This window comes from Gopherus flavomarginatus, chromosome 13 (assembly GCF_025201925.1).
Source record: "Gopherus flavomarginatus isolate rGopFla2 chromosome 13, rGopFla2.mat.asm, whole genome shotgun sequence".
Lineage (NCBI taxonomy): Eukaryota > Metazoa > Chordata > Testudines > Testudinidae > Gopherus > Gopherus flavomarginatus.
Genome location: NC_066629.1, coordinates 28,548,493 through 28,652,190, shown reverse-complemented (window position 1 = coordinate 28,652,190; position 103,698 = coordinate 28,548,493). Strand labels below are relative to the sequence as shown.

The window sequence follows — 103,698 nt, the reverse complement described above, 5'->3', positions numbered from 1 at the left end:
AAGACCAGGTTTGAAAAAACAGGAATGTTCAATATCTCTGGTTACAACATGCATTTAATCAGTCAGTATTTGCTTTACATAAATATCTAATAATAGTCTAAATCTCTCCAGCCACATATACTTAATAAGCTACCACTAACAGGCAGAGCTCTGTAACTGTATGTACTTCAGCAATTAAACACATACACAGTTTTACAATGATCTTTAACATAAAATTAGGAGAGGAAGTTATGAGACACAAAATTTTAATACAAGTGCGGGAAAGAAATTATCTGTGCTATTCAGCTCAGGCATGACTATGGCAGTAATAGAAAGCCACTCCTCCCAACACACGTATCTAGTGCAATTTCAAAACAAGTCAGCCATTAGTGAACCTTTAAAGCTCTGATGTTTGCCTCATAGAAGATTATGATCCATTTATAATTACAGCAACACTACCAGTGCCACTACAATTACTGTTCAGATCTGACTTTCATTTTAAACTCCTTTTCCGGGGATCTGTACCTGTTTTAACTTGCATCAAGCTGAAACTAAGTATAGTTTTAACAAACATAAAGCTTCAATTAAACACTATTAGCTGGCCGACATTTAACTCTGATAAAGAGCAGTTGTACATAAGCACTTTTCCTGGTTTGTACTACACAAAAATTCCATATTATAGTCTAGAGAGTAAGTAAACAAATGCTATCCAAAATCCTCCTGATTATTAAACTCAGGGTAATGGTTCCACTCAGATCAAGTAAAAAGGATTTGATGTGAACAAGACTTTCTCAATCTGTTTTGGTTCTACTATGTGAAAACCCCCCATCTATTGCTAAGTCAAAGCCTAACATTTTAGTATTTCATTCTCAAGATAAAAAAAACATAACGTAGCTCAGTGAAAGAAACTGAACTGTACTAGAAGCAAAGGATTCGCACAAAATCAATATTGGCTGGGGATTGGAGGAGATCCATTGGCCTTCCTCACCCCTTAAATTATTAATGAGTAACAAAGAAAATTAAAACTAAGTTAATAATGTTAAAATTTCACTGAATGGACAGAAACAAGAAGTCATATCTGAAGGAGCTGCTCTGTTTTTCTTTGACTCTTGTGCCCAGGATTTGCAACACATGCAGTATAACAAGTAAGATTGACTATGTTCTGGACCATGGCACAATGAGGTGAGTGAAAGTTTGAGTGCAACACTTAACTCTGAGTTTTTCTGATTTTGTTGCATTAAATTAGATTCAATGTTAATATCACATTTTTGATAGTTGCATAAAAGAGACCAGCCCAGAGTAAAAGCTGATTAAAAAATAGTACCAACCATTACACAATAATACAACAATTTCTTACATGCTATTTTGATCTCCAAGGATTCCTGGACATTATATTTAGCTCAATTTCGACTTACAAAATATTACATAATCACTAAGATTTCAACTCAGGATGAGTCACTTTAGAGCAGGTAAGCAGGAGGTTTTGATCAGCTTAGTTCAGGAAAAATCCTTGACTTCATGGAAATCACGAACAATGTAGATGTTATACAACTGTTCACAAGACACTACTTAAGTACAATGAGTCCCAGGTAAAAGGAGACTGGATTCTTGGAGGTAAGGATGATGATAAAGCTCTGCCCCCAAATTCCTGTCACAATCAGGGGCCAGAACCCTACTGGCCAGATAGTAAACCTAATGCTACTCCATCTCATTCAACAGGGAACAGAGTCAAACTTTTGAGCTGGATTTTGAATAATATGCAGCATTACTTCAGATTAGTGTAATCTTTATTATGAACATGCTCCCAGTCTTCTGAGCTCCATATTCAGAGATCATCTATTAAAATAACCAAGTCCCTGAAAAGCAACAGACTAACAGCTAGTCTGATCTTAAGGAAACACTACCTACTGAAAACACAGGAGGGAGCAATGTGTTTCTACCAGTTATGAGAAAAAATACTGAATCTATTAAAGTTGTCTGGCACTTTTAGTGTGTATGGGTATTTGTCTTGCTACTGTGGAGTCTCAGAATACCATTCACAATGTAATTTTAAAAAAATGTGAAAAGGAGCTCCGGTATTATTCCATACTGGTCTCTGATGTCATTTGAAATTCAACTAATGCTTCCTCACAGGCTACAACCAATAAGCGGTCAGGGAAACTTCATTTTTCCCCCATTCCATAACACTAGAAGACATGAGTTTTTCAGCAGCTTAATAAAAATTAAAAGGTCATTTGTCATAGCCCAATAGATAAACCACTCTTACCAGCAAACAAAGCTCTCTCATACAGAGTCGTAATTAGAGGTTGTTAATTACCATAAAATACGGCTCTTCTGCTTATCTTAAAAAAGAATTTGCTAGTTGAACATTTAGTAAATGCATTTACTTCTAAGACAAGAAACATTTTCTTCATTAAAAGTAAAGGACAAGCTGGTCCTCTTTGCTTTCTTCATATGATGTCCTTAGATTCAAACGCACAAATATTTTTAATACGTATTAGAATTGTGTCTCAATTCCAAAATACATATGGGGATGAAAGGACAAAAAGCCACTGCCATATATAAAGCCCCTTTTCTTTATAACCCCTGCCTCCTATGCCTCAAAATAATAATTCTATGATCAGTAGGTTAACTGTTCAGCTTTCATTTTTTGCCAGTCAACTCATATTTATAAGATACTAACTTCCTTCACGTTGATACAGCAACTTAAATTTAACCTAATCTTGTAATCATTACATCCAGCCAAAGGGAGTTTGTGCTATTGAGTAAAGGGATGTTTTCCCCTGCGCAATTCGAGTGGCTTAAAACAAATATTTATTTTTTGTTAAAATTTTCAGGTAACATTAAAAGAAATGTTTTCATGAAATTGTTATAATAGTTTGTAATTAAATATCCCCTTGCAATGCATGAAATTCATATACTGTAGAATTGTGCCAGCAGCTAGCATACTGCCCCAGAAAGTGAAAATTACTCTGAACAACATTTGAAACTGACCAGCCTGGTTTGATGAGTACAATACAAAAAGTACACAGAAAAAATTGTGAGAAGTAATTAGCTTTCTATAATTCTTTCATTTTTAATAACTTTGGATATTATTAAGATAAGAAAACAATCCTGTTGGTTTTTAAGAGTGTGATTTTGAAAATTTTCCTTTGAATCAAGATATGGAATTGGCCCTTCAAAAGTAAGTATGTCCCTGGTATGTTGCCGGAAAAAATTCCATCTTTGGAAGGCTGTGATCGTAGTAATTCAAAAAGGCGAGAAACAAGAAAAGGGGATGCTGCAGCTAGTAGTAAGTAACACGCCCCCATCATGTCTTCCCAGCACTGTCAAAAGGCGGGTTGTTGTCAGACTCCTGATCTGGCTGCCTTAGAAACGCTTTGAAAAAAATTAAGGCAGGAAGATGAACTCCTCTACAAAAATGCCAACCCCTTTTTGCAATTACGGTGCTTTCTCCCCCATCTTGTCTGCCCCTGGGGTCTCCCTCCAAGTCCAGGTGCAGCTGAGGGTGGTTAAAGGGAGAAGGGTTGAACAGGATTTGTGTGCACGCGCTTGTGGCACCAACAGCAGGGCACACAGGAGGCGGCTGGTTGTTGACATCTTTCCCTTTCTGTTTCAGTCAAGCGCATTTCAGAGCATCCCTCCCCTCCCCCTCCTCAGCCCCCAGCAGCTGTTGTTCATGCTCCCCAATCCTACCTATTTAAATCCCTTTACCCATTCAATCCTATGGAAACAGATGTAGAAACTCTAATATCTGGACATATCAGAAAAGACATTTAGCTGAATAACTCCCCTTTTAGAAGGAAAGGAATAAAGATCCAACGCCAGACGTGGACCCCCATCACCTCCTGCTTATAAAAGGGGACAGAACAAGTTCCTTTTACCCAGCATCTCCTGATCAAGAGAAGGGAAGGAGCAAATGTGCTTTACCCACTGTCACTTGCTCACAACAGAGGGAAGAGTAAATATCATTTATCAGCCCTACCTGCTGATGATGGGGGGAAGCTTTTTACCTACATCCTTCTGCAGCTACTGATGGTGGGGAGCACATGCTCTTCACTCACCCTAACCCCTCCTTCCTAGCCTTCCTCCCATGAGAGGCAGTTGCTAGGGCGCCTTCCTCCTAGAGAAGGATGATGGAGAAAGAACTGAGGAAGAGGATCAATAACAAAATGTCCGAGTTGGGGGGGAAGCAGTCTCTCTGAGGGGGAGGCAGGCTGCTCTTCGCCCCTGAGTAGGGCCGGTGGGGAGTGTCTGCTCAGTCTGGGATGGGATGGGAGAATCTCCTTCTCTACAAAACGCTGCTACGGCTGCTGCCACATCCACCTCCGGGGAGCAGGGCCTCTGCCCCCGCACCCCGCTCGGGGATGGGCAGGTGCCAGGCTGGGGAAGCTGGCGGAGGAAGCTCACCTGCGCCGGGCAGCACGCGCGGGAGGAGGCTGGCCGGCTCCCCAGGCAGGCGGAGGGGGTGTGCCCGCCGGCACGGGGCAGTGGCGGGGAGCAGCAGCCGGACCCCCGGGCGCGGCGCGGCGCTCCCCGCGGGCCGGGGCCGCTCCCCCGCTGGGTGTGCGCACGGAAGGGGTGTGCCCTCCGGCCCCAGGGCGGAGCGGGAGATGCTCTCCGGGGCAGGCAGCCCCTGGCTCAGCCTCCCGCGCGGGGCTCCCAGGGCGTCCCCTCCGCCGGCCCGTCCTTACCTCTCCGCTGCCCGCCTCGGACCCGCAGGCCGCCCGGAACCGCCGCAGGTTGATGCCGATGGCGGCCGAGACCTGCAGCGCCGCATCGAAGCCGGGTCCTACCCCGGCCGCGGGGCCCCCGGAGCCCGGCGCTGCCCCGCCTCCCCCGCTTCCCGCCGCCCCGCTGGAGCCCGGGCCCCCCAGCTCCCCATCGCCCGCCCCGGCCTGAGGCGGCGGCTCCGGGGCCCGTAGGTTCCGCACGGCCGGGACCCGGAGGCGGGACCCTCCCAGCCCCCGGCGGCCCCAGCCGCCGCTGCCGGGCCGGGCAGGGAAGCGCCACCGACCGCTGTGCGCCATCTTTACTGTGAGGCGACGAGCCAGAGAGCGGGGCCGGGCCGAGCCCCGGGGCCTGGATACACCTCGCGCGCCGATAGGGGCGCTGCATAGCAGCCGCGGCAATACAGAGTGCGGGGCTCCGCCATGGGCTGGCCCTGGCAGCTGGATAAGTCATACGTCACCCATAGACACCCAGCATAATGCGGGCCGGTATCCAGGGCACCGGCGAAGCCCCATCGCGGCTCCGGGACCTGGATGCGGCGTAACTCGGCCATAGCGGCCCTGTATAACTCCGAGCCCCGTGCCAGGCGCGGGGCCCCGGCGGCGCGGTACCCGGGCCCTGCCTGCGGCATAACCCCCCGGCGGGGTGTGCATAACGCCGAGCGTTATACAGGGTCGGGGCCGAAGGGCAGGGCGGCCCGGGCACGCGCTGCGGCACAGCCCGCGCACGAGCACGCTGCCTGCCTCGGGCGGCGCGGGGCCCCGGGCCCTGGATAGTCCATGCGGGCGCGGGGCGGGCGCTGCAGAACCCGCCCCCCAGACAGGCTGCGGGGCCCCACCGTAGGCCCGCTGCGGACCCGAGCGCACGGGCTGGAGCCTCTAGCTGCCCCTGGGCCTCATGGAGCGCTGCTCGCGCCTCCTCCCTGCGAGAGGAGACCCCCCGCTCCGGTCTGCCAGCTCCCCGGCCAGCGCCCCCCTCCGCTGCCAGGACACCCCCCCGTCCTGCCACCCAGAGCCCCCCTGCTGTGCCAGCCTGCCCCCCCCCGGCCAGCCCCCCGCTACACAGCCAGGACACCCCCCCCGTCCTGCCACCCAGAGCCCCCCCCCGGCCAGAGCCCCCCTGCTGTGCCAGCCTGTCCCCCCCCCCCGGGCCAGCTCCCCAGCCAGCCCCCCACTACACAGCCAGGACACCCCCCCCGTTCTGCCACCCAGAGCCCCCCTGCTGTACCAGCCTGCCCCCCACCCCGGCCAGCTCCCCAGCCAGCCCCCCACTACACAGCCAGGACACCCCCCCCGGCCAGAGCCCCCCTGCTGTACCAGCCTGCCCCCCACCCGGGCCAGCTCCCCAGCCAGCCCCCCAATACACAGCCAGGACACCCCCCCCGTTCTGCCACCCAGAGCCCCCCCCGGCCAGAGCCCCCCTGCTGTACCAGCCTGCCCCCCACCCGGGCCAGCTCCCCAGCCAGCCCCCCACTACACAGCCAGGACACCCCCCCGTTCTGCCACCCAGAGCCCCCCCCGGCCAGAGCCCCCCTGCTGTACCAGCCTGCCCCCCACCCGGGCCAGCTCCCCAGCCAGCGCCCCAATACACAGCCAGGACACCCCCCCCGTCCTGCCACCCAGAGCCCCCCCCCGGCCAGAGGCTCCCTGCTGTGCCAGCCTGCCCCCCCACCCGGGCCAGCTCCTCGGCCAGCCCCCCAATACACAGCGAGGACACCCCCCCGTCCTGCCTCCCAGAGCCCCCCCGGCCAGAACGCCCCTGCTGTGCCAGCCTGCCCCCCACCCGGGCCAGCTCCCCAGCCAGCCCCCCAATACACAGCCAGGACACCCCACCCTGTCCTGCCACCCAGAGCCCCCCCCGGCCAGAGCCCCCCTGCTGTGCCAGCCTGCCCCCCCACCCGGGCCAGCTCCCCAGCCAGCCCCCCAATACACAGCCAGGACACCCCACCCTGTCCTGCCACCCAGAGCCCCCCCGCTGTGCCAGCCTGCCCCCCACCCGGGCCAGCTCCCCAGCCAGCCCCCCAATACACAGTCAGGACACCCCACCCTGTCCTGCCACCCAGAGCCCCCCTGCTGTGCCAGCCTGCCACCCACCCAGGCCAGCTCCTCGGCCAGCCCCCCAATACACAGCGAGGACACCCCACCCTGTCCTGTCACCCAGAGCCCCCCTGCTCTGCCAGCCTGCCCCCCACCCAGGCCAGCTCCCCTGCCAGACTGGAACCCCCCCCCATACACAGCCAGGACACCCCACCTCACCCTGTCCTGCCACCCAGAGCGCCCCTCTCCTACTAGCGCACCTGTACACAGCTAGGACACCCCACCCCACCCCCTGCCTGTCCTGCCACCCAGAGCCCCCAGACAGAACGCCCCTGCTCTGCCAGCCTGCCCCCCCCCACCCTTGCCAGCTCCCCGGCCAGCAGCTCCCCCAAACTCTCCCTCCTCTGCCAGGCTGGAGCCCCCACTACTGCTAGCCCCCGTGTCCACAGCCAGGACACCCAGAGCCTGGCCCACATGCCCAGCTCCCCCAGCCAGAACCCGCCTGCTCTGCCAGCCTGCCCCCTCAACCTGGCCAGCTCCCTCAGAGAGAGTCTTCCCCCCTGCCAAGCTTGACCACCACTCTAGTGCCAGCCTCCCAGGCAGAGCCCCCCACCCCTCAAAAAAGCCCAGCTCCCCCTCAGCCAGAGCCCTCCCTGCCCTGCCAGCCCCGATGCCCCTGTACTGACAGCCCCCACAGCCAGCCCCCTCCCCCTATACAGGCATGCCCCCCAGCCAAGACCCCCACACACTGCCAGCTCTGCCAGTTAGGACCCCACATACACTGACAGCTCCTCCAGATGAACCCCCACTTCACTGTCAGCGCCCCCAATACATTGACTACCCACCCTTCAGTGACAGTCCCCCCTCCTCCTACATAGGCCCCTCAATACACTGGCAGTTCCCCCCATAAAAGGACAACTCCCCAATACTGTCAGCTCCTACATAGTCAGGAACCCCCCATACACTGCCAGATCCTCCTCAGCCAAGACACACAGACAGACACAGACACCTCTAACCATAGCTGGAGCACATATCCCATACACAGTCAGCACTTCTCTGACCCATCCCTGCCAGGCACAGGCAGGTCCCCACCCCAAGCCCTGTAACTGGAAGGGCCTCCCACTCTCCCCTCCCTGCCTGCTCTATTTGGCCTAGGGAGCAACTGCCTGGTGACAGCCACAATTCCATTCCCTTCTACACAAAGAGAAAGAGAAAGTTCACTCAGTACAATTCTTTGAATGCATCCACTTAATCCAGAGAAAACGAATACAGGCATCCTACTGATGAGATCCCAGGCAGCAAAGGCTTCCCCGAGGGACAGAGAGAGAGAGAGACACACAACCTTACAGGAATAGAGCTCACAAGATTGATCATCTTGAGAGACTTCAAGGTCCACAACTCTGATCCAACAATCCCAAACCTCCTTACCCAGCCCTTTTCCCTTCAGGTTCTCACAGGGAATCTCTCAAGATCAACCCACATAGTCAGCCATGCCCTGGATTGGAGCCTCCAGATGGCTGTCAGTATCAGACTCATTCTGGGCAGAACTTCCCTCCTACAGGTGGCTTCCCTCCTATTGGAAGCCAAAAAGAAACCATCACTATGGAGCAAGCCTGAAAACTTGCAGCAACTGACGAATTCCAAAACCTACTTACAGAAAATTCTACCCAACCAAACTGCACAAGAATTAGTGAGGCACCACAACCCTGCCCTGACTACTGCATGTGGCTGTCTTCCACACAGATCACCAAACTTCCATAGGAGCTGGACCCAGACCATGGAACTCAATCCCCCACAAACCCACATGGGTCTCACCATGTCCAGAGCTAAATGCAGAATGAACACACACACACTTTTTTGTTTGTTTTTTTTATGAAAATTGAGGTTCTGGAGCATGTCAACTTCCAAAACATGTACTGATGAACCACTGTGACACTTAGATCCCTCCCCTATTCTTCACCAGCTGAAACCTATTTCTCTCTCATACTTCTCAAATGCCCCTTATTTTAGAGGACATAACTAATTTTAGTCCCCAAGTTGCCTGTACTTCACATACATTTAGCATCCCCTTCACTTTCCTTGTTGAGAATTATTTGCATCAGAAATAAAGAATCCTGAAACTGAAGCTATAGAAAATGTCACACTAAAGGAAGGCATCTTGCAGTATTTTCTATTTCATGAATTAACAATCTCTCTCTCTCTCTCTCATTTTGAGCTTTTGTCATGCACTGCATTCCGCAGATGGACATCAGCAGGTGGGAAAGTAACAACCTTTTCTGTGCCCTCCACAGCTGCTTATGTCTGTGCTGCTTCTATTCCAATAGCTGATCTTTCAACAGTGGCCAGTGCCAGATGCTTCAGGGGGAATGAACAGAACAGGGCAATTATTGAGTGATCCATCACCTGTCATCCTGCCCAGCTTCTGGCAGTCAGAGGCTAGGGACACCCAGAGCATGGGGTTGCATCCCTGACCATCCTGAAACTGATGGGAAGCTTCCCATCAAATCTATCTTTGCCCCCATTCACAGCATTCACTCCAAGAGTTCCTTTTCCACCCAGTAACACCCCATCTGTTTTGCTCTACCTGTGCCCCCTCCATTCTGATTTACCCCCTGGAAATCCCTAAGTCAGATTTGTAACCTCCTGTCCCCAACATGGACCCCTGGCCTGTTCAGCTCGCTGGTGCCTACCAATCCATTTCCCCCAGTCTGTTTTGTCCCCTTATGCTTCCATGGTATATTCTAATGCCCCTCGCCCCTTCCAGTCCTCTTCTCTCCAACTTCAGGTGCCGCAGCAGCTGCCCTCCTCTTAGCTCAGGCTCAACTGCCAGCAGAGTCCATTGTCTTCACTCCCTCCACTCTGCCTCAGTGAGCTGTCTGAGGCCAAGCCAAGCTCATGTCCCAGTATACCTCCTCTTGCTGAAATCCCAGCAAACAGAGCGAAGGGAAGCAGGGCAAGGATAGTTACAAAAACTGAACTGCTCCAGTCTTTACTAACACAATATGGCCATCAAGGGAACATTCCCAATCTTCAGAGGGAAGATCCCTGAGCAGGCTACAAGACAGTTGTGATGCTACTTGGAATCCACCCTGTCTCTTCGAGCGAGAGGAGCCAGGCCTGCCAGGGCAGCCAGGTCTTTGGAGAGCAGCAAGTGATGACTGCTTCCCAAGCTGCGCTGTGCCACTCGCCGCCGATCTGCTGCTGCACATGCACCTGCTTTTCCTCCTGGTGCATTTTCCTTTCTCTTCCAAACCCTCCCAGCGCCGAGGTCCCAGAACCCCACCTCCCAAGCCCTCAATGGATGCTGCATTTTCAGCTCAAAGGGAGAACAGCAATAAGGACCATGCCTGACATTGCTGCTGGCCCCCAGAGCTGGGCAGAGAGAAGAAGGGTGTGCCTGAGGGTCAGCTCTGGCTCCCAGGGTAGGGGAGTTCAGCCATAATATTTATTACCAACATGGGGCTTTCACTCAGGACAGGCTTGCAGTTGAAACAGAAATCAATTGCCCATGTCTCCTGCTCCTTACCATGTGGCTGCAGAGAGGAAGTATGATCTGGTGGCTAAGGCACTAGAATGGGACTTAGGACAGCGGGGTGGGATGGGGGTGGTTCAATTCCAAGGTCTGCCACTGACTCCCTGGATGACCTTGGGCAAATCCATTAATCTGTGTCTGTTCCCCATCTGTAAAATAAAGATAATTACAACGAACACCTTCATTAAAACGTTGAGGATGCAAAGTCAAGCTGGTGATCTAAAGGTCCAAACTCTGTTGATGACTCAAATTGTGGGTCAATATTGTTCCACATGACAGAATTTATGATTTTTCTGTTTGTTTTTTTAAATTGGCAAGTTACATCCAAAACTCCAAGTTAAAAGAATGCTAAGGTTGTAAATTCAAGCACTTAAATCCTGGCTTTTCCTAACTTCTAAGGTTGCCTGTACAACCTTAAGTCAGCTGCTTTATGCGTATGCCTCATGACACAGTCTTAACCATGAGACCATCCTATCTCTTGTTGCAATCCCCTGCTTCATTCACTACATACCTTCCAACTTCTGCAACACACAAGGTAGCAGTCCTACAGACAATAGTCTCCTTCACTACATAACCCTGATTCATCCTCCAGAGCAGAACCAACCTGTGCATTGAACGAGGCAGGAGTCCTGTGGAAAAATATGTGATCATGTAATTAAAGACTTAAGAAATTCTATCAAGTGGAACTATATTGACCCCCCAACTCTGGTGATCAGTGGGGTTCACATCTTTATATCCACAGCACAGACCTCCACCACGTTAGCCAATGCAGTAAGGATAGCATGTGTATAGTTATCCATGTGGGTGATGAGACACACGTTGCCAGTACATTTCATAGCTATCTGCTAACAGCAAATAAAAGTAGGGATTCAAGGTGCCTGACTTCAATTCCCAGTTTTGGAGGGAGAGTTCTCTGTTGGATATAAATCCTTCTGACACTCTGTACCCATTAACTAAACTATCTAATTCACTTGGCATCAATTGTGCTGTTTGTTTACTTTTTATACTTAATTCACCTTGCACAATGAAAATAGCCTAGACTCTGATCCCTTTCTCTTTCTGTTCTCTTGCACTAGCACAGAACTCTGGTTGCAAATTCTGCAGAGAAAGTCAGGCTAAAATAGCAAGAACTTGATTCTTGGAATAAAAATAATTAACAAAAAATAGTAAGTATCCAATCAAAAGCACTTGGACCTGACTGAAGAACAGTCATTCTAAGATTTCACTCCCTAAATCACAGTCCACCTGCTGCCAACTCCCAATTTATCAGTCATGGAAGAATCGGCTTGACATCCAATTCAGATGTCCTATCAGGACTTGTTCCCTCAAAAATACAGTACAAGACCTGATGTAACATATTGTCAGTAACAAGCTCCCTCTCTAAGCTTTGGCTTATGATCTGAGAAGCACACCTTGTTTTAGGAATGCTGCAGGAGACAGTTAAATCCCAACAAATTGCTGTTTTCATTAATTAAAAACCATTAGAAATACCATTAATATTAATTTTAAAAATAAAACCTACATTTTGAACATAATGTACTGGGTTTCCCTAAGGCATCATTGTCAAATCAAGGAGAAGGGGGATGAGAAGGGAGAAAAGTCATTAAACAAACACTAATATCTGCAGCAGTAGCAAAGAGTATACAGCATAACTGGCCCAGCCCATTTTGAGTTTGTAGGTAAGTCATCTGTTCATTTCACACTTGTCATGCAGAAGAAGTCCTGCTTTGGGAGCATTATTAGGGTGTTTTTTCACTAAAATTTTTATAATTTTTTTTTTTTTGGTTTAAAGTCCATTACAATAGGTTGCACCCTGAATGGAGTGGAATGCTGCCAGGTCCTCTCTGCCACTGCACTAGTCAAGTCTAATCTCCTGTCCAAAAATGAAGTGAGTTTGGCAGCCTTTGCAATATGTCATTTATGTGCCATCTGTATCACAAATCTTTCTTGTATCAAACTTGTTTGAACCAGAGTAACGTCTCATCCACGGACACAGCAGTAAATGTAGGTGGGGATTAGCAGCATAGAGAGGTCAGTTTCAGTGGAAGCCTGAGTTAATTATAACAAGAGCTTTGGTGTCTTACCTTCAGGAAGTAGCTCTTTTGCCCCAGGGCTAGTGCACTTGTTTTGGAAGTCAAGATCACAATTGTACCCCAAACAGAACTTTTTTCTGTAATTAATTAGTGATGCTGCAGCCCATCATTAAGGAGTCTGAAACTTCCCTTCACAGCTAGGTACTGTGTGACAAGTTACAAATGTGGGAGATGCATAATTGCTAGAGATATCTTCCTGTTCCAGGGCACCTTCACTGCCACTTAAAGGAGAAAGAAGGTCAATTCTCTCCCACAATATAATAGTATCATACATTAGTCAAGCACCTTTCATACCAAGTACCCTCAAAGCACTTTTCAAACTCATTCTACACAACTGTATACAGGATTCATCTGGTTCTCAAGTGACATATAGTCTTACCTGGTAGGATGTTTAACAGCACATGGCAATGCTACAGAACAGCGTAGGATAAGAAGCAAAATAAATAATAAAAAATCCTTGTATCCACATGAAGTTGCACGTTTCCCCATCAGGTTTGAATTCAGTAGGACAAATTTTCCAACCCTCATTCTTGGATTACCTGGAGAGATTAGAATAGAATGGGAGGACCTGCAGCCACATGCTTGGATGCTGACTCATCCCATTAACAGAAGTTAGACTGCTGAGTAAAGCTGGTGGCAAAGCATGGTTAACTCTATTAGGTCACTGGCAACGCAGGTGCGGACCTCTGGTCAGATAGAACTGGAGCAAAGACAAGACCACCCTGCAGGAAAGCCCATAAACAGCCAAGCTTGGGGTGAGATTTGAATTCTGTTGCTGTTGAACCAATGAAGCCAAACCCCAGGAACTTACACTTGACCCTATGCAGCCTGCACAGGCTTTATTGAGGAGAGCGAAGAAGAGTACTTACTGAGATCTCCGCTCAACAAAGCATCATACTTCAGTGCTGTCTCAAATTAGATGACTCCCTTTGTGAAAAGGGCCATCTCCTCAGCAGGTAGAGGGAAAAACAGAACAGGCACTTACCAGCAGGGAAGAGGGAGGTGTAGTTAGCAACTGCCAGCTATAAAAATGGTTACTTTGGGCAACACCTGCTTGGCATTGCCAGACTTAAAGGGCCAACTCCGAGCCAGACATGCTGGGAGAAAAGTTCCTAGAAAAGGGCGTGCGTGTGCGTGTGCAAGAGAGTTAGTAGAGCTGAGGTTGCCTCTAAAGAAGGTACTGCATGTGCAGGTCACAGCTATATTATGGACTTCTGAAGAAAGTTTGGAGCCCAGTACATGCACAGCCTCTCATTCATAATGAGGTTAATCTCTCTGCGTTTTCCTGTGGAGTAACTGGAAACGGAATGGCGGAACAGGTACCGATTGCTTGCTAAACTCAGAGCAGAGGATATTGAGGGCTAGTATTAGGTTAGATGCAAATGTTTGGCTTTAAAAACACACTAACTTTAATGTTTCTCATAAAAGACTAGGGGTGGGCCCTGACTTCTATTCCTGCTTGTCACAAACTTGGGAAAGTAATTCACTCTCTCTTTGCCTCTGTTTCCCCAGCTCAAAAATGGAGGTGATTGACCCACCTTGCAAGGGGGTCGGGAGGCTCAATTACTTGGTATTCATGAAGGGCAGAGAGTACTCAGCTGGATTTCTATGACTAGCTGTGTTCGGGGGTGTCAGTTGCCAGAGGGGGAGTTTGCCTAGAAAATGCTAGACATTGACACTTGTGATGACCCTTCTCTCCCTTTGCTTATGCCAGTCTGCATTTGATGCTTGTGCGCTGGCTCTACTGCTCATCTTGTGCAGAGAATTTATTTTAAAAAAGGCCTAATTAGTTTCAAACAACATCCAGGTTGAAAGCGATTGAGAAGAGTGCATCTTTCTTTGTGTGAGTTGGACTAGTCACCTTTTATGTTCTTATGGAGGCAAATCTAACTGCCTTGCCTTTTGCAAGGGTCCTATTTATTAGGGAAAAGAGAGGCACATCTTGACCTACTAAAAGCTGACAAAACAGTAAGTGTTCTAAGCGGATCTTCCCCAAGAGATGAACACAGCAGGGCTGCAAGGGGCAGGTGGGAAGTATGCCCTCTAGTAGTAACTCTCAGCTTCCTGCTTGTACAATTGAATTAATTTTATGAAGGAAACACAGACAAGGACCAAATATTCTCTTTTATGTATATTTCAATTGCCCAGGCAGTTTGGCCAACAAGATTTTCCTTTTCAACAGCTGCATCTCCAAGGGCCTCAATAAAGGTCTGTGTTTCATATATAAACATCTGGGGATTTATTGTGTAGAAAATGCTTCACCATTGAGTTGTATCAAATACAAACTGAAATAGGAAGCCAACTGACCATGGCATAGTGCATGGGGTGATGATCCCTCTAAAGCCCTTGAACAGAACCAGTGAGGAAAAGGCTGGGAGGGCCCCTCTTAAAGGAAGGATGAATAGCAGCATCCTGCATATAGAAAAAGACATTAGCAGAGGTATTCAACTAGGAAGCTCTAGAAAAAAATATAGCATTAATAATAGAGACATTTCCCATAGTACCCTCACACTGAGGGCATGTTGCAAACGTAAGCTACAACCAGAGACCATTTCCTCCCACCACTGAAATGCAACCACCTCTGGGGTGGAATTCACCAGCTGCTTAGCAATGCCCAACAACTCTACACACAAGTTTTAGTGTAAGCAGTACAGTCTCGTATTCACTTAAACTTGGAGGAAAGCAGTGTGTAATTCTAGGAGATAGAACTTAGCCAGCATAACAACCCTCTACTTACAAAAGCTATACTGGGATCTTTAATAACCACAAACTGCCAAGATCTCGGCTTAATAGCTCATCTGCACGACAGCTCTTCCAGCAGCACAGAATGCCAACACCAAACTCAAGCAAAAACTTCAACATTGTCGAGAGCGCCCCCTTCTGAGCCACTTACCCCACTTCTCACAGCGCAGCTTGTACATGTCCCACCCAAATAAAGATGGAGCTTAATGCTTCTTGTGTTGTGCCCTGTCACATTTCACAAACTGGTACAGGCATGCTGTGCAAGAAAAGATGAATGCCTTCCTCTTTCCATATTAAATGCCTCATAGTTGAAATTAGAGAGACAAGGTGGGTGAGGTAATCTCTTTTATTGGACCAACTTCTGTTGGTGAAAGAGGCAAGCTTTCTAGCCACACACAGCTCTTCTTTAAGTCTAATGTCTCTGCTAACTACTGTCAGTGTGCACTTAACACTGGTTTCAGGTGCAGCTCTCATGCTGACTCAATGCCCTCTTTCTGTCCCTGATTCTGTTAAACACGCTGCATGACGGACTTTCCCCTAAAATGTGGGCAGGCATTTGTACTTCACTCCCCATTTAAAGTAATTTCAGACAGGGGAATAGCTATAAATCTCTGCTGCCATGGGCACTGCTGAGCTAGGGCTGGTGTTTCCCTGTAGGAGGCAGGGAAGGGGATGACATCAGGCAGCAGCAGAAATGCAGGGTCTGTTGGGAAAAGAGTACGGATTTTAATATGCAAGGAACAGTTAAAAGCTGTGCTAAAGTGTTTGAATTAACCCTGAATTCTACAGCAGAGGAGGCAGTAGAAGCCAGCAGCATCTCATTCATCAGTTGTTCGGTTAAAAATCAGAAGCTAACATTTCTCATGAAGATCCATCTAAGGTAACCTAGGAAAAATCTGTGCAGAAAATGGTGCGACACTTCAGTAACTACAGCTTCTCATCTGCTTTCTGCAGGCTCCAGCCATCCAGCAGAGACCCTGCCCTCTAGCCCAAGGTTATATGGCAACAAACTTCTCCACTCCTAGAAGCAGGGACTAGGATACCAGAGGCAGCTCAAGATTTTCCATCCATGCTTAGCCTGTCTCCCATTATGCAGATGCTGCACAGCAGTCTCCTTGCTTGCTGGGAGGGTGGGTTACTTGCTCTTATCAGCCACTTATGAAAGCCACTGAGTCAGCTACTGAGAGATGTTGCAGGTGACGTAATTCCACAATACTGTCATTCTCCAGGCAGCTGGGAACTGAGTCCCTAAGCCTCTCTGCAGCCCAAGCTCCACCCATAGGAGTCTTGCAATCACTGGCCCCAGCTGTGAACGATTGGTTCAGCAGCTTTTGGGGTGTCTTACAGATCCTGCCTAGCCTTTGAGAGAGGAGAAATGCTCCTGGGTCCTAGTGCAGGTGGAGTTCTCTACTGCCACTACTTGTCTTTTCCCTCCAGTGCAACCATACAGAAGGCTATTACCATGCAGAGATTATTTGAATGGTGACAGCACATAGGGCCCCCCCCAGTGTGAGGAGCTGTACATATACAACAAGAAAGGTCCCTGTTCTGAGGAGCAGTCACACAAAGTCCAAACCAAACAGCAATGGAAGCATTGCCACGTTTTTTTTTTTAAATCCACTGGGAAGTCCCCCCCACTTCCACATCACAAGTCTCCCCTGCAGCATTTGAAACCCAGATGTTGCAGTCACCAAGATCCAGCTACCTTGGTATACACAGCACCATCCAGCAGTTTGGGCCAGGAAGCAAAAAGTTACTTCAAACAAGGAAAAGTAAGCAGAAGAGCCAGATTATATGCTGCAGCCTTCAGGAGGCACAAACCAGGAGATGGGGGCAAAGGCGACTAAGTCACCTTTATGCCACCCATAATCTGATCTTGAGAGGCCAACTTGTTCCCCAGTGTAATTTAGAGTATCTTACCCCAATTGCCAGCTGCTCTGAGGCACTGAAAAGATGAATGGTCAAGCACTCCAGCCACATAGCAGGAATGACATAAAATCACATGCAGCAACTTTTCTCTGTTTCTAGAGCAGCATGAAGGGCACTTAATTGGGACCGATTTTCAGCAGCATCCTGCGTTAAAAAAAAACAAGCATGACAAGGAGCACATCTTTTTATTGTGTAATGCCTAGCAGAGAAGCCCAATCTCTATTTGGGCCTCTAGTTGCTACAGCAGTACTATTAATACATTTTTTAATGGCCACAGCTAATCAGGGCCATAGTTGCATCTGCCATCTGACAGTTGGCAGCAGACTATGCTTGTGCCCCAATTCAGTTATCCATCCGAAGGAAGAGTACCACCAGGATGCAGCTAAAGTTAGTTCTTCAAAGATGACTCCAAGACTGCCCAAGGAAGCGATGACAAAAGTACTCCATTGTTTTACCTACTCTTGTTTTAAAGCAGTGCCCAAAGTCAGCCAGACACCAGTGAAGATTCATTACCTGTTGCTTATGAGCAAGACATTTTTGCTCCATAAAAGAAAAAGTCAGCATCTCTCCTGCTTAGTACTTCGTAGAGTTGCCTGTTCCATCATCAGAGCTGTATATGGTGAGCCTGCTATTTGTGTTACGCTTCCAAAGTGTGAAAGGCACACTTCTGCAGTGCTGGCATAGGATGAATAAAGCTTTAAGTGGCTCATGTTACAGAGCAGAATAGATTGCTCTCTCTTACTGGTGGTCTCAGCTTATTCCATCAAGCCTGAGCTCCACCAGACGGTGAGGTATCTGGCTCAGGAATTCTTCATATTAATATGAATGCATTTGATAGGAGGCTTACTCAGTAGTACAGACAGAAAGGTGCCTGGGCCCCATGCTCTCATCTCTAGATAACAGGAGCAGAAATAGTATAAAAGCAGGGTTGGTAAGGAGCCTGGTATTGCTATCATCTCTGAAGCAAGTTAGTTACTGGAAATGCAAAATATCAAATCAAAAGTGGAATGTGTGGTGGGTAAGTACTGGCTACTACACCTTTGTGAAGGGGATCTGCTGAGGTGGTCATTCACTGACTGGCAAATGTTAGACAACCTATTAGATACAAACTGGTTACTAGTGCAAGAATATCAGGGGGTAGCCATATTAGTTTGTATCCACAAAAAACAACGAGTCTGATGTCACCTTAAAGACTAACAGATTCTGAAGAAGTGAGGTTTTTACTCATGAAAACTTATGCCCAAATAAATCTGTTAGTCTTTAAGATGCCAACAGACTCATTGTTTTAGCAAAATACTCTGCAGTATTATACTATCAGTTCAGTGGTGTCAGTCTCCATCCTCCTCCGCTTTCACTAGTGAACTAATGGCAAAAAAGTTGCTTCCTAGAACTGACAAGACCCAAACAACTTCTGGTCATTTAAGATACCAAGGGACTTAAGACTAGGCTTGTTACCAGTGGTATCCTGGCCTAATTCCAACACTTCCTGTTTCAAATGGACGTTCTCCCTTCTATCCAAAATGTCAATGCAATAGAACAGCAGTAACTACAGCTCCTAACTGGCCATAGTTCAGGGGCAGGTGAAGTTAGGTATTTATTCAGAAAGCATAGTGGGGATGTTACATGATAAAATGATAAATGCAAGACTTCCTACTGAAAAAACGTATTTTGACAAAGGCCTATGCTATTGCTGCAGAGACTAGAGTAGAGTAATCTATATACTATTAGCCTAGTATTCCAAGAGATTTCTAATGTCACAAAGGGCAACCGAGCCCAGAGCACTGGAGACTCACCAAGGAGCTGAAAGCAAGACTCAGAAGATCACAGGGCAAGCCAAGAGAGGATTGTAGCAGATTGTAATTCCCTATCAAAATAGCCAGCATAGATGTTTGACTCCAACTCGCTAGCTATGAAACTGCTAGTTTCCAATACATGTAATACCCAGTTTCACAGCAAGCTTAGCGTTGTTGGACACAGAAAAAAGAGCCCCTACTTTTTTTTTTTTTTAAAGTGATGAAGTAGTGGAGCTTACATTCCCACTTCAGCAGAAGTTTGTTGGAAATTTAGTACTTGTTCCCTCTGTCCTTGCTAATGAACTTGTGCTCATGGAGTTATTAGCAGTGTAAGCCAATATCTTCTATTTATGCACAGGTCAGGTGCTAAGCTGTAGAGCCAGCAAACGTTAAGATGAATCATGTTTTTCTATCAATGCTGTAACTTTACAGCCTAGAGATCCTGCTAAAGGAACAGAAGCTATGCTTTGTTCTATGTCTTTACTTTGGAGGAGACTAGATTTTGTCTAGTGAAGCCATGTATTAAGTTATGTAGAGCAGTGGTCTCCAACCTTTTTTGTCTGGCGGGCGCCAGACGACGAGCCATGGAGGACCATGGTGGCGGACGAGCATCCGCTGAAATGTCAACAAGCAGCATGATCCAGAGGAGTCGCCGAAATTCAGCGGCATTTCGGCGGATGCTCGTCCACTGGCCAGTACGCAGGCGCACTTAGATGCACCGGTGGGTGCCATGGCACCCGTGGACACTGCATTGGGGACCCCTGATGTAGAGAAACACTTGTCACCTATCTGACTAGCAGTCATGCCTGGTTGCAGAAGGTTTAATGGGTGATTTTAAGTTGGGCCACTACTAGTCTTGCTAAAAGTAAGATGGAAAAGCAGGTGATTTGTTTTAATAGAAACGATTTTCTATGGCAATATAATTAGTGAAGAATAAATCCCATTAAACAGATAGCGCCATTTCTGCTTAAAGTTATCAAGCATTCTGCCTGATTAAAACTGTTCCTTCTCCCTACATTTTTTTTTTTTATAAAGTTAACCAAATGAGTTAAGATCACACAGGGAGGAAGTTTTGTATTTGTATCTCAGAAAGCCTCTCAGATGAACACAGCAAGACTATCGATTATTGGAGGATTTACACCTACCGGGTTGTGAGGTAAGATTTTAGATTATCATCAAAATAGGCCTCTTTCTTCCAGCTCTTTACATATACCTGACACATTTTAACTCAGCCTGGTAGAATTAAAGAGAATGCTTTATACCATTTGATAAATCTGGGATGCCAAGTTGCAGTCTCATGATTTAAAGCACTGGCTTCTACTGGTTTCCATAACAGCTGCTGCTAAAACCGTCAGAATCAAAGTCAAAAATCCCACTTGCGTGATGCAGATCTGAGGTTCACAATCCCCAGCTATAAAGACTTTAGCAGACCAAACAAAAAGGTTTCATAGCCAGTAGATATTCCCAAGCACTAGTCCTAAATGACCAGAAAAAAAGTTTCAATCCAAGTTAACCTGCTCTGGTAAAAGATTCACATTTTCAAGTGTTATAAGGAAATAGTTATATCCCATTTCCACGTGTGGTAATGCTTGAAGAGGGATGGCCTCCAGGCAGCTAGATACTAACTGATGCTTTCTTCACAGCTGGCAAAGCTAACAGGATGGGGAAAAGCTCACACTGTAAACACCACTAACACAGACCACCACAATTCCACATCATTTCCTGGTTTTATTTTGTCAAATACTGTTACAGACTTAGGGGACAAAGAAGTGAAACATAAGACTACTAAAGATTATTCTTCAAACATTGTATCCAATCAGGCTGCCTCTGCCTATGATCTCACCGATGTAAAACCACATCAGCACCTCTGTGGCCACCAAACCGTTCCTCAGAGCTTCCTGAAAGAAAGAAAGCCACAATTTAGAATGTTTGCTATTGCAGTAACATCTCCCTTTGTTTTGTTAACCATACACAAAGTTTGGTTGTGATGACAAGAAAGCCACCCAAGTTAATGAGATAGCATCTTCAGCTAAAGCTAAGAATGCTATTAACGATTTACTGCCCACCCAAGCAATCATGGTACATACTAATGTGCACTCAAGTCTTAAGTACAGCTTAGCTTTCAGCACCCTTCGAAGAGAAGGTTTTAAAGCAGAAATACTGAAAAGACCATCCAAGTTTTAATGCCAAGCAATATACTAGACCTATGAAATAGCTGTTCAGTACTGGTGGGCAGATCTGGTACCTATTGACTTTTGAATCACGTGAATGGATGTTGAAGAAAAGCCTGCTGCCAAAAGCACATCTATACTCTACAAGAAGTGGTAGGATTAACAAATGAAAAGCTGGTACATTAAAAATGCTATTTAACTCTTAACCTGTAAGTTCTCCAAGTGTTTCACTCCTTAATGACAACAGCTCTATTAGTTTTCATGGCACAAGTCAAAGCTTTTTAAGCTAGGATGCCAGTGGTTCAGCAAGTTCTTGGAAAATATTACCCTGTACTCAAAATACCTGCAGCTCTTAAACTGCATCTGCTAGACTCTAGAGAAACATGCAGAAGTGCGATGCTTCAGGATCATAAGATCAGACCTCTACTTTTTAGCTAATTCTGAAGCAAAGACGACCCATTTTTATTTTAAAAAGTTATTTTGAAGACTGACACCATATAAATGAACAAGGTTTTCAAAATGCTAAGGAATCTTCAGGAAGAGAGATTTAAATGTGAAGAGTTAAAGGGGCATCCATCAGAAGACCCGGACTAATCAATTAAAGAACCAGATCTGCAGCTAATACTTTCAGAGAACTGTTCTTCATTTTGCAGTCCCATTCCCAAGGGAAAGAAGTCTGTTACTGAATTACTCTTCAAAGATCAGGAAAGGGGTATGCTAGTTGGGAAGAGGGCCTAGACATTGCTGGTTGGTTGGACCTTGCTTTATTATTTATATTGCAGAAGTGCCTGGAGGCTAACTCCATCATGCAATACAAGAACAAGGGGACATTCAATGAAACTGAAAAGCAGCAAGTTCAAAACTGATTGAGACAGAACTATTTACATCGATGACATGAATATTCAAATATATAACAGATATTTGCAAGAGTTGGGAAGGGAATAAGGCAATCTTTAAAAATTAAGAGTTAGAAGGAAACTTTCCTTGGGACATAGCTACCCAAGTAGTTTTTTGCACCTTCCTTTTAAGTATCTAGCACTGGTCACCATCAGTGACAGGATACTGGACTAGAAGAACTACTGATCTGATCCAGCCTGTCAATGCCCACATTCCTATTAAGGATAGACTATTTGAGGGGAAAAATGAAGCTATGAGCCTAAGCCAAAAGAGAGTTACAGCCCCTTAGCACAGTGGTTCTCCAACTGGGGTTCGGGACCTCCCAGGGGGTCATGAGGTTTTTACACAGGGAGTTGTGAGCTGTCAGCCTCCACCTCAAACCCTGCTTTGCTGCCAGCCTTCATAGTGTTTTTAATTTATAAGGGATGTCACACTCAGAGGGTTGCTGTGTGAAAGGTGTCACCAGTACAATAGTTGGGGAACCACTGTCTTAGCAGGAACAGAATACAGCCCCACCCCTCCTCACTGCACTGTAGAAGGTAGCAGTGTTCTAAAACTAGCCTTAAACTTTTGGTTGTTATTGCAAAGGTCAAACAGCAATTCCAAACTAGTCAATTATCCAATATCCCTTCATACCACACTACACACTGTGCTGACTATGCTGATATTTTTATCAGAAGGGTGACAGTGCATCCAGAAGTCCCTTTGACAGTAAGGCAGCTGCAGACACTAAGTGGAAAGATCAACATCTGGCCATACTAAAGTGTATATAAAAGCTCACTAGGGAAAAAGCCACCATACGGCAGAAGTAATATCTGTCCAGGCAAACTTTTTTTGTCACAGAATAAGCTCACTGAGAGTGCAAGTTCAGCCTGGCTTTATCAACAATTTGTCTACCAAATTAACTGTTCTGTCCAAATAGCAAGCACAAGTCACTTTCTGGGCTGCTTTTTATGCTGCTAGATATAGCCCAGCTAAAATGTGTTAGCCAGCATGGCTGGAGAAACCCCAAGGGAAACACGCTTCTATTATTCACATCCGTTCTTATTTAGCCTGCAGTTACCTTGACTGTGAGCTGTGCGAGGTGACCAGACTGAAAGCTTTTGACCATAGCTTTCATGCTGTCAATGGCCTTGGGGATCTCAGCAGGGGTTGGAGGAACCAGCTCAACCTTGGCATAGTGCCAAAATGTGGCCAAACGAGGCCTGGAGTAAGTCACAGCAGCTGGAAGAGAAAAATACCAGGATGAATCTACTGGAGGCTAAAAGAAACACACGTGTGGGCTGGACACATATTTATTCATGCATCACATTCATTTACCGCTTTCAGACTGGGTGCATGTTTGGTGAAGAGTCAGAGCTGCTCCTTGGTAATAAGAAGATATTTATTTAATTTTTAAAAATACAGCTCTAAGCAACCATCCCAGTGCTTTGGCTGCCTATTCCATAAATTAAAAACCAAAAGTCAATCACAACATGAACATGAAGGACTGACTATATATATATATATATATGCGCACAGGCGGAGTCAATGCGGGAGCAGCAGCAGTTGATCTAAGTACATCGAATTAAGCTACGTTATTGACGAAGCTGAAGTTGCGTAACTTAGACCAATCCCCACTGTCCCCTCAGCGTAGACCAGTCCTTAGAAAGGGGAAATAAGAATTTAGCTGCATGCTCAGAAAGTTAACAGATCTGGATTCTGGCAGACCAGGTGTGGGATGGTGATTTCAAATATCAAAGACCCCTCACAGAATACCCTGCCGGCAGCTCCCTCATTTATGTTGAGGAAGCTCCAGCTCAAGCACCTCTTCTGATCTCAACTGTGGCAGCACCTCATAAGGAGAGAGGCAGTCTCACAAGTAACAAGGTCCCAAACCTTTTAAGGGTTTTTCGGTGAAAACAAACACCTGGCATTCCACTCCAAAGCTTACCAAAGCCAGGGGAGATTACCGGTCTAATGTGCTCCCAACATCCAACTCCACTTAATCAGGCTGTACACAACATTAAAGCTACAGAACACGTGTATCACAAGGAACTCAGCCATTCAGGAAGCCTGTATGAAAAAATTTAAAATGTGATGACACTAGGTCAGTATCTAGTTCTACCAGCTGGTTATGAATTGTCAATCAATTAGCTACAAATTTAAGTTGCCAGAAAATGATTAGACTAGAAGATCAATATCATCACTGTTCTTTGCCAGCAGAGAGTGTTATGGACTTTAACTAGTAAGAATCAAAGGAGACATTTTAGTTGCTCCTATTCTTAAGATGTCATGCCTCAATATTGGAAGCATGAATAATTAGATGTTAGAATTATACTAGTCAAACCATTTGAATAAGAATGGCCATATTAAGTCAAACAATAGTCCATCTGACCCAGTATCCTATCTCCTGACTGTAGCTAATGCCAAGTGCTTCAGAAGGAATGAACAGAACAAGCAATCATCAAGTGATGCTTGTTGTCTACTCCCAGCTTCTGGCAGTCAGAGGCTAGGGACACCCAAAGCATGAGGCTGCATCCCTGACCATCTTGGCCAATAGCCACTGATGGACTTGTGCTGCCTAACTAGGAAAAGCTTAATAAAATGTGTTTCAACAACTACGTCTCCCCAAAAGCTGCAGAAGTGGTAATGTGAAAACAGTGTTATTGTTTTAATCAATCAGAACTCCTGCAGCATTCTGCACCTAAGACAATATCCCTGCATAGGCTGAGAGCATTTAATCATAAGAGTTTAACTACTGACAGTTATGCTCTATATGGTGCAAAAGAATTAAACATTAGGTAAGCTTCAACCTATGTGGCCTGCAAATTACATCTCTAATACAAGTCTCAGTACACACACTCACACTCTCTCCCTCCTCTATCAGGATAATTAACACTGTGGTGGAAATTCTCCAGTTTCCATAATCACAGCTGAATGAAGTCTTTATTCATGAAGGTAGATGCCATCTTTTGTTTTAGAATAAATGACCTTGAATTCAGCATAAGTTTGACCAAAAAAAAATCTGTATTTTTTAAATTTACAAACAGCATTCTGAGTATAACTGGATACTTGTACATTAGTAATTCAAGAGGGAAACCCATTCTCCAAATTAAACCCAGAATAAAGTGAGTCTCAGAAAAAGAGCAGACACTCTGCATGCACCCAAAAGATCAAAAATTCAGTCTATTAGACCAACTGAGAAAGTGAATTCCAAAGTCAAGGGCCTTTGCAACACTTAAGCCCTTCCACCAAACCCCCACTTTCTTCAACTGCCGTGGTAGTTGTTTTGTGGCACGATCTAGAGTATAGCTAAGGTCTTGAAACCTCAAAAGATGTTCAACCTAGGTCCTAGACTATATAGTTTATGCCCTTTACCCTTCAACAGTGAGGTCATTTTCAGTTGTGGATATTGTGAAGTAGTTTGATACTACGTCAACAGAGCCACTTATTTTAAACTCACAGAAGTAAAAAGTTTTGTTAATGACTACCTCATATTTAATACCCTTAATGTTTCTAGACCCTCAATAGGTCATACCTTTTCTATTTTTGATTCTTCATCAATACACTTCATTTTGATGTTAGAGACATTCTCCCCAGCTGGACAGGCAGATGGCAGTATTTTTAAATGAAAACCTATTACAGAGCAGACCATATATTTCATATGGAAAAGAAGCTCAGCTAATGTAGGCAAAGCTGCATTGTAATTACAAAGCTCTCACCAGCTGAGATATCTACAAGTGGAAAGAGCCAAAAATACAAGATAAAGTGGGTTTCAAGACCATCACGGGGGGCGGGGGGGGAGGAGGAACAAGCTGAATTCTTAAGAGCTGATACAGCTCTTTTATTTAGCAAAAATAAAACTTACACATTTGCTATTAGCAACTCCCTACCCTGATTCCCTATTTCACAGATACCTGTCACATCCATTACGCTCACAGTCCACCACATCATGCACCACACAGCATTTCCCTTATCACTACATCATAACCTCAAATATCAGAGCCCAAGTAGTGCACCCTGTACATCTCAATCTGTCTTCAAAGATACAGGTGTAGGGGGCCAGAGGAAAAGCAGTTTTGATTTGGTTTTATACTGCTGCTCACCACCACAGCATCTGTGCACTTTACATGTAAAATAGGTAATAGCAAAATCCATCACAGACATGTTGGGATCTCTGGTATCTCCCCCTTTGAGGGGGGGGGGGAGTTCTAATTAAAAAAAAATTATATCAGTTTTGTTAATTTACTGTTTTGGTTAAGATTGGTTTATTGCAGGTGATTTGGGATTGATTTCTTTTGGGTAGAAGGAGGATGTTTTGAGGATCCATCTAATGGTGGAAAGGCCTGATTTCTGAAAGTATTAAGCACTCACTCCTCTCAGACTTCAGTGAGACTTACAGGTGCTCAGTATCTCTGGAAATACGGTTATTAAGTGTCTTCCTGATCAATTGCCTCTAACCCCTTTCCCATTACAATTGGAATGTCTTGTTAGACATGGGCCTTATGTTTAGGAGGCTCTCTCTCTCCACCATTTTTGTTTACTTGCCAGTGTGATAAAGTATTAAACTGGAAAAGTATACATAGACCCTACTGCATGACCTTTGGAAGTCACTTCCTATCTGTACCTCAGTTTTCCCATCACTAAAATAGGAAAAATGCCTTCCTTTATAAAACCCTCAGAAGTATTAATCTGAAGGGGAGTTGTGCTTCAGAAGGGTGTTCCTTCATTACAAGGTAATTTCTCTTTATTGTAGATATAAACTTAAATTGGTCTATGGTTAATCTTCCCCACTCCTTAGCGTTTAGTAACTCTACTTACTGCAAATTCAGATTTTATCAGCAGGGAAATCCTACAGAATCTTGCAATAGCCAAGTTTCTTAGTTGTTTACTTCCCCCTTTTCACTGATACTGAATGATATATGAGTATGATATAGCCTCTAGCTACTTAGTGTTCACTTAAAAAGAAAACAGCTCAGCTAAAAAGTAAGAGGCTAAAAGATACAGAGTGAGTCACCTGGACAATTACAAAAATCCATTTCTTGCAGTTGAAGAAAGTAAAATGAAGCAGAGGCCCAGACCTTAAGACGACTGGAATAGGTGGAACAACCCAGTGACAAAGACCATTCAGCCATATCTTCCACGGAAATAACACACGGCGATACACTCACCATCTCACACAGACAACTCAGACCAGGGCCGTGAATGATTAAGTCAAGGCCCCACATTTCCAGATAAAACAACAACACAAAGGTAATAAGCGAAGATGTCAGAGTCCGTTTGAACGCATCTGGCGGTCCGGATGCGGCCCGTGCCGCGGCCAGCTGCTGACCACCCCACGGTAGAGCTTTACCGAGGGGCGGAATCGATGCCAGACCGGACCCCCAGGACCCAGCGTGGGGCGGGGCACAGTCACACTGGCCAACTGGCGGCGCGAAGGTTCACGGTGCGGGCCAGGCCCCTATCTGGGGCCTGAGGCGGGCACGGCCCGCAGCCCCGCGAGCAAGTGTGAGGCGCCGCCCCGCGCCGCCCCGCTCCCGGCTCCGAGCCCCACGCTCTCACCGCTCACTAGCTGCGGGCCCTTGGTGGCGACACGGTGGACCAGCCTCTGGGCGGCCTGGGCCATGGCGGGACCGGCGCGGGGCAGCTGCAGCGCCTGAGGAAGAGGAAGGAGCCGAAGCCTGAATGTCACCTACAACAGGACCCCTGAGGCCCCCTGCGTCAGGGCTGCCCCGCGAGCGCCTAACACCGCCGCCGCTCGCCACACCCCCAGACGGCCCGTGCGCACTCCAGCCCTGCGGGGAGGGGCGGGGCGTTTTGATCAGGCGCCTGCCGAAGCCACCTATCGGCCACGAACGGCTGCTCACGCGCAACGCCAAGCTGGTCTCTTCGAGGGAGCCACAGCGGCGCACGCGCAGAAGCCTCCTGTGGCCGGTTCCTGTCCCTGCCCACGTGCTGGTCCTGCAAAGAGCGCTGCAGCCGACAGGGTTTAGGCTGCCGGCCAGGCCAGCGAGCTAACGCTGGGAGGTGGCTCTTGGTCACACCTCAGCACCTTCTCTGGGACACTGTACGAGTGGTCTTAGAACGGGCTGGCAGGATGCTTGCTGTTAGCTTTCAAAAATGGATTTACCAGAAGTGCTTTTTCTGATGTGCCCAGGGCTGGGGTAGTCAATAGCCAGACCACGGCCAAAGCTGGACTGCCAGATGCTTCTGAATGGCCCCCAAAATCTTTTAATCTCTGGAGTCTGTACCTTGACAAAAAAATAACTGGCTACCCCTGGCCACTGGGATATGATTTGTGTGCATGTCACCAAAGCCAAAACCTATTGGAAGAAAACCCTCTGCCTTGTGCACTGCCAAAAATGCCACTTCTACAAAACTGCTTGTTGGGTTACAACTTTGGGATGAGCTCCTCCTACCAAGGCAGCTTCCAAAACACTTGTCCCCCTCTCAAGGGTACTTGAATAATTTAAGATTAAGTCCTACCATTTTAATGATTTAGCACTCTCAGACGACCCCCCCCCCCAGTTTATTCCCATTTGTGTTCTCAATGGCTCTAAGGCATTTGTAATGAAACTATATCGCAGCCATAGCTAGGTAAACACTTACACCGTGTTTTGTTTTAGGAGAGAAAAATTATAGCAAATCTCACTGACCATCTTGGTGAAGTCCTCTGAACTACAACACTGTTTCTGGGCTGGAGATAGCTGCCACAAAAATCATGTTCCTTATTTTTCTGCCTTGTGCCTGATGCCCTGGATAGTTGTCCCTGTAGTACTCCCTTTCTCCCAGCACAAAACCCCCTCTTCCCACAAGCTGAATAGTAAGCCTTCATCACGCATAACTAACTGACACACACCTGCCCCTCAAGAATAAAATAAACTATTTTTTAGGCTCAAATTCTGGCATTTCTAGGTTTGCATGAGTGCACATAGATATGACCCTCAGCGAAGGAGCCTTATGCTTTAAGGCCTCATCTAGTAGGCTCATCTTAACTGATTCTTTAATGTAACTGGCATCGTAAGCCCAAGCTTTACTCTTGGTTTTCATTATAAAAAATGTCAGCTGTTTCTGCACTCCTTGTTGCAGACATATCCCCAGTAGAAGGGTATGGTTATGACCACAGCTGGGGAAAACTCAGCTTAGTAGTTGTATATAATAACAGAGAAAGTGTCACCAGAGAGAGGAGTTATACCTGCCCCAGATCCCCCATTCAGAACAAGCTCATCTTAAGACCAAATATGCACTTCAAAGAAACTTGAAGCCTGACATTTTTATTGATAAAGCATGTGTCTAAGTATATATACACACTGGATACATATTAACATGCACAAAGTACAGTATAAATGTAGGCAGGATTTATAGTGTACCTGTATGAATATGTACACAGTCTATGCACAGTGCTGTTTCCAACAGGCTCTCAAACCCAGCAGATGGTCATTACTAATTAAGGTTAATTTAAATGTGGAGACTGAACGAACCCCGATTAGAGAACAGCTTGTCCTGTGTGTCTGGATATGTCGAGTTCCTGCATGGTTGCCCCTTAAGCAAAACAGCAGGTAACAGATCATTAGCTGTCCCCAACCGTCAAGTGAGAGGCTTTTCTAAAACCAGTATCATGTTTTTCCAGCATGACCTCCCTAGTCCTAGTGAGAGTTTTGTTATAGCAATGGCTAAATCATCCAACTATCCCCAAGAGATTCAAATCCAACTTCTATATGATCTTCTCAATGTTTTGATTTCAGTGCTGTCCCATTGCAATGTACCATGCTGAACACGAACCCTTGTACACAACCAATATTTACAGACAAAATTGCATAAGAGAACCTCTTCCATCCTCGCAAGCCTCAAATTTAAGAGCTGTTGTGGACAAAGGCATTTTTTTTCACATTAAACATCATATGATAGAACATTACATAGTTTAAACAAGTCCGGAGCCAAAGCAGCAGTAAGAGAGAGAAAACCAGTCGCAAGGAAGAGTTTTTTGGTGGTGGCTGACAGCCACTGAGATGTGTGACATGACAGTCATTAGAAACAGTGAACACTGTGAAGAACAAACAACACAAGAAAATTAACCAGTGGCCAACAGAGCAAGAAGGGACTTAGGATTCCTGGGCTGAGAAGCTGTAGTGCAGTTGAGGTTTCTGATATTATTGAGACGTCTTAACGGAAACAAACAAAAAACAGAAGGGGATAAAAGGAAAGGCGTAAGCAAGAGGCTCCAGGTCTAGTAGCAATGCACTAAATGCAATCTTGGGTACAGAATATATGGTAGCGCTGATTCACAGGTTCTCTGGAGCACCAGCCATCATCGCTGCAAGGGGATTTCACTCTCTTACAAACAAATTATTGTTCACTTGTGTCAGGATGTTTTTTCATTTGTTCATTTCAGTGTGTCCTCCAGCTGCTCCTTCTGCTTTTTCCTCTCTGCAAGCCACTGCTGGATCTTCTCTTTCAGTTCTATGTTTGGTCTGATCTGGTCCATAGTGAGGGGGCTCCGATTAAAAGGATCTGTCTGGTCACTATAAGAAAGAGAGAAAGTCAAGGAGACTAATTTTCTGACAGTACTGTCCTTTGATTAAAAACTAAATGTTATGAAGGCAAGAAACAGGGACCAGAGACAGGCACAGCCCCTGTTCCATCAAGTGAATCAGACCTGCCTGTGGACAATGAGCCCCTAGGTGCAGGGGAGGCTCTATGTTTTTTGCTGCCCCAAGCACGGCAGTAAGGAAGCCTTTGGTGGCGTTTCTGCGGGAGGTCCGCCCCGCTCAAGCAGATTAGGCAGCGGTTCTGCAGGAGGTCCACCCCACTCAAGTGGATTTGGCTGCGGTTCTGCAAGACGTCTGCCGGGCCTGCGCCTTCAGCGTACCCGCCACTGAAACCATGAGACCAGTGGATCTCCCTCAGAAACACTGCCAGAGGCGGCCTGACTACTGTCCTCACAGCGACCAGCAGGCTGCCCCCGCCGTGACTTGCCGCCCTAGGCACGCACTTGCTGTGCTGGTGGCTGGAGCCACCCCTGACTAGGTGTAATCATTAGGCTTCACCCAAAAATCCCCCAGAAGACTGACACTTCTGAAATGACACCATCACTCACACCATTCTCTGTGGTACATTTGAGGCTAAAATTTCAAGGAAAGCAGAACAGGTTCACAATAAGCTTGAGTACCAGATTATACAACAGCACTTTAGAGAGAACTTAAACCACAACCCAGATCCATTAGCAAACCTCTGACTCTTAACACATAGAAGACGATTACTTAGAGACAGACTGAAATGTGCTACTATTTGGATGAAAAAAGCAATCTCCTATACTCATGCTTTATGGGAAGACATTTCTGGATTTTATCTGTACTCACTAAACTGTCAAACCTATTCACTGACTTTTGAATAAACCAGGATGAAGAAACACCTGCAGTTTTCCCAATATTGAAATCACCTTTAAATAAAAAAAAAAAAGTCTTAATAATCTCCCCACCCCACTCCCTTCAATTTGTAGGTCTGAGCATCTCTCATATGCTTTATTCCATTAAAAACACAAGAAACAATCTGGTCTGTGCAAATTTGCACATGGATGCAACTTGCAAGTTTCAGAAAGCTGAATTCCACAGAGTCCAGGGCACACAAACTGCACACAGCTAGATAAATGGTTAGCACTTTAGAGAGACGGATGGATTACAGTCAGTTCCAAACCTAACAACGCTAAGATCCTAGACTCTGGAGCAATTTGGAAAGAATGACTGTCTGCATGCATGGGAATGTCCACTCTGTCTTGCCTGAATCTCTGAGAGCAAAAACACTAACCCCTCCCCACCAAACCCTTAGTGAATCACTAACTCTTCACTCAGACACAATTAATACCTGAGGAGATGCCTGGCTATAGTTGACCTATCCACGGTGACTCGGGAAGATGGCAGCATCACAGGGTCAGACATTAAAGTGCTCATGATAGGATCAAGGAATTCATCACATGCATCTGCATAGGTCTCCTCTTCCTGCTGCTGTCGGTCTGCAAGAGACTGGTAGATACATGCACAGCTATTAACACTAGGTTTTGTGAAGCTTTGTCAAGCAGCTCAAGTTCGCATATTCACAAAGGGGTGGAGCCTAACTATGCATAAAGTCAGGCACTTCTTCTCACTTGCAAAGTACCTGGCAGAATGTGTCCATGCATGTAACTGGATGCTCTACCAAACCTTTTGGTTTGGTTCCAGAGCTCAGATATCAGCATGGCTAAGAAACTGTAGGAACCCAGAAAATATATCACAGGTATGGCATGCAAATAAACACTGGGCACGCAGCTTTGCTTCTGCAAACTCCTGAAGTCTAATGGTTCTTTAACAACTGTAACTATGCAAATTAAAGTATCACCAGAATGTAAATCAGTTCCTGGTTTCAGTTTCAGACACAGCAAAAGCATCAAGAATATAACTATCTATTGGAAGACAGGAATTGCCAGCTTTCCCTTGGCTGGAGAGAAACCTTTTAGAGCAAAATTGGGGGTGGAAGCTTTTAGGAGGAGCATAGCTATCGCTACTGACCCGCATCACGGTTGGAAGAGCATGGCTATCACTACTGCGCAGCATCATGGTTGTAACTTTTCATCAACACCTGTGCTGAAGCTGAGAGTGCCTAGCTCTGAGGGGATTTCCAGAAGCTGTAACAGCATTCAGTCTTGTCTAGGTAGACTAACCTCTTTGCATCAGGTATCACCTTGTATTGGTTTGTAAAGCACCATGCATGTTTACAAAGCTAGGTGCACATATTACAAGCAGGGATGGTATTTTTAACCTATTGCTCAAGTTGCCCAGCACTTCACATAGTAAGACCCTGTTTTCATTGCTTATAACTTGGCCAATCTTGAACGGTTTGGGCTGAAATTTTACATGGCAGGTGTCTGCCTCAGGCTTAATTTATTTTGGAGAATTTCAGCCAAAATAGCTCAGCCATCTTCAAGAATGAAGCTAGGAAAATAAGTTGTTATGCCCATGTTAAAATATTCCAGCAAACGTTTCTTTTAAAAGCTCAAGCACAACCACACTTTGGAGAGGGGACTTGAAATTTGGCAAGGGGCTGGCCTGTGTATCAGGGAGGTGCCTTTTGCCATCCTGGTGAGAACCTGCTCACATTCGGCCTTGGGAAAAAACTACAGTTTATATATGCTCATTAGAGACGTCTTAGATATTAGCAACTAAATTCCCAGAATATTCTGTCTGCACTGGGCATGCTATAGCCTGGGTCTGATCAGGAATTTGCTCAAAACTGTGGCTCTAAGCTGCTGTGGGCTGTGCAAGGTTTGGGCATGGGAAGGAAGAGGAGAGAGTCTGTCTCTCCTGTGTACACAGGCTACATCTGCACAGAAATAAAAGACCCACAGCATGGATGGCCAAGGTCAGCTGGCTCAGGCTATGGGGCTAAAAATTGCTGTGTAGATGTTGAGGCTCAGACTGGAGCCCAAACTCTGGAATCCTCCCGCTCACTGGGTCCCAGAACCCTGGGGCCGCCCAGAGGGGGGGGGGGAAGTAGGGCAGTTTGCCCCAGGCCCCACAGAGGCCCCCACAAGAATATAGTATTGTATAGTATTGCAACTTTTTTTTTTTTTTAATGGAAGAGGCCCCTGAAATTGCTTTGCCCCGGGCCCCCTGAATCCTCTGGGCAGCCCCGCCAGAACCTGGGCTCCAGCCCAAGCCCAAACGTCTGCACAATGATTTTTCAGGTCTGCGAGCCTAAGTCAGCTGACCCCAGCCAGACATGTGCCTTTTATCCCTGTGTCCAAATAGCCTCAATGACCCTGCTGCTGCTGCCCAGGCAGTGAGCAAGAGGAAGCTGCCTAGTCTGAATGCAAAGGGGGACAAGAGATAGACCCTGTAGAGGTGGGGGAAGCAGACTGACACAAGGAGGATGGGGAGACAGACTGGAGGGGAGAGGGAAGCTGGGAGTCAGGGTGTGGGAGGAGACTGGGACTGGCTGACCAAGAGGACTGGAAACCAATGGATGGGGGAAAACAGGAGATGAATCTGACAAGAAGCCAGGATGCACAGCAGTGGGGAGAAGTGGGACTACCAGGGCAAAGAAACTGCAAAATGGAATCCCGGGACAGAACGACACTGTGAATGGATGAGGAGCCCTGGGAGGTATACTGGGACAGGGAGCCAGAGTGAGACTGAAGAATGTGAGTGGGTGCTGGGGGGAATCACAATTGAAGGCAAGGGGAGAAGGAGAGAGATAAATCAGATAAGGAGGTGAGGGGCACATTCAAGAACTTTCATAGTAAAATATTAATAGAGAACTCTGCTTAGAGGGACTATCGATAAAGGGATGAAATCACCAACACTGTCCTCCTCCTCTCTTACTCCTCTCACCTTGATCCGCTCAGCCAGGTTACTGAAAGCCACTATCATGTTGCCAGGCTTATTGATTTTCTTTAGGACTCTGACTGTCTGAGCAAACAGAGTCGGCGAATAGGAGCGCCCATCCTTGGGCACCGTGGCACAGAAATTCTCTTCATCGCTGAACCCCAATTGCAAAAAGAAAGAGAATGTAAGAGTTGACATTTGTGAAAAGGGGAGTGATTTGCTAGGCTGCAGTCACAACAGGGGGAGGGATAGCTCAGTGGTTTGAGCATTGGCCTGCTAAACCCAGGGTTGTGAGTTCAGTCCTTGAGATAGGGTCACCTAAGGATCTGGGGCAAAAATCAGTACTTGGCCCTGCCAATGAAGGCAGAGGGCTGGACTCGATGACCTTTCAAGGTCCTTTCCAGTTCTACGAGATAGGTATATCTACAATTATTATTATTATAACAGCTGAATTGCTTCAGTAAACATATACAGGAGATGGCAAAGTGAAAGAACAACAACTGTAACAGCTAAGTCATTTCTTCTAGCTAGTCTCCACACTGGGATAGGCTTTACACTAGCTACAACCATATTTAAAGACTCTGCTACTGCTGCCAGGGGTGTAGGTGTTTCCTCTGGCTAGTGTGGATGGTTTGGGGGTGAGGGTGTGTTTTAAAACACTATTATAAAATGTGTTATATCCTACCAGGGACAAGGAGCCAGTGTATAGCATAGCTTGACTACCATTATTTTCAAAAAAAGACAAAATGAATAAATAAATAAATCACAACATACAAAAATCACCACACGACACACTGGCCAGGGGACTGTGAGACAACTCTGCTAACCACCACCATGTTTAAACATGATTACAGCCAGCAGAGTTCAGCTCCCAGTGTAAACAGAACTACATATATCACATGAAATGGCATTATATTGGCCAGATTTCCTAGAGAGAAGTCTGCTATACTTAATATACAGACTCTCTATTATTCGGAGTCCCTCTTTAAAGTCTTAAAGATTTATTTGCTCAGATGAGGGGCGGTTGTTTAAAAACAAGTTTCAGAACCCAAAATAATTATTTCTGGTTGGATTTATGCTGACTGCAATTAACTCAGGATAGAATTGGCCCTCAGCAGTATCCCGCTAATGGAGTTACCAGGATAAATAATACCAGATAAATACCACAAATGATTTTTCTTTGCCACCCCAGCAACATGAATCCATTGTGTAGTGGGGTCCTATTTCTCCAGGACTGCTGCCCCACTGCAGCTTCTCACACCCTCACATACCCAAGGTTTAAGTAGATGTTGCAGATGTCAGAAACAAGCTGCTGAGGTTTGAAGTCAAACTCGCTGAAATCCTTGACTTTTAACGCTCCCATTTTAGGACCAACCAGGTGCTGCAGGAAGTAGTTCAGCATGGAGATGATGCGCTCAGCAAGGAAAGGGTGCACAAACAGGGATTTAATCTCTGCAACAGAAGCCAACAGCTCTCTGAGCATCAAAATAAATCAACCCTTCTGCATCAACCCCTAAAACCAGGAAAGCTCTCCCAACCACTGCCACTCTCCAATTTCCAGCCAGCAGGATTTGCCGTCCATACCCGAGGTCAGAAAGGCCAGGGTTCCGATGGTTTCATTGGACATGATGTTGTGGAAGCGAGCCAGCTGACCAAACATTTGCAGACTGGACTCCTTCTCCCGACGAGCCTCCTGGGACAGGTTGTCCCACTCACCACGGTCCTTCTCTATCTGCTGAACTTTTATTTTACTGAGGTACTGTAAAAATAAAGCAGAGGAAGTGACAATGGTCTACTTAGTAAACCTGGCAAGCTTGGAATGCTTTCATCGCCACTCAGATGGGAAATCATTCCACGAGGTCAGTAGGTCTCGGGAAGTCTCATAGAAGGCAGATGTGCACATCAGAGAAACATAACTACAAAATTAGCAACCTCAGGAAAGAGGGCCTGGGTTGAACTGGACCACGGAGGCACTCCTCTCTTTCCCTCAGGGTAGGCTGAAGTCCCTTGACAGAGCAGTTTTGGGGAAGTCTTAACTGCTGCAGCCTGTGATCAGTGTGGCTTGTAGATAAACAGAGGATTTAAGTCTAAGTACTTTCAATTAGGTATTTGTCAACAGCACCAATTACACAAATAAACCAAAACCAAGAAAGGAAATAAATTAACCCAGAGTATCAGTTGAAGTTCTGGGTGCCAGGCACAACAGAACCCAATTTACAGACTGGGCCTCTCCTCCGCCATGTCAGCACAAGTTCTCACGAGCTTCCTACTACCAGCAGAAGCGCTGACTGATCGATTCCAAAGAGAGTTTAGTTCACTGTGGCTAAAGAAGAGATCAGCAACAATTACACGGGGCCTCAAAAATGATCAGGGAAACGAGGAGAGAAAAACTGGTTGGTAGGTGGGTGGAGGAGGACTGAGCAAAGAGTGCAGCAGATTAATTAAGGATTCCATTTCTTGGGGTTAAGTAACATTCAACCATAACACTGAAGTAAAAGACGGTTACTCACCTTTGTAACTGTTGTTCTTCGAGATGTGTTGCTCACATCCATTCCAGGTAGGTGTGCGCGCCGCGCGTGCACGTTCGTCGGAAACTTTTTACCCTAGCAACTCCAGTGGGCCGGCAGGTCGCCCCCTAGAGTGGCGCCGCCATGGCGCCCAATATATATCCCTGCCGGCCCACCCACTCCTCGGTTCCTTCTTGCCGGCTACTCCGACAGTGGGGAAGGAGGGCGGGTGTGGAATGGATGTGAGCAACACATCTCGAAGAACAACAGTTACAAAGGTGAGTAACCGTCTTTTCTTCTTTGAGTGATTGCTCACATCCATTCCAGGTAGGTGAATCCCAAGCCATACCTAGGCGGTGGGGTCGCAGTGAGAAGTCGCGGCATGGAGCACTGCAGATCCGAAGGCCGCATCCTCTCTTGACTGCTGGACCAGGGCGTAGTGGGAAGCGAAGGTGTGGACCGATGACCAGGTCGCTGCCCGACAGATTTCCTGGATGGGCACACGGGCGAGGAAAGCCAGCGACGACGCCTGCGCCCTGGTAGAATGCGCAGTCACACGGCCCGTAGGAACATGGGCCAGCTCATAGCAGGTCCTGATACAGGACGTTACCCAAGAGGATAACCTCTGCGAGGAGATAGGAAGCCCCTTCATGCGGTCCGCTACCGCCACGAAAAGTTGGGGGGATTTGCGGAACGGTTTGGTCCTCTCCACATAGAACGCGAGAGCCCTACGGACGTCAAGCGAGTGGAGCTGTTGCTCCCTGCCTGAAGAGTGAGGTTTCGGGAAAAAAACCGGGAGGAATATCTCTTGGTTGATGTGGAAGGTCGAGACAACCTTGGGGAGAAAGGCAGGGTGTGGCCTCAGCTGCACCTTATCTTTGTGGAAGACTGTATACGGGGGGTCTACCACGAGAGCCCGGAGTTCCGACACCCGCCTAGCTGAGGTGATAGCTACTAGAAAAGCAGTCTTCCAAGAGAGATAGAGTAGGGAGCAAGTAGCTAACGGCTCAAAGGGGGGCCCCATGAGCCGAGATAACACCAGGTTAAGATCCCAGGTTGGGGCAGGGAGACGGACGTTAGGGTATAAACGTTCCAGCCCCTTCAGGAATCTAGTCACCGTCGGGTGGGAAAAAACGGAGCGGCCATCCCCACCCGGGTGAAAGGTGGAGATAGCTGCCAGGTGGACCCGCAAGGACGATATCGCCAGGCCCTGTTGTTTGAGGGACCAAACATAGTCTAAGATATTGGCCACCGAAACTTCCATAGGGCGGAGACCTTTCTCCACGCACCAACAGGAGAAACGCTTCCACTTGGCCGAGTATGTCGCTCTAGTGGAAGGCTTCCTGCTGCCCAGAAGTACCTCCCGTACCGGGGTGGAGCAGCGCAGTTCAGAACCGGTCAGCCACGCAGGAGCCACGCCGCTAGGTGCAGCGACTGCAGGTCCGGGTGACAGAGAGACCCGTGTTCCTGGGTAATCAGGTCCGAGTGAAGGGGCAGGGGAACTGGGTCGGCTATGGCCAGGTCCAGCAGCATGGGGTACCAATGTTGCCTGGGCCACGCCGGGGCTACCATGATCACGCGAGCCCTGTCCCTGCGCACCTTCAGAAGGACCCTGTGGACCAGTGGGAACGGGGGAAAAGCGTAGTACAAGTGGGTCGTCCACGGAATAAGGAAGGCATCCGCTATAGACCCGGGCTCCCTGCCCTGAAAGGAGCAGAACGCCTGGCACTTCTTGTTCCCCCCGGACGCGAAGAGGTCCACACGGGGATAACCCCACCTCTGGAAAATTGCGAGGGCGACGTCCGGGCGAAGGGACCACTCGTGTGACAGGAAGGATCTGCTCAGGCGATCCACCAGCGTGTTCAGTACTCCGGGGAGGAAGGAAGCCGTGAGGTGAATGGAGTGGGCTACACAAAAGTCCCATAGTCGCATCGCCTCGTGACATAGGGGAGAGGATCTGGTGCCGCTCTGCTTGTTGATATAGTACATGGTCGTCGTGTTGTCGGTAAACACCGCGACACAACGACCTCGAAGCTGGTGACAGAACGTTTGACAAGCAAGGCGGACCGCTCTCAACTCCCGCATGTTGATGTGCAGCTTCACCTCCTGCGGGGACCACAGGCCCTGTGTTCTCAGGGTTCCCAGGTGGGCCCCCCCAGCCGAGATCTGAGGCATCCGTTGTTAGGGACACCGAAGGCTGAGGTGGGTGGAAAGGGAGCCCCGCACACACTACGGACTGGTCTAGCCACCAGCTGAGAGAATCTAACACCCCCTGGGGGATTGTGATCAGCATGTCTAGTGGTTGCCTTGCCGGCCGGTAATGTGCGATGAGCCACAACTGGAGGGGCCTCATGCGGAGCCGAGCATAACCGGTCACAAACGTGCATGCTGCCATGTGGCCTAACAGGGTTAGACATGTCCGTATTGATGTCAAGGGGGCTGCCCGCAATCGCTGAACGATCGCCGACAATGCCTGGAACCTCGGTAACGGCAGAAGAGCCCTGGCCACGGTGGAGTCCAGGACGGCCCTGATGAACTCCACCCTCTGCGTGGGGAGCAGGGTGGATTTGTCTATATTGATCATGAGGCCCAAGGTAGCAAACAGGCCGGTGATCTTGCGGACGTGGCTGCAAACCTGTAGCTCCGACGTGCCCCGAATTAACCAATCGTCCAGGTAAGGGAACACGTGGATACGACTGCGCCGGAGATGTGCCACAACGACTGCCATGCATTTTGTAAATACCCTCGGGGCCGTAGAAAGGCCAAATGGGAGGACTGCAAATTGATAGTGAAGGCGGCCCACCATGAATCGAAGGAAACGTCTGTGGTGCGGCCAAATGGCAATGTGAAAATAAGCGTCCTGCATGTCGAGGGCGGCGTACCAGTCTCCCGGATCCAGGGATGGGATAATGGTCCCCAGGGATACCATGCGGAACTTCAACTTCACTAGGTATTTGTTGAGCTCTCGCAGGTCGAGGATAGGCCTGAGGCCTCCCTTGGCCTTGGGGATCAGAAAGTAGCGGGAATAAAACCCCTTGCCTTTCTCGTTTTCGGGAACCGCCTCTATAGCTCCTTTGTTGAGGAGCGTCTGTACCTCCTGTCGAAGGAACTGCTCGTGAGAGGGGTCCCTGAAGAGGGACGAGGAAGGGGGGCGGGAAGGAGGAAACGATATAAACTGCAGGCGGTATCCCGTCTACACCGTGCGCAAGACCCAGCAGTCCGATGTTATTTGGGTCCACGCCGGGAGGAAAAACGAAAGGCGGTTGGAAAACGGGGGGGAAGGATCCGTGGGGGAAAACTGTTACTGCGCCCTCGGGCGCACCTTCAAAACGAAGGCTTGGGTCCAGGCGGGGGCTTAGAGGAGCTTTGATTCTGCCCCCCCGGTTCCCCGAATGCCTACGCCTTCCATTCCTGCCACGGCGCCTATTGAGGTCCTGCCGTTGGCAGAACTGGGGGTATGGCCTGCGCTGCTGTTGCTGCTGTGGCTGGAAGGGTCTGCGCTGCGTTCCCGGCGTGTGCATCCCGAGGGAGCGCATAATGACCCGATTGTCTTTGAGACTCTTAAGTCTGGGGTCTGTCTTTTCCGAAAACAGGCCCTGGCCTTCGAACGGGAGGTCCTGGATGGTATATTGGAGCTCCGGTGGAAGGCCAGAGACCTGAAGCCAGGAGATACGGCGCATCGTTACCCCCGAGGCGAGGGTGCGGGCAGCCGAGTCTGCAGCGTCCAAAGAAGCTTGCAACGAGGTTCGTGCAACCTTCTTGCCCTCGTCCAGAATGGCCGCAAATTCTTGGCGGGCCTCCTGTGGCAGCAGCTCTTTGAATTTGTCCGCTGCCACCCACGAGTTAAAAGCGTATCTGCTGAGCAGGGCTTGTTGGTTTGAAACCCTGAGCTGAAGGGCCCCAGCTGAGTAGACCTTGCGGCCAAGGAGGTCCATACGTCTGGCCTCCTTGGATTTGGGGGCTGGAGCTTCCTGCCCATGACGCTCCCTCTCGTTCACCGACTGCACCACCAGGGAACACGGTGTCGGGTGGACGTGGAGGTACTCATAGCCCTTGGAGGGGGCCATGTACTCCCTCTCGACGCCCCTCGCTGTAGGGGGGATGGAGGCCGGTGACTGCCAGATTGTATTGGCGTTGGCCTGGATCGTCCTAATGAAAGGTAGAGCGACCCTGGTGGGAGCATCAGACGAGAGGATGGTGACGATAGGGTCCTCGATCTCAGAGACCTCCTCGGCTTGCAGGCTCAGATTCTGAGCTACTCGCCTAAGGAGGTCTTGGTGCGCCCTGAGATCCAGCGGAGGAGGGCTACTGGAAGAGGTGCCAGCCACCGCTTCATCAGGGGAGGAGGATGAGGAGACCCCCGGCAAGAAAGTGTCCAGTGGGGGGTCTCCCTCAGCCCTCGCCTCTGTCTCAGGAGCAAGAGCAGGGTCTTGCTGCTTGGATCCTTCCTCTCCATCCGGGGAGGGAGGGGGGCGAGACAACGAAGCCTCCGGCACCCTGTGCTCCGTCGTTGCAGGCCTAGCAGGAAGCTGTTGGGGGCCCTGGGCTTGATGGTATGCCCAGGGGGTCCAAAACCCCCACTGCTGCGGACCTTGGTCCTGTTGCGGAGGGTCTTGAAATAATGCCGCCTGCCTGTCGGTGCCCAGCGCATACACGCTGTCTGCTTGAGAAGACACCGACGGCTGCCTAGAAGGCCATGGCGGGGCCGACCCCGGCTGGTAAGGGTCTGCACGGGTCGGCACCGAAGATCTTCTCGGTGCCGGGGATCGGTACCGGGAGTCATAGCGGTGCCGGGATCGGGACCGGGTTCTGTCTCGGTGCCGGGATCTGGAACGGTACCGGCCGCTGCTTCGGTGCCGGGATCGGGACCTGCCACCGGCACGGTGCCGGGAGGTCGACCGGGACCGGGACCTGCCACCAGCTCGGTGCCGGGAGGTCGACCGGCGCGGCGAGTGATGGCGGGACTGGCTCCTGGAGTCACGGTGCCAGTATCGACGGCTGGAGTCAGACCGCGACCGTCTGGAGGTCGATCGGTGCCGCGAGTGCGACCGGTACCGCCGAGGGGAGCGGTGCCGGGACTGCGAGCGGCGGCGGGATCTCGAGCAACCATGGCGTCGGGACCTGGATCGCGAGCGTGAGTCCCGAGACGGTGCCGTCATCATGGGCTTGCCTCTAGATGCGACCCGCACCGGAGGTACCGGGGGTGGCAGCTGAGTAGACTCAGTTAGGGCGATAAGGTCCCGTGCCGAGGCGAAGGTCTCCGGCGTGGATGGGACCAATAGCTCAACCCCAGATCTTATGGGGGAGCTTGGCGGCACCGGACTCGACGGACCCACCGGGCCCGGAGTCGACGGTGCCGGTGGTGCCGCGGCCGATGTCGATGCCGGGCGCTCCAATCGGGTCTGCCTGGCTGGAGTAGCAGACGCTGACGGTCTCGCCTCTGCACCCGGTGCCGGGGAGTCTTCCCGGTGCCGGTGCAATCCGGTGCCGGCGCCAAGATCACGGCCTGTGAAGCTGCCGGGTCAAGTGCCGCCTCCATGAGGAGAGTCCTGAGTCTTTGGTCTCTCTCCTTCTTTGTCCTGGGCTTAAAAGCCTTGCAGATGCGGCACTTGTCCGACCTGTGCGATTCCCCCAGGCACTTCAGACACGCATCGTGGGGGTCGCTGGTAGGCATAGGCTTCTTACAGGCCGCACACTGCTTAAAGCCCGGCGAACCAGGCATGAGCCCGGTGCCGGGTGCCGGGAAGGGCTACAGCCCAGACCCGCGAACAACTATCTACAATACTATTTACACCTAATTACTTAACTAACTACACTTAACGATCTAACTAACAACTGTAACAATAACGGTAGTTAACAAGGAGAGCTAGGGACGTGGAGGACAGCTATGCCGCGCTCCACAGTTCCAACGACCGACACGGCGGTAAGAAGGAACTGAGGAGCGGGTGGGCCGGCAGGGGTATATATTGAGCGCCATGGCGGCGCCACTCTAGGGGGCGACCTGCCGGCCCACTGGAGTTGCTAGGGTAAAAAGTTTCCGACGAACGTGCACGCGCGGAGCGCACACCTACCTGGAATGGATGTGAGCAATCACTCGAAGAAGAACTTTTAAGTTTCTTCACAACTGTGGATCTCTTTGCATTCCCGGTGATGTAGTGAACCTCACACAGCAGAGTTCCAGGTAACGGTAAGTCCCACAGTGAGCCAACTCTGTCAATGACAGGAGCTCTTCTCTCTGCGTTTACACAAGGCTCCCACGGCCACATACGTTTAACAAACAAAAACACAGAACATTCACTTAAACCACAAGCAACATTCGGAAGAACCTACGATCATTCAAGCAGGTGGGTTACATCTATGCTGCCTGGCTCATTTGCTAGTCCCCAGGCCCACACTTCTATCACAGGACATACAGCTGAGCTCTCCAAACAAAGGGCCCTTTTTATAGTAGCAAAAAGCAGCTCCAAAAGATGTGGTTAGAAAATAATCACACGCTGGGGACAAAGAAGTTCATCTGAGTCTGATGCCTTGTAAGCCCAAAGGACAAGGCTGTCTTGAAACAGCAGCATCTGTTAAGATAACAAGGAATTTGCAAAGGAGGCCACAGGGATTTGGTAATCACAAACTGCAAGATGATTCACACGAGCCAGCTATAGCTCAGATAAGCAACAGGTAGACGTCCTCACGACTATGCCAATGTACTTCAGTCCTGACCTGAAAAACCTTCTTTTGTTTTGGCTTCCTCCCTCCCTCCAGCCACACCAATTGCTCTGCAGGAGCCCTGGGGTTCTAGTCCCAGGTCCCAACACAGTTCAGCCAATGTCCTTCAATGCCTGCCAGCGCCTCTCACTACTCCATCTCCTGGGTTCTCTTGAGCAGACTGTCAATCTAGCTGAACTCTGCCAAACTGCTTGAAACGCATCTGATGTAGACACACATCGCTAGGAGCGAGGATGAGCCTAATTTCACTTGTGATATAGGTCTGGTATTTTAACCAGCCATCTCAAATACAGGAGCTGTGCCTGCTTCTGGTGCCACAGCTAGAGCGCCTTCCATGCCCTACCTGTATGGCTTCATCCAACAGGAAAATGGCATCGTTCATGAGCAAGTTAAGGAAACGTAGGAAGAGAGGAGGGTTCATTGCCTCTAGGTTTTCTGAGGCATAATCAGCCAGACCCTACAAATCACACACAGAAATGATGCGTTAATGCTCCATCACAGTTCAAACTTAAGGACACATAACTCAACACTTAATACAGCATTGTACAAACCAAACAAACTACTGACGTGCTTCTCTTGGCTTACCTTTATACTTTGCCGGTATGACTCTGTCCCCCACATGTACCTGAGAATGGGATACATGGGTCGACGGTAGTTAAACTTCTGCTCAAACTGATGGGGATCCCCTAAAGAAAAGCAAAAGGGAGAGGACGTGTCCATTCAGCAAGAATCGGCACTGTATTTTTAACCTCTCCACAGTTCACACATAGCATCAGGCCAGGGGAGAGCAACACTTGCTCACCTCCTTGAGAAAACTCAAAAGCTCACTTCCCAGTTCACCCTGCTCAGCAAGGAATAACTTTCACAGCAGGTTCCTGAAACACAGCCAAAGTCAGGAAGCAAGAGCCAATTAAATGCTATCTTTTCTTACTATGCAGCTCCAACATTGTATAAGCTTCACAGAGCCCAGGGACTTAATTTTATACAGACTTTACATGCACTTAGAGAGTTTTACCCAACTAAATCAACCAGTCTGGGGAAGATGACAGGACTCTGACATTCGAGAGGTTCCTGTACTATTTTAAAGGAGTTGTTAAAGTTAACAGGGGAGACAAACTGTCCTGATTTTGAGGCCTCTTTACCTCAAAGAAACAGGAAAGAGACCAACACTAGTGCCTTTGAAAGCAAGAAACTTTTAAAAAGTGACTGGTACATCAAACGCTTTTGCTCCACTTTCCCTTGGAACAAGCATACCAGTTAATAACAGCATCTCGGGAGTTCACTGTGTTTGTGTTGTTGAAACCACTTCCCTGGCAGTGGTTTGTAATAGCACAAGTGCTGACTGTCAGTTCACAGGAAGCAACCAAGTTGAAGCACTCAGCATCAGCCACCCCCCCACCAGACAAAGGAATCAATCCTGTTCCTATGCATGTCAGTAGCAAGGCTATCACTGACTTCAGTAGGAGCTGGATTAACCACTAAGCATGTAAGGCAAGCAGTGCTGATTTAGTCTGCTGAGCTGCTGGATACCTCTTAGAGAGGAGGACCCTGAATAAACGATAATTATGTTAGAGCACAATGTCAGCATATAAAATTAGTGTGCAAGGACCAGTCGAATGCAGAGTCCCAGGTCCAGGAAGCAGGGGCCAGAAATGCTGTGAAGGAAGCATACTTAGACTCTAGTTGTGAGAGGAGAGGGGAGCACCTCTCCTTGCTCCATAGTGATTCTCCCTCTCGGATTGAGGTGATCAAGAGGGAGAAGAGAATCCTGACTGGGATGTAGGGCAGTAAGAATACAAATGTGTCTGGGGGGGCCTCTGAGAAAAGCTACCTATGGAAGGTCTGTGAGTGTGGAAATGTGCCTGTTTCCCCCTCAGCTGAGCACGTTCATGCTTAAATCAATGTAAGTTTTATTGTCTTCAATGGGAGCAGGATAGAACCCCTAGTGGGCACGGCTAGATAGGTACGTTAATAGACCTGATTAGACCATGAAATGTAGCTTTCCAGAGCACCTATTTTCCTGATACATGCAAAACTGCAACATATCAGCAATTCAAAATAGATGCATTTTTGCCAAAGTGCCATCTGTCTAATATGGTCTAATGGATTTGACCAAGCCTGAATAGATTAGGTTTGGTGCACCACTGTCAATAGAACAAGGCATGTCAAAGCCTGCGGACATCCTCCCACAGATTCTTCTCAGGGTACGAGACAAATCCCTCCCCTTCCCTGTTTACCTGTAAACTCAATATCCACAAAGACCTTGATGAGTGCCTCTGCAAGATGGGCAGCATGGCGGTAGGAGCAGAACACTCGCTCGCGATGGAACATGCTGGAGACAAGTGGGTTCTGGACCTGATCTAAGTGAGGCATCACTGCTTCCAACACTTCTGCCAGCTTGGCTCGCAGGTGAGGATTCTTCATCCTGGAAAAGAAAAACCGATATAATAGGGCAGTTTAGAGCAAAAGGGGAATTTGACTGACCAAAGAGAATCCCAAAGATTGTGGCCATCCACATGGGGAAGGGCTGGCTAACATCACTACACTCGTGCAGCCAAACTTCTGACATAACTGAAAGCACCTGACCTACCACTTGCATTCCTAACAGCATGCCATGGTCGTTCTCAGTCACTAGTGGTTAAACCGGACAGAGGGGTTACAAAGGGAGTGAGCTTTTGGCCTCATCTCTCCTAGAACACTCTCTCAGTGATGCATACTATTGCACATTCATGCTTGCTCATCAGTTCCAGCTCCTCTGCCCTAGCCCACATGTGTTTTGATGGCAAACATTCTGTTATATCAGCTATGCGCTGAACCTGTCTAATGCCTCTGTTTCCTACTTACAGAACAGAAGTAGCATTTTGAACTTACAGAGTGCTCTTACTAATATATCTGAGAGCATCTAGCTGGGGTGGGTAAGCATTATTGTCCCCATTATAGAGGTGGGGCACAGGGGTTTAGTGACCTGTCCAAAACTGCAGAGTCAGTGAAAGAAGTAAGTGAGAACAGACCCCAAGTCTCCCAACTCCCATGCTGGGCAGTTGCAAATAGCACCCCAGGGAGAAGTTGGAGTTTACCTGCTCCTGTTGTTGCCATGAATATAATTATGCACACACAAATATGAATAGCATGAACACAGTGTACACAATGATATCTTACCACAAAGATCAATAACTGCTCACAATTTTGTTCAGTGCTTAGGCAACAAGCACCGAGGCAACAGAAGTCTCAGAAACAACTAAAATAGACCATCTAGACAACCCCTATTTTGATCATTAGCAAAACATCCAATTGCATAAAACAGGAAACTTCCCAAATCAGTCATAAACATGAAACAAAGTCTCCATTCTTCAAAGAAAGCACAAGTTCTACTGGGTTTGAGGCATTCTGGTAGTAGTAGAACAATAAAAGGAAGTATTTTTCAGGTGCTTTTCAGATAGATCGAGATGTGCTGACCTCATCTGTTACATGAAAACACACTATTGTACACACATTCACTTGCTTCTGCAGCAGTGATAAACCAGACTACCCTTCCTGATGCCCAGCACTCTTCCCTACAACTGTAAATGCCATGAAAATCCCTTTCTTTTTTTGACATAAATATAAAACATCTGATTGTGAAAACAATTTTGGGAGACGCACTTCAGCTTCCTCCTTCAGGGGACATATGGGGAAGATTGGGGAACAACATTTAACATAAATGCAAGTGTCAGGCATTCCATCGTTACTCAAAGTTCACTAACAACCAGCTGTAACTAGATAGGCTCCCAACATTACAGTTCATTTGGCCTTAACAAGTAACTGAATGCTAAACTCCCATTTGTGCCTTACAAGGGCTTTGGGGTAAAGTTCTTTGCTTATTATGCCTCTCGTGAGTAGAATTCTTGGCCATCATCCCAGTAGATCAGCTGAGTCATTAACGTTTACATCAAACCTCAAGTATCAGAGGGTAGCCGTGTTAGTCTGGATCTGTAAAAGCAGCAAAGAATCCTGTGGCACCTTATAGACTAACAGAGGTTTTGGAGCATGAGCTTTCGTGGGTGAATACCCACTTCCTTACATGCATCTGAGGAAGTGGGTATTCACCCACGAAAGCTCATGCTCCAAAACCTCTGTTAGTCTATAAGGTGCCACAGGATTCTTTGCTGCTTTTATCAAACCTCAAGACACCACTTATGATTTTTACTTATTTGTTTTTCTCTCTGGATGCTTTGCAGTAAATGTAAAAGGACAAAGGGCTGGAAACTTATCTACCTCTCTACATCACCCGTGAAAACAGTAACAAAGTGAAAGACATGCTCCAGAGAGTCTGCAGAAGTCTCCAAGATGTCATCAGCAAAACGCCGCAGGAAAATGAAGAAATCACCCAAATTATCAGAGAAGAATTCTGTGAATAGAAGTCATAAGTATTAGTGTCTCCTCAGGCAGTTCCTTCAGGCACTCTTTTCTATCCTTCCCTGTATGTTTCCTCCCAGTGCTTCTAATGGTGATTAAAACTAACATGGTTGTTTAATGCCAATGAACAAATGAAGCAATTGGCGAGGATGCCAGCACAGCCCGTAAAAACTGTATCCCTAGACCTAACAGGAACAACTTGTATTTAAAAAAAAAAAAAAAGAAATACAATTTTAAGGATCCTCAAACTGATACAATTTACTGTACATGGAGATCAGTTCACCCACCATGGAGACAAGTCACCTTTGGGGTGAAACTTGGTTGCTGTTTAGCAGTACATAATAGTAAACCACAGCTGAAGGATCCATATCCAATTGAAACTGCAGGGGAATGTTAGATGAGTAATTACATTCTGCCTAAATCGGAATTTGGCAGGACATTGGGATTGGGCACTTCAGCTCCTACAGAAAGTGCCTGATACTTTTAAAAGGGGCCAGGACCTTAGTTTGTCTCATCTGAAAGACAGTACTTCCACCAGCAGAGACCCCTGTCAACAAACAGGGGTGTTGGTTGAGCTGACACAGAACAGCGCTATCTACTGGATCACCAATATAACATCACTTCCTGGAAAATTCAGAACTTCCATGGACATTTCCCATGCCAGCACACATCCAGCCCAAACCTGGCTTAGCTTGCACTATCTGTTTAGAATCACAAGTTTATGCTCTCAGTCATTTCTATGATGCTCATCACTTTGTCCTCTTCACTCTTGAAATTTTGGGGCAGAACTTCACATTTTTTCTGGATAGGTCCTACAGCCCTGATTTTGCAAAGTGTTGAGTTCCTGCAAAATGCAGGTGCTCAGCACCTCCAAAAGAGTCAGGCTATATATTGTATACATAATGTAAAATGAAAAGGATCCTAAAGTAATTTTAAGGTGAGAAGTTGCTTGGCCCTCTGCCTTTAAAGGTGTGTTTGTCTTAATGAATCTCATTCACCTGGTACGTAAGCCAGTGCACTGTGCTCCACCTCTGGCAAAGGGAATGTCAGGTCTATAGGCTCAGTCCCTTGGTTTCCTATAGCCAGCTGGACCAGGAGAACTGCCATGGACACCTGCAAATTCAGGCAGTTCTGTAGCATCTGTGGCTCAGTCACTGATGTTTTGGTGGAGAGATAGACAGTCATCAGGCGTTCAAACTGCTCCCGCAGACTGTCTGTGGCAGGGCTGGAACTTTGTTGAGCCTCTCGCCAGGCTACTTGCAGCCGGTGAAGGCTTTGGTTTATCTTTACCATCTGATCATGCAACCTGCCCAAAAAACAAAAATGAGAATACCAGAGACTAGATGAAAATAGATTTGGTACAGATTGCCCACATAGCTCATAAATGTGCACCCACTTTTACTCTGCTTGTATAATACTGAGTGGCATTGTGCAGCTGGCTGAAGCAGCTGAGAGGACAGAAAAAAGTAGGACACAGTACCAGCTTTAGAAACTGCTCCATTCCATCTGAATAAGCAGAAAGAAGGATGTAACTGAGTGAGCATTATTTTAATCCACTGTCCTCAAATTATCCCCCACAAATAATACAGTCTGGTGGTCTGCCGAATGGAATACTATCAGAATCAGACAGCGAGATATTGGGAGGATGCAGTTCCAAAAAAGGAGCTCTCTTACAAACTGGTCTGCAGAATGCAAAATCTGGTGAACCACCAGTGCTAACTGCACCAGATGGCTAGCTTGGCCTATGCAGTTGTAAATCCTCAGATTACCAAAGTCAGAGATTTTCTAGGTAATGTGGTGATGTTTCCTTGCATACATTTCCAGTTTCCCAGCAACAAATCCATTTGCATAATTTTTGGCTATTTCTATATTTAGATGATAAACCACATGGAAGGTGAGTATGCTTACATCATTGGTGACCTCACAGTATCTCGGCAACAATCCACAGTGGAAGGCTAAGGGAACAGTACATTTTAGTGTCCAGCAGACCACTTCCTGAGAAGAGCAGCCAGTTATCTTCCTAATCTGCTTAAAACGAAACCCACTCACTATGGCAGTTCAAATATTCTACAGAGTACAAGTATCCTGAGACAGCAACACTCTCCAGTACGGACAGGAGACATGGGCCTTTTCTTTTCTGGGGAAAGATCAGCAGCTAAATGAAAATGATAATGAAAGCTAACAAGCCCATGAACCAGACATTATCAAAGTCAAACCAGGGGTTCAACTCTTCAGTAGGCCCAAAGATAACACCTGGTTAATCGGCTTGTCAGCTTTTATTTGAGCATAGGTGAAATAAAGCTCAGGCTGAATTTTTATCTATAGCCTGGAGCTCAGGTGTCATCAGCACAGTTAGAAAAACAGGCAAAACAGTACTGGACCTCTGAGATATTGTGAGGACACTCCTTGTTCAAGAGTATTTCTGGCTGGTGATTTTTTTTATATTTTTTTTAAATATTAAATGGATACAGAGTGGTACTAAAAACACACAAGGAGAGAAACGGAGTAAGTTTCTCCTTACATTTCCCTTATGATTTTAGCATTCTTCTGTTATTTGAGAACACCAGATGTTACCTGAGCCTAGGCAAAAGAATCTCTCCCACAAGCCTGCACACACACTGGTTTAAAATATATCCATAAGAAATAAAGGTTTGTGTGGCACGTCCCTGTTACCAACGCTGTTTATAACCACTGCTTCCTGGGCTTACAAGGCTAGCAGAGGAGTTACCTGTGAAATCCTAAATGGAGGGTGTATTGTGTCAGGACTAAATTCTCGGTCACCAGATTGTAGCTGTGGGCAAACTCTGGCTCCTTCTCAGTCACAGCTGGAATCAAACATGTTTCTTTTTCCAAGCCTTAAATAAATTAAAAGCACCAGTGAGTTAACACTGCCCCGCTAGGTCTGGGAAGGGGATTTCAGCACAGTCAGAAAGACCTGACTTGGTGTGGGTGATATTTTAACTTTTTGCAGCTTATTTACTCCTTCCCCACTACCCATCTAATCTGTTGCCTCCTTTTCCTCCTGGAGAGGCACGAGGTATAGTGTTGTAGGGGAGATAAAGTGCTTGTGAGCCCAGATGGAAGCAAATGCAACACAAGGCGAGTATAACATGTCTAGCACACCTACCTTTCATATGCACGTTCTTACTTCTCCTCTCCTCTTCATTCAGCTCTTTCAGGGCACAGTAGGTGGGATCGAAGGTGAGAAGCCTAGGAGATCTGGGTTTACAAAATGGCTGGCACAGTTTCAGGAGGGCAGCTCCTAGATTCAGAAAGAAGGCATCCGAGGCATACATCTGGAAGAAGATCTCTGGCATCTGGTTAGCCCAGATTTTGGTACGGCCTGCATTCGCATGGAGACAGTTTCCAAGCCAGGACAGAATCCTGTGTTTGGTCTCTGGAGACAGCTGTAACAGGTTCTTCAGCATCTGGTAGATTTTCTCATGGAACTGGGCCATAAACTGTTACAAAAAATAAAATAAAAAACTGATCCATCATTGAAGGCATTTTTGAAAAAGATTCATTTCACTTGCACTTTTCAAAGTTGGTCTGAGAGTACACAAGTCATCCTAATCTTCTGGAAAGTCCCTTAGGGCCTTCCTATCCTGCCTCTGATAGCTTGCCTTTCAGCCCAGCTAGACAGATGCATGGGAGCTCTGCTCTAGCTAGCATGCTAAAAATAGCAGTGTGGACATTGCTGCCTGGGCAGTGACTCGGGCTAGCAGCCCAAGTTCAAACCTGCCTGCCCCTGAGTCTGAGCTCAGGTGGCTAGCCTGAGTTGAGAGTTCACATAAAACTGTTTTTCGTGCACTAGCTCAAGGGGAGTTAGTGCGAGTCTGTCGACTCCATGCTGGGAAGCATGCTCCCAGCTGGAGTGCAGACATACCCATAGGTGTTTAGGTGTAGCTCCCATGCCCCTTACCAGTCTCTCCTGTCAGAGACGACATGTGATGAACAGAGCAACCCTGAAGCCAACAGCAAAAAGCAAGGAGGACACTTTAAGAGATATAATGAATTGTTTCAATGGAAAGTAAAACCGAACTTCTTTATAGGTCACTGCATGGAAAGATGGTCTTGTGGTAGGGCACATGACTGGGAGCCAGGTGATCTGGGTTCTGCTCCTGGATCTGCCAGGCTCTCTATGGGGAACCTTTGTGCTTGAGTCTTCTCACTTGAAGAACAGGGATTACAGCTATCTTCCAGGGTTTGTGATGCTTCATCTATTAATGTCTAGAAAGTTCTTTAAGATTTTGCACTTCTGCAGCACCTTCCATCTGAGCAATCCAAAGCATTCTACCTACATCCATGGAGTTATCCTCCCACCACCCTGTGAGGTCTGTGCTATCCTCACTGTCCAGGTGGGGAAAACAGCGTCACAGCACACAGACATAGAGTGACTTGTCAAGGACATACAGCCACCCTGTGGCAGAGCCTGGAACAGAACCCAGATCTTCTGAGCCCAAGTCATTTGCTGTAACCCATTACAAGGCTTCCTTTCCTTAGGAACACACGCTGTGGTTCAGTATTAGAAAGTGGCACTGATGCACTTCAGCTCAACCTGATGAATGTTGGACTCCTGCACTTTGATCTCTTGTGGACTGGATCGGGATGGATTCAGAAAGTATCCATGATTCTCCACTACGCCTGGGGTCTTTAGCAAGCAGGAGATGCTCAAGATGACTCCTAGCAGGGTCTTCTGATACATCTGTCCATTGGTGGGGTCCTTTGGTTGAATGTAGTCTACAAAAACCTAAAGAGACAGAAGATGTGCATGCTATTGTTCATAAAAGTATGAAGGGAACCTGTTGATTTGGGAGTGGTCAGAGAACAGCAGGAGTAACTTGTTAGAGAAGGAATGTAGGAACAAATTATTTCATTCTCTTTCTCATTATTTCATCTCTCATAGAGGATGAAGATAAATACATAATTTTTGAATCACGGAGGATGCTGCATGCAGCCAATACACAGTCCCTTTCCTATAGCTGGAAGGCATGGGTCTCAGCAACACACTTCACTGACAGTGCATATTCACCAGAGCAGAATGTGAGCCCTGCACATATCCAACCTGTCATTTAGTAACAAAGCTAAAGCAAAAGCCATTAGCCACTGCACAGGAAGGTACATCTACATCAGACCACCAGCCTGTGGACTTACTCCATTTCTCTCCTTGTTGGCAAGCTCACCAGCAAGGCTAAGTGTCAAAGGGCCACAGAAAGCGAATTACTCTATTACATAGAGGTAGTCTTTCTGGGTAATGGCAGAGGCATATTAGTGGGACAGTGTAGAGGGAATTTGCTCTGCTGCTGCCTATGTAGCACTTTTCCAGTGGACACCTGCACTTCTCACCAGCACTAAACACACTTACCTGCGCTATATCTTTCTGTCTGGTGAAATAGAGGAGCATATCCAGATAAGTGTACAGCAGGGTCTGACAAAGATCCAGGTCTTTGATTCTACCCAACAGAATATCAAACACAGGAACCATGACCTCCCCAAATGTCCGTACTTCCTCATCCATCGTCAAGGCTTCTATGACCTCCTCAAGAAACTCAGTCACATCTTCAAAGTCTAATAAAAGAAGTAAAGGGCAGAGGTAGAAAAACATTTAACAGAAATATTCAAAGTATTTTTTAGTGGCTTCAGCCTATTAACACTTTAGGCTCATCTCGTTATAATTCTTCACCATCAGCCAATTAGATAACACCATATTGTCAAATACCAGCCACAGCAGGACGGCAGGTCACGTGTACAGTCAGTTCTGGGAGGCTGCATGGGTTAGCTCATGATTTAGCAAATCCATATCTAGAGACGCCTGAGATATTGACTACTTAGGAATAAATTAAATAAAGAGACAAGAATTTCCAACACATTTTAAGTAGAACCAATTGTGTTTGACAAGGACATTAGAAACATTCTTAACACTAGACACATTTTCCTCCTGCCAAGTGGAAATAGTTGTGTTTTCAGATGGGATAAGGACTAACTAAACGTACTTGAACTTCCCCTCCAATTTTAAATCCCTTACAAAGGGGGGCGGGGGGAGTCTCGGTATTTTATTCTGCAGAATACTTTGTTGGAGAGAGACAGACAGACAGACAGACAGGAGAGACAGACTGACTCATAAACCAGTTCTCCTCCCAACACCAATCCCACAAACATTCAGTGGACCCTAGGATGGGCCCTTGGGTGACTGGTATCCATGGACTGCCCTTTGGCCCAAGGTGTTAACTTCTCTAGTGACACAGAAAACCAAGAAAGCAGACGGCAATTTCCCCTACACTTTGTGTTGAAAAGAACTGAGTTGTTCACAGGCTCCATCCCATTTCTGGATCTATTCACTCCTGTTCAAAGGTTATTTTAAACTCTAGGAATTGACCTATTAGTTAAGGTTCCTGACATGGTCAGATGCTCCTGATCCAAGATGTCTAAAGAAATTATTCTTATTCCTTGCCCCTTAGGTAACTTACAAGTTTGGATTTTAATTTGTACATTATATCAGATCTGTTATTTACAGGGGTGAAATCCTGGCCCCAGTCAAGTCAATAGCTAAACTCCCTTTGATTTCAAGGGCACCAGGATTTTACCCATTATGTTTATGAAAATATACAAGACAAAGCGTTAACAAAATGTCCAGACCCTTAAAGGGTAAAATACGGTTCAGTCAGCGTTGCACTCACCACAGTTTTCTATTAGTGGGGTTAGTTTGTCTTGTTAGCGTCAACTGGTTTTACTTTCACTGGTTTTACACAAGACCTCGAGTTGTCCTAAGACCACCAAACCTGTCCTATTACTTTAGGCATTTCTCTAAGACTATCTACTGCTTACATGGCTCACTTGATTCTGAATGTCAAGCTTGGACCTTAAATAGCAGAGGCGTTGGGTTTGATGTTCTTGTTATAAAGTGGAAAGAAAAAGCAACAATATTTGGTCATCTGAGGATAACTACTAACCCACCAGGAGAAAGAGACATAGCTATAAACCTACGCGTTCCTCTCAGTGCCTCCAGCAGCAGGTCCACCAGCTGCTCACAGACATTCTGGTTGACATAGATCTCTGAGGTGAGAAGAACAGTGCGAGTGTTCGACACAGTCAGATTCCTGCAGCGAACTGCAAATGGCAGCAGGTTCTCTGGCACTTTGGTTATCTGCATGGAAAGAAGAATTGAGACAGAAGGAATGATGTGCCCTGAAATGTGTTGGTATATGTGGTATAGTCTGCCAACTTGCTCATTTCAGCTCAGTAATCAGATTGCATATGATGCTACTTCCCCTTCTCAAGGCTGCCTACCCACCTCTTCCTTTGCTCTCTGGAAACAGGCATATAAGTAGTGAAGAATCTGTTTCTCTCCTGCGTCTCTATCTGCTGAAAGATTCTGTGTGCTGACAGAGGTCATGTAAATCAGGTGATTTCCTGGTTCCTGAAGCAACAAGCGGGCGAAGAGTGCCTAGACACAAATTAAAAATATACTGAAAATAAACACACAATCCCAAGTGTCTAAAGTCACAACCCTCCCCCTTCTCCCAACAAAAAATACCGCACACCAAATCATCCTAACACAGCTCCTTTTTGCCCATTAGGCTTTCCTTCCCTACTGAGAAATGCAGAGCGTTCAGTGCTAGACCAGGGTTTCTCAGAGTTTTCCCAGTCTGCTAAGCCAACAGCTTCTCCATTCACCTTCAAAACGTACAGCAGTTTTACTAATAGGCATCTGTAACCCTTGCCTTTGAAAACAAATTTGACAAGCATTAGCACGACAATCCTGTTAGAGGAGCAGGTCTCTTTACAATGTTTTGATGAGGTGGGTGGTGGCAGAGCTGAGTACTGGAGCACCAACTCCCACTGTTCTCTGTTATAAGCAAAGGCATTCTGACCTTCCAGAAGGTGGACACAGCAAATTAAACTGGAGGAGTGAGAGAGACCTTGGGATTTTATCCATTCTGTCACCATACTCCTAATCTATATCTTCCCATTCAGTCTCCAACATTGGCAGCAGATCTCTGCAGCCACTAGGAGGAGCTAGTGTTAGCACCCTATAAGCACTCCGAAGCCCGCAACCACTAAGCCTAAAGTCACTTCCAGCCCAGTTGTCACAGGCAGCAGCACATTTCACCGTTAGTGAACAAGTCTGCACTTGAGGGTAAACCCTAATATGCTGTGCAGGGAAGGAGCAGAGTTCAAGTTACTGTTAGTAGCTGAGAGCCAGATTTTTTGTGCACCGTAAGAACTAAACCGTCCCCATCAGTAAATCGCAATTTCAGCTATCAAAAGCTGTGAACAGAAATGAATGACCCCTTCTCGATTTGGCGAGGAATAACCACCGACACACTAACCCACAGTGCCTTCCCAGAGCCCAGAATACAGCCAGTTTGGCTCTCCATGGCCGCTGCTTCCCAATGCAGACTACCAAAAGGTCTATTGTTAGCCTCATCTAAAAACAAAAAAAACCAAAACAGCTGAGCATGTTGGTTTCTCAGTAGCATGTGCACGAGTTGAGCTCTCCTCCCAGATCATTAATGTTTTATGCAGACCTGATCTTTAAATAGGAGTCATTAAACACCCATTTGGGACTGGACTTTTGAAGAGATACTCCACTTATTAAATCACTGCACCTTCTTCAGCTCAGCACTGCCAGACATCAACCTGAAAGAGTCAAGTTGACAGAGAAGTAGTGATACCTGTTCAATGTTTTCCATGTCAAGCCAGTCTTGTTCATCCAGTTCTGCAGCCATTTCCTCCAGGTACACGCAGCGAGCAGGAATTCCATTGCCGCTCTTCATACTGGGATCACCTGGGGAAAATCAAATCCACTTAAACAAGCCACCACAAGTATGTGCCTACCGACCGCATGTTCAGCATTGTGGAACTTGCCTGCTATAGGGAGTTAACTGCTGTAAACAACTATCAAATATTCCCATCCTCCCGCCACAAGGTTTCCTGTAGAATTCTGTTGAACCTTTAGTTAAAAGCTCTCTCTTCTGAGCAAGTAAAAACAGGTTTGACTCTAAAACATGATATACCAATTATCTTTTAAAAGGTACACAAATGACAATGCAACATCCACTGCACAACACACAGGTACACACCAGAATCCTATTTAAGAATCAGTTTGGGAAAAATCTGTTTTAATTGTAATATCCCAATGTTCACTAAAGCAAGCCCCATGAGAGTGAACTTCCCAATTTACACATACATACAGAAGCTCACTTTGCAAGAACAAAGTGTGCTCTAGTAGGTATTTTAATGCCAGGCCAGTCAATCAATTTATAATTGGTTTCCACTGGGATTATCACATTCTTCACCCATAGCCAAAAGACACCAAGAAAGAAGCAAAATTCTTTCTGCCTTCGGGAACAACTTTTTGTTTCAGAAGGCAGAAGTAGTAAGCAGAGGAACAGCCATTTTAGACTGGATTCTGACCAACAAGGAAGAATTGGCTGCAAATCTGAAGGCGGAAGGTCATTTGGGTGAAAGTGATCATGAAATGATAGATGTCATGATTCTAAGGAAAGGAAGAAGTGAGAGAAGCAGAATAAGGACGTCAAAAAAGCCATCTTTAACAAACTCAGAGAACTGGTAGATAAGGTCCCATTGGAAAAAAATCTAAGTGATAAAGGAGTTTAGGAGAGTTTGCAGTTTCTCACGGAGACAATATTAAAAGGCACAATTGCAACTATTTCAATGCAAAGGAAAGATAGGAAAGAATATGGCTCCATCAGGAGCTCTTTAATGGGCTGAAAAACAAAAAATCCTACACAAAATGGAAACATGGACAAATTGCTAAGGAGGCATACAAAAGGATAGGACAAGCACATAGCACTAGAGACAAAAAATCAGAAAGGCAAAGGCACAAAATGAGTTGCATATAGCCAGAGATATAGAAGGCAATAAGAAATTATTTAAATACATAAGGAGTGAGAGAGAGACAAGGGGAAACTGTAGGTCCTCATCTTAATGGGGAAGGAGAGCTAATAATTAATGACATCAAAAAGGCTGAGATGTTGAATTCCTATTTTGCTTCAGACTTCACTGAAAAGGTTAATGGTGATCAGTCGCTCAATGCAATGTTAACAACCTAGGGAAATTACAGGTTAAAGAATATATACATAAGTTAGATGTACTCAAGTCAGCAGGTCCTGATGAAATTCCTCCTAGAGTACTTAAGGAACTAGCTAGTTAAGGATAGGATGGACAATCACTTGTGAGGGATGGTCTAGATTTATTTGGTCCTGCCACAGTACAGGGAGCTGGACTTGGTTTCTCAAGGTCCTTTCCAGTCTTACATTTCTACGAAACATTGAATAAAATCACCCTGATGATCAAGTAAATCACTTCCCATCCAATCCCTACAACTGAACTTTACAAGTAAGAGGCAAACACATCAACACCGACTGGGCTTTAGGAAAGCAAGATGTGAACCATATCCTAGCTGCATGGTCATGCCAAGTGGGGATAATACAAATTACATTTTAGCGCTTTACATTTATTCCAGGCTGGATTGATTTAAATCACCAAGTGCAAAATCTCAATTTAAATTACCAATTTTAATCAAACTTTTCCATTTGTAGTTCAGTTATTTTCTAAAGAAAGGTGCATTCTCACTGGCTTATATAACCATTAAAACATGTTGATTTACAACTAAATAGAGCCTTTACACTATATTTTTTACATCTTTTTGCTACCTAGGAGGGTACACTATAACTACAATCATATACTTGAGCAACTATACAGCTTAATATTTTCAGATTCTTATTAATTTTACCTTTTCAGTATGTCAGAAAATGAAGAATGATGGGAAGAATCATAAAATTCATAATCTGAGCACATTCAATCAGCTCTCAGGTAGAGAGAAGCATTACAACACAAGTATGAGACCACTGAGGTGGGCTCAGTGGATGATCCTGATGAGATACATGATGGTGTCTGCTAAAGTCAGGGGCCGGGTCCCAAAGCCTGTGACAACTTTGCCAGTCTTAGGCTCAGTAGCACAAACATCGAGTCCCCGACAGGATCAAGCCCTTAATACAGTACATGACCTACTCTGCCATATTTATAAAGCTTGACATCCAAAGTCAAAATGGCAGGTGGGGGAGGATCTATCTTTATATGCAAAAGCAGCCTTTAACTCAAGGTTTTTGATAGAGGCTCATGGATTCAGCATATTTATTGTTTATTTAAATGTTTTAAGACCTTATAATAAATGTAGGCCTTAACATATGTGTATTAAATTCAGATATCATTTTAAATTGGTTGATTTTTAAAGGAAAACTTATAATTACTTCCTAAAAAGGTTATTTATTTAAAAAAATATTGATTTTCATTCACATTGTTCTTTTCAGATTTTTTTCACAACACTGCAAACAAACAACAGAAATTAACATTAGATTCTAAACTCTTCAGGGCACCATGTCTGCCTGTGTGTTTATATAGAGACTAGCAAACTGGAACCCTGGTCCTGATTAGTGTCTGGATGCTACTGTAATACAAATAATAAATAATAATGAGTGCAGTCTGCAGTCACACACATCTGACACTAGCCTTCAGACTTAATCTCAACCCTCAGGAGCCAAGATTGCCCTAGACTCTAACACACAATCATAACTACTCCTATGGCTAAGCTACTGTGCCTGCTAAGTAAATCTTGTAACCCTCAGAGTCTGGTGGGTAACACAAGTCTTCACTGCATGCCCACTCACTGTTGTCGAGGGTGATGAGGAAGATCCTCTGGATCATGTGATTGATGTTGAGCTGTTCACACAGCTCCTGCTGGGAGCGGAAAGAGCGGCTGATCTCAGCCACAGAATAGTCGCAGTCATCCAGACTCTCTGATACACTGTTATCTGAGTCATCTTGGCTGGCTGAGGTTTCATCTGCTGGAAAAGAGAAGATAGTAAACAAACATGTCCCTGGCCCAGGAAGAAATTAATATTGCTAAGCAGTGTGTCTCTGGGAACAAGAAGGGCTGAACTAACCCAAGGGACATGCACAAGTCCTTCCTATCTTTGTGCTGCCACTGATTTCAAACACCTACACTTAGGTTCCTACATGCAAAACCATGAATTATTCATTATCTGGCAAGCACAGCAATAAGCACACTATGGTTATAGTGCAGTTCTGCTGAAGGTAGTGATGATGTAGGCTGTGATGCACACCATTTTGTAACACACTGCTCAGACGAGGGTTGGACAAAAAGTTGATAAATAACCCTGTGTTCTATCTACACACTATATTCATCGATTGCCAGCATCACTGGCACTGCCATGGAGAAGAGTTACAGCCCCATACACTGTCTGCACGCCATGCTGCAGAATTAAGGAAGCAATGGCATTTTGTTTTGTAGAATACAAAGTGCCATTTAAAAATATTTACCTGTGAAAAGACTCTGTGTGAACATAGGCACCTTTCAAACAGTGCAAGTCTTAGAACAAAAAACTTAAACCTTTCACATCAGACAAATTGCTACTGAAAAGCAAAGTAGACCTACTGTCAGAACAAAATAAAATAGAGTACTACACTCTCTGGGTAAGAAACAAGTCACCCTGACCATTCAGATAGTTGGTGAATGGCCAAGGAGACATCCACACCCTTTCCCAAGCATTCTTGCCACTTCTACAACTTGCCCTCTGCAATGGTGTATGGACCAGTTACCATTCTCCCTCCTTGTCTCCCAAAAGACTCCCCTATGGATGTTGTAAGACAAGAGCATTGCTTTAAATAATACTGTTTAGTCCTTACACACTAATGTCCATCTTTAGAACATTAATTTGTAATGACTGCTTGTGACATAGTTGATATAATTATTCCCAAAATGGAGGCACAAGCTTGATGCCAAGCACCCACAGCTCCCTGTGCTCAGCACATCGGGGGGTGGGGGGGGAGGGAAGGGACACAGACACGGACGACAAAAAAAAAAAAGGCACAAGTGACTTGGTCAAAGCAAGAGTCAGTGTTCAGTCTAGCATCAGAACGCAAGTGTTTCTGGCTCCTAGTCCTGAATTCAGATCAGACTTCTCCCCTAAGAAGATTTTCTAGAGGACTACAAAAAAAGTTGGCTCAACAATTTAGGGCCTGATCCAAAGCTCACAGAAGTAAACTGCAAGACTCCCAGTGAATTCAATGGGCTTTGGATCAGGCCTCAAGTGCACAAAGTAAGATGCTATACTGACATACAAATAATACTGTGGACACCAGACAATTCTGACTCCTGGCTCCTATACTACAAGTGTCCAGGCTTGAAAAATATTTCTGTTTATGGATGGTCCCAAAGCTGCTCAGGATACTGAGCTGGAATAGTAAACACATACCAGAGTATGATAACCTTACAGACATGTTGTTAGGGAAGACCCTCTGCAACTAGCGCTGCATTGTTTGCTCTCCTCCTCTTACCAGTGAGCTGCCTCAGCTGCTGTTTTTGGATCGCTGCAAACTGCTTGGCATCAGCTAAGGAGCTGAAGAGGGCTGCAAAAGGGTTACTTGAGATGCTGTTGTTATTCTCTTGGTCTGTCATTTCACTTTAAAGTGTGCTCCATCCAGACATGGGGAGAGGGGCTGAAGAAAGAACAGGTATGACAATCACAAAGCAATGGTTAACAGCAGCAGCTACAATTCTTAACAGTTTAAAAATAAAACCAGAAGCGTCTTGTGGGGAGGATTTTTTCAACTAGGAATCCAAGATTTAAAGACAATTTACCTACACATCCAAGAACCCATCACTAAAAATAAGATGCCTGCTTTCACAGCTATTAAAATTGAAGGAGTACATAAGCACTCTACCTTGATATATTTTTTCAATGTTTAATGATACCTTTTAACATTAAAATTAAGCATTGAACTGAAACTGAAAAGAGTAAAGGAATTCAGTTATGGATGATTAGCTGTACCTAACAAAATTCATATCTTGTTAAGTTAACTTAGCGCCTATTACAGTGAGTGACCTTACATGTAAACAGTCCTGCAGCTCTGCAGGCAAAGGCCATGCCTACACTAACATTAACTGGGAAACCACATCCATGATGGAAACACTAATGGAGACAGGACACATGTTTTTACAGAAATGTTGTCTAGATCTGCTATCACTGGTAAAAATGCTGGGAGCTGGTGTCTGCTAGCACTCCTACCATTTCAGCACTATGGGAGCTGTACCATGGAGGGAGATTCTACTGAGGAAACTCAGGGCAGGAATACCCGAAGAGGCCAGCTAATGGTGGAAAGGAAGCCCAGTCCATTTGTTGATCCTTATTATTTCTTCTAAAAGTTATTTATTCTGCATCAGAGCATTAAAATAATCAGATGCAACACTTGGCAAACCACTCCACCTGTCTTTCCCTACAGAAATACAGGCAGTTATAGAAAGCAAAACAGCTTAACTTTTAGCCTAGAGTTTTGCTGGTTTGCCATGGAATAATTTCCTAATTTGTAACACAGGCAAGCTAGATTTGGTTTTTAACTGAGGCAGTATTTCATTAGGAACAGCCAAGGAACTAGCCTTGGTTGTTCCTTTACTGGACTACAACATCCCTGTCAGACTGAAAGAGCAATTTATATTGATCCCCTTCTAGACATTTCAAGAGATCATGAATCAGCTTGTGGAATGCTGCTATGCACAAGTCAATCTACTGCAAAGCCAAAGGACAAACTTGCTCAGCCTGTTTACACAGCTGATACCTGCAGAAAAATTCAAGGACTCAAAGTCACAATAGCACTAAGTGCGTTCCTTCTTTCCCCTCAATGAAATCAGAGTTCTGCATCAAATCACATTATTCAAGCTAGTGAAAACATTTGAGCATTTAGGTTTATATGTATGAAAGTAGATGCTAATGTTTTATTTATTATATAGTGAAATATCATTCAAATGACTGCTCTAACAGATAATCCCTCACCCCCAGTGTTGCTCTAACAGCTCTAACTCAAGCCAAAAAATAGCTCCTGTGCCACAACTTGCAGATGGAGCAAATCCAAGAAAATCCCAAAAGCACAGTATTGTAGAGAAGTGACACCCAACATTATTCCGGTGAAAACTCTCTTGAAATAGATTGGCATGCCCTCCCCATGCCATGCATCACAGGTAGCTGCATCTTCCTTCTGACCTCTCTCTCTCCTGCCCATATCTACCTCAGTACTCTCTGTCCTTTTCCTCTTTGCTTCCAATTGTTGGGCTTTCTTGGCTTTGTTCTTGTTCTGTGGCTCCCTCCTCTTTATTTCCTCCAGATTAGCATAGCCATTGGTACTGGCTCCAGAGTGTTGGATGACATATACTTCTGCAGTTTAGCACAGTGCCATAGGAGCACAGGAAGGAAACTTGAGTTAACAGTTTTGAGAGCTGCTCCTGTGGTCAGCTTTGTTAGGCAGCGCCCCTGTGACAGCAGGGACACAAAACAGGTGAAATTCAAGGCTTTATCACTGCTTTACCCACATCCACAAACACACATCTGATTTGGTGGAGCTCATACAACTTTCTCCACCTGCATGTTCTTCTCTTTCTCACGCTCACCCCCTGCATGTTCTTCTCTTTCTCACGCTTGCCCCCTCTCCCCCCCCAATTCAAAGAACCTGAGGATGGGAAACTTGTGCATGGTAAACTATTTCCATCATGCTCCCAAAAACCATAACACCAGCACTTCCAGTCAGTATTTGAATGAAATGAGCAGCTGATATCCTTTGTAAAGCCCTCTGAGCTCTGATGAAAGTCACTATACAAGAGATAAGTGTTAGTAGGTGACAACTTCAGTTCCCCCAAACTTTCACTCTAAGCAAGTGCTCTCATACACAGACTGACAGTACAGCCAGTCGGTCCTCTCCATGTAGCCCTGCGAAGTGAGCCAGGGCTCCTACCCGTAAGGACAGGTGCATGGGGCAGACCAACGAGCCAGCACTACCAGGGGGCAGTGCCGGCCGCCTCAGAGGAAGCGAACAGACCCGGACAATTACGAAGTGATCCAGCCCGTCGCCCAGTCCCAGTTTCTGCCCCGTGGGGAGCTGGAGTCACTCAGACCAGCCTGGCCAACGGCCGGTTACATCCCGATATCCTGCGGGCCCCGGGGCAGCCCGTGGCGGGGAGTTCCGCAGGCTCGCACCGCTGCGGGGCCGGACAGGGAACGTGAGCCGAGCCCCGGCCTGGCTGGCCCCAAGCCCGCCCCTGGGGAGCCCCGCGCCAGGGCCCGCCCGCCCCACGCAGGCCCGGGGCTCGCCCCGCCCCCCAGGCCCGCTCCGCACCAGCCGCCCGCCAGAGGGGGAGGGGCGGAGCCGCCGCTTCTTACCGGGGCCCGGACGCTTCCACTTCTCGCTCAGCCGCAGGCTGACAATCGCAGACGTCACTGCCCAGCGCCGCGCGTCACCTTCCAGCGCCGGAAGTGCCCCGTGGCCTGGAGCACGTGGGTAGGCACCACGTGTTGGGTGGCGAGCGGGGTGGAGGGGACTAGGCGCTCGTTTCTCACCCCTCCCCCCGTCCGTAACGCGCGCCCCGGATCCGGCTGTCAGAGGCCTTCGCCACGCCAGGCTTAGTGCAGTCCGGGGCCAGGCTTCTGGGCACGCCAGAGCAGAGCCGAGGCTAGGGCGGGGTTTGCCTCCGCGGAGCAGCACTGCACAGTTCTCCAGGGCTTGGGGTGCACTCAGTACCTTGGCTTAGCTACCAGAGTCGGGTGTGGAGAAACACACCCCTGCTGACAAAACCCTTCTGTCCGCACAGGGACATCAAGGAGATAGTGCTCTGTGTTAGCATGGCAAATGTGGGGGGAGGTGGCAATAGAAAAATTCCAGAACAAGAGCTCAGTGTATCTCAAAAGCTTGTGTTTTTCATGGCTGTGAACTTGGTAGGGACCTATTTATAAATCACTTTTCATCCAAAGGGCTTTGTGAACTCTCTATATCTGTCTGGTTATGGATCCCCGTATACACAGGACTAGGCACCTTGAGCTGTACTTCAACAAGGATAGCAGTTACCATTACAGTGTGGCAAGGTGTTGTTAATAATATCAAGTGGTAAGGTCCCTATCACTTAGGGCTAGATTTTTAAAGGTATTTAGGCAGCCATTGGAAATTAAGTGCTTAGGCACTTTTGAAAATCCCACTGGGTCCCTAGCTGCATCTTTAGGTGCCTAAATAGCTTTGCAAATCTGGTCCTTGGTTTTTACATTTCACCCAAATTAAGAAACTCAGTCCAGCATTCCCTAGTACTTTGCTGGATCAGTGGGTTCTCTATTAACTCAGGTACCACATACAGAGCTAATCACAAATCCGATTTTCTATAGTGCATGGGTTTTCCTTTAACAGACTTGCTTCAAAGCACTGACCTCACACAGATTGTTTTAGCTTGTCAAAGCTGAGATCACCTGCACAAACTGATTATTTTTTTTAATAATTGTGTAGCAGCTGAAAAGGACAGAGGGAAAGTCCCGTACAGTGCTTTCACAGAGTTCTCACTCTCTGGTTTAAAAATGATTCCCCACGAGGTGGAACTGTTTCAGCATAAATCATTTCTAATAAAACACTGGCTTGGTTTGGAAATAAGTAGGTATTCTGTTCATTTGGAGACAAAAACATGATGCCTGAGAATCACAGGAGCAGAGTGAGAAGAACCTGCACTTCAGTATTGTGTGTTTCTACTGGAGTCCTGCAGGGATTGTTTCTTATCAGTGACCTGAATGAAAACATAAAATCACTGATAAAGTTTGCAGATGAGACAACGATGGGGGAGTCGTAAATAATGAAGAGGACAGGTCACTGATACATAGTAATTAGGATCTCTTGGTAAGCTGGTCACAAACAATATTTCCTCTGTATTTGGCACTGGTGTGACACTGCTGGAGTACTGTGTCCAGTTCTGGTGTCAACAATTCAAGAAGGATGTTGATAAATTGGAGAAGGGTCAGAGACAAACCACGGGAATGATTAAAAGATTAGAAAACCTGGGGTGGCTTGCTCACAGATTGGAAGTACCTACACAGGGAGCAAATATTGATAATGGGCTGCTCAATCAAGGAGACGAAGTTATAACAAGATCCAGCATGTGGGAGTTGAAGCCAGACAAATTCAAACTGGGAATAAGATGTAATTTTGAATAGTGAAGATCATTAACCATTAGAGCAACTTACCAAGGATCGTGGTGGATTCTCCATCACTGACCATTTTAAAATCAAGACTGGATGTTTTTCTGAAATCTATTCCAGTTCAAACAGTCATTATTTGGGGGGAAGTTACACAGGAGGTCAGAGTAAATGATCACAGTGATCCCATTTGGCCTATGAATCTATGGATATTCCTGCAAAGGGCTTTCTTGGGAATCACTGCTGAACCCAAAAGTGGGCGACGATAACATTAAAGCAAACACGTTTGGTGGGAAATGGCTACACTAATCCTAAAGCCAAAGGACCAAGTTAATCATGTGCGTACGTAGATACCACCAAAACATTGTATGAGCTAGCTAGTGTGCATATGCACCATTCCCGAGTGCTGGATAGAGTAGGAACTGCTCCTGCTTGTCATAAGTTATACCTTTGCTTTTAACAGCAGTTCTCCTTTAGCTCCTTTCTAGTCTGTGCTTCTGGAGCAGCAGGACCTGAACTCTATCCCTGCTACAGATGAAAAAGTTGGAGTGGCTGAGCTGGGTATTAATCTTGAGTCCGAAGTGGCCACAGATTTTTTTTTTATAGTACTCTTATGTAATTCAGCTCATCCTATACTTGAGAAAATGCCTGCTGGGTGTATTTGGACCTAAAGAAGTTAGCTGCAGTGTGGCTAATTGTCCTTCTTTGTTTTTAGTGGGGACATCTTTTATTTGCAACTGAATACTGTATTCTGATCTGTGTTGGCAGCAACTTTGGAGACCGCGAAACAACTTCGGTAACAACCCTGACGTCTTTAAACTGACATTCTTAGTGGAAAGAAGACAGAGGCTTCCACCCCTAGGCTTCCTGTTGCCAACATCTGAGAAGGCTCTTGATACTGGTTTCACATCTCTCTGCTGTTTAGAAAAGAGAGCTTTAATTATATATATATATATTTTTTTAAACTGGGTGAAGTACCGTAATTTTTCCTACACTAGTGAGGAAATAACTGCAGTTGCATTTTAGTGTTAAGGAAAAGGACCATGGGGAGACATGGGTATCTGGTCAGTTTAATAATGGTCGGATTTATCATCAAAGGTAAGATCTTCAATCCTGCATTATTAATAATTAATTACTATTTTATTACCATAATGCCCCAAATGTGTTCAGTGCTTTAAAGACATTGTAAGAAGACAGTCCCTGCCGTAAGGCGCTAAGAATCTGTAATACTAAACACAGACAAATAAATGGAGGGGGAAGGCATATAGCCAGATAGATAGGCAGGCAAAGCTGTGAGAGTTAGGGCTGGCACACATCTTGTTGGCTCCTTATTAAGAAATACATTCTTACCTGTATTATATAGATTTGGTTTTGAAAGTTGTTTTTTGGCTGGGAGACGGACTCAATAAGACCTAATGGGCCTTTTGCATTTCTACTGTAGGTAGTTTCCATGAACATTAAGCTCACTCACAAAGTTTAAGGGGGGGAAAGACCATGTGGTGATATAGTTCAGTTTGGCAAGTAACTAAAACGTGACCACTTTAAATACTCTGTGAGACAAACTCAAATACTGTGACCAAGAATAATTGTTTGTAGCAGCCTTGTACCATACTGCATTGTATAATTTTAGGTAAATAAGCCATACAATGTTTTAATCTGTTTTAATATTAGATAGTGTGTAAAGTTTGTAGAGCTCACTGGAAAGTGCATACATATAACAAAGGGAAGCAATCCTTTTTTCCCAAGTGTTCTTTGCCTAATGGAGCCTCACTTCTCTTCAGATGTATTCTGTAGGTTTGTGATGTGTTTTGTTGGTGTTAATGGAACTCTGGGCCACATTGTGCCCTAAATGACACACTATTCCAGTCAGAGGAATTGCATAGAGTGTGCGTTGGGTATGTTTTGCCCCTTTGTGTTATCCGTTCTTGTTCATGGCTCTAAACCTGGGACACGATTGCTGAACGCACCCCAGAGGATGGTGAAATTTTAAGATTTAGCACCTCTGCTGAGTGCAGATAAAGATTAAAGGTTATTTCAAATTAATTAGATTAATTAATATTTGTATCTTTGATTTGTGCAAAGTGTGTTTATATGTTTGAGTTTGAAGAGACATCTGTATTTTATTTCATATGACTTATAGAATACATATGTTTGACTGGCTCTAAGTGCCCATACAAAGAGTAAAAACAAATAGTTCCTTATTGCCATATAAATAGATTTCCCCTACTCCAAAAAACCTTGGCATGCTCCTTCCAGTAAACCCAACCCTGGAAAAAAGTTTGAGTGGATTGCTGAGCCTTTAGCCGCAATGATGAAGGAGTTGGTCTCCATTGCGCCAATTGGGTAGCGAGTTCTAGAATCACATTTTAAAACACAGCCAATGCATTTGGGTGACTCCGTTTTTGGGTGCCCAGTTTCAGCCAACCTGAGCCTGATTTAGTATCCACAGCTTCCATTAATTTCAATTAGAAGTGTGGGTACTCAGCACTGCTACAAATCAGGCCCGAGGGAGCTCAAATCAGACACTGAAAATCAGTGGCCACTTTTGAAAACGTTGGCCTTTATAACTAAATGGAATCAGGAACATAGGACTTTCCAGGCCTGGTCTGAGCAGGGCCCAGATCATCCTGTATCCTCTCTCTGAGACTGGCTGGTTTCTTCCTGTGTCCTGTCGTTATTCCTTGAAGCAGGAGGGTTTGTGGCACTTCTAAATTACATTTTTTCTTTTTCCCCTCAGGTGTGGTCATGCAGAGCTCTTCACCTAAAGGTAAAAAACCCTGCAGAGCTCATTTAAACTCCTTTTTGGTCAGGGTTGGATAGAGGAGACATTTTGCTCTTAAAAGTCACAGAGGGTGGCTATTTCACCGATAACCGTGGCAGCCAGGACTCTGCATCCCGTGTCTGTGTTAAAGGTCACTGGGGAGGGAGGGGGACTTGGAGGGAGCACAGGTGGTCATTATTTATGCCCCGCTTGCTCTGGGGATAAACACAAGGCTTCAGTCTCTGCGATGGTCACTGTTGTACCTTTCACCTGTGCAGCATGCTCACTTCTGTAGTAATCATTTTGAATAGCAGGGGATCAATTCACGTCCCAGGGAAAGAAAGCACATTACAAGAGACATACATAATAAGGTCAGCCCATTATGGTGTCTTACTGGCTTGTATAGCGTCTGTTACAAGCCCAGCCTGTCTTAAGTAGGACCAACTGCACCTGGATTCACATTAGGCCCTATCCTGCCCCCAGTGACATTGATGGCATCACTCCTATTGGCTTCGCTGGAAGCAGGACTGGGCCCATGACTCTCAGCACTGCCTCCCTGAGGGTGGGTGCGGGGCAATACTAGGCAGCAACTTAGAGCAGGGAAAGCAAATAACGGAAAAGACCCAGTTCCTCACTCACGGGATATGAGGCCTTGGAATCCAGTCCAGCGTGTGAATTGTCATCATGAGGCTGATGGACAAATCGCTCTCAGTTCTTTCCAGTGGGGAAACCAAGAACTGACAATTGGCCAAACTGGTCCAACGACAAATGTAAAGGTCTCGCTTCTGATCCCTGATCACCCCAGTGCGGATCAGTAATAGCACCACTGAAGTCAGCAAAGTTACTCCAGGGCAAAACTGATGCAAGTGAAATCAGAATCAGGCCCAACATTGTGGTAATCAGTGCAATTAACAGGAAAAGCACTGGACTGCAGAATGAAGCTGTTTGGGCCAGTTATGCCCCTGTTGCCATGTGAAAGATGAAGAGGAGAAACAGACCATTAAGGCCCTGACCCTGCAGTGAGCCCACTACATTCACACAGGACCTCATTGACTTCAAACACTGTAAACTCACTGAGGTGAATAAAGCTCCATAGAGAAGTGAGATTTTTGAGTTGAAGCTGTCCCTTTAACTGCATGTCTAGTTTGCGGTTACCTTTTGATATTGCTTTGTTAGTAGCAATTGTATTCTTGTTATTCAATATTTGCTTTAATTGTTCGTGTAGTTCCTCAAAGCCTCTTTCTGAGCTCTTTTAAACATGAAATTGTCATTATTTTCTTTAAGCATGGATCTCCGGGCACAGAAAAGGGAGTGAACAGAGTCCCCACCCCAGGCAGTTTAATATCCATTAAGCTATTGATTAATAATTATTTTAGCAGTAAAATGTATTTCTCTCATAATAATTTAGAATATAATTGCAATCTTAATATAAGCGGTTAATGATACATATATAAATATAGAGACAGACCTCAAGCCAGCCTATCTTTGTGCAGTCAAGATTTTGCACCTCCAAATAATTATGGATGCGTTTTTGAACTGGTGACAATTGAGCGTGCAACTAGCAGACACCGAACTACCTGATTTATAAACCCAAACAGGTACAGGAATTAGACACCGAGACTGGAGGTGACTGAAAAATGAGGTGTGTGTGTAGGGGGGGTGTAATCCAAATTCTCAGCTTTCTCTGTGTTGCCGAGGCTTTGCAGTATGAGCTGCACTGCTCTCATTGTCAGTGCTCAAACAACAACAACCTTTATTTTGTGTTCTGAAGGCTGGGGAGTGACCCCCATGGGCTCGACCCTGCCCCCGTGGGAAACACATTTTGTGAATTTTACACAGTTTTCATTGTAATCAGTTTTCATTTAAATTTGCTCACCAGTTACAGAGCTGACCACAGAACTATCTTTCGCTAACCGGTTTGGCTGATCTCTCCACCATTTTTACTTGTTACAAAATTCCAGCTGCTATCACTAATTATTAATAGCCCAGAATCTGCAAACCCTTTCACTTACCATTCAGCCTGTGTATAGTGTGCAGGATCAGGGCCTCACATCCACAGCCAGGATTTACTGCAGGTTAAAGGATTCTGGGCCCAATTATTCTGTGCCAGAGTGAAAATCTCCCTGATAAAATGTCAGTTGCAGTATTATATTAATATAATATATAATTATATTAGATGCTGCTAATCAAGGACCTGCTCTTACAAATACTTCTTATGGATGTACAGCTTATTCTGAGCATCACTAGCTCCATACGGGTGAAGAGGACTGCTCCCAGCAGTAGGCACTGTCCTAGGAGTTGTGCTGGCAGAATCGGGCCCAGAGTTATTTATTGCTAATAATTGACACAATATAACAACATGATTAATTATTAATATAATCAATGGTTATGTATATCTATATCTATCTAGCTATAAACTGAATTGTATTCCTGAATATTATACCTATCACTGTATTATCACGGATATTTTCTCAGTGAGAACACCTTTTATTCAGGGGTTTCTATGAGACGCCATCTCTGTCTCACTGGGAAATGGCTCCTTTCTAACTGCCTGTGTAAGAAACCTGAGTTCTGAGCCTCGGTTACTGATGACAACTCAGCCTCTGGGCTTCTTTGTATCTGTCACCTCCCAGCCTTCATTTTTGTTTTACATCAGTTATAAAGGTGGAAACACGTGGCCGTGACGTGGTCCTGACGTGCGGCTCAACTACAACAGACTGGCTGAAAGATGGAATTTCTATATTGGAAAACAGCACAGAGTTGAATTTGGGTGCAGAAGCGAACGACCCAAGAGGAGTTTATAAGTGCACTGATAGCGATTCTGTACAGGTGTATTTCCGAAGTACGTTCACCACTCAGTTTGCCTCTGGTCTATAAAACTAGAGCTGGCTGGAATTTTTAATTCCAAACTTATTTTTTTTGATGAAAAATGGCCCTGTTCTGGAAATTAAAGTTTTTTTAAATGTTCTGTGAAACACAGCTGCCATTTCTCCATTGGCTCTCTGTAAAGCTGCAGCGGTGGCAGATGTGAGTGTTTCTTTGTTCCCAAATTTTCCCCACAGGCTGCGTGTCTTGTAAGGAACCATCCTGCATTGGCCCAGAAAGGGAGAGAGGAGGCTGGATGATCTGCCTGGGCTCTTCCACCTCTGAACTCGAACTTTCAGTGCTCAGACAGGAATCTCAGCACGCTCAGACTGGGACTGGCGGTGGCACGGGGACCCCAGTGTTCAAAGCTGGCCCCCGGGCAGCAGGCACTAAGATGTGCACTTATGCCTGGGCGGGTGCCTGTTTGCATGGGCGGTTCTTGGATCGCCATGCACACATGCATGATTGCTGAGCTGACTCACTCCACACCCATTTTGCAGCTCACTCTGGGCTGGCCCTGTGGCTCATGAGGAGCTAGTGCTCTGCCCTGACGCACCAGAGACCCTGCTCCCTGCCCTATCCCAACTTTGCACTCCCGCCACCGGTTGCTCTGAGCAGGCACCCTGGGCTGGGTGCACCGAGCCCTGCCTTGGTCGGGGAATGGGAGTTGCTGAGCAGTGACGGTTTTGTTTGGTCAGCGTTGCGTTGGTAGGCTCCCTTGGGGGTCCTGTCCAGTTGCCTTTGGCTGAGCGGGGCCTTGGAGGTGGGAGAGCAGAGTGACGTGTGTGTGTTAGGGGGGTTATATTTCTAACTGGGCGGCAAAGAGGCCTTGTAGGGGGAACAAAGAAATCCTCTGGGGCTCTCCTGCTGGCTTGCTCCCTGTGCCACTGAGCTGGTTGTGTAGGAGGTATGGAGGGTTGTGTCCTGTTCTCAGTACTCTGTGTTGTGTCTGTGGCTTTGCAGTGTGCCAGAATTGCATTGAGCTGGATGCAGCCACCATCTCGGGGATTGTGATAGCTGATGTCATCGCCACGGTTTTCCTGGCAATCGCTGTGTACTGCATCACCAGCCAGGAGAGTGGCCGTCACTTACGAGGTGAGACGGGGGAGGCCCCTCTGTGCAGCTCAGGGGAGGGGTTTCTCTGTTGCCCAGTGCAGGGACAGGGAGTGTCTTGTCATCTTCATTAACACCAGGGTGAAGGATGGCTGGTCGGACAGCACTTGCTGCGCAGTATCCCTGGAGTCTTTCCATCACACTCACCCACGTGATGCTGGGTTGGTGCCTGGAGCCCCTACGTGACACCTACATACATGACTCAAGGACTGCATGTCAGCCCAGGGGGAGGGAGTGTGAGGGTGTCTGCATGTGTGATTGTGTCTCTGCATGTTGCTGTGGGAGACTGTCATCTGTGAGTGTGGGTATCTGCCTGAGCAAGAGGGTAGCAGCAGGAGACACTATTTTGCAGGACACCCACCTCTGGGCTGATTCTCTGTAACTTCTTCACAAATTCCCATAACTTTACAAACTGCATAGTCAGCATGTGAGAACACAGCCATACCTGGAGTGAAGGGCAGCAGCCAGCACAGAGTGCAGTCGAGGAGAGGTGAAATTTTGGGCAGAGACATCAGGGTAAACCTCAAGGGAATGCCTACATTTGGCTTTTGTGCAAATAGTTTCCCAGCTTTGCTACAGCTAGCTTAGCTCTCCAATAGTTGGGACAGTGGGAGCCCTAGTGTAGACAGGGCTCCTGTAGCTCTCAGCATTTTAAGCACCATGTTATTGACCTAGTGACACCAGTAGATATTGGTTCCTTCTTGACAACAGTGCCCCCATTGGCAGGGCTGAACCAGTGGCAGCAATAAGTGAAATTTTAGCAGAACAAGCCTAGTGTGACCAAAGCTCTATGCTTAGCAAAAGCAACATGTGTTCCCAGCTGTCCATAGAGAGCAGAGAGGGGCCCTGGGCCTGCTGCCCTGCACTTGGTGTCGCTGTTAGCACCCATGCCCAGGAAGTGTGGAGTGGGTGTGAAATGCTAGGACCCCGTGCTGTGCAGGTGTAAGTGGTGGTACAAGCTGCAGAGTGGGAGAGAGAAAATCACCACTTGGGGTCATTTGAAAATGCTGCCCTCCCACCAAGCTTCCCACTGACCTTTGCTTGATTTATTGTAGCTTCTGACCGACAGAACCTGATCGCCAATGAGCAGCTCTACCAGGTGAGTGACGAGTGGTCGCTGGGCCAGCCTTTCACAGCACTCAGAAATCCGGACTGCTGCATGGAGGCATCACTCAGGGCCTGGAGAGGCCCCAGGCCTTGCTAGTAATTTAGATCTGTACAGAACAGGTGTAGAACGCTCCCACCAGGGTGAATGGAAGTGTCGGGGGCCTGACTTGATGGTGCTGCACCCCCACTTTGCCCAGTGTAATGATCATCCTGGAGCAGCCAGCCCCAGTGTACATACTGCAGCTGCGATGCCCTGTGGCTGTGCCCCTTCCCACCTCCTGCCCTGCAACTGGAACAGGGTGCTCGAGGCATTGGAACCAGACTGCAAACCCTGTGTGTGAGGGAAACCCCGCCAAGCCCGGGGTGCTCCTGCACCCCACAGCGCTGGCTGCTTTGGGATTTCCCCGATACCCAGGGAGTGCCTACCTGGCTGCTTACGCCACAGTGACAACCTCCTGGGGTTGAGCCCTAGGCGCTCCTCCCTCACTCTCACACTTTCAGGCAGAGATTAAATACCTGCCTTCTAACCGAAGGAGGCTAATCTGGGCAGGGCACCTGCAGCAGTGACTGCAGGAGGGGCTAGAGCAGCAGTACGCTCCCAAGTACCTGTCTAGGAGCATCACAGACACACCCAGGCACAGGCTCCCCCCAGACATATGTAGGGTACAGGTCCCCAGATGTGCACAAGCTGATTCATTTGCCCTGTAAGTAGGGTGGTTACTTGCTCCTGCCCTTCAGGGCTTAAAATAGCCCAGGAGAGGGCTGTGGCTGGGACAAGAAGCCTGGGCTGATTGGGGGAAAGTAGGCTCAGCTGTGGCCATGCCCCAATCAGGCCCAGCTGGCCCCTATAAAAGGCTGTGAGCCAGAGGGCCAGGCAGTCTTCCTGTGTCTGTAGAGAGAGAAGGGCCTGGCTGCAGGGAGCAGGGCTGGGGAAAGGCAGAGGCGCTGGGGAGCTCCAGCCTGGAATGCCACAGGCTGTGGCCTAGCATTGGGCTAATAGGTACTGGGGGTTGCAGAGGCAGTCCAGGCGTAGGCCAAGGCAGCAGATACAAACCCTCCTTGCCAGTGATGAATGGCTGATACTGCAGTCTGCCCCAGGACGTGCGGCTAGACGATGACTGGAGTAGCCTGATACTGAGGCAAGGTGGGGATAGTGGGTGGGGGTTTCCCAGGGAGGGGAGACCCTGAGAGAAAGGGGTTACTGCCAGGGAGGCAGCACCCCAGGTAAAGGGGCATGGGTCCTGGGACGGACACGGGGGACCAAGAGGCAGCGGATCTCCAACCTGCAGAGGGTGCTCTGGAGGCTGGAGAGCTAATTCCCAGAACAGACCAGCAGGAGGTGCCGCGGGAGTGAGTCTGCAAGCTCACATGCTTGTATAATTTTATTTTGCTCCCCCCCTCCCCAAACTGGTGCCAGCTACTTTGCCCCAGCACTGCAGGAGAAAGCAGGGAAAGGCCAGAAACAGTAAGATGAACTAGCATATGGAGAGGTGAGCTGACCAGGTAATGGTGGGAAATGAGCACTGGCTGTCCTCCTTCTCCCAGCTGGTTCTGAGATCAGTAACTCTGCTCATCGGAATGTCCTGCTCACTGGGAACTCAGTGGCTGGGTTGTGATATGTGGGTGCAGGCAACATCTCCTCTGTTTTGAGGCTGCCTGTTTTGTACTGAAGCTTTGAATGCAGAGGATATGGGAGGATAAATGGGCACAGAAAGCACCTATCAGAACCCCAGGCCCCCAGCTCCTGAGGTCAAGTACCACAGTGGTGGGTGAAGTGTGACCCTCAATAGCAGAGAAACACTTTAAAAAGCAGCCTTACTTTCTCCCTTCCTCCTAGCCCCTTGGTGAGCGGGACAATGAGCAGTACAGCCGCCTAGGAGTTACCAGGACCCGCAAATAACAGAGAGCACCTGTGACCCTTGGCCCTTTATCCTGTCTCTTTTCCACATGGGAACCAGCAATACTGGGGAATCCTGCTGCTTTTGAAGCAGTCCACAAAGCCTTCACGCTGCAGCTTGGTGCCAGAAACCACTGTGATGGGCGTCTCACTAATGTGTCTAAGAAATAGATGATCTCTGCTCGTGGGTGATCCTGGGCCCTGCTTGTCTGAAAACCCTCTGGCTCCCTGCAGTGCTAAGGGTGCTCTTAAAGCTCTCTGCTCTGTGATGCTTTTGCTTTGGCAATAAAGAGGCTTTGCCCGGGCTGGTGAGAGGAGCAGAATCCTACCTAGTTGTCCTTGTTCCAAGGTCGCCATTGCAGGCAGGCCTGCAGCTGATGGAGGGTCCTGTCCGACATGACCCCATGTGATCAGTAATGGGCCCTTCCCGAGTGCAACAAGCCAAACTGGTGGGGGCTTCTGCCTGGCCCTGAGCCCACACTGCTGGGGGTGGAGACTAGCTGTGCTGTGCTAGCTGTTGGTTGTTTTTAACATTGTGTGGGAGACAAACACTGAGGCCGGGGGGCAGGGCAGAGACACCCACCAACTATAAACTGCTTGCGAGTGCCTGTGGCAGGAAGGGTGGCATTGTGGCTCATCAAAGGCTGGAAGCCAGAGCCCAGGTTCCCATTCCTAGCGCTGGGAGAGCATGGGCAAGTCATTTACCTTTCATTTCTGTGCCTTAATCCACCGTGGGGCTGATGATATTGGCCCACCTTGCGGGGGTTTAATCTTCATAAATCCTTGGGGAGGCAGGGAGGGGAGAAAGGCATGGTCACCCTTCCCCCGGCACCCACCACACAGCAGCAGCTTGTTCCACGCTGCTCTCCTAATGATACACCTAGGCCTGCTCGTGCCCTGGCACAGCTCTTGTGAGTGTCAGTAACACCTGGGCCTCCTGCAGCATCTTCCATCAGAGGGCTGCAAAGTCCAGGACAGCCTCTCCCCCCGTGAGCTGGCTGGGCTTGTGGGGAGCTGTTTGTACCAAAATAGATGTGGTTTTACATGTGCTAGGTTCTGCTTCTAGCTGCCAAGGCCCCGAGGGCCAGTCCCTTCCCCCAGCACGCACCCACGCTGCGAGCCGGCCTGATCGCTTGGTGGCAAACCATCAGCACTAAACCTGGAGATGCTTTGAGCGGGGCGTGCTGCTGTTGGAGAGAGGCTGACGCAAGCTCTTCCCAAGATCAGATACGGCTCTGCTCTGACCGAGGAGGAAATGGAAACAGCAAGAGCTCGGAGCAAAACAAGCTGCAGAGGAGCTGCTGGCTCATGAGGGGGGCAGGGCAGAGCACGCTCCAGCAGCGGCAGGGATGATGGTGCAAAGTAAGCCAAGTCCCCTCAGCCCCCCTCCACCTTAGGGGCCGCTGGGCAGCCTCCTCCTCGCATTGCCCACAGAGGGTAACGCCTAGCCGGGCCCTTGTGCTTGTGTGACCAGAGGGGCGCTGCCAAAGGGACAAGCCACAAAGCAGACTAAGCTCTTGGGGAGGGGGGCTGCCCCGCTCCAGCCGTGCCTCTCAGGGGTGGCCCAGTTGTCAGTCTGGGATGGGGGGGGGTCTCTTCCAAGCTGGAGCCCAGCTCTGCCCTCTGTGACCCTAAATAATAGTGCAGTGCTTCAGGTGGGCAAGGGCTGTAAGCTCCATTCTTCTGATAGGGAAACTGAGGGGTAGAGAGAGGCAGGGCCAACAGCAAGGCCACTGGGGTGTCAGAGCAGAAGCCAGGTGTTTGCCTCCCCTGCGTCAGTCACAGGGAAACCCCTGCCCAGGGCCCGTCTGGTTGAGCGGAGGCCTGTTTCCTGCATTCTGGCCTGACACTTTTTGTGGGCTGTGGTGAAGGGGCGGAATTGGCTGGGGTTTGGCTGGTCAGCGAGTGGAGGTGACTGATGGGCTGGTCAGTGCAGCATGAACCCACCACAGTGCTTCCTCAGAGCAGGAGACAAGCAGGGCTGGCCTCAGCCCAGTACAAATGAGTCCAAAGTCAGTGTCCTGTGTGCACATTGTTAGATCCACCCCCTGGCTGGTTTGTATCCTCCCCCAGCACTGTCTGGGGACCCAGCTGGGGCAATTAGGTTCCTGAGCAGTGTGCCCCCTTAAGAGCTCTCCTGCTGTGTTGGAGCCAGTTGGAGTCTTGGGGATTTCTCTAGGATCCCAGGAGCAGATGCAGCAGGGAAAATCTGCCTGCCCGGAGCAGTTGTTTCACCTCTCGGTTGCCTGTTCTTGGGGAAGGTTCATTGCTCTTGTGACACGATTACAGACTTCTGGCCAAAGGGTCGAGAGCCTGAGGCTAGAGAACAAAAGGTACCGAGTGATGGAGCAGAAAGCAGCTGAGTCCCAGCACCTGCACTCCCTCAACGTCTGTACGTGTTGGCCTTTGGAAAGCAGCCTGGAACATACAGGCCTCATGTTAGCAGGGCCTCTTCAACCATCAGCGCAGACAGTTCCTGTCCCACTTGCCACACCTGCAGTGTGGAAAGGACATGAGCAGGGGAGGGAATCATGCTGCCTGGTCGGGGAAATGCTAATGAATCATAAGTGCCTTTCTCCTCTTTCCCAAAAGCACCTGATGGGGTGTGAAGCAGGGAGAGGCAGATTCCTTGGCCCTCCTAGGAAAGTCTGGGAGGCCTGTGTCTCAGGATCTGACGAGAGGGCTCCTTAATGTCCCAGGGGTTATTTTCTGCATGCCAGTACAATGCAGCATCTGGACTGACAAACATGCCTCTGCCATGCGATGCATTAGATGTAATCTGTGAAGCCTTTTCCATCTCTCCTGTTGGCTACAGTTACTGGAACACTGCTGCTCAGCACCAGCTTTGACTTCCCCAGGTCCCTGGGGTCCTCTCCTTCCAAAGGCCCTTGAATAGAACCGTCCGTTATTACAGTTCTTGATGTCTGGGCAGAAGGGGTGGCAAGTAACAGATGGGAGCAGCAAGCGGTTAAAAACCTCAGAAACCAGGTCACCCTCCCTGTGTGGGTCGCAGGCAGCTGTGAGTCGTGGTCTCCTCCTGGCTTTCTAAGAATTTGGGTGACACATTTTAGTGAGCACCAGAGAGCAACTAGTTGTGTTAACATAGGCGCATTTCCTCCATGTTAATTCGGCTGTTCTAGGGTCACATAGCGGATCATATAATTACTTGGCACCACACAGTGGTACGTGGGTAATTATGTGGAGCCACTAGAGCTAGTGTAGGAGACAGATATGAGACCAAAATGCCAGGAGTGAAGTGGTGTTATTGTGGGGTAAGTAGATGCAATTTACTAATAAGTGGCAGGATTCAAATGTTGGTCCCTAAGTTGGGGACCACATTCAGCTGCCCTGCTTGTGCCAGAGAAGGAGCAAAAATGGCCAAGGCAAAATCACAGCTCTTGAGACCATCCCATGCTTTGGGAAGAGACTTCGGTCACCCACTGCAGACCTGCTCTGTGTCTGTAACTTGTCCAGGAGTGAGCCTGGTCCTGCAGGGCCTGGAGAAACCGTGCAGCTCTGAAAGGGTCAGCTCCCTTATTCGCCTCTTTATGGCACTGTGGTTTTCTCTGTGCAATTCTGGCCTTAGGAGGCATTATGCTGACGATGTTTGTAGGCACACGTGCAGTCAAGCGAGGAGACAGGGCTGTGTAGGTTTGTAGATAGCTGTGTGGAGACACTGCAGTGAGCTGACAAGTGGGGAGGATGATGGTTACTCATGCTGGCAGCCCTGGGGAAGGCAGTTTGAGCACATGGGTGTGGCTAGGAGCAGGACCTGACCAGCTGTACATCCAGAGCAGCTGTTCCTGTCTGGGCTGTGCAATGAATCACATCCCTGGTCTGACCCCAGCCATGGCTATGCAGCTGCACCAGGGGGCTGAGGTCAATAACTCTGCTACTGCATTGACTTCAGTAGAGTGACACCCGTTTATACCAGCGGTGAACCTGGCCCTGGGGGGTTTCATGGCTGTGCGGGGGTGGCTCTGTTTAGCTCTTGCTTGCAAACTCTCTCCTCTTGACATGTAGGGCTTGCAAGGTAAACACAGCTGTGCCTGCCTCTGTAACCACATCCTCCAGGCCAAGCACACTGATCTGAGGCTCGAAACTGGCTGGGTGCTCACTCCTCGCTGTGCTGAGACCCCAGGGCTAAACCACAGCCCACCCCAGTTACTGCTGCTTCCTCTCCAGAGCGACATCTCCCCTCTGAGCAATAGAAAACTGACTCTGCTCAGCCTTGGGCTAAGCCAGACACTGGTGTCTGCCCCAGCTGCCCATGTGGCTCTCGGGAAAAGGAAACAAGTCTGAATCCCACTCCCCACATTTACTGTCTTGCCACCTTCACGAAACTGGATCATTTTAACTCCACTGGCTTTTGAAAATGGCTTGTTAAATGGAGTGTAAGTGACCACAACCTTGTTATCTTGCCTCAGGCCTGATCTGCAGCCCCAGCTATTCCAGGCCAGCCCCCAGCTCTGCTGATGACATCCCTCCCCTAGCCTGGCCATTGCACTCCACTGTTTGCTGTCTGCCCCTCATCCCCTACCAGTGCACGTCAGCAGTGACCCCAGCAGCTTTTGCAGACCCAGGTCTTTCCTGCGCAGAGTCCTCTGAGCAACGATTGTGTGGAGAAAGAATGAATTGGAAACGCCCTCCAATGCAGATCCAGGGGCAGAGCCCTCTCAGTTTATTGGCTGCATAATGCACCTTTTAGAAATACGCATCATAAACGTTCAAGCAGGCCTTTCTCAATACAGACAAACTCGCCATCTTGGTAACAGACACCATGGAGCCCGGACGCAGCCTGAGAGCCAGAGATGGAACAGGAGAGGGAGGGGGACAACAACGAAGGGGGTTGGAGTGAGGTGAGCCAGATGACTCTCTCAGAGCAGGGGGTTTGTATAACCCTTATAGGAAAGTCCTCGCACCATTACTAGAAAACGCTCCTATTTCTAGATGCGGTTTTGGACCACGCTATAGAACTGAAGCAGGAATGGGGGTCCCTGCTATAGAATTCCACAGGCTGAGTAAAAACAAAAAAACATGGAAAGGGTCTCATTCTGTCTGCAGTTATCTATGGTTTGGGCTAATTTCTACACAGCCGAATGGGTTTTGCTGCGCTTAAATTCTATAGGACTTCTCCAGAGGGAAAACATCCTGTGGTTGCACTGGGGGTCAGGAGCCCTGAGCTCAGTTCCCTATCTGGAAAATGGTGCCAGTCCTCTCACGCATCTCGTCCCCCTGAGACAGTGACGTCTCTGGGGAGGGACTACGTTCCTCAGCAGAACCCAGCCCAATGGGGCCTGGATCTTAACCAGGGCTTCCAAGTGCTACTGGAATTTAATAATAAGAGTTAAAGACTCAGCCAGCCACTTAAGCGCCCTACTGGGGGGCTTACAGATGACACTTTGTTATAATGTCTAGAGAAGGCTTGGGGGAGAAGGGGCACGTGCTGAAGAGTCCACACGCCCAGCCTTCTATTTAGATACTTTTCTGAGAGAACCACCGGGTCCTCCAGCAAAATCAGGTGGCTTCAGATGTCCATTGCTGATATTTAAATCCCCTCCTTCCAGGCTGTCTTTACCCATCCCAGAGATGCAAGAAAGGACTCAAGCCCATTTTCCTCTAGGCAGGTCTCCGGAAAGGGGTGTTGGGGCTGGGTGTGACCCCACAGCAAGGACAGGCATGCTGAGCATGGCTGGAAAGGGCAGCCGAAGCTGTGTTTTCAATGAACTGCTCTGTCAATGCTGAGACAGGACCAGGTGAGCAAGACTGACACTGCACCAGGGCCTGGAGCTCGCAGCATAGGCACTTACACCCCGAACGCTAGTGGTGGCCAGCAGAACACTGCAGGGCACAAACTGGACAGGGATGGTGCTGAAGGAGGAATATGGTGGATGTGCACTTGGCCACTTCTCCCCTTAACAGCCCATAGTGACCATCGCATCTGCCTTTCGAGACCCAGGGAACGTGGTGACAGAATCATTACTATCCTAGGCAGGGAAACGGTATCTAATGTAAAACCAGAGGAATAGGAGAGAGCCAGCCAAGCCCCAGTGCCCCGAGAGGGTCTGCCCTTTACTAGCACTATTTAACGCATCTCGGGGAAGCGGTGAGTCTCTGTCCATGTGGTACAGATGGGAGAGCTGAGGGGGAGGGACTTAGCCATGGTCACAGAGGGACTCAGTGTCAGAGCTGGGGTCACAGCTCAGGTGTTCCTGGCTCCCAGGCAGTTGCTCAGGACACTGGACAATGTCTCTCCTTGCCCTGGGCAGGGAAGAGGCCATCTGAGTGTCAGGGCGAGATCAAGGGTGCTGGAGAGAGAAATCAAAAGCATGTGCCTGAAATAAATAAAACTGAAGAGTGAAAGGGTTTCCCCAGGAGTTTGGAAAGGGTGATCAGGAGAGCCCAGCCATCCCAGGAGGAGCCCGAAGAGGAGAAAGCTACAATTATTTAATGGGGAAAAGCTTTTCTTCTTGTTTCTTTAGTCAGTGTCTGTTCCCTGGGGTCAAATCGAAGGCAGGAAGGAGATGTCCAAGGAGGGGCAGCGTCTCCCATTGCAGCTGCTGGGCTGGTCCCCAGAATGTGCGGCTGCCCAGCACGGACTGCAGAGAATCTGTATCACATGGGACAGAAGCTGGGGGACTCTCAGCTGCTCTCATCCACCCTGCCATCCGCAGGGCGATTCAGAAGCCCCTGGACTGCAGCCCAGCGTACACATCCCGCTGACCCTTCCGGATGGGCTGTGGGAACAGGAGCAGATGTGAGCAATAGGCTGTTGCATTAACATAGCACAGTGACAGCACTTTGTACAACTGGGCTCTGTGCCAGGGCTGGGGCTCCTCAGTGCCACCACCAGGTGTGACGTGGGCACAGGGAGCGTGCAGCTCTGGGTATGCACCCAGTACCCTGTATGCTGTGATGATCCTTCTGTTGATGACTCCTTGTCGTATGGATAAATAACTACCCTAGAAAGCCACATGGCCCTGCTCTCAGTCACTCCTTCCCCTCCACCCAGATGAAGCCTGGAGCTGAACAAAGCACCTGGTGGAAGGGGGCCAATGCTGTAATTTCTCAGCTCTCATCATCCACCAAGAAGACTGTGACCCCATTTCCAATAGTTCTGCAAAGACCAAGAGAAGAGAAGGAACTCGTCCCCCATGGTTCCCGTTACCTCATAGTCTGGGTTTGGCACAGGCGGGGGGCGCACCATCTTCGGGCCTGGAAGGCAAAGCAGGGAGAATGTTCAGGTGGAATACTACCATTCTTACTGCAGACGCAGAGCTTCGCAGGCGTGACTCATCTCCATGGATGTTTCAGGAACAAATGGCACAAAATGTCCACCAATTTTGGGGACCCAAGTGAGACACCTCGGCCCTGAGCACCTGGCCTTTGTAGCACCCAGAATGCAGGACTGTCCTCTGAGATGCAGGCCTCCAGCCCCTGAATCAAATGATGCTCTGCCCGGGGTGCAAAATGCAGTGCTGTCAGCTCTTGGGCGTGTCGGTGATTTGTGGTGTATGTCTCAGTGCCCCCACTGTGGGAATCAAGAGACTGCACAAGAATCTCAGCTTCCATTTTAAAATAAGGCAGTTTCCAGCAATCCTGATTGCAGAGAAAGGCCTAAAAATTTGACCCAACTGACGGGCTCAGAGAGCAGAGACAAACCCCCCATCTTTCTCATTTAAATAAAATGTTGTGATTTTAAAGCCAACTCCTTGAGGTTAGGGGCTGACTCGTGGTGTGAATGTTTGAAGGCGGCTGTGCTGTGATACCGGCAGGGAGGCAGCAGTGCAGCCCTTCCAGCCAGCCCCACCCTTCCTTTGCCCTCTCATGGCTGCTTCACCGTAGCCTGTGCAATGGGTTCCTGTGGATAGGGCGCTTTCAGCACAAAATGGCAGCTGCACCTTCCCCACATGAAGAGTGGCACGGGGTGTGGTAAGCAGCAGGAGAAGCCTGACGTGAGCTTGACCCCAGTGTTTCCCCCAGTTGCGGGCGCTCAGCCACTTATTGACAGGAGAGATTCGAACCGGCTCTTACCTCTCGGATGAACTCCGGCGCTGCCACCCACTCGCCCCGTCCGGTTCTTACTGAAGTAATAGACCAGGATCAGCACCCCGAGGGTGATGAGGAGATCTGCGATGATGACCCCAGCCACTGTCAAGACATCCAGCTCCTCACAATTCCTGCACACTGCGGTGGGAAGGGACAGGGGCTCAGCGAGAGGGAGAATGGCAAAGTGAGGGAAAGGGGGACAGCTGGAGGTGGGAGTCACAAGTCCCAGCCCAGAGACACTGCTGGGTAAATGCCCCATGTTTGGTCTGCCCAGATCTCACCCACTTGCTTTGCATGGGTGGAGACTGCACATATCATGAGGGGGGCAAGAACAGTAAGCGGAGAAGTGAAGGGGGAAGAGAGAGACCTTTCTGTTCCCCCCTTCACACGCCTCACTCTGCCAACACTGATGGGATGGCTGGACCGGTCAGTGACTGACATGTCCCCTGGTTTTTCTGCATGGCCCTTGGCAGCAGGGTGCAAACATCCCTGGGTTGTAACAGCTCGTTCCATGCTCCCCACCCACCCCTAGCCTTTCTGTCTGTGCCAGAAAGAGCACAGAGATTCTCAGGCTCTCCGAGCAGCTCCCTAGATCCCTGAGATAGCGCATGGGCTGCTGAGGGCTTTGTCAGAATGGAGGAGAATTGATTCAGTTTCCAAGGGGGACTAGGGAAGCTGGGCTGTGCCCTCTCCAAGCCTCTAGACCTGGAGTCTCCTGCCAAGATCCTGAAGATTCATGATTCTCTGAAACTCGAGAAAGGTCACTGGTCTTGGAGAGAGATAATAGTCTCACATTTATAAACCCTCTCCCATCCCAAAGCAGCTCCCAAGGTAGGTGTGTAAAGCGCCTTTGAAATGCAGCCACCTCTGGGGTGGAGGACACAGCAAGGGCAAAGCACGCCACACAACAGTGCAGAGAGGGGTAACTGAGCCACACATCCCATGGCAAACACATACTTTTTTGAACAGGGCCCCATGGAATCTCAGTGCTCATGGGGGCCCAGCTGGACCTCAGAGCAGCTGAGTGTCAAAGTCAGTGCCAGCAATGCCCCTGAAAATCAGGCCTCTGCGTACATTATGGCACGTGAATCTTCTGGGCAATAAGGTCACAGAGTTAATCACTAGCCTCTGTAGCCTCCCATGACATCTCATGTTCCTGCATATTCCCATGGAAGGCGCGCTCTCTCCCATTTACCTTTGGCCTTCAGGTGAAGTCTGGCGGAGTTTGGCCCAGACTTACACATATAGTCCCCATCATCCTTGGGACTCTTGTACTCCTCAATCACATAGTCTTGGTCGCCACCTTTTTCCTGTTCCTCGCCTTTCTTCCATTTTATGCCTGAGCCTAACTGAAGGGGGCAGGTGATAGTCACCTTGGTCTTGGAGATCACCACCTCGAATGCTGCAAAGTGGGAAGAAAGAACAACGGAAACACAGGTATTCAGTGAAACCAGTGCTTAAAATGAGCAGGGCAAGGGGGTCCCAGACGCAGCAAAAATATAACTAACAATGGAGCAGTGTCACGGAGGGGCTCACTTTGAGCACTGCCTTACCTGTCGGAGGGACTCTGGAAATGGGGTGGTTCGGTTAAATGTAAGAACTCTAACCTCGTTATCAGTTCGGGGGAGTTGTGGTGTATAACGCTCTCCGCAGTCACAAGCAATAATGGGAAGTAGCTATAAAAGGCTTCAGGAGCTAAACACTGATCACCATTATTACGTAATCAATGAACTCACAAAGTTGAACTGGGAGTTGCCTCTCTTGTGCAGGAACACTTATTTTGTCTGGGATTGGGATAGATGCCCCAATCTTTTCTCAGGCCACTTTAAGCACTGAATAAACCTTGCTGGAATCAGCTTCTGTACCAAATGACTGGAGGACAGCTAATGTGACACCAATTTTTAAAAAGGGCTCCAGAGGTGTCCCTGGCAATTACAAGCTGGTAAGCCTGACTTCAGTACTGGGCAAACGGGTTGAAACTACAGTAAAGAACAAAACTGTCAGACACATAAATGACCATAACCAAACTGTACCATAGAATCTCTATGGATAGTAATTCCATGCTCGAATAATAAGAATATAACGGTAGTGATATATTATCAACCACCTGACCAGGATGGTGCTAGTGACTGTGAAATGCTCAGGGAGATTAGAGAAGCTATTAAAATAAAACACTCAATAATAATAATGGATGATTTCAACTATCCCCATATTGACTGGGTACATACAATCTCAGAATGGGATGAAGAGAGAAAGTTTCTTGGCACCTTAAATGACTGCTTCTTGGAGCAGCTAGTCCTGGAACTGAAAAGGGGAGAGGCAATTCTTGATTTAGTCCAAAGTGGACTAAGAGGACAAAGAGGTGAATATAGCTGGACCACTTGGTGATAGTGACCACAATATAATTAAATTTAACATCCCTGTGGCTGGGAAAACACCACAGCAGACCAACACTGTAGCAGTGAATTTCAGAAAGGGGAGCTACACAAAAATGAAGAGGTTAGTTAAACAGAAATTAAAAGGTACAGCACCAAAACTAAAATCCCTGCAAGCTGCATGGAAAGTTTTTTAAAAGACACCATAATAGAGGCTCAACTTAAACGTATACCCCAAATTACAAAACATAGTAAGAGAACCAAAAAAGAGCCATCATGGCTAAAAAACAAAGTAAAAGAAGCAGTGAGAGGCAAAAAGGCATCCTTCAAATAGTGGAAGTTAAATCCTAGTGAGGACAATAGAAAGGATCATAAACTCTGGCAAATTAAGTGTAAAAATATAATTAGGAAGGCCAAAAAATAGTTTAAAGAACAGCTAGCCAAAGACTCAAAAAGTAATAGCCATATTTTTTTAAGTACATCAGGAGCAGGAAGCTGCTAAACAACCAGTGGGACCACTGGACGATCGAGATGCTAAAGGAGCACTCAGGGATGATAAGGCCATTGCAGAGAAACTAAATTAATTATTTTCATCGGTCTTCATGGCTGAGGATATGAGGGAGAGTCCCACACTTGAGCTGTCCTTTGTAGGTGACAAATCTGAGGAACTGTCCCAGATTGAGGTGTCATTAGAGGACGTTTTGGAACAAACTGATAAACAAAACAGTAATAAGTCTCCAGGATCAGATGGTATTCACCCAAGAGTTCTGAAGGAACTCAAAGGTGAAATTGCAGAACTACTAACTGTCATCTGTAGCCTATCATTTAAATCACCTTCTGTACCAAATGACTGGCAGATAGCTAATATGACGCCAGTTTTTAAAAAGGGCTCCAGAGGTGATCCTGGCAATTACAGGTGGGTAAGCCCAACTTCAGTACTGGGCAAACTGGTTGAAACTATAGTAAAGAACAAAATTGTCAGACACATAGATGAACATAATTTGTTGGGCAATAGTCAGCATGGTTTTAGTAAAGGGAAATCATGCCTCACTAATCTACTAGAATTCTTTGAGGGGGTCAACAAGCATGTGGACAAGGGGATCTCTCAAAACTGAGTGACTGGGCAACAAAATGGCAGATGAAATTCAATGTTGATATATGCAAAGTAATGCACATCGGAAAACATAATCCCAACTATATGCATAAAATGATGGGGTCTAAATTAGCTGTTACCACTCAAGAAAGATCTAGGAGTCATTGTGGATAGTTCTCTGAAAAGATCCACTCAATGCGCAGAGGCAGTCAAAAAAATGAACAGAATGTTGGGAATCATTAAGAAAGGGATAGATAATAAGACAGAAAATATCATATTGTCTCTATACAAATCCATGGTACGTCCACATCTTGAATACTGCATGCAGATGTGGTTGCCCCATCTCAAAAAAGATATTTTGTACTTGGAAAAAGGTTCAGAAAAGGGCAACAACAATGAGTAGGAGTATGGAACTGCTTCTGTATGAAGAGAGATTAACAAGACTGGAACTTTTCAGTTTGGAAAAGAGACGACTAAGGGAGGATATGATAGAGGTCTATAAAATCATGACTGGTGGGGAGAAAGTAAATAAGGAAGTGTTATTTACTCCTTCTCATAACACAAGAATGAGGGGTCACCGAATGAAATCAAGAGGCAGCAAGTTTAAAACAAACAACAGGAAGTATTTTTTCACACAACGCACAGTCAGCCTATGGAACTCCTTGCCAGAGGATGTTTTGAAGTCCAAGACTATAACATGGTTCAAAAAAAAGAGCTAGATAAGTTCATCGAGAATAGGTCCATCCATGGCTATTAGCCAGAATAGGCAGGGAGGGTGTCCCTAGCCTCTGTTTGCCAGAAGCTGGGAGTGGGTGACAAGGGTTGGATCACTTGATAATTACCCTGTTCTGTTAATTACCTTTGAAGCACCTGACATTGGCCACTGTCAGAGGACAGGATACTGAACTAGATGGCCCTTTGCTCTGACCCAGTGTGGCCATTCTTATGTAAAGGAAACCACCTTTTCTAGCTCACTGGCCAATCAGAATGCAGATTTCAGAAGCATGCACACTGGGTGGGATGGCTCTGATGAGTGAAAATGGACTGTGGGTGGGGCATAGGTAAATGGGGGTGAGGAGATTGTTTGCTCATAAGGGATAGCTCAGTGGTTTGAGCACTGGCCTGCTAAACCCAGGGTTGTGAGTTCAATCCTTGAGGGGGCAATTTGGGGATTTAGTTGGGAATGGGTCCAGTTTCGAGGAGGGGGTTGGACTAGATGACCTCCTGAGGTCTCTTCCAACCCTGGTATTCTATGACTGGAATTAGATGGAGAAAAATTAAAGTTAGAGAGAGTGATGTGACTGGTGCCCCAGGGACAAAATGCAAACAGAAAGCAGGAAAATAATTCTACCCATCCAAGTCACTTGTGATGCTGTTCTTAAACTGTGAGCTAGTCAGGGCAGGGACTGTTGTCCTATGCCTATGTGCCAAGCACAGCCCCAGAGGGTCCTGCTCCTAAATATGGCCTGGGTGCCACCCCAATGCCACTATTATATAGTATGATACCTAGCTCTGTCCTCGGTTGCTCTCAAAGTGCTTTACTCCCCACGTTACGGGTGGGGAAACTCAGTAACTGTTGTTAATACAGTAATAAGACTCCCTGACTGACTGCAAAGGGAGCCAGCTGGAAACATGTGCAGGTATAAAGTTTTCTGGATCTGTATTTTTAAACAGATGAAGTAAAGACATTCTCTATGACCCAACACGCAGAGAGGCTGCCACGCAGGTGGGGCTGGGTCAGCACCCACTGGAATCAATGGAAAGACTCCCATTGGCTTCCCTGGGTTCTAGGTTAGGCCCAGACGCACACTTGCACATTCACACTCATATGGGCGCGCAGACAAATGGGCATATGCTCTTAGTGGTTAAAGACGCCCCAGTTTTTAAATTCCCTCTGAGCGGTTAGAAATGGCAGGATCAATCTTAGCAGTAGCAATTTTGAGATGTTTATTATGCTAAAAACATTGATGGTAAAAATCAACTTACGGTTCTCTTCCAAACTGTACTCTGCAAAAAGAAAACAACAAAAGCTATTAGCAAATCTACCTCTCTCTTCTTGGTTCCTCTGTTTAAAAATATCCTTTCCCCTATGGTTAACAATATGCCTGGAGGGAGTAAACACAAAACACTAATCAATAATAACGCTGCTTTGAAAGCCAAGCGCCTGGGGGCCGTGCAGGCATTGGAAAACCGTCACCACAGCATTCATGTTTTAACCCATGTTATCAAACTTCCCAGTCCTAGAAACATAGACAAAGAGGGGATGAGGATGAAGGTAGGAAATGGTGTTGGAGGCTAAAAACCCTTCAAAAACTGAGGAGCTACTCTGAAGACTGGGCACTTGTTCTAATTCCCCTGCCCCTGCCTCCAGGTCTGTAATTCCTTCCGTCCTTTGTGGCCCCCTAGTCTTTGATTTTGTAACAAAAATGGAAACTTTCTCTCTTTCCCCTAACGTCAGGTGGTTCTTACACTGTTCCCTTTGTACCCCAAATCACAGTGTCAGAACACCAGGGTGGCACTGTTTATTTTAGCTGGCCATACACCACTGATCAATCCTGTTTCTCCATGTGCCTCTCCGGTCTCTGCAGGTACTCGATCCTGCTTGGATGGCACTAAAAATGGTTACTTGATAATTCATATTGCTGATTTTTCAAGTCAGTGTAAATAGCACCAGTGAATTGAAAGCGGATATTTCCAGTCCTGTAACAGTCACCAAACTGAAATGCATCTCCTTGCAGCTTAGCCCTCCCTTGTGAGAACTTTTGAACCGCACCACTCTTGGGGGATGCTTTAGAAATGCGGAGGTGGCTAGAGCAGATTAGCGAGGCAAAGGTATTTTCAAACAAAGCTCCGTCCCCCCGGCTGTCTTTTTCAAAGTGCAAGACGGAAATGAGGTGCCTGGGTTTGCTGTGATCTGGTTCATTGCAAGGTGTAAATGTAATGGCACAGCTACTGTGCAGTGCGGAGAGAGAGCCTGCTGGGGCCTGGGCCCTGAGCCTGCCACGAGAACTGCAGGGCTCTGCGAGGTTCTATGGCTTTGCCTGTTGCAGGATCAGGGCCTGGGGTTAGAAATGGTTTTGTTTAACTCTGTAGAGCAATGTGTGAGCATGCAGCACTCCACTGAAATCCCAAAGCTACAGCCATGTTAAAACATGCTAGAGAGGGGCTCAGAATCAGACCCACAGTCTGTACCAGAGACACAAGACAAAAGAAAGGTGCAAAAGCTAATAAAGGAAAGATCTGTGTTCCCATCTGTGATTACCCTGCCCTGGTGTATGGTCTTAGACAGCACTTGCTTTACAGAGGCTGGGAGCTCACACTCACTAAAACTACAGAGATGGAATCCCACAGACAAAGGCTTTTATTTGAGGGGAAGCTGATCAGCTGCTTTATCCCCACACAGAACGTTGTTTTAGAGAAAGGGAATAAATACATGTGCAGTAACACAAACCAATTGTGACCCTGCTCCTAAATATGGCCTGGGTGCCACTCCAATGCCACTATTATATAATATGATACCTAGCTTGTTCCTCGGTCGCTCTCAAAGTGCTTCACCCAGATCAGAATCAGTATCCCCACGTTACAGGTGGGGAAACCAAGTAACTGTTGTTAATAATAAGACTTTCCGACTGACTGCAAAGGGAGCCAGGTGGAACCATGTGCAGGTATAAAGTTTCTTAGATCTGTACTTTTAAAAATAAGAAGTAAAGACATTCTCTATGACCCAACACACAGAGAGACAGACACGCAGGTGTGGCTGGGTCAGCACCCACTGGAATCAATGGAAAGGCTCCCATTGGCTTCCCTGGGTTCTGGGTTAGGCCCAGACGCACACTCACACTCATACGGGCGCGCAGACAAATGGGCATATGCTCTTAGTGGTTAAAGATGCCCCAGTTTTTAAATTCCCTCTGGGCGGTTAGAAATGGCAGGATCAATCTTAGCAGCAGCACTTCTGAAATGTTTATAATGGTTAAAAACATTGATGGTAAAATCAGCTTACGGTTCTCCTGTGCCATGGTGTCAGCTGGAAAAGGAAAACAACAAAAGCTATTAGCAAATCTACCTCTCTCTGCTTGGTTCCTCTGTTTAAAAATATCCTTTCCCCTATGATTAACAATCTGTCTGTAGGGAGTAAACACAAAACACTAATTAATAATAACGCTGCTTTGAAAGCCAAGCGCCTGGGGGCCGTGCAGGCATTGGAAAACCGTCACCACAGCATTCATGTTTTAACCCATGTTATCAAACTTCCCAGTCCTAGAAACATAGACAAAGAGGGGATGGGGATGAAGGCAGGAAATGGTGTTGGAGGCTAAAAACCCTTCAAAAACTGAGGAGCTACTCTGAAGACTGGGCACTTGTTCTAATTCCCCTGCCTCTGCCTCCAGGTCTGTAATTCCTTCCGTCCATTGTGGCCCCCTAGTCTTTGATTTTGTAACAAAAATGGAAACTTTCTCTCTTTCCCCTAACGTCAGGTGGTTCTTACACTGTTCCCTTTGTACCCCAAATCACAGTGTCAGAACACCAGGGTGGCACTGTTTATTTCAGCTGACCATACACCACTGATCAATCCTGTTTCTCCATGTGCCTCTCCGGTCTCTGCAGGTACCCGATCCTGCTTGGATGGCACTAAAAATGGTTACTTGATAATTCATATTGCTGATGTTTCAAGTCAGTGTAAACAGCACCAAAGAATTGATAGGGGATATTTCCAGTCCTATAACAGTCCCAAGGTGATAGGCTGTTTTATCCCTGCACAGAACTTTGTTTTAGACAGGGGGAATAAATATAGGTGCAGTAACACAAACAGACCATGGCCAAAGAGAACCCGAACTCTTTCAGTTTACATCAAAGCCAGCAACTGGCATTTGCCGCTCACAGGCAGAGTGGCTGCAGAGTTTATTTTTAAATTTCTTTTGCCCGTTTCTCTATGGGCATATCGATCATGGGATAATGCTTACACACGCTTTGCCTTTCATCTGGTTGCCTTTGCACATACTAATCAGTTAACCCTGACAATACTATGGGGATGGCATTATCCCTGCTTTATCCATTGTGAAGCTGAGATCTAGAGAGTGAAGCAATGGGCCCAAAAACACACGGTGATTTAATGTAACAGCAAGCAATAGAATAGGGGAGTCCAGATTCCAGAGCACTCTGCTGCCCAAAGCACTGCCCCTCCTGTACCCTTCACCAGCCTGTTCAGACCATTGGGGAGGGCTTTGGAGGTTACTGAATTTGCTGATAAATAACAAGGATCTTCTCAGCAACTGACTTCTCTTTTAAAAAAGAATATGGAATGAAGTGCCTCAATTCCCTCTCTCTCAACTGCTCTGATTCTGCAGGGTGATTCCTGCTCCGCTGCCCCTCATGTCACTGCCAGTGGGGGTACATTTCTCATCAGCAAACGGCAACTTCAGTTTTACTGTAAGTCTTTGTGGCTGTGTGAGAACACCTGGCTGCCGGTGCACCGCAATGTCCATCGGCACACGCCAATACCCTCCTTGCCTGAATGCTTGGGGGTCACTTTTCTGATACCTGGTGGTCTCTAACCAGCTGTACTCACCCACACAGAGCAGGAGCCCCAAAACTGGCAGGGCAACCTCTAGCTTCATCCTGGCGGTCCCCCAACTCGCTCTCTTTTCTGTCCTTTCCAATCAGATTGGCATCACTCAGTCTGGCTCTGCAAAAAGAAAGAACCCAGGCGCTTTCAAATTTCTGTTTACAAGAAGGAGGCCTGGGATTGTTTCCCAGAATTGCATCTAACAATCGGTTCAGTGGCGCACAGAGGAGACTCACTGTTTCCAGCATAACATGCAAGCGGCTCAGAGAGACAGCAAATGTCTATGATAAAACAACCCCCTGCCAGGAAGTGCAGAGGCTCAAGATGCCTGCATTTCCGAGCGTCACTGCGAACACGAGGGGGCTGCTGGTGCTGCAAGCACCTCGGTGACTCTCAGGCCAGCCCAGGGAGTGTCCTGGAGAGAGCAGCACACACAACCTGGCCCCAGCAGATTTGCTTTCAGAATCTCCCATCGTTTTTAAACAATATTTTCTGAGTTAAGTTCAAAATGTTACAGTTAATTTAGGTATCAGAGGGGTAGCCGTGTTAGTCTGGATCTGTAAAAGCAGCAAAGAGTCCTGTGGCACCTTATAGACTAACAGACGTTTTGGAGCATGAGCTTTCGTGGGTGAATACCCACTTCGTCAGATACAGTTAATTTAGCAAAGTGATGGCAACAAACATAACCACTAGACAGACTGCAAGAAATGCAACAGCCAGCGGCAGACAAAGATGCCTTGTGCAACGAGCATAAAATAGCCTGTAAGCTCTTCAGGGCAGGGACTGCCTCTGCCAAAGCTAGGGGTTTGCACAGTGCCTAGCACTTTGATTCCCGCCCCTTGGCACTATTGTAAAACAAAACATCAACAACAATAGGGACAATAATATAAAGAAACAGGTGTTCAAGTGCTGTGGTGACGAGTGGGGTACGAGAGAGAAACCTCAGTAAAGGGGAGCTGAGTAACATGCCTGGAACCAACAGACCAGAACAAAATTAAATGGAGTAACTCACTAATTCTGTGGCTTTTGTGCTGGGTTTACTCTGCTCGAGGCCCCTCTGCCAGCCTGGGTGCCAGCTGTTATGGTGCTTTTGTCTTAGGGAAGCCACTAGGGACTGCATTGCACCCACCAATTTTATTTCTCACCAGACACCAAGGAGCCATGTGGTGGTTTTCAGTCACTGCAAGCCTGGTTTGGAACCATCTTTGTCTCACAGCCCATGTGTCAGCTTCTCACCCTGACATCTCTGGGCTCCTTCCACGCTACCCCTGTGAGTAGAACGTTCTCCCTGTGCGCACTGGAGAGGCCACTACTACACTCCACACAATTTGCTGCTAGGAATGACAAGCTAGAGGAATGACCTGAGAATACTTTATGCACCTGCTTGAAAATACACAGACATATTTGTTACCATAACCATATATATGCCTTCCCAAGGCCTGTCTATCGGCCAGTCTGTCTCTAGACAGCACGCTCTCTGGAGCAAGGATTCTGCCTTTAAAGAACCCAGTGTATGGTGGCCCGTGCCAGAGGTAAATAAATAGCTAGTTATAATGCTGAGTTGTGATGTGGTGGGGCAGGGCTCTGTGTCCATTTCCCAATCTCCTGGCCTGCTGGCTCATTACAGAATGAGAAAATGCACCGGAAAGTTCAGCATGAGCTGGAGATGGTGGCTCTTCTCCCTCTAGTGGTAGAATTTGTGACGAATAGAGCGGCAGCTCCTGGCCAGGAGCAGAAAAGCAACAAACTTGGGCCCTGATCATGCATAGCATAGGGATGTAGATAGGATGACCAGGTAGCAAATGTCAAAAATCAGGGTAGGAGGTGGGGGGTAATAGGTGTCTATAGAAGAGAAAGACCCCAAATCTGGACTGTCCCTATAAAATTGGGACATCTGGTCACCCTAGGTGTAGCTAACTTTTTTATTTGGGGGCTAGAGTTAAACAATTCATATACTAATAGCTCCTGAATAGCGCTGCAATGAGCAGCTTTCTACCAGATTACATTTGTTCATTTTTAATGAAGTCAGATAAAGGAACTTCTGTTCCAAACACACAGTGTTTCCTTTAGTTACTAGTGCAATCCCGAAATCGGTTCTGGTTTTTAGCCCCCTCAAGTCCCTGTTGTCTATGCACATGATTCAGCTGGATCCCCTAGTGACAGCCCTGTGGCACCTGGGGCAGGACAGGGGAAGGGGTTAAGCATCTGATCTTGGGTTACCAACCCTCCAGGATTGTCCGGCAGTCTCCAGGAGTCAAAGATTAATCTTTGATTAAAGATCATGTCAGGTGATGAAACCTCCAGGAATACGTCCAGCCAAACTTGGCAACCCTAATCAGATCAGACCCTCAGAGTCTCCTCGCTCCAGCTGCCAATAACCCTGCCCATGGAAGCAGAGTGTCCCCCCACCCAAAGAAGTGAGACTGGAGAACAGCATTGAGCCAGCTAAGAGTGAAATGTCCTGGCTGATGCTTTAAATGAAGCTTCCCCAAGTGCATCCATTTATCCGGTGCTGATAAAATTATTACTGACGAACAATCACACACAGGGGGAGGAGAGCACTGCATCCAGTAGACATTGTCCCTAGGCAGGGTTCAGGGGCTCAGCCTCAGGAAGGGGAAATTCCACTGGGTTATTTAACATGCATCAATTGTTTTATTAACTGTAAAGAGGCTCCTCTTCCATATGCGACCGCTCTGGCTTTGGTCCCTGTGACAGTCTAGGACTCAGGAGCATCAACACTGGAATTGCCAATCTACTCCAAAGAGGGACTTGTTTGACTGTTTTGCTCATTGTCTCATTTTCACGCAAGCGGCTCGGTGTGGGATTTCAAAGCAAGCCTGTATTTTCATTTGGTATTTAAACTTCTCTTGCAAACCTGAATTTATATTTGCCCATTTCCAGTAACATTCATTTTTCATGTATACAGGGCCAAACAGCACCAGCACAATGCAAATGGAAGGGGGTGTTGGGATAAACCTCTTCTCCTGTGAAATCTGCCAAGGGCAGCTGGGACTTCAGTTTGTAAAATCTTATCCAAAAGACCGCCCCCTCCATGTTAAAGAGCCTGGAAGCTGATTTATGGTCTGCCTGGGAGGGATAGAGCCAAGCGAACAAAGCCAGCATTAGAAGCTGTGGTTTTGGGGAAGCTGAGATGTCTACTGTCATCCCCTCCACCATGCTGCTATGCAGGGTGGACGGCTTGAATTGTCTTTTGAAAAAAATCCCCATAGGTGGAAGCTGCATTTAAATGGATATACTGGGTTTTATCATCAGTGTAAGAGCCACACAATTCCACCAGGGGGGGTGCCTACCTCTTCAACATCCTCTCCTCTCCCCTGTAGCCTGCTAGGGTCCTGGGAACTCACTTTCTTTCCAAATTTGGAATCCCCCGGGAGCCCCCTGGAGCTGAGTTCTCCTCCTCCAAGGGCTGGGGAGAGGCCAATCCTCAGGGTATGTGACAGTACAACAGCAGAGCTGCAGGGATGCAGCCGCGCCCACTGTAGTACTACAGTGTAGATGCTTCCTACAGCAAAGGAAGGGTTTCTCCGTCACTCTAGTAAATCCACTGTAGCTAGGTTGACTGAAGAATTCTTTCCTTGACTGAGCTGTGACTATGCCTGGGGGGAGGTTGAAATTGGTCACAGTTCTGAGCGATGTAGCTAGGCTGCCCTAAGTTGTAGGTGAAGCCCAGGCCTTCTAAGCTGACCTTGTCACCTTGACATTTCCCCTCCTTGCTAACACTGTAGCAGCTACACCTTTGGAGGCGTTACTGAGGGCAAGAAACCGACATCTTTATGTGTCCCCAGGACCTGCTCTGAACAGAGTTACACGGTACAGGTCTTCAAACATTAGCGCTCTCTCTGGCTGCCCCTGGTGGAGCTGCATGGGTGCTGTGAGGGTGCAAGGAGATTGTATGGAAAAGGCTAGTGTAGACACACCTTTAATGGCCATGGAAGCCAGACCAGGGGATGTATCATATCATCAGGGGCACAGAGACCAGTTCACAATCTCCTCTTGCAGCCCGTTCCTGTATCTGGCTTTGCTCCTCCTCCCAGCAGATATGCCCAGGCTCCAGCCCGAGCTGGCTGGGGAAATCCAGCTTAGATTCTTCTTTTTATTCTGGAAATTCAATATTTAAAGGCTTCAGGTAACTATGACTATATTGGACCTGAACTACATGTAATGAGATGCTATTTGTAGCTAGTGGAAATTTTATTTATATCATCTTCTTTCAAAAGAGCACTCAGGGCTTCTCTTTAACCAGCAGTGCCTGGGGCGTGGTCCTGATCAGACATGCCGAGCCAGTGAAGGGTTAGACAGGAGACATTGCAGATTAAGAACTGACTCTTCCCGTAAGCTTCCAGCCAGGCCCGGCTGCCCCCATTGGCCCAGGGCGGCTGTCTGTGATACTATACTGTGAATTGCCTCTATTGCGAGTACAGACAGGTGAGCTAAACTCCTGGCTTTCAGCCCCTCTGGACACTGCGCAGGCCAGGGGAGGCTCCATGTTTTTTGCTGCCCCAAGCACGGCAGTCAGGCGGCCTTCGGTGGTGCGCCTGTGGGCGGTCCGCGGTCATGTGGATTCGGTGGCGTTTCTGCAGGTGGTCTGCCAGTCACGCAGCTTCGGTGGGCCCGCTGCCGAATTGCCGCCGAAACCGTGGGACTGGCAGACCTCTCACAGGCATGCTGCCAAAGGCCATCTGACTGCCACCCTCACGGTGACTGGCAGGCCGCCCCCCGCGGCTTCCGTTCCCTGCGGCTTCTGCCCCAGGCACACGCTTGCGCTGGTGCAAGCTGTTGGAGGTTAATAAGAGTACTGCAAGAGTCAGAGTTTAAGGCCAGAAGGAATCACCAGATCATCTAGTCTGACCTCCTGTACGTCACAGGCCACCAGTACCACCCGCACGCTGAACCCAACAGCTGAAACGAGACCAAGGTATTACAGCCCTCAGGAAAAGAGACTATTACGTGCCACAGGCAGAGAACAGGAGGGACTGAAGTGCACCAGTGCCCAAGGCCTCTGCAATGGCAGGGAAATGGGATACACATAGATAATCCTGGCAAGTGACCCGCATCCACACTCTGCAGAAGAAGGCGAATACCCCCCACCCCCAAGGTGCTTGTCAATCTGACCCAGGGGAAAATTTCTTCCTGACCCCTGTTATAGGGATCAGTTAGACCCTGAGCATGTGAGCGGGAACCAGCCATCTGAGCACCTGACAGAGGATGCTCAACGCAACCTCAGAGCCCCGGCCCTCCCTGTTCTATATCCTACCTCCAGCCATGGCCACCCTTGATGCATCAGAGGAAGGAGATAAAACTAACAACAATATCCAGAATATAGTGGAGGTGGGGGGAAATCCTTTCCTGACCCTTGCAGGTGGCCAGCTGAAGCCCTGAAGCATGAGCTTTTAGGCACATAAGTCATAAACTGGAAGTAAGCCCCAGGACTCGTGAGTCCCACCCCGACCACCACAAGCAAACCTGTCATACAATCACACTCATAAATTTGTCCATCTCTTTCTTAAAACTAATCCAGTTGTTTCCCACAACAACTCCTATTGGGAGGCAGTCCAGAACCTGACCTCTCTGATGGTAAGAAACCTTATAATTTCCAGCCTACATTTGTTCATGGCCAGTTTATATCCATTTTGTTTCTGTACCAGTGCTGTCCTTTAGCTTAAATAGCTCTCAGTCTCTCTGGTATTCACCTCCCTAATGTATTTATAGAGAGCAATCACATCCTCTCTGAGCCTTTTTTCTAGGCCAAACAAGCCGAGCTCTTCCAGGCTCCTCTCATAAGACAGGCCCTCTCCATTCCCCTCATCATCCTTGTAGCTCTTCTTCACACCGGTTCTAGTTTAAATTCTTCTTTCTTGAGCATGGGTGATCAGCACTGTGTGCAGGACTCCAGGTGAGGTCTCACCAGTCCTTGTGCAATGGTATGAATACTTTTCTAGCTCTGCTGGAAGTGCCTCACCTGATACAGCCTCGCATCACATTTGCCTTTTTCAAAGACGCCTCACACTGGTGGCTCATAGCCATCCTGGCATTGACCTTGTGATGGGGTGTGTACCGCGCTCAGGCCCTGAAGCCCTGAATTGGCCTGAGAGGCCAATTAATGTACCTGGTTGGAGACAGCAGTTAACTGATGGTGAAGTCCAGCTGAGGAGGGGCTGGGTCATAGTCATTATATAGCTAGGAAGTTTGCAGTAGGAAGGAGCTGTATGATGAGGCTGCTGCATCCATAATCAGCCAAAGACAAAGACAGGGGTTGCAGTCACTCTATGGGGAACAGAAGAGGTGGAAGCAGCCTAGGGAGGTACCAAGGAGTCAGGAGGAGACTTTAACTGCCAGCTATAGGGTCCCTGGGATGGACCCCAGTGTAGAGGGAGGGTGTGAGCTCCCCTGCCAGCCTCTGAGGCATGTGGGGTGAAACCCAGGGTGGTAAGAGGTGTGAGACCCATGAGACAGAGACAGGACTTGCTGTAAGGTTATTGGACTAGAGCTTGTTTGGCCTCTTTGTTAGACTGAAGTGTGATCTACAAAGGGCCAAGTTGTGGGAAGAGAGGCCACGGCAATGATGGAGAGACGGTCAGCAGGGGGTGCCATACAGTGAGGCAGCTGCTATGCCCCTCCTGGCCCCAAGGAGACTCTCTGGCGGTGAGCGAGCCCCTTTACGCGTGCACCCCTCCACTGTCACTTCCCGCTGACGAGCCCCCAGCAATTCTTACAATCACGCCTCAAGTGCCTGACCTTGTGCTTTGTACTATTGAATTGCATCCCATTTCTGCCCTCCAGACTCCCCACTACAATATGCTCATCCTCCTCTGATCCTCCCACCGTGGTATGGTCAGCAAACTTTGTTAGCACGTGCCCACTTCTTGTGCTGAGGCCATGAACGCAAATATTGAATCAGCTGGGTCCCGACACCGTTCCTTGAGGAACTGCCCCAGTAACCCTCTCCAGTCTGATCATTCACCTTTCAGCACAACCCACTGTCCTTGTCCCTTTACGGTTCTTGTACTGATGGTCTCTGACAGACGGGGTGGGCTAGGGGTGTGTGAGTGTCAGTTGACGGGGTCAAAGGCTGGCAGCGAAAGGACACGCTACTGTCAGTCATTAGGCCCAGATTGTCAAAGGTCACTGATTCTGGGAGCCCAGCTTGAGACCTCCTTGGGCTTGGCTGTCAGAGGTGCTGTGCACCCACAGCTCCCATTAATCTCAGCTGGAGCTGTGGGTGCTCAGCACCTGACAGGTGGCACCCCAGACCAGTGTCTGCTTTGGAACTGGAAAAAGCTATATGGATGCTATTTATTAAGGGATAATGAGCCCTGTTGGACTCTGGGGCGGGAAGCAACTCACAATAGAATGAGGAAGAGAACCCCAGAGTCCTGCTTTACAATTCCCTGCTTTCATCACAAGACCCTGCTCCCATTTGAAAATTATTCATGTGGCTGATCCCATGTGGAGTTCCTCGGTCCTGCGCTTGCTAAGTGAGCAAAGAGACACACTCTAGCACTGGAAATGTATGGCTGAGTCCCACCTGCCTCTCAGGAAATACAGGAAGAGCAGGGCCTTGACTTTCATGGTCTGCAGAAAAGGTTAATTAATGTTGGGGCTTTTGTGCTTCTCCCACAAAGTGTGAATGAAACACTTAAGGGCTGGCCAACGAGGGATTCTGCCCAGGAACAGAAGCTGAGAGGGGGTGAGGAGTGGGTTAATCATCTGCCATTGTCCAGCCTTCTCTGAAGGCTCTTCGTTGGGTTTGAAATTCAGTCTCTTAACTAGTCATTGTCTCATAATCTGCCTTGCACTCTTTATCTGTGGGACATGCCCTGCCTGCTGGAGACCTGCCTGGACACAGTGCCAGGATTTCCCTACTCTGTTTTAAAGGGCCTTTAATGTCTCAGTCAAAGGCAGTGGAGTCCAGTTGCTTTAAGGAGCAGGGAACCAGGAATGAGGATTCCTGGGCTCTGTTCCCAGCCATGGGAGGGCAGCAGCGCTGACTTTTTTGAGCAGGAGCTGATGGGTTATCTGCATGGACATTAAAGATTCCACTGGGCAGTATTCATAAGAAGAGAAGGCGTCTTGCACCAGGATCCTAGGTCAAAACATCTCATCCTTCCCACTGCGGTGTTCCTAGCTGCTTCACCACACCCCAGAGGTGGCTGCATTTCTGTGGTGCTGTCTTTATAGGGTTTGTAAAGTGCTTGGATGTAAGGTGCTATAGAAATATGACCCACCACTCATAATCAAGGCGCTAGTATGTTTTTCTTTTTCTAGAAAGAAAAAGCTAGAAAAAGCTAAATTTCCAGGGACATGGTGCAAAAGCATCAATTCCCAAAGGGAGCGTGGCCTCTAAGAGACATTGTCACGGATTGTCTTATGCTGTCCACACCGTGGTTCTGTTCCTGCCCTGCCCAGTGCTCCTCCCTGCCTATGTGAACCCAAACATCTACACTGAACCACTACCCTGGGATCCCCATGGGTCAGCACCCTCCAAAACGGGAAGCCAGAGTGTCTGTGGAATAGGAGCGGACTAGCTGCCTCTGCCTGGCAAAAGTGAAGGGTTAAACTGCTGCAAGTTCAGGCCTGAGTTCAAGCCACATTCCTCTGCACAGTAATTCTAGACCAACCTGTAGAGGTATCGGGAGCCTAGGTGCTGGGGGTTCTGCAGAACAAACATGAATGATAATGACTGACCCCGTCTGGCACGTCCTATCCTATGAGGTGTCCTGCAGTAATCAGCTAATCCACTAGGCTGGTGGCTCCAGGTTGGGGCAGGGCAGCAGGTGTGTTCAGTTTCCCCTGCTGCTGCCTAGCTGTGAATTGATGACTTGGGTCTGCAAGAACAAACTTGCATGCACATGGGTAAAGCTGGGCCTCTTCCTATGCCCTGGCACACACTTCCTCACACCAGGGAGGGCTATGCAACATCTATCAAATTTCCTCCTCTGGCACAACACTCTGGGCACACCTGTGAGGCCCTGCATGGGAGCTGCTGAGGAGAGCCATACATGTACCTGAGACAGACACAGATCTGGAAGGGCTCCTTGGGACTGCACCTCAAACAGCAGGTGGGGGCACAGCCTGCCCTCTCTGACCCAGTAGTGAGCAGAGCATGTTTAGGATCATAAATAACCCTTGGCACTAATATAGCATCTTTCCTCCAGGGATCTCCAAGCATTTCACAAATAGTAATCAACTCCCACAATCCCCAGAGGCAAGTCAACATGATCTCCCATTGTAGAGGGGAAATTCAGGCAAAGAGGAGGGGAGTGGCTTCCCAAGGGCATACCCTGAGCTGCAGTGCAGGAAATAGGACCCAGGAGTTTTAGTGCTTGGCCCCTTGCTCTAAGCAGTAGATGTACTCTCCATAGTGCATTGGAGCTAGGGAAAGGGTTTCCCTGTTGCCGGTTGTCATCTTTCCTGCCCTGTTTCTGCTCATGCTCATTTTCATTTCACCTTCTCCAAGGCCTTGCAGAAACTTTCCCCCAGCTTTGCAGCTCATTATAAAATCACTACTCTGTATTTCACTTGAGTTCTCTTGAAAATTACTCCCTTTCCACTTCCTATGGCAAACAGGAGCCAAGTCATTTTCATGGACCCTTTGCCTTCCAGCTTGCTTCTGCCCAAAACACTCCTGTGCGCTCTGTTGCAGGACATAACTCGTAACTGTTGTGTGTGTGATGCACCTATTCAGCCACACACCACCTTCAGCACATTTTCTGACAGTGACCTAAACTGAGTGTTTGCACTGCAGCAAGGATGGTGGCAGGAAACAAATGTCCCATCATGCAAACAAACGAAAAACCACCAATAAATGTGGTTTGTAGAAGTGAGAGAAATGGAGAGAATATTCTCAGAATAGCAACTGAGGGAAAGTCTGGTGACATTCTGTGCAGAGTGGACTGGACAGGGGGTCTTTGAACTAGAAATGTACTGTGCTTCAGGACTGAGGACCTCTAGACCAGCTATGCTGTTGGTCTGCAGAGAGCAGGCTGGGCACATGATGCTGGGATTCTCCCTTTGTTTCCAGATGTTCAGTTTCATAAAAGGTTTAGTCATTTCCAGCAAGGATGCTTGGGGATGGTGATGGGGAGGTGTCCCCAAGAGAACCTCTTGATGCGGTGGCTCCTACTATGGAAAAATCTGAGAGCCCCTGCTCCATCCCTCTCATTATCAACCTGCCTAGTCTCCTGTCTCTTGCCTCTAGTTCTGTCCTTTCAGGGAATGAGTACGTTATGGCACAGGCACCAGGTGGGCAAGGTTTCCCTCATGCTGCCTCTGGCAATGTGCCAGAGCACTGAGCTAAAGGGGCTCCCCCTTGGAGCAAGAGGGGAGTTTGGTCTCATGGTCCATTCAGTCCTGTGCCTGTCAGCAAGTCAGTGCCAGTCGTGACTGAGATTTTCTTCTGCCGTATGGAGGATTGGGCACTGGGAACTGGACTGAGACATCCAATTGACTTCTCGCAGGCTGTAGAACATCAAACAGTAACAACATCTGGTCCCAACTGCTGTGAGTTGGAAAGTGATTTACATTCCTCTAATACTGACAAGGAGAGAATTAGTGTTTGTGTCGGTCACGCTTCTTTGAGATGTTGCTAGGAAAAAAATCTCTTCCTGTTACCTTGTGGTGTTTGTTGAGTGCCAGGGAAGGATGCCAGAGCCCTGTCCATGCAAGCCCTGGGCTGGGGTGGTTTGGAAAACGGTGTAATCTCTGGTTTAATGAGAACACTTTTGGCTAAGGAGCTCAAAGCCCTTTACAGACATTAATGAACTCAGCTTCCCAGCCCCTAGTACAAAAGTTTGAGAACCAGAGGCCTAGCGGGATGGGTACACATAGACCCATTTTGTAGAGGGACCCAATCCCTCTGAGCAAAAGGAACAGTGGCAGGTCTTGTGGGGCTCTGTATTGCTGCCATGGAGACTGCACCCTGTATATTGACTCTGCTTTGCCAGGGAC

The 103,698-nt window shown here is 47.7% G+C and overlaps 4 protein-coding genes and 1 long non-coding RNA gene across 13 annotated transcripts; 1 reads left to right on the top strand and 4 right to left on the bottom strand.

The window, feature by feature from the left end:
- Positions 1–10,173: 10,173 nt before the first annotated feature.
- LOC127033855 (uncharacterized) lies at positions 10,174–17,196 on the bottom strand. Its single transcript, XR_007769234.1, has 2 exons — positions 17,034–17,196; positions 10,174–10,427 (listed from the first exon to the last, which is right to left on the bottom strand). It is a non-coding gene; the product is annotated as an uncharacterized LOC127033855 (long non-coding RNA).
- A 3,347-nt stretch (positions 17,197–20,543) lies between these two features.
- On the bottom strand, positions 20,544–27,593 carry ATP5MG (ATP synthase membrane subunit g). The gene is made up of 3 exons (XM_050922143.1): positions 27,448–27,593; positions 22,967–23,127; positions 20,544–20,733 (listed from the first exon to the last, which is right to left on the bottom strand). The coding sequence occupies exons 1-3, from the start codon at positions 27,509–27,511 to the stop codon at positions 20,635–20,637; spliced, it is 324 nt and encodes a 107-aa protein (XP_050778100.1). The 5' UTR covers positions 27,512–27,593; the 3' UTR covers positions 20,544–20,634.
- A 1,545-nt stretch (positions 27,594–29,138) lies between these two features.
- On the bottom strand, positions 29,139–64,190 carry UBE4A (ubiquitination factor E4A). Of its 6 annotated transcripts, none has more exons than XM_050922160.1 (21): positions 64,117–64,189; positions 62,972–63,213; positions 61,247–61,408; positions 59,557–59,733; positions 56,539–56,651; positions 55,155–55,307; positions 54,848–55,007; positions 53,229–53,431; positions 52,422–52,613; positions 50,991–51,324; positions 50,592–50,718; positions 48,862–49,169; positions 47,723–47,855; positions 45,706–45,893; positions 44,054–44,154; positions 43,812–43,925; positions 35,826–36,000; positions 35,513–35,693; positions 34,248–34,395; positions 31,747–31,904; positions 29,139–30,407 (listed from the first exon to the last, which is right to left on the bottom strand). In XM_050922160.1, exons 3-21 carry the CDS (start codon positions 61,365–61,367, stop codon positions 30,269–30,271), a joined length of 3,225 nt encoding a protein of 1,074 aa, XP_050778117.1. In that variant the 5' UTR covers positions 61,368–61,408; positions 62,972–63,213; positions 64,117–64,189; the 3' UTR covers positions 29,139–30,268. The 6 variants fall into 6 exon arrangements, with proteins under 6 accessions (XP_050778117.1, XP_050778122.1, XP_050778118.1 ...); XM_050922165.1 differs by having other exon boundaries at positions 59,557–59,730; XM_050922161.1 differs by lacking the exon at positions 64,117–64,189 and adding an exon at positions 63,692–63,739.
- Positions 64,191–66,747: 2,557 nt separating this feature from the next.
- Positions 66,748–75,958, top strand: LOC127033873 (T-cell surface glycoprotein CD3 delta chain). 2 transcript variants are annotated; one of them, XM_050922173.1, is made up of 6 exons: positions 66,752–66,999; positions 68,639–68,668; positions 71,319–71,504; positions 72,491–72,622; positions 73,696–73,739; positions 75,585–75,958. In XM_050922173.1, the coding sequence occupies exons 1-6, from the start codon at positions 66,945–66,947 to the stop codon at positions 75,645–75,647; spliced, it is 510 nt and encodes a 169-aa protein (XP_050778130.1). In that variant the 5' UTR covers positions 66,752–66,944; the 3' UTR covers positions 75,648–75,958. The 2 variants fall into 2 exon arrangements, with proteins under 2 accessions (XP_050778131.1, XP_050778130.1); XM_050922174.1 differs by lacking the exon at positions 73,696–73,739 and having other exon boundaries at positions 66,748–66,999.
- A 4,338-nt stretch (positions 75,959–80,296) lies between these two features.
- On the bottom strand, positions 80,297–93,064 carry LOC127033872 (T-cell surface glycoprotein CD3 epsilon chain). 3 transcript variants are annotated; one of them, XM_050922170.1, is made up of 8 exons: positions 92,964–93,064; positions 92,731–92,847; positions 91,165–91,188; positions 89,148–89,168; positions 84,889–85,095; positions 83,679–83,831; positions 82,813–82,859; positions 80,297–82,381 (listed from the first exon to the last, which is right to left on the bottom strand). In XM_050922170.1, the coding sequence occupies exons 2-8, from the start codon at positions 92,777–92,779 to the stop codon at positions 82,325–82,327; spliced, it is 558 nt and encodes a 185-aa protein (XP_050778127.1). In that variant the 5' UTR covers positions 92,780–92,847; positions 92,964–93,064; the 3' UTR covers positions 80,297–82,324. The 3 variants fall into 3 exon arrangements, with proteins under 3 accessions (XP_050778127.1, XP_050778129.1, XP_050778128.1); XM_050922172.1 differs by having other exon boundaries at positions 84,934–85,095; XM_050922171.1 differs by lacking the exon at positions 92,964–93,064 and having other exon boundaries at positions 92,731–92,957.
- Positions 93,065–103,698: the final 10,634 nt, after the last annotated feature.

Bases quoted from the DNA above. Each gene is read 5' to 3' on its own strand.
- ATP5MG (XM_050922143.1), bottom strand. From the start codon at position 27,511: ATGGCCCAGGCCGCCCAGAGGCTGGTCCACCGTGTCGCCACCAAGGGC. The intron at 23,128-27,447 runs GTGAGAGCGTGG...TTTCTCTTCCAG, and splicing joins GGGCCCGCAGCTAGTGAGCG to CTGCTGTGACTTACTCCAGG. The intron at 20,734-22,966 runs GTAACTGCAGGC...TCTTTCTTTCAG, and splicing joins TCGCACAGCTCACAGTCAAG to GAAGCTCTGAGGAACGGTTT.
- LOC127033873 (XM_050922173.1), top strand. From the start codon at position 66,945: ATGGGGAGACATGGGTATCTGGTCAGTTTAATAATGGTCGGATTTATC. The intron at 71,505-72,490 runs GTACGTTCACCA...GTGGCTTTGCAG, and splicing joins TGTACAGGTGTATTTCCGAA to TGTGCCAGAATTGCATTGAG. The intron at 73,740-75,584 runs GTGAGTGACGAG...CCTTCCTCCTAG, and splicing joins CCAATGAGCAGCTCTACCAG to CCCCTTGGTGAGCGGGACAA.
- LOC127033872 (XM_050922170.1), bottom strand. From the start codon at position 92,779: ATGAAGCTAGAGGTTGCCCTGCCAGTTTTGGGGCTCCTGCTCTGTGTG. The intron at 85,096-89,147 runs GTAAGTTGATTT...CCCACTTTGCAG, and splicing joins GTACAGTTTGGAAGAGAACC to CATTCGAGGTGGTGATCTCC. The intron at 82,860-83,678 runs GTAAGAGCCGGT...TTTGCCTTCCAG, and splicing joins CGCCGGAGTTCATCCGAGAG to GCCCGAAGATGGTGCGCCCC.
- UBE4A (XM_050922162.1), bottom strand. From the start codon at position 61,367: ATGACAGACCAAGAGAATAACAACAGCATCTCAAGTAACCCTTTTGCA. The intron at 50,719-50,990 runs GTAGGTGTGCTA...AATTTATTTAAG, and splicing joins TAAGAACGTGCATATGAAAG to GCTTGGAAAAAGAAACATGT. The intron at 35,694-35,825 runs GTATGGACGGCA...CTTCTGTTGCAG, and splicing joins CCTGGCCTTTCTGACCTCGG to AGATTAAATCCCTGTTTGTG.